The sequence below is a fragment of the Ailuropoda melanoleuca genome, chromosome 10 (genome assembly GCF_002007445.2).
Source record: "Ailuropoda melanoleuca isolate Jingjing chromosome 10, ASM200744v2, whole genome shotgun sequence".
Taxonomy (NCBI): Eukaryota; Metazoa; Chordata; class Mammalia; order Carnivora; family Ursidae; genus Ailuropoda; species Ailuropoda melanoleuca.
This window is the reverse complement of record NC_048227.1, coordinates 72,469,064-72,613,242: the sequence shown is the minus strand read 5'-3', so window position 1 is coordinate 72,613,242 and position 144,179 is coordinate 72,469,064. Positions and strand designations below refer to the sequence as shown.

The window sequence follows — 144,179 nt, the reverse complement described above, 5'->3', positions numbered from 1 at the left end:
GCAGACTTAGCTGGAAGAAATGATTATGGTGGGAAGAAAGAAACATGACAGTTTTCTTCAGATATTTGATCTGACATCCTGTTGATGGAGAATTGGACTTCTTTGGGCATATAGAACGATCAGAGCAGTGATTCTTAAATGGGGGTGTGGTGGTAAGTAGAGTCACTTAGGGACCTCTTCAGCTTCCAGTCCCTTTCTCTGCTGAGGTGCTGAGGATTATGAGCCTGGAGGGAGACGCACTTGACAGAAAAGCATCTGCACACCAACTTCAGCAGGAGTTGATACTGTCGACCACCACTGTTGTCGACAGGAGTACGACCTATTTCTTAGGAGTATTAGGATGGAAAAAATTGAGATCCATCAGATTGGACTATAAATCCCACAAGATCAGCTAAACTATATATTTATTTTCTCATCGTTTTACTCCTAAGACTTAACATGCTCCAAAATGCTCTTTGAAGTATTGTTTTGTTTTAGGAATTAAAAAAATAACTTCAGGGCCCCTGGGTGGCCCAGTCGATTAAACGTCTGCCTCAGGTCATGATCCCAGGGTCCTGGGGTCGAGTCCCACATCAGGCTACTTGCTCAGTGGGAAGCTTGCTTCTCCCTCTCCTCCCTGCTTGTGCTCTCTCTCCTTATCTCTGTCTCTCTCTCTCTCTCTCTGATAAATAAATAAAATCTTTTTAAAAAATAACTTCAGGGGCGCCTGGGTGGCGCAGTCGTTAAGTGTCTGCCTTTGGCTCAGGGCGTGATCCCAGCGTTCTGGGATCGAGCCCCACATCAGGCTCCTCTACTAGGAGCCTGCTTCTTCCTCTCTCACTCCGCCTGCTTGTGTTCCCTCTCTCGCTGGCTGTCTCTGTCAAATAAATAAATAAAATCTTTAAAAAAAATAACTTCAGGTAAGCAAATTTCATTTTAATATAAGTAAAATGATCTCATAAGAAGCACTGTCCTTGGTGGGCCATCCTGAGAGATAGTGAGTTCTCCATCTTTGGAGGAATTCAGGCATAAACAGGGATACTGGTACATAGGCTAGATAGTTGACCAGACCTGGGAGACTAACAGAGTGGCAAGCCAACTTGGCTCCACGGCCAAGGAAAAATTCCAACCCTTATTTCATGACCACAAAGAGATTCATTACTTGAAAGATATAAAAAGATGCATCCTGTAAGATCATCAGTTCAAACCACGGGACCAAATCTGTGTGCCTTGTTTTCTGGGAGTTCTGTGTTACATTTGAACCACCATTTATTAAATCCTAAGCTTTTAACTTCTATTTACAGTACTCCAGATTTTTTTTTTTTTTTAACTAAGAATACCATTTGTACCTTTGAATGTCTCCAAGACTTTGGTCCTCCCTAGAGCACTGTATGAATGCTGGCTGATACCTAGAAGCCCACAGCTGTGGCTCAAGGGTCCTAACACCCAATCGCTTCTACCTGCAGAATCAAAAGCTGGGCCAGCCTGACCTCGTGGTCACACTAACTCAGAGCCCAACTTTTTCACATTAGCTTAAGGCTGGCCCCCAAAAGAATACAAACATTTCTGGAAACATTGGAAGTTTTTTAAGATTTCTCTCCCTTCCTCCACTCTCACCCTGCTGCTTCTTCCCCTTTTTCTTCTTTTAACGCTGAGTGAAGTTTGCCATCCAAGGGAATGTGGTGCCTTGATCATCACTTTTTGGATATGCATGCATTCCGTATTCATTTATACGGAACATCTGCCGCGCATTAGGGGGAAGTCGTCAAGTGGGGAGCCTCCTGGCCGCCCCGCCACCACCACCACCACCAGCGGCCTGCGGCGGTGATCGTCGGGGGAAGAGCGCCACCTCTCACCAGGAACCAGCGTGGCCGCTCGGGGAGCCGGAGTCCGAGGAACCTTCAACCGGAGTGACCCTGTGTGTTCATAGCATTCTCCTTTTGCACAGCATTCCATTACTTTTTCTACCAACAATGGCCAAGTTACCTGGCGCTGTACGTCCATCCTGCTTGTTTCCGTGGAAGCACGCGGGCGGTGGGTGCTCTGAAAATAAAGCCTGAGTTTTCTGTGTCAATAGGTCTTTTCACCGCCTATGAATTCACGTTTAAAGAAGGGTAACCGTGCCCTTTTCGCCGGCAGCACGTATACCAACATCGGAACGATCCAGAGACGATTAGCATCGCCCCCGCACAAGGATGACAGGCAGATTCGTGAAGCATGCCATATTTTTATGAAGTGCCTGGAATTTTTTGATTAAAAGAATATATTCTCTGGGTTGTGCTATGGTCCAGACAGTGTTAACTTCTTTTTTCTATTGTGGGTTTTGATTCCCGCCCCCCCTCCCGAAACTGATTTTATTTGATGTACCCTAGTTTTAAGTTTCTCAATAAAGAAAAAAATCTCCATAAAAAGATAAATGAAAATAATAAAGAGAAATGGAAAATTCGTAATCTACTTCTCAGTCTGAACCATTCTTAAAAATTCTGGATCTTCTGCTAAATAAAACAAATCTCCAAATGTTACTCAGATTAAGAAATATTCCTTATCATTATAGGGATCTTAGAGGTCTTCTGGTCCTTAGAGATCCTGCTGTTAGGAGCCAGGGCCCAGAGCGGAACAGTGAGTATGTCGTATACTTCCCCTGTTCACTCCACACCCATTGACGACTACCCACCGGCCCTCTCCTTTGGGCCACCCCCCCCCCCCCCCCCCCNCCCCCCCCGCTTGGGTTCACAGAACTTTGCAGCTTGGAGGGTCCTGGAGAGATTGGGACTGTATAAACACTAACTGTGTTCTCTCAGGCTGTATCTGAACAGAGCTCTTATCTTTATGCCTCTATTGTGTTCTATTTGTGTTAATAAAGTACAAATCTCTCTATGACACACAAAAAACACAGATGTTGATTCTAAATGGTTATATGAATCACTGCATGTGTCTCAAATCATTCATGTGAAATATTTGAAAACGCGTTTTAGATTCTTCATCCTTTGTAGGGAGTTTTAAGTGGTTGAAAATATTACTTTTTTTTTTTTTAAGATTTTATTTATTTATTTGACAGAGATAGAGACAGCCATCGAGAGAGGGAACACAAGCAGGGGGAGTGGGAGAGGAAGAAGCAGGCTCATAGTGGAAGAGCCTGATGTGGGGCTCGATCCCAGAACGCTGGGATCACGCCCTGAGCTGAAGGCAGACGCTTAACCACTGTGCCACCCAGGCGCCCCGAAAATATTACTTTTATGTATTATTTGATGTTCATACAGTTTTTCCTAAATAGCATGCTTGACTTCTAGCAGAAGTTCTTGGAGATAATGTATTCTGAATGCCATTGGCAGAACTTTACCTAATAAAGCATTATTTACTATAAAGGGGTGTGCAGGAGAAAGGCAATGGGCTAAGGGTGAGAACTTTGGGTTCGAGTCCAGGGTCTGCCACTTAGTAGCTCTGTGACTTAACCCGGGCTACTAAACTCCGGTGGAGTCTTGTGTGTCAGTCAGCAGGGGCAGGAAGGGGAGCGGGAGGGAAAGGCGTGGCAAGAAAATCTGTGCTGTCTTTCTCATTGAATTGTTGTTAGCCTCAAATCCAATAACATACTTGAAAGTTCTCTGACACTTGGAAATCAAATTTAAGTTAGGATTACTGTGACCAGAGTATTTGCTTACTGCCAGGTAGCGCGTTAAATGGAAGCAATGTATCTAAAGGTTAAAAGTTGGATTCTTTGATCTGCCGATTTGGATGGAATCCCAGCTGCACCACTTGCTAGCTGTGTGATTTCTGGTGAATTACACAACCTGCCTAAACTTGACACCCTGAGGGAATACTAATTTAATGCACATCTTATGGGGTTGTGTTAAGATTAAATCCAGTGATACATGCAAAGCACCAGGTGGGATGCCCAGCCCCCAGCAAATAAACATTCACTTAGTTTAGTATTATGAGATTCCCGGCTCTCGCTCTTCTCATGATTCTATGGGATAAATACTTTGGAATATTTGGGTTTCTTAACCCTCAAAACATTTTACTTAGGTCTCCTTCACCTATGTGTAGGGCTCTAGCCTAGACAACACCTCCAAGGACACAGAGCAAATTTGAGTGTCATGAAAAAACAAAACAAAACAAAACCATTGACACTAAGGATTCATGAGTTTGAGAGTTAAACCCAAAAATAACTGCTCTTTATCCTGCCCTTGTCCCTCCTGTCTTGAGAACTGTCCCCTACAGGAATATTCTACTCCAAGAGAAGAACTTCAAGTGTCTTCTTGACTCTGATACCTGTTGAGTGTTCCTGATAATCTCACACCCTTTATAAATTTATGGTCTTACAAATATCATATATATTCTTTTTTTCATTTGTGTTACAAATAATTTCCTCTATTTCCTTTATTTTTACTTCCCCCCCCCTTCATTTTTACTCTATATCCTCTTTTAGATTACGAACTTCACAAAGCTTGGACTCCTGGTTTTTTTCTCACTATACCCAATATTTAAGTTTTGTGAATGATCCAAAGATCAGTAATGCCCTGACATGACGTGAACTTGGAATCATGCTGTGCCTCTTTACCTCCTGGTTGGGTATCCTGGGGAAAGTTGCTTCAGTTCTCTGAACATTATTTCTTTGTTCATAAAATGAAGACAAGCCTACAGAGATGCTGTGAGTCTTGCAAAGAATACCTGGAAAGCCCTTAACACATAACAAGGCTTCAATAAAAGGTCACTATCAGTGTTTCTCTACTTTAAGTTTTCTGTAACAATTATTAGCACCATGATGGCCATCAACTCTGAACCTATCCCCAGGTATTGACTCAGATTCCCAAGAACCAAAGAAAAATACAGGAAAGAAGAAAAATAGACAAATCCAGGGAAGTGTGGAGAGAGCAGAAAGCTTTCTCTAAGTCAAAATTAGCAAGCACAGAACAATAAATATATTCCATGATCCAGAAAGGCACAGCAGGCTTCCTCCTGCTGATGAAAAAGAACACTGATGAAATGGTGCCACCTAGTGGTCATCTTCTAATACTACAGGCGGTGTTGTAAACAGCGGGAAAATAATTGCCAAAGCAGCTTCCAAGACTTTATTCCTTCTTGTCTTTACTGAGAAGGTGGGAACGCGCTGCTTGTTCCCACACCTTTCTCTCTCACCCATCCTGAATAAGGCGGTGCACAGTATCCACAGATCTATTCAACGGCACGTGACTATTTTGCTTGTTACTTCTACATTAATGGATCTTCTCTGCACTCATAAATTAGCTCAATAGCAACTAGTTGGCAATTAACTAACGTTAATCACAAAGTCACAAAGGATGGTGGGTGAATTTTTGATATTTGCAGGTTAAACTGAGGCCTTGTTCTCCATTCAGAATTTTTTTTTCTCACCTCAAAAGAAGAAAATGTTCATCATTAATGAAAGTTTAAAGAAAAATATTCTATCTGATAGTGCAGCGTGCAACACTTTATCCACGATTATTTCTCTTTTACATAAAATGTTTGAGGAGTCCTACAGTGCTCTGCAGACATTCAGTCCTCAATCCCTGGGGCAGAGACAAAGAGCAGATTTAATTATCCCTTATTCATTCATTCATTCACTTGTTTATAGTGGAATCTATGAAGTTAAGCTAATTCCCCTAATAAAATACCCATGTACAAAGCAGCATACCCTTCAACCTTGAGGAACTATTGTTTCATAGCTTAAAATTTTAGAATTAGAAGGCACTTTAAAAATTCGACAGTCCAGCTCCTTTTATAGATGACATTCTATTTATCTAACTCCTAGTACGTGATTTTGTGTTTTAACCTTGATTGCTGTGTTAGGTTTTGCTACGGAATCCTCTGGCTCTATTAACAAGTGGAGCTTTAAAACATCTTCTACCGTGTGCGGTTTCTTGGGGGAGAGTGGGCCTGGGAGAGAATTCGGAGCAGCTCCAGCACATACAGGCCCCTGCGGCTGCGGTCTCATAGGCGGTTTACCCTCTCGTCTGTCTGAAGGAGATGTGGCTGCTGCCTGCTGCCGGGGCTCTGGTGGCAATGGACCATGGTCTCCGAGACAGGTAGCACCTCCCGGCAGCTCCCCAGCCCCCTGCCACCCCCGCCTCACCTGGGCGCCAGGGAAGAGGGGCACAGGTGTCTTCCAATCCTGAATACTCTTGCTTTACGCAAAGCTGGAGCCCTTGGACCAACGGCATCTCTTCTGGTAGATGTTGGGCGCCATCTTCCAAAGAGACTGGTCTTGTTCACCAAGTCAACATTTTGAGCTCCTGATTTGTGCTGCTTTACCAACACCTTTGGGCAAGGTGATTCTAGCCCCGAATGGGTCTCCCTTCTACACCCTCTCCCACCACCATTTCCTCATCACCATATCTAGAGGGACGTCGTGCTAGGTTTTAGGTTCTAAGGAAAAAGATGGGTCACCCAAGAATCTCCCTGTCTAGTATCACCATCATGATAAAACTGAGAAATATGTCATGAGCTCAGGTATGTACTTCTTAAGTGAAAGGATGTTTAAGTTGAAGCCTGTTCAAAATGCTCCGGACGGGGTGATAAAGCAGCTGAAGATTCCCGTACAATTGTGAAGATCCTTAGTCGCTGATGATGGACATCTGTGGAGAAGATTTGAGGGCTTACCAGAAAACTGATGTACGGAATTATTCACTCAGACAATGTAAAACAAAACAAAACAGAAATGTTGCCTTTATACATGTAGAAACCCCCCACTCTGTAATCCAGACGCGTGCAAAGGCGACCATCACACCTTCTGAAGGCAACTGGTTTGGAGCCAAACTGTCCCTGCGCCCCTTCAGGTTGGCTGGAAGAAGGCACATCCTTCCTGGCAATGTCTTTGCCGTGGCGCTCGGCCACCACAGGCTTGGTGAGCTCAGCCGCTGCCCACGTTAGCAGGAAGACTTCCCAAGCTCTTTAGTGAGGGCTGGTTTTAGGGGGGCATGGGGAGCACTCTGAGCGCTTTGCTGCACTGCTGTGTTGCGCCCCAGACAAGGCAAGGGGCAAAACAGAACAAAACCCAATCTCTCTCTCTTGAATAAACATGCCTTTTGTAATGTTCCTTTGCAGCCAGACTTACTCTTCCACATTAATAGTCTGTGAGCTGAGTTGCTCTGCTCTCACCTGGTTACGTAAATGATCAAAGCCTTCCTATAACTCCCCTTATCTGTCCAGAGTCTCTGTCAGGGCCAAGCTCGGGAGCTTTGCTGCACCACTGAAAACAAGAGGGGTTCCCTGTGAAATGTGCTTATTTCCTTACTCATTTTAATATAAACATAACATCAGTTTTCTGTCACTGATAATTCATCAACAATATATGGGATGTAATTGTCAGCACTTTCTTTTGGGCCATATAGACTGGGGCTTCTTAACCTCAGCACGAGTGACATTTTGCGCCAGATAATTCTTTGTAGTGGAAGGCTGTTGTGTGCTTGTAGGAATTTTAGCAGCAGTCCTGGCCTCTGCCCATTTCATGCCACCCCCCCCACTCCTTATGACAACTAAAAATATCTCCAAAGATTGCCAAGTGCTCCCTTGGGGCAAAATCACCCCAAGGTTGAGAACCACTGATATAGATCAACTATGAACTTGTTTAATCTATAAAGATACAGCAGGCAGAAGCAGTATTTCTTCCTTGAATAGCTTAAGGGAAAAAAGAAAGAACTTGGATTTTGGTGTCTCTACTCCTGTCAGTTCCTAAAGCATACTTACGATTGTTTTCAGGGCAAATTTTCTCAATTGATCCATTATTATCTATTCTTTTTCCCTATTCTTTACCTAAATAACAGTTTACAAGCTCTCTTTCTTTTCTTAAGTTTTTATTTTTTTATTTGTCAGAGAGAGCTTGAGCTCATGAGCGAACAGGAGCAGGGGGAGAGGAGGAGAGAGAGGGAAAAGGCGAAGCAGACTCCCCGCTGAGCGGGGAGCCTGACACAGAACTCATCCCAGGACCCTGGGGCCAAACGCAGACGCTTAACCGACTGAGCCACCGGGCTTCCCTCCAAACTCCATTTCATGCATAGAATCTCATTTACTGTCCTCAAGGATGAGAAGCAGGTACTAAGAGCCAGCTGGCTGGGGAGAAGCAGGATGTCCCGGGAAGGAGGAGCTGGAGGCAGACAGGCCAGAGCTATAATTCCGGCACCACGGTTTGCTGGCTGCAAAACTTAGGCCAGTTCTTTAGCTTCTGTGCAATGCGGTTTTCTCATCTGAAATGCGGGATTATTAATATCTTGGAGGGAGGATGGGAGGATTAAAAGAAGTGAGCTCTGTGACAATACATGTCGCTAGCAGAAGTGCGACCCATTGCGACTTTTTTCCTGTAACACCAAGACCAGAGCATCACATACTGCACCGAAGCAAATTTCTCATTCTGGTCACAGGTCTCTTTAAGGATCTGATCGACAGAAAAGTCCTCAGAAGGAACCCAATTTGTAGACAATTTCAGGATAGCCACAGCTTCACCTGAAATGCATAGTGAGCCCAAGGGAAGCATCCCTCTAGTGAGAGCCTACTAATTTCATCTTTTCTTCTAATGGACTCAAGTAAATGATGCTGACAAGTTTTCCTTACCCATTGCTTAAAATGGGCAACCATTCTGCAGAAACAAATTGATTCCTATTTCGCCCAATGCTATTGATTGGCCAACAGGTCCTTGAAATAAACCACTGGTTTGGTAGAGTGCAAACAGCCTTGCCAATTTCCCTTCTTTGGGGGAAAAAAAAAACAGTGAAAAGGGTTAAAAGGGGTCAAGGTTATCCAATATGATTAGTCGCTCTATTAGTTTCCTATTGCTGCTATAATGCATTGTCACAAACTTAAAACACTCTTGATCCAACACAAATGTATTATCTAACAGCTCTGGTGGTCAAAAGTCCAAAGCAGCTCTCCCAGGGCTAAAATAAAGGCCAGGCTGCATTCCTTTCTGAAGGTTTGAGAGGAAAACCTAATTTTCTTGCCTTTTCTACCTTGTAGAGATTGCCCATGTTCCTTGGCTCATGACCTCCTTCCATCTTCAAAGCCAGCAATGGCCAGTTGAATCCTTCTCATATGGCATCACTCTCATACTTAATCTTCTGTCTCCCCCTTCCACGTTCAAGGACCCTGGTGATTACATTTAGCCCATCTAGATAATCCAATATAATCTCTCTGTTTTAAATCTAGCTGATTAGCAAACTAAATTCCAACTGTTGCATTCCCCTTTGCCATATAATATAACATATTCACAGGCTCTGGAGATTAGCAGACAGACATCCTTGGGAGGCCATTATTCTATGTACTATAGTCACTTTCTTCTTGGTATTTTTGATGACAAGCAAGGAATAAGCCCTCTTAGAAGTCCTGATCCATCTTTGGAGTTTAGAAAAGCAACAAGTTGACATTACTTTTTGAATCGTAACCATTTATTTTTGGATAATAAAATCCCTTCAAAAAAATCCATTATCATCTTTATAATAGGGACTCTCAGAAACTACATCTATGCAATTCATAGTTTCTCACTGATTTAATGTCTTCTAACTCCTGATAACTTGGGCAACTGGAGAAATTCTTTACAGCTCACTACACAAAGGAAGGAGAACTCGCATGTATTTTGTAAAGCAAGTAGCAAATACAAGTAGAGCTACTCATGAATAAAGCCTGCATAAATGGGGAAATCAAGGCATCGTTGGCAAAAGAAGAAACACTACAGGTTGCACCACACATTTACCATCTGACTTGCAGTCTCATTTCCAGAATGTTCCTCATTATATCCTTCTGGAAATCAAACATCCTCACCTTTCTTATTCCACTGGACCTCTGTTGGTTTTTGTTTTCCTCCAGGGTACCTGACTACTTGGTCTCTGATCCTTCATTTGGCGCCACCTAGCACCATAGAAATAGCTTCTAGTCCATCATCCTAACCATTTTTAATACATGCCCCACTGCCACTGTCCTTGGCATTCCTTTGGTACTTAGTCATATTTACTCCTTTGTCCCACTCTCCAGAATAATTACTTTATGCCTTCACTCTCCATAACCATCCAATGCCTCCTCCATTCACAAATATCTTCGTTTCCTTTCCTTCAAGAAGAGTGGTAAGATTGCACTCCATGGCCCACTTTATAGTTAAGATGGTGATATTGCTTCTTTTGGCCAATGATACCTAGAAGGGTGGTATATCACTTCCAAAGACAGGTTTTAAGAGGCAGATGCCACACACCCCCAACCCCGAGTTTCAGCCATAGAGGAGCCCAGAGCGCCCCCTACCTTCCTGGATGAGTTAGAGCAGCATCCAAGGGCTTATCAACAGTAGACATTTAGCAAGAGAGAAACAAGCCTTTGATGTGATAAACTGTCACAATACAGAGGTTGCTTGTTACTACAACATAACCTAGTCGAGACTTTGCTTCCCAATTCAGTGAGAAAATAGAAACAGTCAGAAGAGAACCCTACAATCTCCTGTGACCACATCTGCCATTAATTAGTTAAAGTATACTTTCTTTCCTCCTGTACTATGGATGAATTCTCCAAATTCCTCAGATTAATCTTTCCACTTGCACACTGGATTGCATCCTCTTTTATCTGTTCAAGGCCATCATTCCAGCATTTATCTCTTTTGTCTCTTACATCATCAATTTTTCACTCGCTACTAGATTACCTCTACCTGGTAAATTAACATACTATAATATCTTCTTAAAAAAATGAAGCAGAACAAAACAAAACACCTCTTTTCTAGTAGCCCCCCTCTATTCGAAATGAGTTGCAACACTCACTCCTGTTTTCTCTGGAATGATCTCCAGTTAGCATTCTGCTTGCCCCTCTATATTGAAACTGCTCTTGTCACCATCACGAATGACACTGAATTTGCCAAATCCGGTAATCAAATCTCAATCCTATCCAGGTAACATTGACTTAGTTGACCACTGATTTTGGGCGGAGGCAAATTAATCCTCAGAGTTGAGTTTGTCTGTGCCAGCTATTCATTTATCACAGGTTCACTGTAGGAATTTCATAAACCCATAGCATATAGGATAATATCTCTTAATATCCAATAAAGAAATAACATCCTCCAAAACAATGATAAATTAATCACACAATTGTTCCAGGTCAGGGATGATGAAGGAAATAAAGCCCAAATTTAGTTGAAGTGTACTCAGGAGAGCTGGGTTAGCCAACCAGCCGCTGATGCCCCCCCTTCCTAGAGCAGTTGCTAGGGAACAATGGTAGCCCTGCTGATGGGCGAGAAGATCTCCATGGCCTGCCACTGCTAAGGTTTTGCTACTGAGTGGCTTTTGCCATTGAGGGTCAGAATTGTCTTTACAGCAACAGGGGTTAATTGCCCCAAGGTCTTTGAAGAGCTATGGAGATCAGCAAAGAGAATCAGCTTGCTCAGACCAAACCCTCTCCCACAGGCCTTACAAACTCTCGGTATTTATAGTCTAAACGTCCACCTGCCAAAGTTACTTCTTCGTGTGTTTTTACTGATAAACCCCCAACTCAGCCCCTCAGCAGCTAAGCTCCTGAGAGCTTATAAACAACAATAGATGAGATGACGATAACCTGTCACGGTTTACTTCATTCTTAATCAAAACAACTTTGCTCTTAAAAACAATTTCATTTTTGTCATAAACAAGTTGATTTGAAAATCATAACAAACCAACACACAAAAGCCACATTCTTTCCTTCTCGAAGTATTTTCTTCGTTTGGCTCCTAGAACACAACTATCCCTTAGCCCTCTTCCTACCTCACTGACTGCTTCCCCCATTCCCAAATTCTGAATGTTGGGTGACCCCAGTTACCAAACTTCTGATTCCCCACAATGTACTCTTCTTGCAATTTTCTCCAGCTCGCTAAATATCAACTCCATCCTTCCAGTTAGTCAGGCCACGTTTTGGGGTGTCATCCTTCTCTTTCTCTCATACTCCAGTCCAAACCAGTCCAATCCGTCACAAATCTCCTTAGTCCTACCTTCAAGTTGTACACAAAAGTAACCACCTCTCACCGTCTGTACTACCACCACTCTGGACCAAACCCAAATCATCTCCCCAGAGATTGATTTCAAGAGTCTCCTCAATGATCTCCCTCCTTCCTCCCTGCCCCATAGAGTCTGTTCTCGACATTACGCTCTCTCCCTGAGTCCTTGTGTATGCGTGTCCACTAAGTGCCTTTAAAAACTGGTACGGTTGGTTGTGGATTTAACTAAGACAGATGGTTGAGACAGACGCTGACCAGCTTTTTGGAGTAAGGGGGCTCTTCAGGGCTTGAGATGTTCGGAAGACTGTGATTTCAGCATGGGACTGCTTTCACTCCCAAGCCCCTTAGGGCTAGTCCGGGGCTCTCCTAGTACTTTTGTCTCTCCTAATGGACTTCTCCCTTCCCAAATACTTTCCTTGTGCCTCTGTTAAAATATTCAGAGACTGCCCACCTTTAAGTAGAGTTCTTTATTTCTTCCCCCAATCAGACGCTGAGTTGCTAAAAGGCAAGATTTTCAGGCAATTTTGCAGAGCCTTCCCCCTCCTCCAAAGGCTCCCCTACCCAACTGCAATCCTTGTAAAAGTTTGAGGGCGTTCAGTGGAGTGGAGATTAGCAAACAAGTAATGACCAAGCACTTGGTCTCCAGGGCTGGTGCAATGCCTGGGGGCCAGACATTGAGGCCGGGAAAGCGGAACACTTCTTTTCTATACGGGTCTGGGACAACCCGGTGAGGAAGTGGAGGAGAGAGGAATGGGAAGGAGTCTGGAGGGGAAGAGAAGGTTGGGGAGGGAGGGGGGGAGGGAGGAGGAGGGGGAGGAGCTTCAGGAGGCGGCCTAGCGGCCTGCTCCGAGCCGCGGGACCCTTGGCCGCATGGCTTCCGTCTCCGCTGCGGCTGTGTCGGGCCGCGGGGCCGGGAACCTGCTGCAGTTCCTGCGGCTGGTGGGGCAGCTCAAGGTGAGCCGGCGCCGGGCCGGGCCGTTCGGGGCCGGGCGGGCGGCGCGCGGGCAGAGGCGGGGGTGGCCGCGGCGCTCCGGAGCTCCGGCTCGCGGTGGCTGGGGCCGTCGCCCCCCTTCTTCCGCTCTCCCCGCCTGGCAGGGNGGGAGAGAATTCGGAGCAGCTCCAGCACATACAGGCCCCTGCGGCTGCGGTCTCATAGGCGGTTTACCCTCTCGTCTGTCTGAAGGAGATGTGGCTGCTGCCTGCTGCCGGGGCTCTGGTGGCAATGGACCATGGTCTCCAAGACAGGTAGCACCTCCCGGCAGCTCCCCAGCCCCCTGCCACCCCCGCCTCACCTGGGCGCCGGGGAAGAGGGGCACAGGTGTCTTCCAGTCCTGAATACTCTTGCTTTACGCAAAGCTGGAGCCCTTGGACCAACGGCATCTCTTCTGGTAGATGTTGGGCGCCATCTTCCAAAGAGACTGGTCTTGTTCACCAAGTCAACATTTTGAGCTCCTGATTTGTGCTGCTTTACCAACACCTTTGGGCAAGGTGATTCTAGCCCCGAATGGGTCTCCCTTCTACACCCTCTCCCACCACCATTTCCTCATCACCATATCTAGAGGGACGTCGTGCTAGGTTTTAGGTTCTAAGGAAAAAGATGGGTCACCCAAGAATCTCCCTGTCTAGTATCACCATCATGATAAAACTGAGAAATATGTCATGAGCTCAGGTATGTACTTCTTAAGTGAAAGGATGTTTAAGTTGAAGCCTGTTCAAAATGCTCCGGACGGGGTGATAAAGCAGCTGAAGATTCCCGTACAATTGTGAAGATCCTTAGTCGCTGATGATGGACATCTGTGGAGAAGATTTGAGGGCTTACCAGAAAACTGATGTACGGAATTATTCACTCAGACAATGTAAAACAAAACAAAACAGAAATGTTGCCTTTATACATGTAGAAACCCCCCACTCTGTAATCCAGACGCGTGCAAAGGCGACCATCACACCTTCTGAAGGCAACTGGTTTGGAGCCAAACTGTCCCTGCGCCCCTTCAGGTTGGCTGGAAGAAGGCACATCCTTCCTGGCAATGTCTTTGCCGTGGCGCTCGGCCACCACAGGCTTGGTGAGCTCAGCCGCTGCCCACGTTAGCAGGAAGACTTCCCAAGCTCTTTAGTGAGGGCTGGTTTTAGGGGGGCATGGGGAGCACTCTGAGCGCTTTGCTGCACTGCTGTGTTGCGCCCCAGACAAGGCAAGGGGCAAAACAGAACAAAACCCAATCTCTCTCTCTTGAATAAACATGCCTTTTGTAATGTTCCTTTGCAGCCAGACTTACTCTTCCACATTAATAGTCTGTGAGCTGAGTTGCTCTGCTCTCACCTGGTTACGTAAATGATCAAAGCCTTCCTATAACTCCCCTTATCTGTCCAGAGTCTCTGTCAGGGCCAAGCTCGGGAGCTTTGCTGCACCACTGAAAACAAGAGGGGNTGCTCCGGACGGGGTGATAAAGCAGCTGAAGATTCCCGTACAATTGTGAAGATCCTTAGTCGCTGATGATGGACATCTGTGGAGAAGATTTGAGGGCTTACCAGAAAACTGATGTACGGAATTATTCACTCAGACAATGTAAAACAAAACAAAACAGAAATGTTGCCTTTATACATGTAGAAACCCCCCACTCTGTAATCCAGACGTGCAAAGGCGACCATCACACCTTCTGAAGGCAACTGGTTTGGAGCCAAACTGTCCCTGCGCCCCTTCAGGTTGGCTGGAAGAAGGCACATCCTTCCTGGCAATGTCTTTGCCGTGGCGCTCGGCCACCACAGGCTTGGTGAGCTCAGCCGCTGCCCACGTTAGCAGGAAGACTTCCCAAGCTCTTTGGTGAGGGCTGGTTTTAGGGGGGCATGGGGCGCACTCTGAGTGCTTTGCTGCACTGCTGTGTTGCGCCCCAGACAAGGCAAGGGGCAAAACAGAACAAAACCCAATCTCTCTCTCTTGAATAAACATGCCTTTTGTAATGTTCCTTTGCAGCCAGACTTACTCTTCCACATTAATAGTCTGTGAGCTGAGTTGCTCTGCTCTCACCTGGTTACGTAAATGATCAAAGCCTTCCTATAACTCCCCTTATCTGTCCAGAGTCTCTGTCAGGGCCAAGCTCGGGAGCTTTGCTGCACCACTGAAAACAAGAGGGGTTCCCTGTGAAATGTGCTTATTTCCTTACTCATTTTAATATAAACATAACATCAGTTTTCTGTCACTGATAATTCATCAACAATATATGGGATGTAATTGTCAGCACTTTCTTTTGGGCCATATAGACTGGGGCTTCTTAACCTCAGCACGAGTGACATTTTGCGCCAGATAATTCTTTGTAGTGGAAGGCTGTTGTGTGCTTGTAGGAATTTTAGCAGCAGTCCTGGCCTCTGCCCATTTCATGCCACCCCCCCCACTCCTTATGACAACTAAAAATATCTCCAAAGATTGCCAAGTGCTCCCTTGGGGCAAAATCACCCCAAGGTTGAGAACCACTGATATAGATCAACTATGAACTTGTTTAATCTATAAAGATACAGCAGGCAGAAGCAGTATTTCTTCCTTGAATAGCTTAAGGGAAAAAAGAAAGAACTTGGATTTTGGTGTCTCTACTCCTGTCAGTTCCTAAAGCATACTTACGATTGTTTTCAGGGCAAATTTTCTCAATTGATCCATTATTATCTATTCTCTTTCCCAATTCTTTACCTAAATAACAGTTTACAAGCTCTCTTTCTTTTCTTAAGTTTTTATTTTTTTATTTGTCAGAGAGAGCTTGAGCTCATGAGCGAACAGGAGCAGGGGGAGAGGAGGAGAGAGAGGGAAAAGGCGAAGCAGACTCCCCGCTGAGCGGGGAGCCTGACACAGAACTCATCCCAGGACCCTGGGGCCAAACGCAGACGCTTAACCGACTGAGCCACCGGGCTTCCCTCCAAACTCCATTTCATGCATAGAATCTCATTTACTGTCCTCAAGGATGAGAAGCAGGTACTAAGAGCCAGCTGGCTGGGGAGAAGCAGGATGTCCCGGGAAGGAGGAGCTGGAGGCAGACAGGCCAGAGCTATAATTCCGGCACCACGGTTTGCTGGCTGCAAAACTTAGGCCAGTTCTTTAGCTTCTGTGCAATGCGGTTTTCTCATCTGAAATGCGGGATTATTAATATCTTGGAGGGAGGATGGGAGGATTAAAAGAAGTGAGCTCTGTGACAATACATGTCGCTAGCAGAAGTGCGACCCATTGCAACTTTTTTCCTGTAACACCAAGACCAGAGCATCACATACTGCACCGAAGCAAATTTCTCATTCTGGTCACAGGTCTCTTTAAGGATCTGATCGACAGAAAAGTCCTCAGAAGGAACCCAATTTGTAGACAATTTCAGGATAGCCACAGCTTCACCTGAAATGCATAGTGAGCCCAAGGGAAGCATCCCTCTAGTGAGAGCCTACTAATTTCATCTTTTCTTCTAATGGACTCAAGTAAATGATGCTGACGAGTTTTCCTTACCCATTGCTTAAAATGGGCAACCATTCTGCAGAAACAAATTGATTCCTATTTCGCCCAATGCTATTGATTGGCCAACAGGTCCTTGAAATAAACCACTGGTTTGGTAGAGTGCAAACAGCCTTGCCAATTTCCCTTCTTTGGGGGGAAAAAAAAAACAGTGAAAAGGGTTAAAAGGGGTCAAGGTTATCCAATATGATTAGTCACTCTATTAGTTTCCTATTGCTGCTATAACGCATTGTCACAAACTTAAAACACTCTTGATCCAACACAAATGTATTATCTAACAGCTCTGGTGGTCAAAAGTCCAAAGCAGCTCTCCCAGGGCTAAAATAAAGGCCAGGCTGCATTCCTTTCTGAAGGTTTGAGAGGAAAACCTAATTTTCTTGCCTTTTCTACCTTGTAGAGATTGCCCATGTTCCTTGGCTCATGACCTCCTTCCATCTTCAAAGCCAGCAATGGCCAGTTGAATCCTTCTCATATGGCATCACTCTCATACTTAATCTTCTGTCTCCCCCTTCCACGTTCAAGGACCCTGGTGATTACATTTAGCCCATCTAGATAATCCAATATAATCTCTCTGTTTTAAATCTAGCTGATTAGCAAACTAAATTCCAACTGTTGCATTCCCCTTTGCCATATAATATAACATATTCACAGGCTCTGGAGATTAGCAGACAGACATCCTTGGGAGGCCATTATTCTATGTACTATAGTCACTTTCTTCTTGGTATTTTTGATGACAAGCAAGGAATAAGCCCTCTTAGAAGTCCTGATCCATCTTTGGAGTTTAGAAAAGCAACAAGTTGACACTACTTTTTGAATCGTAACCATTTATTTTTGGATAATAAAATCCCTTCAAAAAAATCCATTATCATCTTTATAATAGGGACTCTCAGAAACTACATCTATGCAATTCATAGTTTCTCACTGATTTAATGTCTTCTAACTCCTGATAACTTGGGCAACTGGAGAAATTCTTTACAGCTCACTACACAAAGGAAAGAGAACTCGCATGTATTTTGTAAAGCAAGTAGCAAATACAAGTAGAGCTACTCATGAATAAAGCCTGCATAAATGGGGAAATCAAGGCATCGTTGGCAAAAGAAGAAACACTACAGGTTGCACCACACATTTACCATCTGACTTGCAGTCTCATTTCCAGAATGTTCCTCATTATATCCTTCTGGAAATCAAACATCCTCACCTTTCTTATTCCACTGGACCTCTGTTGGTTTTTGTTTTCCTCCAGGGTACCTGACTACTTGGTCTCTGATCCTTCATTTGGCGCCACCTAGCACCATAGAAATAGCTTCTAGTCCATCATCCTAACCATTTTTAATACATGCCCCACTGCCACTGTCCTTGGCATTCCTTTGGTACTTAGTCATATTTACTCCTTTGTCCCACTCTCCAGAATAATTACTTTATGCCTTCACTCTCCATAACCGTCCAATGCCTCCTCCATTCACAAATATCTTCGTTTCCTTTCCTTCAAGAAGAGTGGTAAGATTGCACTCCATGGCCCACTTTATAGTTAAGATGGTGATATTGCTTCTTTTGGCCAATGATACCTAGAAGGGTGGTATATCACTTCCAAAGACAGGTTTTAAGAGGCAGATGCCACACACCCCCAACCCCGAGTTTCAGCCATAGAGGAGCCCAGAGCGCCCCCTACCTTCCTGGATGAGTTAGAGCAGCATCCAAGGGCTTATCAACAGTAGACATTTAGCAAGAGAGAAACAAGCCTTTGATGTGATAAACTGTCACAATACAGAGGTTGCTTGTTACTACAACATAACCTAGTCGAGACTTTGCTTCCCAATTCAGTGAGAAAATAGAAACAGTCAGAAGAGAACCCTACAATCTCCTGTGACCACATCTGCCATTAATTAGTTAAAGTATACTTTCTTTCCTCCTGTACTATGGATGAATTCTCCAAATTCCTCAGATTAATCTTTCCACTTGCACACTGGATTGCATCCTCTTTTATCTGTTCAAGGCCATCATTCCAGCATTTATCTCTTTTGTCTCTTACATCATCAATTTTTCACTCGCTACTAGATTACCTCTACCTGGTAAATTAACATACTATAATATCTTCTTAAAAAAATGAAGCAGAACAAAACAAAACACCTCTTTTCTAGTAGCCCCCCTCTATTCGAAATGAGTTGCAACACTCACTCCTGTTTTCTCTGGAATGATCTCCAGTTAGCATTCTGCTTGCCCCTCTATATTGAAACTGCTCTTGTCACCATCACGAATGACACTGAATTTGCCAAATCCGGTAATCAAATCTCAATCCTATCCAGGTAACATTGACTTAGTTGACCACTGATTTTGGGCGGAGGCAAATTAATCCTCAGAGTTGAGTTTGTCTGTGCCAGCTATTTATTTATCACAGGTTCACTGTAGGAATTTCATAAACCCATAGCATATAGGATAATATCTCTTAATATCCAATAAAGAAATAACATCCTCCAAAACAATGATAAATTAATCACACGATTGTTCCAGGTCAGGGATGATGAAGGAAATAAAGCCCAAATTTAGTTGAAGTGTACTCAGGAGAGCTGGGTTAGCCAACCAGCCGCTGATGCCCCCCCTTCCTAGAGCAGTTGCTAGGGAACAATGGTAGCCCTGCTGATGGGCGAGAAGATCTCCATGGCCTGCCACTGCTAAGGTTTTGCTACTGAGTGGCTTTTGCCATTGAGGGTCAGAATTGTCTTTACAGCAACAGGGGTTAATTGCCCCAAGGTCTTTGAAGAGCTATGGAGATCAGCAAAGAGAATCAGCTTGCTCAGACCAAACCCTCTCCCACAGGCCTTACAAACTCTCGGTATTTATAGTCTAAACGTCCACCTGCCAAAGTTACTTCTTCGTGTGTTTTTACTGATAAACCCCCAACTCAGCCCCTCAGCAGCTAAGCTCCTGAGAGCTTATAAACAACAATAGATGAGATGACGATAACCTGTCACGGTTTACTTCATTCTTAATCAAAACAACTTTGCTCTTAAAAACAATTTCATTTTTGTCATAAACAAGTTGATTTGAAAATCATAACAAACCAACACACAAAAGCCACATTCTTTCCTTCTCGAAGTATTTTCTTCGTTTGGCTCCTAGAACACAACTATCCCTTAGCCCTCTTCCTACCTCACTGACTGCTTCCCCCATTCCCAAATTCTGAATGTTGGGTGACCCCAGCTACCAAACTTCTGATTCCCCACAATGTACTCTTCTTGCAATTTTCTCCAGCTCGCTAAATATCAACTCCATCCTTCCAGTTAGTCAGGCCACGTTTTGGGGTGTCATCCTTCTCTTTCTCTCATACTCCAGTCCAAACCAGTCCAATCCGTCACAAATCTCCTTAGTCCAGTCCTACCTTCAAGTTGTACACAAAAGTAACCACCTCTCACCGTCTGTACTACCACCACTCTGGACCAAACCCAAATCATCTCCCCAGAGATTGATTTCAAGAGTCTCCTCAATGATCTCCCTCCTTCCTCCCTGCCCCATAGAGTCTGTTCTCGACATTACGCTCTCTCCCTGAGTCCTTGTGTATGCGTGTCCACTAAGTGCCTTTAAAAACTGGTACGGTTGGTTGTGGATTTAACTAAGACAGATGGTTGAGACAGACGCTGACCAGCTTTTTGGAGTAAGGGGGCTCTTCAGGGCTTGAGATGTTCGGAAGACTGTGATTTCAGCATGGGACTGCTTTCACTCCCAAGCCCCTTAGGGCTAGTCCGGGGCTCTCCTAGTACTTTTGTCTCTCCTAATGGACTTCTCCCTTCCCAAATACTTTCCTTGTGCCTCTGTTAAAATATTCAGAGACTGCCCACCTTTAAGTAGAGTTCTTTATTTCTTCCCCCAATCAGACGCTGAGTTGCTAAAAGGCAAGATTTTCAGGCAATTTTGCAGAGCCTTCCCCCTCCTCCAAAGGCTCCCCTACCCAACTGCAATCCTTGTAAAAGTTTGAGGGCGTTCAGTGGAGTGGAGATTAGCAAACAAGTAATGACCAAGCACTTGGTCTCCAGGGCTGGTGCAATGCCTGGGGGCCAGACATTGAGGCCGGGAAAGCGGAACACTTCTTTTCTATACGGGTCTGGGACAACCCGGTGAGGAAGTGGAGGAGAGAGGAATGGGAAGGAGTCTGGAGGGGGAAGAGAAGGTTGGGGAGGGAGGGGGGGAGGGAGGAGGAGGGGGAGGAGCTTCAGGAGGCGGCCTAGCGGCCTGCTCCGAGCCGCGGGACCCTTGGCCGCATGGCTTCCGTCTCCGCTGCGGCTGTGTCGGGCCGCGGGGCCGGGAACCTGCTGCAGTTCCTGCGGCTGGTGGGGCAGCTCAAGGTGAGCCGGCGCCGGGCCGGGCCGTTCGGGGCCGGGCGGGCGGCGCGCGGGCAGAGGCGGGGGTGGCCGCGGCGCTCCGGAGCTCCGGCTCGCGGTGGCTGGGGCCGTCGCCCCTTCTTCCGCCCTCCCCGCCTGGCAGGGGTGGGCCCAGAAACTCCTCTGGATGCGGGGGCGCGTCTGCCGGCCTGGGCAGCCATTCCCGAGGTTTCTGGAGAGCAGCTGGCGCGGTCCGTGCTGGCCTGCTTCTGCCTTGGGGCTCAAGACCCCTCAACTGGGCCTCTGAGCAGCCAGGGGCGGGGGGCGGGTTTCGGAGCAGCTGGGGGAAAGAGCAGAATCCATCAGTCCGGCAGATTTTAAGTGGGGTGCTTTAAATCTGCCTCTCAGCGACTTCTAGAAATAACAAGACTTTTTTTTTTTTTTAACGGAAGATTTTATATAGTGCACATGTAAGTTGTGTCCTGTGCGGCCTCCCTGTCCGCTCCACCCTCCTCTACCCCTCATTGGTGATTTTGCAGAATTTCTACAAGTTAAAAGCCGATTATCTGTGTCCTGCCTCTCTTGGGACTGTTTATACAATTCTTCAGAAATGTAGAGTCCTGGGGAGAAAATGCAGCCTCACAAGATCACATCCTGATCTGAACAGAAGGCAGAATCCTGGCTGGTGGTAGCAGGAGCAACGAGAAATGCCTTTGGCCTTCCTGCTTCCAAATTGGGAAGTCTATCCCTTGTTCAAGTTCAGAGCTTTCACCGGTGTTTTCTACGGGTGTTGAATGGGGTTGTTTGACGCAGAAAGTCCCAACTCTTGTAGTTAGGAAAAACACAATACCTTCCAGTTTTATTTTTATGTCTAAAGGACTCGTCTATGTTCCATAATTTACACTTTAGTAACACGGAGTAACTTGACTGTTGGACCCCTTCACTGTATTTTTGTGAATTATTTCTCCCTCTCCTCTTTCTTATTCTCTGACCTCACTGGTTTATTTGATAACAGGTGTTGATCATTTGGTTAGTTAAGCACTTTTCAACACTTTCTGAAACGATGACCCTGCTTCTATACCCTGTTCCTTGGGCTTCTCTTGAAGAGCATAGCACATAGTTTAAATATTTATTTTTATAAGCTTCTTTCTCTTCTTCATTTTCATCAGAGAGTCCCACGGACTGGCTGGGTATACAGAAACGTTGAGAGGCCGGAGAGTGTATCAGATCACATGTACAGGATGGCAGTTATGGCTCTGGTGACCAAAGACAAACACCTTAACAAAGACCGGTAAGCCGACATGATCTCTGATGCTTGTTAGGATCTCTGGTCTGTGGGTAAACACCGCTTCCCGTGACTGATGCCTGTATCCAGTTCTTGCAGGTTAGTTTATCTGTCAGGAGAAATTATCTGCAGCCCACCATACAGGTTCAGGCTGTAGAAAGGGGAATTATGTGTGTTGATTGCTTCAAATTGTAAACTTCAATTGCTTCAGTTGTAAATTCTGGGTTTTCTCTTGGCAAGTGACAGAGCCTGCCGTGGTCTCAAAAAGATGTAAGTGTGATATCAGGATTTGCAGGGCCTTGACAGTGCATGTGGTATGTCTAAAATTCTGTCATTGCATTAGTACGCCGTGTGCTTTACTCTAGCCCCTTTCATGAACACTAACACCCATTTGTGGGGTGCCGTTTTGGAGGGGTATGTGCGAGATGTAGCTGAGAAAGAGATAGCCTCTCCTTCAGTCAACAAGTGCCTAAAATGCTTTTTGAGCACAGGACAAAGTTTCCTAACAATATTAAGATGGTAAGGACATCTCCCATGAGTGACACAGGTCCCAAATGGCTTCTATAAAAAGCCCAAAATGAGTTATATTCAAAAGTTAGCAAGATTGGGGTGCCTGGCTGGCTTAGTCAGTAGAGCATGTGACTCTTGATTTTGGGGCTAGGAGTTCGAGCCCCACACTGGGTTTAGGGATTACTTTAAAAATAGATAAATAAATAAAAAGCTTAAGAAAAAACTGGCAAGGTATTCTAATAGAAGAGATCACGTGTTCTTGGGTGATCTTAACGGAGGGGGTGGCATGAATCTGAGGTCAGCTCTGAAGAGTTGACTGGGTAGAGAAGTGGAAGGCACAGTGCACAGAGGAGGCCATCGCAACCAAAGCCCCAGTGGTAGGAAATGAAAGGTCTATTTTGGAAAAGATACGTAGATCAATTTGATTGTAGCGAAGGTTCATTAGAGAGTTGAGAGCCGTTACTCGGTAGATGATGTGGAAGTGGGATTTTTGGCAAAAAGTACAAGACGAACGCGGTGCGGAACAGAGATAACAAACTTAAGAGTGGTTGGAGATTTGACCGGGAGGTCAGAGACAGGCTGTAGATGGAACACCTGTGAGGAGATTGTTCGGCCTTGTGCTGCCTTGGACATAGTGGGCACGTGACACAGACTGGCCCTCAGGGGCACTTGGATCATGACCTGCCTTCATTATTTTGACAGTGTTTATCCTCATCACTAATAATCATAGCCATTTGCTTAATGACCCACATGTGCCAGGAACACACACGATCAAATTTAGTGTTTATACCAACCTTATGATGTATTACTGTCCCTTTTTTACAGATGATAAAATGAAGGCTGACAGAATCGAGCATTTAAAGAAATTAAGTAACTTGGCAAAGGTCACACAGCTAATAAAAGGCTGCTGGGTTTGGACCCAGATCTGTCCTACTCCACCCTAACTAGTATATGGGGAAATGATTGTTTCTGAATTTTGTATCAGTAAGTAAATGCTATCACCAGATCATCTCCTGCCTGTCATCTGAAGTTATCAACCTTTTAAAATGATATTTGAAAAACCAGCCATTTAAAAAAAAAATTCATGCTAACAATTTCCCCTACATTCATGTATTATTGTGTTGAATATTAACTAGAAGTTTCGAATCAGAACTGTTGGGGGCTAGAAGAATACAATTATTTTAGAAAATACTGCATTAACATACCCTGTGAGGGCGGAGGAAAAAAATGCATCTTCAAAATAGTCTAGAGAAGGAACTTGTAGTGAATCTAATTTTGTGTCATTATTCACATTTCTCACCTGGTCAGATGCGTACACCTAGCCCTGGTTCACGATATGGCAGAATGCATCGTGGGGGACATAGCACCAGCAGATAACATCCCCAAAGAAGAAAAACATAGGCGAGAAGAGGTCAGTGTTAACTATTGACTCCACCAGAGACCGCCAGAGACACCCGTTGCTGAAGCAAAGCTAAGTTTCTTGGACCCGTGGCAGTAAGGGAGAGCACCTTGGCAGAATTTGAGCAGTGTCTCAGGCAGGGGAACTCTGGAGAGGGTATTTATAGAGTGAGAGTCTGGGCTGGAAGATGGTTGGATGGATCTTACGAGATGGGCCACTAGTTAGATTGCACGGAGTGTAGGACTGGTACGACTGGTGAGGCAGAGTCGTAATGAGTCTTGAGGAGTAAGCTGTTAGCGCTTACTCTACTTGGGTGGTTGACGGTCTTATCTTCCAGAAGCAAGGATTTCTTCCTGGCGTAAGCAGCACAGCACACTGGTATTGGTTTTTCTCAACCTTGTTTAACACAAGATCTGGAAAGTATGCCTGCTCCCAGCCTTGTCTAACACAGGGACAGGAAACTGCTGGGTTTCTGTTCTCATTAGTAGGTGGACATAGATAGTATGGCTTTCATTAGAACAAGAGAAGTAGCTAGAACTGGAAGGAATTCTCCATGCTGCTTAAGCTCTTTGGAGGAAAGTTCTATAAAATCACAAGTCTAATCATTATTATAATTACTTGTGAATTTTCAATTAGTCTTTTAATTTATTGGTTAGGAGTAAAGAAATATATTTGTAATAGTAAGAAATGAACATCAAAAGACTACTAAATCAATATCAGTTTGGGCTCTAAATCCAGAACCCAGGGCCAAAGAGGAAGACATATTTGGGGCAGAGATTGGAAAATCCAGGAAGGTTTCGTGTTTTGTTTTTGTTCTGTTTTTTCATGTTGAATAGCTGGTCCTCTCAGGGATTATTGCAAGCTACTTTTATTATAAGAGATAGGTCCTAAATTGCTAGGTGGATGGATCCTTCATAAAAATGCTTTAATAGGACAGGTGGGCTTGAACAGCTGTTCACAGAGCTGGGGAGACTGGAGTTCAGTAGCCAGAAGTATTTTTATCCCCCCAGAGGCGAGAATCTCCACAAGTAATACCAATTTCGGAATTCCAACATTATGGGAACAAGGGAAATTGTGTAAGGAATGTGTTCTTCCTGCCAAAATACAGATCCAGAATATAGGCTCCGCATCATGGCAGCCTGTAAAAAGGGAGAAGGTTGAGGCACTGTTCTTCTGTGGGAATCTAGACAGTTGTGTATAAATTATTCCTAGATTGATTGGCAGAATTAATATGAAAAGAAACCAATTAGTTCAACATACCGAGTGTCAGAAAGGAATTAGCCCTGACCCCAGAAGGTGTCGAGACGACATGACGTAGAGGAAAGGGTTGGGGAGAAAGACGCCCTAATTATACAGCTCATTTCAGGATGCAGGGTAGTTTCATCCAAGGGTCAGTCTGGACATTGTGGAGGAGAAATGCTATGTTGAAGTACCAGAGGGTCCTCGGAGACTATAAAGTGACACAGAGCAAGAAGAAAAGACAAACTGTCCCCGTGAAGGTACATAATGAATTTGAGGCTTCCCCCACAGAAGAGTAAGTCAGAGCCTTTTGGAGAAAGAAAGCGTCCACAGGCAGGCTCTCCAGCCACTGGAGATGAGAGAAGACCGGCTCCTGTCTTGACAGGAGTGAGGCCTGGCCAGTGACACCTTGTGGAGGGGGCCTGGTGGGGCTGAACAGAGCGTGCCTCTGCCCTCCTGGACGCCCTATCCCGACAACGAGGTGAATTTTTCCAGCCTCGTTGTACCTCCTGGCTGCTTCCCACTCCTGTGTTTCCCACAGGCCTCAAGGCCATAATCAGGAGGGACGGGGGAAGCATCTTGAAGAACCAGAGGTTCTTAGACAAGAAACCAAAGGCTTGAAAGAGGGCTGAGGATTTGGGAACAGAGAGGAAGATCTGGAAGGTGAACAATTCTTTATGCAGATGGAGTTTATGAACAAGATTTGGATGTCTGAACCATGCATTAAGATACTTAAATGAGGGATTCTTGGCTCAAGGTGGAATGCACATAATGAGAATCAGGCAGCGTGACTCGCCCCGAGGCCAGCCGACTGCCTCAGGAAGGGTTAAACCGGAGTCGGAGGCAGGGAAAATACTTGGTGAACTTGGAAGGCTGCTTGTTTTGGAGGAGAGTTGGTATTAAGATGAAAGGGAAAACGAGGGCATGGAAGAGAAGATTTAGGGCCAAAAGCAATACTTGTTGTCTGATCCCCTTCCTAAATAAGACGAAACAAACTTTAAATCATAACCCGAGTTGGTGAACGATGCGTCGCAGGGATCATCAGGAACCCGTGGGACAGAACTCGAGGCTGGAGTACAGCAACTGCAGGTTATTCTCTTTTTCGAAGAGAAAACCATGCAGTCGGAAGGCCGAGTCATGGTAGGCATGTATCTGCCAGGGTTAAAGTTGCTAAAAGTTGCTGAAGAACCAAGAGGTTAAAAGGAGAAGAACCAAGCTTTATTATGGGAGTGAACCTGGCGAAATTGAGAAACTGAAAAGTATCGTGAACATTTTATAGATTGCTGATCATGTGCCAGATGCCGCGAGCTTTGTCTCTGTGACGAGTTTCATCCTCACGACAGCCCCCTCGGGGATGCTTGCCATTACTAACCCCATCTTACAGATGTGAGACCTGAAGGACAAAGAGGTTAAGCACCTTGCTCAGGGTTCCACAGCCAGCCCTAAGCGAGTCAGGCTCCAGACCCCATTCGAATTTGTAGTTTGCAGTGAGCTCTTCACTGCTCAGCCTCACCAGTGAGGTCTGAAGGATGCGGGATGCTTTCTGGGGGCTTGACGCAAAACTGACCCAAGATGTTTGCTAAAAGCTTATTCAGCTCAGGACTTCCGACAAATTCTTGGCATGCTGTGCTAATGGGAAGAAGCTAGGAATATTCCCACCTTAAATCTGTGTGTGGACAAGGCGAAACTCTGTATAGAAATGGGAGCAGCGGGGCTCACCACCGGGAGGACAAGTCTGGCATATGCAGCTGGGTACCCTGCAGTGTAGCGAAGTCGTTTTCAGAGGGTTCATTTAAAAGGTGGGCACAATTCTGTGGTGTGTGTTGCCAAACAAGGAATATCGACTACCGTAGCAGTCTCAAAGTGCGATCTGATTGTGCAATAACAAATGGTATCAATGAGTGTAGATCCAGAAAATCATTGTTCAATTTTTAAGAAGAGAGCAACAACGTATTTGTTATGTTTTGTTTTTTTAAAGGACGTGATGGTTTTAATCAACAGGGAGTTTATCAGTAAGTCAGTAATTGGATGTCAGCTCCAAAAAGCTCATTTCAGTCTTTGGCTACCTTTGCCAAAATAAAGTATCTGGCATGATGGAGGCATTGGTTCCGTCCTCTCCCGCCGTGGTCAGACCACTCATCAGTCACTGTGTTCGGTGCTGGGGACATCACCCAAAAGGGAATAAAATAATCTAAAGGTTTAGGTTTTTATATACCTGTAAATACATATTACTTAGTTAGCTTTTTCCAAACAAAAGCAATGGACAGGCTTGTGTTTTTGGAATAATGTAGAGAAAGGCGATCTATTTATAAAGACACCTTTAATTTTTGAAAATGCAAAGATTTTCTCAAGCATTTTACTGCTTTATGAAAAAGAAACAAAGGAGAATGCAGACACAAAGTACCATAAATTCGATACACTAAGGGTGGTGTGCTACAAACCGTTGGAGGTGGTGATGTTTGTAGACACTGGCAAATAGGGTTTGCTCTGGAAGTGGTTGTATTCCGTGGCATTTTTTTCCCTAGCCTCTGCTGGACAAATCATGCAGGTGCCCCTCAAACGGCTGGTTTGAGTCATATGGCCTTCCCGTGGCCCAGAGATTCTGGCCCCACTGGGCCCCTGCCCACCTACTTGATAATGTGTTTGTGGGTGAGGGAGGCACGCTGGGGGGCTGGGGTTGGGCATAGTGGGAGACCTGCACGAACAGTTTTCAGCTTGATGTAAGAAAGTATTTTCTGTCCATGCTGCTTAGAGCCCATTTGGGCAGCCTCCTGATGTGCTGGATTCCCACCCCTGGACGTGGTTACAGAAGTGATGAGGGATGCTCTCGAATGGTTCAGATAGTACCTGGATGGTGTGGCTGATTATCTTCTTCTTTTTAATTTTATTTATTTATTTGTCAGAGAGAGAGGGAGAGAGCACACAAGCAGGGAGAGCGGCAGGCGAGGGAGAGGGAGAAGCAGGGAGCCCGATGCAGGACTCTATCCCAGGACCCCGGGATCATGACCTGAGCCAAAGGTAGACGCTTAAGCCAACTGAGAGCCACCCAGGCGTCCCGCTAATTATCTTTTAATACCCCCTTTCAGCCTGCATGTGTGTGAGCCTGCAAAATCCTCTCATGCCATTTCCTTTATGTTGATGACTATAACTGCCCTTTTGTGTAGTGCTTTATGTTATACAATAAAAATATTAATAGAAAATGAATTAATAGTATACGAACAATTTCTTTGAGCTTTGTAATTCAGTGTTACTTTCCTGTTCTTGTTCTCAGGTTTGTTTTGAACTTTTGTATGTTTATGTTTGAAATTCACGTGGGCATCTTGCGATTCACTCATAAGATGTGAAATCCTTGGCCTCACTTCTGATATTTCTGTAATCCTTTCACACCCTCCTCCTTGTCCTTTTTTTGGTGTCTGGTGTGCTGCAGACCACAAAACATATGCTCAGCGAAGCCCCTGTGAATAAATACACACATTTCTTTCATGCACACAGCTGCCCTCCTTAGAAGCCATAAATATTGCCCAATATTCCACTGCCCTTTGGGGAGCTCTGTGTAAGAGTTTGAGCCCATTATTCAGCTTTTGTAGTTGAGTCGTTAACTAGATAAATGTGATCATGATTAAAATAACTGTTTGATATTTCAGGAAGCTATGAAGCAGCTAACCCAGCTCCTCCCAGAGGATCTCAGAAAGGAACTCTATGAACTTTGGGAAGTAAGTATATATGATAGGTTGCTTTTTAATGTATTGTGATTGAATTTATATGGCTCATCAGTGTTTTCGTTGACTTAGATTATTATCACAAGCTGCCTCTTAACTTACTACTTTCTGGTTTGTGTCTGTTTCTCACTTCCTGGCTGCTGCAGGAATTTCTCATGGCTGATAAAAATTTTTCTTCCCTCCAATTTCCCCATTTCCCTTGACACCATAATACCTGGTACAGATCTTGACTCAGAGCCCCCTGGATTTCCTGTTGCATTGCTCTCATTGCCCCCCCACCCTGCCAACCCCACACCCACCCACCCATTTCTGGTCCTTGGAAAGAACGTGGGCCCTCACCACTTCCTGGCTCCGACCGTGGGCATATTCCCCTCTCTGAGTCTGCTGCTCATCTGTGAAACCTTGAAGGATTGTTTGGGGCTGAGTCTGGTCCAAGTAAAGTGCTGCCATGATGCCCAGCGCAGAGTGGGGACCCTGTGGGTGCTCGTTCCCTTCCCAGTGCTTGACAGCAAGGTGGGAGGCCAGTTGGCCAGAGAGAAAGGGCAGGAAGCGTGGAAAGAGCAAAGAAAGCCATTGTTCTCCTTTTGCTCCCCCCTCCTAGTGCTGGTTTTCATTTGTGAAGGGAAAACAACAGCAAAGAGACCCTTGTCTACTGCAGTTTCTCACTTGCCTCCAGTCCACACTGGCCCTTCCTTGCTTGAGCCCCTGGACCCCCGCCTACCTCACACTCTCACTTTTCACGGCTCCTTCAAAGCCCTACTCCCTGCTCCTGCCTTCAGAGGCTGATCTTCCACCTTTTCTTTTACATCCTCAGGCTTCCACCGTGCCTTGCTCTCCCCCCGAGCCTCCAAGCTGGCAGAGTTCCCTTTCCACTTCCTAGCGTGCTGGTCAGCTCTTTGCTTGACTGGGGAAGACTGGGGGACAAGTTAGGAAGTGTTGAGGTGTTGTATTCAGGTGTTGAACCCTGAATAGATGTTTCTCCTAAAAATGCCATTTTACTCAGTGGTCAGATTCTGTGGCATGCTGTCATTTCTGTGGGTTAGCTGAATTAGGGGATGAAATAAGCATCCCTTCGTAAGGCTGTGGGCTGTGATGCAGAGAGCAGGACTTGCCACCAGAGAGCCCTGGATTTGAATCCCACCTCCCTTGGGTGAGTGGCTTGGCTTTCGTGGGCCTGTTTCTCCTAGAACATGAGACTACAACTCCACATGCCCTTCACCATAATTAGGAAATCTACAAAGTTCAGGGAGCCAGTTAAAAACAACAATAACAACAACAACAGCAACAAACTGATCTAACTTGACCTCACACAGTAAAATCTTACCTGAATCAACATGAGGCTGTTTAGAGCCCCCCCCCATGTGAAAATCAGTGTGCTTTGACATAGAAATATTCATATGTTTGGCAACTGAGTCTGCCCTAGACCCCCCTAGGGATTTTCTGTAATATGTACTATACATACCATATTATTTTCTAAATTAAAAATATGCTGAAAACTGAAACAGATTTTAAGGTAAAAGACCGTGGCCTGTTAATACCTGCCTTGCCAAATAATTGTGAAAATTAAATCTGGCAAAGTATGCATGGTATCTAGCTGGAGGCTGGCCCAGGTGGCATCTGTTACTAGGTGTAACGGGGTTGCTTCAGGGAAAAGAGTCCCTTGTGCCAAAGTACGTACTTGCAAGTGAACTTCTGGAACACTATGAATTGAGGAATGATGGAGTGGAGTTGGGTTGCATTTCATACATAGAAAGAAAAAAAAAATGGCCCTGAGCTTATGAAACTAATCCCATGTCTCTAAGAAGGAAAGACTCCCAGAATTTGAAAACCTTTTCTAAGAATTGGTTCCCTTTGTCTCCTAGTTATTGTAAACACAGCGGCAGTATCTGTTAAATTATTTTCTCAGTTAGCCGTCAGCAACTGACTGAAAAAAGCTTACTGCAAAATATACTTTAATTACAAAAATTAATTTAAATTTACTGCAAAATCTCCTTTAAGTGGCTTCCAAACAAAAACATGACAAAAATACTTTGGATTTGGAAAAAATATAAAATAAAGAGCATTAAATGACTTGATAATCCCCAAAATGAGTGACAGTTTTATGATCTTGTAAAAGTCATTGGTTGAATTAATTAATCTTGTTAAAGATCTCAGGCCAGGTACACAGTTGGCCGTTTGGAAGGTGGCAGTCCTCCTTGAGAATTGTTGCTGCCAGGCCGGCCAAGAGCTTAAAAGAAGATAGCAAGGATTTAAATTACTTTGTTGGTGAGACTGTGGGATGTTGATTGATGCGGAGGAGAAAAATCGTGAGCTTTTTTACTTTCTGACAGGAACATCATCTTTGCATGCTCTGGAAGGGGTGGGAGCTTGTTTTTCTATTAAGAGCCAGAGGAGGGGAAGGGAGGACCATGTAAATAAACAGCAATACGTTTTTCAGACAGAATTATAGGAATTTATTCACAGAGAATAGTATTCATGGGTCTTCAACTCTCCTTAACCAATTCATACACCCCTGTGAGTGAGGTAGCCGCCTCAGGCCAAGAGGGAAGGTCACCAGGGCCCTGCAGGCACAGACTGAGCATACATATAAGTCCCAGTGTTTACTGTCCACGGAAGTGTGAGCATGTGTATGAGGGTCCCGATGCTGGTGGGCACATGTATATTTAAGTTTATTTAGAAATCATGAAAAGAGGGGCGCCTGGGTGGCTCAGTCGTTAAGCATCTGCCTTCAGCTCAGGGCATGATCCTAGAGTCCTGGGATCGAGCCCCGCATCGGGCTTCTCTGCTGGGAGCGTGCTTCTTCCTCTCCCACTCCCCCTGCTTGTGTTCCCTCTCTCGTTGGCTGTCTTTCTCTCTCCCTGTCAAATAAATAAATAAAATCTTTAGGGAAAAAGAAAAAAGAAATCATGAAAACAGAGCAGGAAAATGGACATCCCTAATATCTAATATTATTTTGGAAAGAGAGTGTTAAACATTAGAATTGTCCCTGATTTCTTTGACCATTTCTCCCCATCTTATGCCTGTGAAAGCCTGTATTTCAAGAACTGGGGTATCACTTTCCACAATACATGGTTTTCACAGTCCACAGAATCTTTTGGCGAAAAAGCCTAGCTCCAGCCTACCTCAGAAAAAGATATCCCTCTCCCCTCTTCTCTTTCGGATATGGATTGAATCGTGTCCCCCTAAATTTCATATGTACCTCTGAATAAGACCTTATTTAAAGATAGGATTTCTTTTCTCTTCTCCATTCAATAGTTTATTCTCAATACCTAGTAAAATATAATATACGACATGGGCAATAAATATTTGTTGAATGAATTGACAAGGCTTTTTAGTGATACTGTAAAGGAGGTTTTTTAAAAATAATTATATTTCAAATTTTTATTGTTAATCTTGAAATATAACTATATAATTTCAAGTGTTCTCCAAAGAGGAAATAATAACTGTGGAGAATTTTTTTTTTTCCTGAGCTAGGATTAAAAAAATTTTTTGGAGATAATATTTTTAGAGGGATAATCGAGTTAAAATGGGGTCATTAGAGTGGGTCCTAATCCAACATGACTGGTGTCCTTATAAGAAGGGGAACTTGGACACAGAGACATATATTGGGGGAGCACCATGTGAAGCCAAGGAGAAGGGCCTGCAGCAGACTCTTCCTCACAGCCCTCGGAAAGAACCAGTCCTGCCAATTTCCTTGATTTCCGAATGTCTGTGCTCCCCACAGCCCACCGCGTGACTCAGGCCCCCACGCGGCTCTTGCTGAGGTCACAGCCTTGGCTTGGCTGCATCCTGGAGCCCTTCTCTGCCCAGGTGCACCTGACACCCGGGCCGCGCAGAAGATGGGGCCTCGCGTGGTTGAAGTTCTCTGCTCCCTCACGTCTGTGCCCTTGCTCCCTCCTGAGTTCCTTTGTACCTTTCGGGCTCTTCTTTCTGAGTTTGTTCAGGTGTTCCTCTGGCTTGGCTGACTTGATCAGAGCCGATGTTCCCTTCCCAGGACTGTGTCCTTCTAGGTGTTCTCCTGAAAATCTTCCTCCTAAGCTCCGGACTTGCAAGGCTAGCAGCCTAAAGGATGGCTCCGCCTGAACATCCTGCTTGGCCAGGTCCCGGTGCCCTCATTTCCTTCAGCCATTTTTACTATTTTCAAAACCATCTTATTGAAAAGTAAAACACAGAAAAGGACACAAACACCTGTGTATAGCATAGTTCCAATAATCCTTACTGGAAGGATAACATCCTTGTAACTACCACCTACATCAAGATTTGGAACTGTGCTGGGGCGCCTGGGTGGCTCAGATGGTCAGGCGTCTGCCTTCGCCTCAGGTCATGATCCCAGGGTCCTGGTGGGGAGAGCCTGCTTCTCCCTCTGCCACTCCCCCTGCTTGTGCTCTCTGTCTGTCAAATAAATGAATAAAATCTTTTTTTTTTTTTGAAGATTTTATTTATTTATTTGACAGAGAGAGACAGCCAGAGAGAGAGGGAACACAAGCAGGGGGAGTGGGAGAGGAAGAAGCAGGCTCCCAGCGGAGGAGCCTGATGTGGGGCTCGATCCCATAACGCTGGTATCACGCCCTGAGCCAAAGGCAGACGCTTAACGACTGAGCCACTCAGGCGCCCCAAATAAATGAATAAAATCTTAAAAAAATAAAAAGATTTAGAACTCTGCCGCTCCTCCCCCCCAGAAGCCCTTTCTTGTGCCCCGACCAAGCCCAACCACTCCCTTCCTCCAAAAGTGACCACTGCCCTGATTTTCACAAGGATTCCTTGATTTTCTTTATGGTTTTATCACCCAAGCAGTCATCCTCCAACTTTTTAGTTTAATCCTGCCCATTTTTTAAAAAGCTTAATGTATCTTTTAAATCTCCCTTAATCTATACCCCCTCTTCCCCCTCAACCCTCATCCTATCTCTTTCTTTCAAATTATCTGTTGAAGAATCCAGACCGTTTGGCTTACAGAGTACTCCATAGTCTGGGTTTTGCACACTCATTATGCGGTTCTGGTCTTCTGTTCTATTTTCTGCACATGGGCCTCTGGATCCAGAGGCTGAATCAGACTCACGCTGTATCTCTTTGGCAAAACTGTAGATGGTGTTGGATTCTTTCATCGTGAGGCACATAATGTCTGGGTTTTCTTGATGATTACATCCCTTCATCCCATTGAAAACTGTAATAAACTAATGTTTTTGTCTTGCTTTCATTTAGTAGCTGAAACAATTGTATTAGCAGAGGCTTTTTCCTCATCTACTCTGGTTGCAGGTCATACAGGCGAGGTGGGGTAAAAACACCTGACTTTGGTTGCTTCCCTGACAGCAGGAATGGCAGGATGGTCCAGCCTCATTCATCTCGAACACGCTTCAGCCAGACCTCCTATTTTGTTTTTTTGTGTGTTAATAGGCAGTGTTATTTCAGGGCCACAGTGTGTGCAGTGGGGTACTTGCTGCTGCTGAGTTGGTTATGGTTTTTATGTTTTTTAATGGACAGAGTTAGGATATATATGTGTGTATGCCTCGTGGGTTCATGGTGATATTTCCAATTCAAATACAGTACTGCATGGTTTTTACTTAATCTCTTGTATGGTATGTCTTAACCTCTTCTATATTATCCTTTCTTCCACACAAGGAGTCCTGATTATACAGGCTTTATCCTTCTCTACTCATGTACCCGTCTCAGAATAACAATTGTATATTCCACCATCATCAATTCCATTCACTGGAAACAGTTTAAAAAATTGTTTTGCCTGTGCTATCTCTATTCCTGTATTTTTTTTTTTACAGTTGTACTCTACCTACATTGTACTCTATCTAGATTGTTGTATTACCATGACATTACATTAACCGTAACATACCATTTCTTATACCTCACCGAACCTTAGTTCTGCAAGTACCTGTTGGTGCTCACTAGCTGTCCTTATGTCAGTTTGTCCCAGTCATTTTGGCTGTCTGAAGCTTGTTCCCCTGTAGGTTCTTCAAGAAGGGCTCCCAGGAACAATATGCTCTAAATCTTGCCTCTGCGTTCTTTATACTGGAAGGCCACTCTTACTTGATATAAAATCCTTGGCTCCCACTTTCTTTCCTTGAATATCTTAAATACATTACTCCCATTCTCTTTGGTCATAAAGCAAAGTCTAATAATAATTTTATTTTCCTTATATGTCCAGTGCTCTTTCTGCATTGGTATCCAAAGGATTTTTTTAAATATACGCAGTAATTTTATTAGAATGTGTCTTGGTGTTGGTCCTTCTGGGTTAATATCCTTAGCTACTTAGTGTGTTTTCATTGTGTATCCTTTCAAATAAAAAAAAGATTTAATTTCAAGAAAAATTTTTTGAATATAGTTTTTCTTTTACTTTGGTTTCCTTTTTTCCTCCCAAAAGCATACATATCTGTATGTTGGTTCTTCTTTGCCTGTCTTTAATATTTGTCACCTTCCCTCAGATCCTTTACATCAACTTCATTTCTTCTTGATTTTTAAACCTAATTTCCTTTTCAATTTCTGCTTCTCTTAAGGTATTATTTATCATGTTTAAATATCCCTATGTTTCTATTTGCTTACCCTTCGCTGTGAAAATGACTTTTTATCTCTCATGTTTTTTATATGGTTCTTTCATGTCTTACCATTTTCTTAGCATCTTTTAGTTCTTTTTGAAGTAGTCTCTTATAGATTTGAGCCTTGAAAAAAAATTAAGAATGTCTGTCTGATGTGAATTATCCGTAGAGACGTCATTTTGCTCCTTGCTCTCTTATCTTCTCGTAGGCTTGTGTGGGATCTGATCTCTGTGCTTTTTCTGTTGCTCATTTTGTTACACAAATAGTTTTTATGAACTTTTGGAAGGAAACTTGATTCAGATAACTTCTTTTTTTTTAAAGATTTATTTATTTATTTATTTGAGAGGGGGAAGGTAGGGGCAGAGGGAGAGGGAGGATCTCCTAGCAGACTTCCAACTGAGTGTGGAGTCCAACGCAGGGCTTGATCACACGACCCTGAGATCATGACCTGAGCTGAAATCAAGAGTCAGACGTTTAGGGGCGCCTGGGTGGCACAGCGGTTGGGCGTCTGCCTTCGGCTCAGGGCGTGATCCCAGCGTTATGGGATCGAGGCCCCACATCGGGCTCTTCCGCTGTGAGCCTGCTTCTTCCTCTCCCACTCCCCCTGCTTGTGTTCCCTCTCTCTGGCTGTCTCTATCTCTGTCAAATAAATAAATAAAATCTTTAAAAAAAAAAAAAAAAGTCAGACGTTTAACCGACTGAGCCACCGACGTGCCCCCAGATAACTTTTTTGAACTTCACAGAGCTACCTCGTCTTTTGTTTTATTTTTTAATGTAATGTTAAGATGTATGGTGGCTTGCATTCAGAGATTCCCTGGCGTTGTTCTCTTTCCCCACTTTTGTCTGGACTTTTTCTTTTCTTCATCTTGTTATCCTTACCCCACTCAATTTTGATCCCACGCCCAGCAGTTTCTCTTTCTGGCCCTGTCCTGGGGAAGCAGGTCAGCCTGGCGGATTCACCGGGGCCAGGCCTGCATCAGCTGCTGCCAGAGGGGGAGGTTCTCTTCTTCTCAGGTCCGTCAGCTGCCCTGTTGCTCCTGCTGATGGAAAGCAGGGCTTATGGCTGGAGGTGATTTGTCCCCGCTTAAAGTATATTTTGTGATTCATGGTAATGTTATGTTCCGTAGTTTTGTTATAAATCTTCGTTAGGTTTTGGTTTTGCTGTTTCTTTGCTCTGTCAGTTTTTTGAGTCTGTTTCTCCCCTTGCTCCCTCTTGAGTTACCTGTGCCAGAAACTAGGAAGTCATTCTCAGCTTTTCCTTTCGTTCACGTTCACGTTCTGGTTCACTTCTTCGTCCTTAGTGTTTTTCAAATCTGCGCACTTGTCCCATCTTCATTGCCACGAGATTAGGCGAGACCAGACTCTCCCAGCTGCTCTGCTGGTGCTGCCACGTCTCAGAGCCTGACTGCTCTGCCTCCGGTCTAGCCATTTTCCACACTCAAGGTAGGATGATCTTTCTAAAATGCAAATCTGATCATGACCCTTCTGGCCTGAAACCTTTCAGTGACGTCCAGTAGCTGCAGGATAAGCTGAAACCCCTTGTCACAAGCCACGAGGCCTTTCAGGAGCTGACCCTTCCTCCCCCTCAGCCTCTTCTGTCTCCTCTTCCTCCTGCAATTAATTCTGCATCCTGTCATGAGAAACTGCTTGCAGTAAGTTCCCCAAAGATGCCATGGTGTCTTCTTACTTCTAGAGCTTTCTTGGCCTCACTGTTCTCCTTGCCTTGCCTCATTGTTGGAAAACGAAATTGGGAAATGCCTGTACCATTACTTTTTGAGGAAAAACCCAACAATTTATATTTTTAAAAGAAACATGTAATTTCACCAGAATTTGTTACAGTGTGGTCATTTCCTAATGGTCTTGAAATCTTTTTTTCTTACTTTCAATAGAGAAAAATCCTGGACTGCTATGCCTTAAGTATATTCCACTTCTTTTTTGTTGAATAATGAACTTGAAATTATTAAATATAAATATATAATTATAAATGTGAACAAGCATTTAAATAAAGGTAATTATTTTTAAGTGCCTTTGAATGTATGTATTTGGTTTAGTATTAAAATGATTTCCCTGTACAATTTCAGCTCAGTCAGAATCCAAATAACTGCCTCTATAAGAATAAGGCATCTAATAAAAACCGAGAAACCTTCAGTGATTCACATCACATCACCCTGCCAAGAAAGCATGACAGGTTCATTATCCAGACACATCTGGGGTGGAATCACAAATGAGAACGTTGCAGGGAAACCAGTTGGGAACACTTTGGTCTTAATAGAAAAACGATTCTATAGAGTATTAATTGGGGCTTGCAGTTGTGTGACGTGTGTCATGCTGTACGAAGCAGCCCTCCTGGAGCTCCTTGTTTCAGGTTTGCGCTGAGGAGGGAGGGACCAGACGGCAAAGTGCTGCTTCCTATCCACTGGCTTCAGCACCTCTCTGTCACCAGCACGTGCACATGTGCCATTGCACGAGGAACCCTCAGATCCTGACTGTGCCCTCCCGAGTCATACCCCAGGGGGACCTGTTTGGAAAGCAAGGACAGAGATTTCCATTGTAAAGGGACAGCCAAAATTCAATGAGAAAGCTAGAAATTCACTTAAAAAGGAAAAGGAAGCCTGACCGTTTTTAAACGGGGAGGGAAATAATTTGAGAAGCGTGCGATGACATAGTAGCTTGAAGTTAGGAAGACCTCCGCCACTCCGGTGGGTGAAAGAATAATGACCTTGAAGACAAGGTACCAGACGGGAAGGAGAACGCTTGGAGTGTCGCTGCCAACAGATGAGACTTTGCAGGCATCTGGCAGAATGCGCAGAATCGCGGTACATCTCCCTGCGCGGAGTGCTGAGAGCGAGCGGTGGTTACAGAGGCAGCGTCTCTGCGAAGGGCTTGTGCACGGTCCGGGGCGGGGGGCCAGTACAGAAGGTGCTTTTAGCTGCGAGTCTGATTTCAGTACTAGAATCAAAACTTTCCCGGAATACCCTGTCCCACAGCTCTCATCATGCTGCTTTCGTGGTCCCTTTCCTCAGGAGTATGAGACCCAGTCGAGTGCAGAAGCCAAGTTTGTGAAGCAGCTGGACCAATGCGAGATGATTCTTCAGGCATCTGAGTATGAAGACCTGGAGAACAGACCTGGGAGGCTGCAGGACTTCTATGATTCCACAGCAGGTACTCCGTGCTATTTTCAGTAAACACCATTTTAGCTGGGCTTACTCCTCGTGTAGTGACTGACGTCGTGTCAGTGAGATCCGCTGTCGTTACCTGCTGATGACGCTTCCATATGGAGCATCTGAAAGGGAAGTAGTGGGCTTCCTGGTGAGAGGCAGCCTGGCGTGGGCGAGCATGCCCCCCGGGGTCTGAGCAGCAAGCCAGGTTCGCGTTCACACCTGCCTCTGTGCCCCCGGGCTGTGTCCTGGCCTCTCTGTGTCCTCTCTGAAAAAGGGAAAGCATAAAGCTTACCCTACTTGAGTCGTAGGTGGATTTTGAGACTCAAGAGAGAGAGTGTCTATGAAAGTGCATTATAATCTGGAAGTGATTTATAGAAGTAAAGTCATGGAAGATGGAGGTAGAAAAAGAGATGTGAAAAGCAGATAACCCTAAACCGTCGAAGTCACCGTTGGCATTATAGTGCTTCATAGCGCGGACCTGGAGTTCAGCTGGTTCTAGTTCTGCCACATATAACCCACGTATCGTCCAGCGAATTACCTACCCTAGCTCTGGGCCTTAGTTTCCATATTTTTAAAATAAGGATAATTATAGGGGCGCCTGACTGGCTCAGTTAGTAGAGCATGCAACTCTTGATCTCAGGGTTGTAAGTTTGAGCAACACTGGGTATAGAGATTCCTAAAAAAAAATCTTTAAAATAAGGGTCATTATAGACTCTACTTTGTAGAATTATTTGAAGATCAAGTGGATTAGTTCACGTGAAGTGCTCAGAATAATACCGGGCGGTAAGCCCTGGGCGTCTTCATGGCGACACCGTTTCTGGTGAAGCTCAGTCGCTGTAGGAGTGCTGGCTGGGGTTCGTGTGGCCCCTGGAGCACAGCTCCGTCTCTCATCCCCTGGACTTCCTCAGGCTCAGCTCGGGCCCCGTCTCCCCGGAGAGCACTGCCAGAGATTGTCTGAGACGGCTCGGCTCGTCACGTGGCTCCCAGCTCAGGCTGTGCTCTAGAATGTGGTGTGCATCACCCTGAGGTTGATTCCATTTTCCTTCCCTCTTTTCCGGCCCCACTTCTCAGCCTCAGACAAGCCCCTTGTTATTTCTGTATTGGACTCTTGTCATTACCTTCTAACTCCGCCAGCCGGGCTCACCACCTTATCCAGCGGGTCTCAGTGTTTTCCTACTTTGTAGACACAGGTATTATCACATCTTCATTTTTAAAACTTCTGTGGCTTTCCTCTTCCTAGAAAGTAAGATCTTGACACTGTCGAGTGGCCTCAAAAGTTCTACAGTCTGAAGCCACTTCTCTCCCTGGTCTCCCTTTCTGATCCTCCGTGTCAGAATTAGGCGATCCCCTCTTTTTGCTCACTCTGCATTTGGTCTAGAGCTTTCCATAGTGTTGTGACAGTCTGACTTGCATTCTCTTTAGTGATGTTCCTTATTGGGTCTTTTCCCAAACCCCGTTGCTCACCCTACCCTGTAGTTCACTGTTTGAGGGCCAAGACCGGGTTTGTCTCATCTGTCTTTGATATAGGTGGTCAAAAATATTTGACTTCAGTTAAATAGAATAGCAGTCTACACTAGGGATCAGCAAACTGTGGCTCATCGGTCTTTGGACTCTTGCTTTTTCATATAAATAAAGTTTTATTGAAACAGCCGCACTCATTCTCTATGTATTGTCTCTACTGCTTTTACACCACGGCAGCAGAATTGAGTAGAATTGAGTAGTTGGCAACGGAGACCACATAGTTCACAAAGCCTAAAGTATTTACTGTCTTACTCTTTACAGAAAATGTTTGCCAACCCATTGTAAGCAATGATTAGGTTCCAAGATAACATATTTTGCCAATAATGTAACTAAAATACAAGACGGGGCGCCTGGGTGGCACAGCGGTTAAGCGTCTGCCTTCGGCTCAGGGCGTGATCCCGGCGTTATGGGATTCGAGCCCCACATCAGGCTCTTCCTCTATGAGCCTGCTTCTTCCTCTCCCACTCCCCCTGCTTGTGTTCCCTCTCTCGCTGGCTCTCTCTATCTCTGTCGAATAAAGAAATTAAAAAATCTTAAATAAATAAATAAATAAATAAATAAATAAAATACAAGACATGTTTGTGTGGTGCTGTGCATTTTAATGCTATCATTTTCTATTTTGATACACTCACAGTGAAAAATAGAAAATGAAACATGAGACTCCTAGTAGAATCAAAAAATGGGAGCGAGGAGGGTCATCTGGTTTAAACTCCACATTTTATTGAGGAAGAAACTTGAGCTGAGAAAGAAGATGATGTGCCCTCAGCTGAGCTGAGGTTAAAATTCACTTTACTTTCCACTCTGGTGCACTACTCCATTAAAAGATTAGTAATTGTAGGTAATGTAGCTGATGTAAGGAGTGGTTTCTTACTTATCCCAACAATGCTTGAAGAAAAAAACAAGTTTAGTTAGGGAGAGATGAAGATGTTCATTGTGACCTTCATGAGGAGTTTTTTTTAGTAAACTGTACCCCCAGCGTGGGGCTCGAACTTGTGACACTGAGATCGAGAGTCACGTGCTCTGCTGAGTGAGCCAGCTGGGTGACCCCCTTAGGGGATTTTGAAGGGAACATAAAGGCTTTACTTTGATAACACATTTTTATTTCTCTAATTCAATCGCCACTTAAGGCTTTTCCTCTTTTCTTTTTGAAACTCTGTGTGTTGAGGAACAGCATGGAGGCCAGCGTGGCTCGTGGGGGTGAATGAGAGGAGAGGGTTGCAGGTGAGAAGTGGGCCGAGGCCTGCCGGCCAGTATAGGAGGTTGGCATGTGCTCTGAGCGTGATGGGGACCCCTTCAAGAAGGTGGACTACAGGATGAGCATGATCTGACTTGTGTTTTGAAAGGGTCACTTGGGCTGGAAGCAGCAAGACTGACTGGGGGCCATTGCAGGCTCTTAGTGAGAAATGATATCGGTTTGAGCCAGGTGGTAGTGGCAGAAAAAGGAAGGAGTGGTCAGATTCTGGATATATTCTGAATAGAAAGGTCGACAAGATTTGAATGGCGGTATTTATGAGAGAAGTCCAAGGATATTGGTCTGAGCAGCTGTAGGAGAATGGAGTTGCCACTAGATGGGGAAGATGGGGAAGTAGGTTTCAGAGGAGAAAATCAGGGGCCCCAGAAGCCAAGGGAAGAAAGCGTTTCAAAAGGGAAGGAGGAGCGATCATATTCAGCAACGTGGAGCTAATTGGCGTGTCCTCAGTAAGAGCCATTTTGGTGGAGTGGCGGTAATAGTCTGACAGCATGACCTTTACACAGTGGGGCAGAGGGTGGCCTGGAGGCAACAGGGAGAGTAGAGGGGCAGAGCCAGGCCCAGTGACAGGAGCTATGTGACAGAGGAGATGGCCACTGTGACAAGGCTGCAGGGAAAGCCATATCCTCAGGACGAGCCTGACATCAGGGCAAGAAAGTGAAAGGAATGTTCCAAGAAGAGATTGAGAATAGGAAATAAATGGAACAGAGAGGTAAACATGGAATGAAGAGTAAACAACAAAAGGCACTGGCAAAAAAAATCGACGAAACAAAACCAAACAAAAAACAAAACAGAAAAAACAGGGAAGAGATGGTGGGTGTAGTATTCCCGTGTGCAGCTTCGAACCTGAGACCGCTTGTAGGTTGGTTGCTGCCAGGGCAGAGGTCTGGGAGGGCTGAGGAGCAGGGAAGACAGCACAGGTCAGTGGGGTGTGGTGCGGAAGTGTTTGCAAGCAGCACGGTTGCTTCCTGGGACAGCGTAGACCTTCTTTCTTCCCACCAGTCTTTCTATATGCAGGTGCTTTGTTCCCTTCCATTGCAGTTTCAGAACAGGCAGGGATTGCTTTCAGGTCTCCGGGTGCTGTCCTCCCTGAGTTTCTTTGTAGTTCCCAGTAGAAGCATTCAGAGGCTGCCTGGTGAGGTTTCCCCTAGCTCTGCCTAATGGGACAGTTCTTTGTCCAGTTCTCATCCCTAATGCTTGGTGGCATCCGGGGTGACGGACCATGATCTCCAGGTGGTCCCCTCCCCAGGACCTGGAGTTGTGTTCTTCTGCATTGGAGTGAATCTCAGAGTCGAGCCCCTGAAAAGCCTGGGATCAAGCTGGATCCATTGATGGATTCTCTTGTATCTTCTTCCCTGTCTTCTTGCCTTGCAGGAAAATTCAGTCACCCAGAGATAGTCCAGCTTGTTTCTGAACTTGAGGCAGAAAGAAACGCCAGCATAGCTGCTGCCCCCCGTGAGCCAAGCTCCTGACATGTCCTCTCTGTTGCTGCACTCCTGTGACATTGTGTTTTTCCCTTCTGTGGTGGTGTGTTTTGCCACTGTTGCTGTGTTGATTCCCCAGATATGAGTCTGTTTATATTCCATTGCCTGGACTCCAGTAAGAAACGTGTGATACAATCTGGATAATAAAAGAAGCTACAGAACAGGATGTGGTCCTGAAAATGCCCCGGATGAAGACTGGGGGTGGAGGGGGAGGAGGGCGGGAGGTTTGTATAAACTAAATAAATAAATTTCTAAAACCTTAAGCTTTGGAATATTTATTGGAGATTTTAAATCATTTTATTCTAAGCTAATAACCTACAACCCTGAAGGCCAGATTCATGGAATGATGGAAACTTAAGTTACAATGACTTTTAAGAACGGATTCTTCAGCTGACTTAGTGACAAGGATCCAAGGAAAAGAAGGTATCACGGGGCACTGACGAAATACTGCCTTGTTCAGACGACCGCTCCGTGGAGCCACAGTGTCCGGCCCTTGATCACAGACTCGTGATCGTCCATCTGGGGATATGAATTCAGCCACACAGTGTCAAATGCCACTTGTCTTCCTCTGTGTAATTTTTCCCCGTCTGATTTATAAATATTCAGACCTTGATTTATAAGAACACTGATCACCAGATAAGAAATCTGTCATCAGAAGAGTATTCCTGGGGTCATTGCGCCTTATGTAGGGAACACAGACCTGGTTTCTTCCCCTCGTTTCCTTTCACTGGGTAAGTAACCTACCCTGCTTGCCTTTAAATGACGCACCACCATTGAATGGTGAGGAAAAGAAGACTAGCCATGCCAAGCTGCCCAGTATTCTGGTGGGAAGCAGTGCCTGTGCCTTTCATTCAAATGTCAGTTTCCACGTGAAGGCCTGTTAGGCTGGTGTGGTAATATTCTAGGCAGCGTTTCTTTGGAAACTTTGCAGTATCCATGGATACCCAATCTGCCGGAAGCAAAGAGCATGATCTCTTCAGAAGCAGCACACGTGTACATGTAGCTACTCTGTGCTGAAAAGAGCAATGCCGCTTTGCTTCAACATGCTGTTGCATCCTACCAGAATTCTGGAGGTTTTTTTCTCCTGGCATGAACATATACCCATAAGATAAGTGCAGATAAAAATTCAAATATTTATAACCAATTTTCTGTGGCCCTGAAGCTTTACTTGGGATGTTTTGCCTGCTGTAATTTTCATGAATTCATAGATTAGGAAGCCTCTCCTGGATAATGCTAAGTGAAATAAGTCAAGCAGAGAAAGACAATTATCATATGATTTCTCTCATCTATGGAACATAAGAACTAGGAAGACCGATAGGGGAAGAAAGGGATAAAGAAAGGGGGGTAATCAGAAGGGGGAATGAAGCATGAGAGACTGGACTCTGAGAAACAAACTGAGGGCTTCAGAGGGGAGGGAGGTGGGGGAATGGGATAGACTAGTGATGGGTAGTAAGGAGGGCACGTATTGCATGGTGCACTGGGTGTTATACGCAATTAATGAATTATTGAACTTTACATCAGAAACCGGGGATGTACTGTATGGTGACTAACAAAATATAATAAAAAATCATTAAAAAAAAAAGAATGTATTTAAAAAATAGGGAGAATCAGTAGGTAGGTGGGGGAAAAAAAAAAAAAGGAAGCCTCTCCTGGGTCAGACTTGATACTACTGGTCACCCACCAGTCATCATTACTCACCTCTGTTTTCCATCTACCTACCAAGTTCACGCGTAGTTCTCAATCCTCCTTCCTGGGGTATTAGGTTTAAGAAGAGAAAGAAAATGTAATGGTGCTATAAATACCATTTAATAATAATGAAGATCAATAGAAAAAGATAGCTGTTGAATTCACCAGCCAAGTCTACAAATACTTGAGCATTATCACTTAAAAAATTTTTTTTTCTCTTGGAAGATACCTGTTACTTGCCTGGAATTGACCTTCTGAATAACAAACCCTACCATTATGATGTGGTACAGAAAGTTATTATTGGGTTGAACTCAACAAAAAAGAATATGTTACCTCCTCACAATGAGGAAGAAAGACTACCCCATTCAAAAGGAGAGGGAGGAAAGGCAGGGCTGCAGGGGAAGATGGAGGGGGCACAGCTCAGGCCAGTGAGCTGACTGGGGTCAGGGTGGGGGTGTTCTTTTTCAAAAAACAGTTCCTTGTTTCTCCCTTGTGGACTGGCATTTCACCAGCTGTTACATAATTCCCAATGCACTTCTATTTGAAAAATGTCAATTCTAACAGGATGTCCAACCTGTTCATCTCAGTCTGGCAATGATACGTGCTCTGCGATACATGACTGATGATGTGCCATGTGGAAAAGCATCCTCTGTACCCAGCAGTTTTATTTGAGTAATTTGCCAGTCTTCATACTCAAAGTGGGGTTGGATTCCTGTGGGAGACTTATGATTATCTTATTTTTGGATTGCCTTGGTGCATACTCTTTATGGTATGAACTAAAAGATGTGTAGAATAAAGAATGTTACCATTCTTAGAGATTTTCAAAAGTTCATAAGATGTTGCCAAATATTATAGTTTGAAATTGTATCTGAACACCAGGTTTGAAGTCATTTGTTTACATTTCATGTTGAAATCACTTTTTCACCCTACTGCCATTGCTCTTTCCCACATCTGCCCACACCCCAATTTGGTAGTGTGACGGGGGAGTGTTGTGGTTCAAATTCACAACCACCTTATGCACCGTTTTGCAGTGACATGCAACAGCTTTCAGGTCGACAGGTAACTTTGGAACAATGAACAGTGACAGAGCAGCAGCTTAAACTTCCAGTTTTCTTCACACTGACCACTGTAACTGACATGGTCTGTCATTTACATGCAGTTTGTTTTGTTTCCTATGGTTCAAGAACAGCTTTGTAAGAAAATGTGTAATTCAGAGTAAGAGGCAGATTGCTTTGCTCGACATGACCTACCAACAGTCATAGTCTTCATGACATGTGAGTTATAAGATAAAGTTGTAGGGTAAGTTTATGCTACATCAAGCCACGGTATTTAAAAAGTGGCAAATGGTTACGTGACAGAACTGCTTACTTTTTTTTTAAGCCAGTTTATTTTTTAATCACAATTCACATTGGAATTCTAGGTTATTGAGATTTTTGGGCTTGTGATATAATTTTGTATACATGGTTTTGACCTGAAGACATTTTGATTTTTTAGTCAATGGTTAAGCCCAATGGCATGCAAATAACCTTTGAGCACTGCGGGAACACTTCAAACCACTGCATGTGAACTGCGCCCAGCTGGACATAATAGGGGAACTCCAGGGACAGTCAAGTCAGGAGAAGCTTGCCCACGCAAAGTAAGGGAGACAACGGCCGCTATTGAGTGATCAGGCAGGGAAGAAATGAGAGGTCTATGCTAAGACTACCCACCTACCCACAACTGGAGTAATGTGACTTATTCACATACTGTATGATGAAATGAAAGACTACTCGTGTCATGGTCCCTTATCTCACCCCGAGATCAGAGTGAAGAATAATCAAAAGACCCTTTCAGTTTATAGACCTGACATGAATATAGTTTTTATAAAACTGATGAAATTCAAAGTTTTGAAGAACGGTTTAAAATAAGAAGCTAAAATGTATCTGAAGCTTTGAGACATTAACACTAATTACCTGGATTGTTTTTCTACCCACTGTTAATACTGTGTTTTCAGATTGTAAGGCTGAGACTTATCTGTGCAGAAATCAGTTGGTGAATGAAGGTATTTGTGTATGGCACGGGAACTCTTGCTTTTTCTGATATGGTGTAGTGTGCTGAGGGCAGTCAAAAAGAATGCAGTCAAGAAGTGAGTTTATAAAAGGTGACCATTTCGAACACACCAGGCAACTGCAGACTGAGCACAGACTGACCGCCACATGCAGCAGTGGGTGAGCAAGTCACAAGCCAGCTGGACGGGGTTTGGCTTCAACCAACATGCTGGAAGGTTAAATTAGGGCGAATGCCAATGATCCTACTGGCAGGGCTTCATTGTCCACTCTGGTTCAAGATTATAGCCTCATACCTATCTCTGCTAAGATTACAAAGCCTGGCTTTGAACTAGCTTGATTTTCAGTTAGATGTGTGTATTGTCCTGCTCCATTATTTTGTATAGAATTTTTCAGACTGGCTTTATTTTACTATGTCATATATATATGATGTGATATATATGTATGTGATGTGATATTCTCCATTTCTATCTAACAGTAAATTAAACAATGAATAAATACTAACATATAATATATATTGCATGGATAATATATACATATTAAACTGTGCTTTTTTTTAGTTAGGTCAATTCTGTGTTCATTTAAAAATTGCATCTATAGAGAAAAATTGCATCTATAGGCTATGTCTGCTACCTAGTAACAAATGTATGGTCTCATTTAGAAGAAAAAAGTATATGATGTGGAAGGTAAAAATTCCTGCAGAAATCTGATTGTATTATAATACGATGCTTTTTCATTCATGTAAGCAATTTGCAAAATGGAAGGGGAAGCAGAACTCTGTTTCTCCCATTTTTCTGGCCCCCCCTTTCAGATCTCCCTTACCTGAGTTTACTACTCTAAGTCGATTAGAGAGAATTTTAGAATTGGTAGGGTCGCTGAGGTTATAATTACTCACACATCCTCTTACGTTCACCAAATTAACAGTAGACGTTAATTTAAAATAGCATTGCGGAAGGGGCGGGAGCCCCGCTTCGCTTCAGACTCCAGGTTCAGCGGGGAGTCTGCTTCTCCTGCCCCTCCCCCAGCTCATGCTCTCTCACTCTCAAATAAAATCTTAAAAACTAAAATAAAATAAAATAGCATCTGTAGATTCATAGCTACCATTTTAAAGTCATTACCAGCCCTGAAGACTGTAAAGAAAGTAAGAATTCAAAGTCTTCATTAAAACCGAATATTTTAATTGCTTAATCAAACATACATAATTGATGCAAGTGAGGGTGAACAGAAGCAGTTTGATGAAATTTGCAGCGAGCCCATCCTGTTGCTGGAGAGGGTCAGAAAAAACTCCATCCCGCCCACCTGACTGACTCGGAAGGGGGTGTTCACTCTCAGCCTTCAGTGACATGCACATCATAAAGGAGTCCAAGCGAAAACCAAAGCCGATCATTAATAGTTACATGACTGGAAAATACACACTGAATTACACAAAAACAAGGGTTATGACCAATTGCGTACCTGTTCAAGTGGGGACATTTTAAATTAGGACTATCTACGAATACCGAATGTGATGGTCACGTGGTCCATCATCAACACAAATACAAAATGGAAATCATTTTATTGAACCCCGTGGAGAGGCCCTTTGAAGAACAAGGTCAAGGCCTGGGTTTTTCCCAGGGGGATTTCGGCGGGTCCGGAGGACGGTGCGCTGGGCGGGGCCGGGGCTCGGCGGCGGCTGCAGGGGGCGGCCCTAGCACTGTAGCTCCTCCTCCTCGGCCCGCTGGGGCCCGCCCCCCGAGCTCTGCGCGCTGGCGTGTGCCGTGGAGCTGAGCACCTCTTCGAAGCTGCCTCCGCCGTGGTTCGCGCCGCCTACTTTCGTCTGGAAGGGCAGAGACGCAAACGTACAGTTAGTTCGTCAGGTCTGCAATGTTTGTGTAAGACGGACTACTCTCAAGTTCAGAATTACTTTTTTTTCTTGAAAGGGAACGTAAAGGGTAGAGAAGTTAGTTTCCTTTGGCAGAGTGCTAGAATGCCATTCATACTTGGGATCTGGGATAGGATCCAAAACTTCAATTCTGTACAATTTTAGCAGGTCTCTTTATCCCTTATATTAAGAAATATGGTTAAAATGTTTTGAAAAATTCCTTATTAAAAAGTCCTTCGAAAGAATAGTTAATGCTTAATGCAAGTCTTATTAATGTCGCATTGGTCTTCCTCTAACCATTAATATGAAAAAACATGTTGAGGAAAAATACAGAATAGAAAATGTTGCTATTCCCAAAATGCTGTCTACTCCTCACTGCCACCAAAGAGATCACTCACAGGACCATAAGCCACGCTGGGGGAGGTATCCACTTACTGCCGGGTCTGAACTTTAAAAAATGTAACCAGGTTTTAAAAGCAGTTTAATCATTGCAAAACAAGCACACGCTTTTCTCCAATTGTCACTAAAATCCCTCTCTGCCTCTTTAAATTCAATTCCTAAGTCTAATTTTCCACTCTGCTTGGGATCAGGAAACTCATTCTGGAGAGTGACAGATAATTCATATTTTAAGCTTAGGAATCACATAGTCTCTGTCACAGACACTCCAATCAACCATTGTACAAAGCAGCCAAAAACAACAAATAAGTGAATGAGCATGGCTGTGTTTCCCGAAGACTGTAGCTATGGACACTGAAATGTGAATTTCATGTCATTTAATTTTAACACGTCACAAAATAGCATTCTTCCTTTGATTTTTTTTCAACCATTAAAAAATATAAAAACCATTCTGAGCTTACTGGTCATTCAAAAATAGGCAACCAGCTGGATTTGGCCCACAGGCCTTAACCTGCAGGCCTCTGGCACTAAGCATTGATTCCTTCTCCACTCTGTGTCATCTCAGCACTGGGAAGAAGCAGGGGTTGCTTTCAACTATGTGATTTTTTTCACCATGCTTATTTCTTTCCGGAGAGAAACAAGATTAATTCAATGTAATCTACTCTATTAAGAGTTCCTATTCTCCTCTTACTGTATTTGCATTCTGTTTTGCAATAGAAGTCACACACAGTTTTGAATCAAATGAATACCAATTACTGATGTTTTCTTTTGGGCTTTGTTGCTTTCTCTTCTCCTAGTTCTTGATTTTTCTCAAATCAAAATAGAAAAATAAAGGAGGGAATCATTTTAAAATAAAGCGCTTTGGCAAAAAAAGAGCGTGCAATGAAGGGATTTTCTAACCAAGAGGGCTGAGTGGAATAAAGGGGTTCCTAACCCTGTGGGGATGACTGTACCCAGCGATTATCTAGGTGAGGAGTTGCTTCAGCCAAGATGCGAACAATAAACCTCTTCTGGACACTCCCCTTCATAATGGCTCTTCATTCAAGCATTTGTCACTTTCCCCAAAACTATGACTGTTGTTTGCATAAAATTCTATTTGAATTATTGAGTTGGGCTGCCTTATCTCTCATAATAATATGGCTGGTTGAGAAGACACAAAGAAGTAATAAGTATATCTTGTCTTTTTCTTAAGGTTTTAAATCAGGCCATGCAAAGTATTCATCAAAAAGAAGTGCACTGAAAATATGGTCGGCTTGACATGGTTTGAAGAATGATTGGAAGGCTGAATGATGAGCATCGTTGGAAGGGATGTAGTTACTCATGATTCACTGGAACATAACAAATATGGTTGGTTCTTGGTGTGCTTGCTTGTTTGTTTCAGAGGAAACAGTGTGCTCACTGAGCGTATAGGTGAAACCAGCTGAGATGTCATCAGGTGAGACAGTGATGTGTTATGAGGATCTAGGCAAACAGGACTAAATTTTATATAATGATGATGAAATGGAAAATTTCTCATGGAAAACCAAGCTATCTACAGAACTGGGTATAAAGGAAGAACCATCAGTTGGGTATAAATGCCACCCAGTGTGTGACAGATTGTGTGAGAAGATGGCAAGAACGGACCTCTCTTCATAGCAGAACGTTATTTCTAATAGAACACAAATATGAACAGGATTTCTTTTGGGCGGTGTTTTAAAAATCAAGCTTAAAGCAGTACGTGTGAGTCGAACCGCAGCACAGAGACCTGCAGGGCATTTCCTTACTGATTCATCCTTACTGATTTGTGAGTCAGCCGGAAACGGCTCCACGATCCATAATTAAAGAACGTTATAGAAATTTCAGAGAAAATTTAGAACACAAAATTATGCGGCAAATGAACTATATAAAGAAGGGTTAAGCATCTATTATTTAGTCTGGAGAAAAAGAAGAATGAGAAATTTGCAATGACTGAGTGAGTGGGAAATTTTATACAAAGCACAATTATTAGCTATTTATTCTCCATTGCCTGTGTGGGCAGAAAAAGAGGAAGTAGGCATGGACGGTGACATGGGAGGTGGGTGGATGTGAGTCTTGTTAAACCCAGGGACAATCATGCAGACGTGGAATCCACTTGCAGGAAGTCTTGACACAGGCTGGGTCTGGTCGGCTGAGTTAGTTTTGTGCGTGTCTGCGGGAGGAGGCAGGCTCTACACCTTCCATCCCAGTGAAGTGAGAACAGGGAGAAGCTCAGAGTGTGGATCAAACACTGAAATCATATGTGAGCTGGGAGCTTACCAGAGCTTCCTAAAAGCAAAGGGAAATAGGTTGTTCTTTATTCTTCTTTTGCTTCTTCGTATCTCCTTCTTCTAAAGAAAACCTAAAAAGTACAACTTCTCCTACGTCAGAACTGGTCTAACAAAAGCAAGAGAATCCATCCTCCTTCCACTGTCTAAGGCTCAGAACCAAATGCTGAGAAATGAACTCCTAGGATTTTCTGAACCCTTAGTTCTGAAATTCGATATCTGGCAAGAGAAATGTTCGAGGCACTGCATGTCCCTCCTTATCAAAAGTTTTCCCTACGCAAGGGGGGCAATTCAATGGCTCCTACGGGTCCCTAGATACTCAATAAGCAATGATGTTGACAAGCAGGGTCGTGGAATCACATGACTACAAACTGCTGGTAAATGAAAGCAAGGCCTGGGAAGTGCTGAGTAATAATCTCATTCTTGGGCCTTAACCATCTAACCCCAGGCCCGATAAAGCAGAAGTAGGAGACGGTGTGAAAGAGCCTCCCCTAAGAGGAAAGACTCTCGAGGCACCACCCGTCAGAGCACGCCGGAGCTCTGGTGAGGAATACCGCCCAACCGCTCGGGCTTATCAGGCAGCACGCGGTGGCAGACGACCGGAAGCAGCGGGACCATCAGCGTGTGCACACACCTGCTTCTGATCTGCTTCAAGACCATCCGCGTTCTTCATTTTCCCAGATAGGGGAATACAGAAATGGCCTGTCTACAAAATAGCCGTAAGAATAGCAAGACTACTTAAGGCACTGCTTGGCTGGTATCTTTAAAAAAATAATGTTAGTCGTTTCAATGAGTTTTCCTGTTTTGAAAGTTCTATGCATGTTAAGACTAGACTGATTTTATTGGTGCTTTTTTCCTCTGTACAAGAACTCATCAACACTCAAAGGATAAATTCAATGAAAATTTTTTAGCACCTCCCATGACACAGGCATATTTTCAGTTTAAAGCTGGGGATCAAATGTGTTATTACAAAAGAATGCTTGTTGTGACTCAGTCTGGTTTTCCCTCCGTGATAATCACACCGTACTGTGTTGTCTGGGAACGGAGTAAACAAGTCCGGGTCATTGATTGGAGGGGGGAGGCGCAGTACAATGCAGGGGGCCAAGTTCGTTTTTGCCAGCCCATGTGCAAACCAGAGGGGCTCTGAGCTGTTGGTGACCCTTCACTTACACTCTAAACACAGAATTCACAGATCCTCGATCCTCCCCACAATCCTCTCTCGCATACCAGTTTCCGAGGGGACAGCACTAAGAGTTCTAGCCAATCCCAGTTCATGTTCACAAGTCATCACCCCTGAATGGTTTACAGGAACAACTCTGTGAGGATCCAGCAACACTCTCCAATACTGGTTTTACTGACAGATTTATACGTGAAGAAAAAGACGGACTCTGTGCCGGGCTGCCTTCCTGGCGGCACCGAATGCTGGTGGCCCCACCTTCAGAACCAACATCACAATGACTAGGCTGTCCTGATTCACGGGACCCCATGACACAAAATTCACTTCATCTGTACCTTAAGGCCTGTGACAGTTGTCTCAACCCTCTCCTCAAATGATTTGAAAGTAGGAGAATTCCTAAAATAACAAAAAAAGAGAGGTCAGCTCCAAAGACCCAGCTGTCTTAGCAACCGAGCTGCCTGGCTTTCTGCTCTTAATTGTAAACATCATCTCTGCACCAGAGCCAGCTGTCGGTTCGCCACCTACGACAAGCATGGTTTAAAGTATGTGTTCATTTCTCTTAGGTTAGATCCACAAACCATACGCTGACATGGAAATTTTCTAAGTAAAATAGTCATATGAAAAACAGGACAGCATTTGTTCACGATGCTGCTGTAATAATTCCAAGGTACACTGGAAATCATTTCCAATGAGTCAAAGGAGTGATAGCTTCATTTGTCATTTGCTAATTAACTGTTTCTATCACAGCCCTCCTTTTCCCAGCTCCTTTTTTGTTTTGTTTTGTTTTTTTGTTTGTTTATTTGTTTGGTAAGCAATGAAAAGTCTATCTGAAGAATGTCATGTTAGAGTTTTTCCACTTGGCATTTTAAAGTTATTTATTTCAGTAAATGTGAGACAAGACAGAAATAACTCAAGGGGGGAAAAAAGGTTCATAAATTTTTCTTTTCCGTGACTTAAAAAGTAATCATTTTGTCAATTTCCATGAAGCAGTGTTTCTGAAAGTCAATGCTTTCACTATTTTAAGTTGAAATATACTTACTACTTGTCTAATGCTTGATCAAAATGGTGTTATGAACACGTTATTTTTCCTCCTAAAGAGAATATACTTTTGTTCTCTTATCAAACAAAATCTCTGCAGTCTATTGACAATTTATTTGTGACTCATTTGTTCTGTTAAATACTCTGTATACATCATCTTGTTACTTTAAGCATTAGATGCTTCATTTGGTGCTTGTTGGTTTCCTATATTGGACTTGGCCACATGACATGATTTCATGACATCATTACCATTAAAAATGATGTCCCCAGGTCCAACTAAAGGAACAGGAACCAAGAAGGAACTAAAAATGTATCTTAAATCTTATATCCATGTCAGCATTCAGCAACAATGATTGCCATCATTTTCAGGTCAAATAATTCAACTGAATGTTACTATATTTGATAAGCCACCTGTTATTCTTTGTTGAGTGCAGGGGAAATGAAATAGGAGGAATGGCTCAGAGGAATTTATAAAGGAGAATGGCCGTAGTAGATGGCTTCTTTGTATGGTGTGGAATGAAGCATGCTCTAATACTATCAAGAGGAAACTAATGCACATAATATGTTTGACTGATGTGGCTTTGTTAGAGATTCTCTCCAGAGACTCTGACACTCCAGGCGGTCAGAAATGTATCCGCAGCTATGCTGTAGGACTTAACGGTGGTGAGTTCAGAGAGCCCGTGTTATGACATCACATCTTGCAAGCAACGCAAGCACGAGCCAAATTCCTGTGAGTAATCCTCCATAATATTACTGGTTCGTGATGAAATATTAGTGAATTTGTGCCTGAATGACTCAAGGATATATATTTATTGGCACCTTACTTTCACTGCAGGTTTTATGTGGGTAAGCCAGCTCACATGCCTGCCTAACACTGAGAGTTACACAAGCCACAGTAGCCAGACAGTTCAGCCTAACGGTTCATGGGTAGATGTTAGATGAGTAAAATTTTTTTTTGAAGTTAGTTTCAGGCAAGATCAAGAGGACTACATTTGACCCATAAGCCACTAGATGGATTCACAAAGCGAAGCTGTGTTAATTTTTTGCAAACCCTTCTTTGGACACCCAGACTTAAAAACTTGACAAACAGGGACACCTGGGTGACTCAATTGGTTAAGCGTCTGCCTTTGATGAGGGTTGTAATCTCAGGTCCTCGGATCAAGTCCCATATCAGGGTCCTTGCTCAGTGGGGAGCCTGCTTCTCCCTCTGCCTGCAGCTTCCCCTGCTTGTGCTCTCTCTCTCTGACAAATAAATAAGCAAAGAATCTTTAAAAAAAGTAATTAATAAAAGAAAGCTGACAAATAAAGCAGCTCAGAGCTGTAGGCTGCACTACTCAACTTGATGCTAGGGGGTGCTCAACTTTTATGCTAGGGGGTGCAAGTCACTCAAAGATGGACTAAGCAATCTTGAATCTATGCTCCCTATTTATCACCAAATTAGGGAAATCAAATACTGTGTCTAGATTTCCAAAGTAACCATATAACTTCAGTGTGGAAGAAACATCATCAGGATAATAAAACAGACATTCCCCTAATTCAATTACACTAGAATGTGTTGCTGGAGAACAGGGAGAAACTGTTAGCTCGGATTTAATCAGATCACATACAACTGCAAATGACCCTGGAAAGAATCTGGCTGCAGTGGTCTCAAACTATTTAGAGCAACCAAACTCCTTCTCTAACATATCACACAATACATACTATAAAGCAGGCAGAAGAGGCACAGTTGGACTGAAGTGGGAAAAGGTCTTGGAGGCTCGATGGCTCCGCGAGCCCAGGGCAAGAGCAGCGGGAAGAGCAGTAAATCTGGTTTTAGCCTCTTATTTTAAATGTGATGAAACTGCTATCACTGAGGTGACTTTCCCAAGGCTGCCAAGTTCATTCTGGGCAGAGCTGGGTTACAATCTGCATCTCCTGACCAACCCCTCCCCCGGAAATCTGATATTCACTCTTCCATACCCTGTTACTATTAGTGTGCTTTTATCTGACTGCCTCACTAAGCTATGCAAACCGAAGTGGGGAATGTCTTTCTCAGAGGCTGTCATCCATCTAGTAATTTTAAAGACATTTTCATTGCTTAACAGACACCTCACCTTAATATCTACCTTAAAAAATCTTGGTGATATCCATATTCTACAACTGTAGTCCTCACAGTCTGCTATTCCCTTCATTTAACCTTTCTCCCAGGCTTGTGTTTAATTCTGCTGAAATAAGGCACGTATTTCTGCCTTTGCAGGCGTGCTCGCTCCAAGCCCTCTGCTAAGAAAGTGCTTCACACAGGTTACTTTATGTCACACAACCAGTAAGAGAATGGACATCAAGCTACGTAACTTGTCTCTGGTCACACAAATCAGGAGACACTGGATTTAAGCCAGTGTGTTTGGTCAGAAGCCAAAACCCATCATACCCTACTTCGACAGAACTGTCCACCTTTTCTCCTGAAGGCTGTCAGAAAAGAGAATAAGGAAGGTCACTGCCTTTCCTTTCATAATGGGGGGGGGGGGACTCTGCAAAGTAAGTATCAATAAAGTAACACTTCATACTCATTCTGCATTGATATTATATAAAGTAATCTATACACACATTACCTCATAGCCGGCATACTTATGGAATGGCGAATGGAGTAGCTTCAGGGCAAAAGCAGATTAAAAGGAAAAAACAAAGAAAAAAGAAGATAGCACAACATAAGTACGTGAGGAACTCCCTAGTCACAGTTCTAAAATAGCAATTTCAACTGTCTGAAGTGTTTCTTGCCCACCCCACCAAGATGACCTTTGTTTTCATTGGGTAGGATGGGTGACTGTCAGCTTTCAAGGGTATAAAGGAAGAGTACACTGTCCAAGTTGGGTGTTATTTTACTTCCTGTGGGTTCCTGTAGGCCAGGAAATCCGAGGACAATGTCTGCTTTCTCCGGGTGCACCCAGAAGCCCGTGGACATCCTCCCCAGGGCCAACTCCCACTCCCTTCCCTTCTTTCTTCTTTCAGGAAAAGAGGAAGGGCTGTACCTAAGAAGGTACAAAGGCAGGTAAAAGCTAATCGTTCCACTGCAGAGAAACTCCCCAGAGGAATATATGTTGTTCACAGAAGACATTCAAGGAAACACATAGCAGGCAAATACAATCCACACAGTCCAACATGGGGGCAGGGATCTCCGCATCCATTCTAGGACATCTGGTACAAATACATCAACATTTCTGAGAATTCCAAGAATTTCAGCCTTCTCACTCTATTGATCCTATGATAGCTGGCTCATCTTTCCTCTGATGGATCTCCTGTTATTTCTTTGTGAGTTCCACTCAGAAATCAGGCTGGGCGGAGGGAGGAAGCCCTGTGTATGGCATCCATGTTCCTGGGGTAGTGTTCCCCCATCACACTTTCCAACACCATTCCTGCATCTCTCCTCCCAAGAAGCTAACAGTAAGGGATCAAACTCCTCACCCTTCCCTAACAATATCCACTGAGGTCATCAGTATGGGCAGCACTTCACTAGAACTAGAAAGAAAAGGCCAAAGAAATTCAAGGAGTACTTATGTTCTCACTTAGACACTCCACTTAGAAAATAGAGACAAATATTTCCCCAGAAATTACATTAAAAAGGAATTATTAAAAGAAATGCATCAGCATTATCAATCTATTCATCTCTTTAAATACAGGCAGTTTTCTTAGGGAAAAAAAATCCACCCCCCCAAAAAATATTTAATAAGATTCCCACTAAAGGAGGGTTTAATTGGACAATTGCACACTTCTGAACGTGTGTGTGGTCTTCTGGCAACCTTTCCCCTCTTCACCTTCAGAAGGTACAGAAAGTTGAAGGTGAACCATCCACATAAGAAACAGTTACAAGATGTTCACAAAAAACACAATGATCTAGAGAAAACAATTTTCTGCTTCTTCATTTTACTTTTTACAAGTCTCATAAAAATATATAACTCTCAATTTCTGCTTTTCTTTTTTCTTCTTTCAATTCTGAGGACCTCTGCCAATGCAGGCAGGATTGAGAATGTAGGAAGCGATTCTTAAGAGACTGCTCAGGAAGCGAAACTGATAAAAATGACTCAGAAATGAGATAACGATATGCTTAAATAAATTCAAACACATTAGATGCCCTACGCTCTGTAACTCCCTGGTCACGAACGCTCTCAGGAAAAGAGACCCAGTGTTCTGGCTGAGGTGCCCCCATGGTGTGAGGGGAGCAGTGGACTCTGGTAAGGAAGGAGCCGCGAGGGGCCGGCAGGGCCCAGGAGACAGCGCTTACCCGATGGAGTGAGACCTGCAGCCCAGGCAGCACAGGAGAGAGCAGGACCAGAGTTAGCATATCAGGACCACAGTGCCCTTGCACCCCCTTCTCCCTTCTTAAAAGCCCCAAAGCAAAGATGGAGAGACTCCATTCATTACTCTTTTGGAGTCTACTTTTTAATGTGTCTTAACAATTACTGTACCAACCTGTTATAAGCTGTGCTTCTAACTATTGTTCCAATGACTATAGAGAGATGGTTGGACTCTAATAAAAGTTCTATGCTTCCTCCAAAGAGCCTCATCTCCACCTGTTCACACGTGGTTTGAACAAATGACTGAGAAGTTCCAAGATGAGGCCGGTATTATTATAATAAAAATGATTCCAAGAGCTTGCACTGCTTCTGAGTACTTTCATAAATGTGTCTTCGTTTTAACTTTGCGGGAAGCATTTTGGTTAGGTAGCTGTTAACAATGTTATTTTACAGGTAGAGAAAGAGGGGGCAGTTCCCTGATGGGGCTACAGGGACTCAGTCAACGGCAATCAGGGTAAAATGAGAATCTTAGCTTGAAAAATATGACTTGTTTTTATAAAACACATCAATTTAAATCCTCACAGAGTGCTTTTCATTAACTTATTAAAAGGCCCAAGTTCTAAGTTTTTACAATCTGTAAGTATTAGCTTGTAATAATTTAAAAGAGAAACTGAGAGGTATCTGAACTTTGCTGTCAATCTTTCCGAACAAGTTCAGAAGTTTTTTCCCAGAATGCACAAAAGAATTTTATAGCATAAATAACAGGAATATAGGATAATACGATATTTTATACTAAAAAGGGGTTCAAAGTAAAATGTGAAACAATTTTTAAATTTCTCTTTCATTTTATAAACTGGCAAATAAATTTAAATGAAAAATAAAACCTTACTTTTTCTCATTTAAGAATCTTTACTATACAAAACTTAAGTAATTTTCAAATATGCCTTTCACATATGTTACTTGTTCTCATATAATTTAAAACTGAAAATTTTTTGTAAAACTCGTTGCTTTCATAGGGACTGATCCTTAGTTATATACGTTAGATGTTTTCGTTTGAGAAAAATATAGGTCTGAATTCTGCAAACTCTTCAACCTACTACAGGACCATGTTTGACCCTCCAGTGACACAGGCTGTACTTCCCAGTAATTTTAGCCACAGTTTATAATGAAAGTAGTGTATCCTCTATATAGAGAAACAATTAATGAAAAGTTTGAAACTTCTGGAAAATAGATCATTCATTACCCTAAAACAAAGCTACACAGAAACAGAAGAAAAGAAGTCAACACAACCTTGATGTTACAACCAATTAGCGTATGAACATGAATATGTTAACATATTGCATAAGTGAAACAGTCTTCATTCTTTTCCACTTAGGAAAATGAACAAAGCCTTTATGAAATACCACAGTGCACTCCTGTTAATGTACACTCCCTCATTTCCATTATGTGGGGTCACCTTGTAACTGAGATGGTCACTGAGTAAGGGTAAAAACCAGCATTTATTGAGCGCTTAATAAATGGCAGGCTCTCTTCTACAACTTTTCTAATAACCTCATGACGTTGTTACTCTTACCCCATTTCGTAACTGAGAACACCTTGGTACAGGTGAGCTGAGTTACACGTGGCCTCCTCATAACCTGACCACCTGCCGCTGAACCACTTAAGGGCGTGTTACAAATGCAGATTCCTAGACACCACCCAAGACCCGCTGAGGCACAATCTCCGAGAGGTGGAATCTGGAATATGTACTTTAAACAGGCTTCAGAAGTGTTTGAAAAGTCTCCTAAATTTGGAGAAATAACACTCTAGTATCACGCTGTGGTCCCAGTGTTCCAGTGAAAGGTTACAACTAAGTATGTGGAGGACAAGTTTTATAAATGTGGCAAAATATATTTTCTTGGATATAACATGTAAGAGGGTATTTTCAGTTTTGAGAAATTAATTAGTTTAGATAAATGTTTTAATGCTATTGACATGACAGCAAATTTTATTTGTAATAAAATGAGGGTTAATTAATAATCCGGAAGGTTTACCTATTCATCACATGCAGCCTCTGAAAAATTTCAGCTGCTTTTCATTAACGCATTATTCATAAATATGAAGATAAAACAATGTATTCGGATTCATGCACATGTACTTACCTAACTCTAGCCTCATGAATGCCAACTTGTTAAGACAGTACAGGGCACAATCCAGTAATGTATGAAGCCGAAAATTAAGTTAACTTAAACACAACAATATAAATATTCACCTCTAGGCATCAAAGTTGTAGGGTAATAAAGAAATAGTTTCAGAATCCAGTGAAATTATGTGCAATTTTTTTTAAAAAGGAAGAAATTAAAAATTTATACGTCAAAAGTTTTAAAAAAATGAATTTGATTTCTAGAGAGAAAAATAAAATTGATTTGTAAAGAAAAATCTCCTAAGCCTATCACCAAATTCAAAATAAACTAAGATAGGTATTTAAACAAGCAAAAAAAANAGGTATTTAAAAAAAAAAAAAAAAAAAAAAAAAGAAAAGAAAAAAGAAAAGAAAGAAAGTAACTCTATTTGAGGTAACGTACTAAAACATAATATAAAAAATAAAAATGGTCAAAACTGCACTGTTTTTTCTGGAGCCTATAGTGAGGATATTCGGTTCTCAGTTCAAAATCTTGATGCTCACCCTAACTTTATATAATATTGAAATACTGAAAATAACCGAAATGAGCAAGGACTATATACTACAGTACCTTTCTGTGGAATAAAAGAATAAATATGTATGTATCTAGCATAGAAAAAATACCCTAGATGGATGTGTACAAAAATGTAACCTAGAATAGCTTATCAGGGCATATTCCACTGAATGCACATTTTAACTTACTGTTTAAATTTTAATGAATAAAATTCAGTATGTGCTGCATTCTTCTGAAATCCCCCCTTATTACCAGTAATTAAAGGAGCCCTGGATCTTCTATTTTACTAGGTCACGTCCTAGCGGAAAGGGCATGTTTGGGACCAGGCTCATGAAGCAGACCAGCAGGCAGAAAACTCTTCATTATAAAAACTGACCTCCGTCACCAATCACTATCAGCCGCATAACATGTGAATCCAATTAAAGAACAACACACGAGGAAGACCAGCCAATAGAGAAAGCTCCCCTTCCCTCAGGAGGCCAAAGGCCAAGCAGCGTCCCCATGGTTCTCTCCCACAGTACCTCATGTCTCCAAACTTCTTGCTGATGGCCGTCCCAACATTGCTGAAAGCCGCGGTTGCCTTCTGCCCTGCGTGACTCAGGGTTTCGTGTGTTTTCTTGTAGCTGCAAGTAAAACAGAACAGTAGAAACATAGTTCATACGTCACGATCACCCACAGAACATTCGCCATCTTTCTCCCTCTTTACTTTGAAAATTCTTTTTCTAAAAAGCTTTAGGAAGACGCTGATCCAAAGAAGTCAGTGATTCTATTCTCTGGGGATGATGGGTTGGCCGCTGCTCATGGCTGGGAACCTCAGACCATTAAATCTGAATTCAGGAAAAATATTCATACGCAAGTGTAATGTGCAGATCAGATGCGTACTCACAAACAGAAATGCTCTGACCGCAGTTATCCTTAAGGAAGTGTGTGTTTTAACACTATGAGGAAACACTCACAAAGAAACAGTTATCAAAGGTAACACAGAAACTAGAAAATGCGTGTATCAATGGGAAGATTCAGCTTGCACTGTTCAGGGGTAAAATATACCAGAAAAGGGCAAAATATAACTAGTATTTCTCTTATCTTTCTAATATTTATGGCTGGGAACAAGAAGGGCACATCATCTTAAGAGAATATAGTGACTTTTTTCAAAGCAGTTTTAGGAATAAAATGAAGCAATTGTCTGTTTGTCGTCCTATGTTCCCACTAGACTGACTCCTTCAGCACTCGGAGACAAGGTCAAAGTCCATACAACGGGCCTCACGATGATCTTCCACAAGCGGGTCCTCTCGCCCTTCTCTTGCCTTTGCTCACACTGCTCCCGCCACTCAGACCTCCCGGGCCGGTCCCCTGACATGCTAGGCCCCACCCTGCCTCAAGACCTCCGCTCCAGCCGCTCCGCCACAGGATCCCATCACATCTGGCCAAAAAAAGGGTTTTGTTGTTGTAAATGCCCCACTTTGAAAAATTAGTAAGACTGTGAAAGCCATCTTTTGCTGTCGATCACGCCCAGAGATCCCTGAGGCCTTGGCCAAGTGGGTGTTAGCAGAATAGAGCTGGGCTGGAGTGGGCGGGGGGCGGGGAACAAGGGTAGAAAAGGGAACCAAGGAAAGGCGAGGGAAGAACGAGCATTGAGCATCCAACCAGCACTGATTCTGTACGGCCTGAAAGGGGCTCAAGGTAAAGTAAAGAAAGACCTTGCAACATCTGTGACCTTTGCGTGAGGCTGGGACCAGAGACTCGATCGAGAATTCTTTCTTGTTTTGCTCCTGCATTTCTACAGGAATTTCCTGCAACTGGAGCAAGTATTTAATTTCCTTGCAGACTGTTCCCTATAGTTTAACTTTATATATTTGAGAATGCTTCAAATTGTGAGATGAGGTGACTTTTGAACACTTGTGTGTATATCACATTCTGAACTGTACGGCTCAATTTCAAAACAGCTAGCCAGGGAGAAGAACGTCTAGGAAGCAGTAAGCCATTCTACACTGTTCTAAACACACCCCTCTAGAACAATGTATGGTGGCTATACACAGACATCCCACTACTTTAGTGAAGTCTTGGTGACGTTAAGTCCTCACCGTGAAAAATGCAACTCTATACCTATGTGAAATTTCAAAGTTTAAAATCAACCATATGGGGAGCTTGAAGGAGTGTGGAAGAGAGATTTTTAGGACTGTTGACTTTTTTATTTTTAAGATCTTATTTATTTGTCAGAGAGAGAGAAAGAAAGCGCACAAACAGGCGGAGTGGCAGGCAGAGGGAGAAGCAGGCTCCCTGCTGAGCAAGGAGCCCAATGTGGGACTGGATTCCAGGGTCCTGAGATCATGACCTGAGCGGAAGGCAGATGCTTAACCGAGTGAGGCCCCCAGACATTCCAGGACTGCTAACTCTTTATTTCTGAGAATTACATAATGTTAAATCTGGAAGGCACTAGAGTCCAATTTCTTCAAACTCCAGGTGATGGGACGGAGGCCCAGAAGAACTGTGTGACTTTTTATTTTATTTATTTATTTAATTTAATTTTTTTTTAAGATTTTATTTATTTATTTGACAGAGAGACAGCCAGCGAGAGAGGGAACACAAGCAGGGGGAGTGGGAGAGGAAGAAGCAGGCTCCCAGCAGAGGAGTCAGATGTGGGGCTCGATTCCAGAACGCCAGGATCACGCCCTGAGCCGAAGGCAGACGCTCAATGACTGAACCACCCAGGCGCCCCCCGTGTGACTTTTTAAAGACAGAGACGGGGCTAGGACTAGTGTGCCTGCCTTCCTGCAGAACGTCGTCTTGCCTTGGAGATGACAGACATTTGAAGGCGAGTTAGGTCAGCTGTCTATAGCTCCAGTTTTTGTGGAGAAAAGTACTAATACTGCATTGTAAGACTTCTAAGGTGTGCCTCTTTCCCCACATTTTTATACTTCTTCTCCCTAGACTAACAACCGCCTTTCTTAAAAACACTTACTAGCCATCCTACATACATTAGAGACCAATAATTGAGGGAAAGAGATTTAGAACGGGGGAGCAACAAGAGGGTGATATGTGAAGAAGTGGTTTCCCAGAACAAAGGAATGGGGGATCCCATGAGAACTAGGCTATGGGCCTCAGAGCACTTAAAAGCTCTAAGAAGCGCTACTCACATCAGTGTGAGCCCAGGGTCCCTCCGGAGCTGTGTACCACACACACCCTATAACCTCACACTGCATTCTCACTGGACTCGATCTTAAAACTGAAAGAAGTCACACACACCCTTATCTAGAGGATAGGCGCCCACATCTTGACAAAAGACCCTCCGGACAGGCCACTGGAAACCCTGAAGGATGTCGTGGTATTTACATCTTAACTCCCTTTACCGAGCCACGGGATTCTGTATACAGTCCGGACTCCTAATCCTCAAAACTGGTTTTCAGCCCTACCATATAAAATTACATTCAATAATATTCAAATAATGAAAAGCAACTTAAACACCAACCTTCCGATTGACCCGACAACCTCGTAATTTAAATGGAAACGGTATTTAGCATTTTAGATGATGTCTCTTATTTTAAGCTAAATATAAAGTTACACCATTGCTGAGTTACGTCCTTGATGCCGCAGGAGACAACACATTCTCCCGAAACAAACGTCAACATGTTACCGGACCCACAGCTTGCTGTCAGTTGTGCACCGGGAGGCCGAAAGACGGGAGCAGGTGCTCCCCAAGTCTGCACTATGTGCCTTTCCTCTGTGTGCCCATGATCCACTTGGCACAGCTCTTTCTGAACACGTTTCACTATGCTGCAATGACGGTTTTCGAGTGTCTCTGTGACCTGCCTGCACTTCCTGAGGGCAGGGCTGCACCTCGTTCATCATCCCCGTGTCCCCGGGGTCTGAACACGCCAGAGCAAGAGCCACAGGAGGCCAGAGGAAGGAAACAGAGCCCAGGCTGAAGGCCAGACTTCAGCTACGGATACAGAGTCAGGACTGCGGCATGCGGCTCCCAACTCTGGAGAAGGGCCGTGGAGAGGGGGCGAGGGGAGGGGACTTGGTCCTCCTGGGCTCTAAAGCGATTCCAGCCTTCAGCAGCTTTGTAGGAACCCGCGGTTCCCAACAAGCCTGGACTCTGGTCCAGGGCTGAAACTTTTTGTTTGGTAGCAAACAGAAGCTCACACTTACGGCGTATTTATATGCATTAACTCATTGAAGACTTCTTACTGGGAGATTTTTTATTTAGGGTATAAGTAAACTTTCTAGTTTTCAATGAAAGTCAATGGGAACACAGGCTTTACTTTTCAGAGATCCTTTGGCTACAATGGATAGCCTTTTTTTTCCAGCTTTACTGAGGTATGAATGACAAAACTGTAAGATATTTAAAGCGTACACCGTGATGATCTGATATACATTTACATTGTGAAAGATTCCTCCCACTTAGTTAATTAACACATCCATCACCTCCCATGTTTTTATATATATTTTGGTGAGAATATGTAAGTCCTACTCCCTTTGCAAATTTCAATTATACGGCACTGTTACACATTAGATTCTCAGACTTTTATTCATCTTATAACTGGAAATTTGCATTTACCAGCCTTCCCCTAATTTCCCCCTCTCCACTGCCCCTAGCAACAACCCTTCTACTCACTCCTTCTAAGAATCTTACTTTCTTAAAAAATTTTTTTTTAGATTCCACATATGAGTGATGCCATGCGGTATCTGTCCTTCCCTGACTTACTTTGCTTAGCATAATGCCCTTGAGATTTGTCCATGCTGTCCAAAGGCAGGATTTCCTTCTTTGTCATGGCTGAATGATATTCCATTGTGTATATATATATGCCAGATCTTTTTCTTTTCTTTTTTTTTTTAAGATTTATTTATTTATTTTGAGAGAAAGACAGAAAGCAGGGGGGCAGAAGGAAAAGGAGAGTCTCAAGCAGACTCCCTGCTGAGCATGGAGCCCAATGCGGGGCTCGATCTCAGGACCCTGAGATCAGGGCCTGAGCCAAGACCAAGAGTTGGACGCTTAACTGAAGGAGCCACCAGGCGCTCCGAGGCCACATGTTCTTTAAGGAATGGATAGCATTTACTGGCCAGAACAGGTGAGCTCTTGGGCCACCACACTGACTAGGGGATGTTCAGTAGGGAGAGGTGAGGTCCTCTGCAAACCAAATAAAAGGCATCCAATTGACTTTTCATGCAGTTCATCTTGTCATGTCTTACTGATCCAAAAGTAGTGTTAATAATCAAAAGAAGAGAGCATGTCTTGTAAAATGTTCTGACTTAAAGCACTTTTTTTTTTACATACAAATAGAAGAATTAAAAATTTAAAGTCTTTTTACAAGAAGATATTTTATAGCACAAATACATTTTCTGTTATGGGATTTTTAAGAAGATTATTATTTTAACAGTTGCCATGCAGCATCTCAGCAAAGACACTGAAGTATTTAGGCTTATCTTCTTCCGAGGATTCCCTACACGTTACCAAAAGAGATTTACCACTTGAACCTGGAAAAGAAGAGTCTGCTTCCTGTTCTGTGTGATCAGATGAAAGGCAAAAGGTAAGCAGAATAAACAGCTGTCTGAGAGATTGACTATGTGTGTCTTTTGAAATTAGGCCTTTAATCTTCACTGGCCCGTCCCAAGACCACGGTGCTACAACAGGCTCCTCATAAAAACAGAGGTAACAATCATTACTGACTATCATGGTTTGGAAGTCTTAGAAGCACAAAATCAAAGAATAAGTAAATAATAAACTAAACTTCAATTTTCAAGCACTGCACATTTTTTTTTTAATGCTGCATTTTACTCCTCTTTATAAGAATGAAGTTATTAATTGTTCCAAAGGATGGAATGGTTTAAATTCCTTCCCAAACCTTCTCCCCTTGGCAGGCCTACCATTTGGTCTGTGGTACAGCTCAGAGGGGTTTATTAGTGGAGAAAGGTCATGGGTAAAGGTTGAACACTTATTAAATGAAGCCTCTCAGTTTGAACAGCCCATGAGAACGTTGCATTTCTCAATTCCTAATCCTTCTACCTACAGAAGATCCTGAATTTCTCCTCCGGTGGCCTCCCTACCTCTAACACTCCAAAGTCTCCCACGGCCCCATGCCTATTTAAAGTCTAAAGACAACACAAAAAAGCTGCAAAGAACAAACAACAAAAACCCCTTAGGACAACAACAAATAAAAGGAGGTAGAAAGAATTTTTGGTGTGTGTTCTCAAGTCTCTCGAATCAAAGTGAGACAAAACTATGACAAAAACAACAGCAACAAACCCCGAATACAGATGATCTTTTGACCCGCTACTGTACGGTTAGCTTTCCATAAAGGAGACAATTTCATTCAGTATGCTGTGTAATTATTTCTACGCATTCAGTCCTACTCCTACTTGAATCCTACCACAGGCTAAAATATGCCAAGATCCTTCATTAACATATCATAGATTTTCTTTTCAGTATAAATCAAACTAAATAGGTCATGATTGCTTAATCAGTATGCAAAGTATTGCCTCTGGGAATCACCTTCAGTCCTCAGACAGCTAAAATTCTTTTCACTGCTTTGAAATTTAATTCTACCCAACCGAACCCCACCCAGCTCCTCATTCCCTCACATCAAAATTTTCATCCTATGAGGTGTAGATCTTGTCCTAGAATGGGTATCCTGGCGCTAACGGCAGGGATTCAATTAATTCAAGGGGGAAACAGATTCTGTAACCAAGCCCCCCACCCCCACCATGCGATGAAGGCTTTTCCTCCTCCCTTGGCAGCCAAGAAAAGAGGGTGGGAGAAAGGTGCGCTCCCGGAATTATGTTACTGATATACTTATGCCTCCCTCTTAAGAAAAGGACTGATTCTTCCTTACAAAGGAAGGCTCACATCATTCCTAAAAGAGTGAGGAATCCATGATCATCCACATTTATTAATTAATCTCCGTGGAACTCTCATGTAGTCCTGTAGCTTCTAATGACATCAAAATGCAGATGACTCCCCATGTTTATTTCCATCCTGACTCTTCCTCCCAGTGGCCCTCTTGACATAGAAACCTGTTTGTCACCAAAACGGAATTCTTGGGTCTCCCCACCAGACTTGTTTTCTAGAACAGCAAACAGGCCTACGAAGTATCAGACACTGTTCTGCCTGCTTTACAAATAATAGCTCATTGAATCCTCATTACGTATGACAGGTACTAATATGCTCTTATCTCACCGATGCTGGAGACCTAGATTTCAATCCAGGCAACTGGAGTCCACAGCCCATGGGCTCAGCCATGACGCGTGTAATGCCCACTGCTATAAACAGTCCCAATGCTCAACTAGCTGCCCGTGTCAAAGACCCGACAGTCACGTTTGATCAGTCTATTTGCCTCCTCTCCCACCCCCAAACCTTTGGGAAATTCCTCTGGCCTGGCCTCCAAGTCCCATCCCCTCTCTGTCCCTCACTATCATCACCAACGTGGACTACTGCAATAGTCTCAGAAATGATTTTCTGGTCTCCACCCCTGCCCCTCCGCATTCTGTATAACACAAAGTAACCAGAGTGATTTTTTTAAAAAAGGTGAATCTGAACAGATTACTTCCCGCTTCAAATCCTCCAGTGGCATCTGGAGCCCTTGGAATAAGATCCCCAGTCCTCCCCACGGTCTGGGAGGCCCCTGAGGCCCCAACTTCCACCCTTCTCACTACACTGCAGACACCACCCTTTCTTTGGACTCCTGACGCCTGCAAAACTGCTTCTGGCCTTGAGGTCTTCGCAGCAACTTTTGCCTCAACCCCAAAGCTCTCCCCTACATCATCACAAGATGGGATCCTTCTGGTCCTTCTGGTAACCTCCCAGGACAGCACTAGGACAGGCCTTCCCTGACCGGGATTCCGTCACAGTGGCTTCTGCTCTCTCCTCTAGCCTGTCACCTGTGCTGTTCTCATCCTAGTACTTCTGACAGCTTCTCCTGCAGTTGCTTTGTTATGGGTTTCAAGCTCTTTTCTCTCTCAACACTCTAAGAAGCTAGGAACTTTGTCCAGCTTGTTAAACCCACACCCCGAGGGCTTCAATTCACTCCTGGGTAGTAACAACTAATAGTAGACACACGTTAAGACATGTTGGGTAAATGAACTGTCACGACCCCTTTAATGGCTTTCTAGTGCCTGTGGAATAAGAATAACGCTATTAACAGATACCACGAGGCCCTGTGCAAACCCCCTGCCACTTCTCCCTGTTGTCTCCACAACGCTAATGAACTGGACTGCTCTCCCAGGGGAGAGGGAGCCTTCTCTCCTTCCGGCCACCACCAGGTTGTGCCCCTCCCCAGGAAGCTCCCCCCAGGAGGCTCCCCCTGCCCCTCCTGGCCTGATGATATTTCCACTCATCCATCAGAGCTCTGTGGAAACATCCATTTCCTGCCTTGAAAACCCTTCCCTGAGACCCCAGGCAAGGTTCAAACTCCTGCTTCATACATAACACTCTTATTTTCCTTCACATCACTCTTCACACTTCCCATTTAACTGGTTATTTGGAATAACTTGTAAAATACACAACAAAAAACCAAACTCTGTTTTCCTGACTAGTCTTTCAACTCCATAACCCTAGGGAATAAATCTATTCATTCGACAAAAAGCTTGATACTAACTAGAATGCCAGACTACAAAACCAACTTGTTTTGCAAACATGAGAAACCCAGAGACGATATATTCTCCCGTGTGGGAAGAGGCTACCCACCCTCCGTGAACTTGCTCACTCTAATTCCCTGTCTCCGACGACTGTGACTCTCTCCCCGCCCTCTCCCCTCAGACTGAGGGCAAACGTGACGTGCCCTCTGCCCAGATAGGGGCTGCTCCGTCCCTCCCTTCAGCAACGGGGGGCGCCGGAGTGGTCCTGCCCTCTGTTTGCTTAGCTCACTCCTACAGTGTGGACAGGGAGGCCAAGCGGAAAGATCTGCCTGGCTCTTACACCCCAGAAGGAAGTTAGATCAGTGTGACAGGTGGTGCCCAGGACCAGGATACTGGAGCTCATCCCGCCTCACTCTGTCAGGGCCATGGTGTGGTATAAGCCAGAAGACGGAAGCCAGAACTACGGACAAGGAAGCTCATTTCATAGTGTGGGAATATAAACACCAACGTGCAGTCTCTTACTGTCTTCCACAACTGTCACTATCGGGTTGAGGAAGGTTAATTTGCCTCTGGCTCCATCCTGCCCACTCTGGGCTGTGCTCTGATGCTGTCTTGATGAGCCCTTGGGGGACGCAAGCATAGCAGCAGACAGGACTATGAGGCTGTGATGGGGGAAAGAACACTCTCTTCTACATGGAATCTAGGGGAAGGAGAGTGGGGAGACGTCAAGCTCCTCTTGGATGGAACTCCATACGAAGGGCACCTTCACTGAGGTCTTAGGGCTTAGTTTTCAGTAACCAGCAGGCGAAGCTGGCGGCCAGCAAAACCGAAGTCCTTGCTGTCCATCGCTGGTACTTATCCTACTGCCAGGCCTACCTATGTCTGGGAGAAAAGTACCTGCCAAGAGAAAAATTGATTTCCACTAAAATATTAGGAACGTAATAACTTTACCATCCAATGGATAATGCCAGGGAAGAAAATGCATAACACAAAGACAAAAATTGGGGCTAATGTCAGGGCCAGGGATAGGAACTTTCTCCGTCGGCCTCTGCCCCCCACTCACAAAAAAATAAAAATTTACATCGTGAGGCGGACACCTTCTTCTCTTGATACAAGAATACCTGGCAAGCAAAATATTCTAAATCATTAGAAAAGCACTACAATAGTTGAATATCTCATGTAACTTAAAAAGTAATCCAATAGAAGTGTGATTCTAGAATACCCCAAGTTATTCTGTATCTTGCCTAATATCAGACAGAAAGATAATGGGGAAGCCAAAACCATTTCTGGTGATGGGAACAGGAAAAACTCATTTTCCTTGTGTCTCCTTTGCTCTCGGGCCGACCACCACACGCACAACACATCTGACACCAGACGCCAAGCAATTCTGTGACAATAGCTGGGTGTCCCAAAATTTAAGACACTGCATACCTGGAGATAGTGTCAGCTCCCACAGGTGAAGGGCTCAATCTTACAAGACCGCCCCCCTCATCCCACTTCAGATGCCAACAGCAAGTCCAGGTTATCACCTGTGTGCTTCTGACCGATGGGCAATAAATCAAAGGTTCCCATGACCTCCTTCTCAAGTTTGATTAATTTGCCAGAGTGGTTTACAGAACTCAGGAAAACGGTTTCCTTACTAGATGACCGGTTTCTTATAAAAGGATATGACAAAGGATACAGACAGGGCTAAGTATGTGGGGAAGGCTGTGGGGCTTCCATGCTTTCTCCTGGTGCGCCCCTCTCCCAGCACCTCTCTGTGCTCATCAGCCCAGAAGCTCTCTGGACACCATGTTTTGGGGATTATTATGGAGGATTCATCATATATGTATGTCCAGTCATTAACTCCATTTCCAGCCCTCTCTCCCTCTCTGGAGGATAGGGCATAGCGCTGCAAGTCCAAGCTTCTAATCATGGCTCAGTCTTTACGGTGACCAGTCTCCCATCCCAGAGCCACAGAGAGTCACCTCATTAGAACAAAGGATGCTGCGAACACCTTGGAAATTCCAAGGGATTTAGGGACTCTGTGTCGGGGACAGAGAGCAATACACACACACACACACACACACACACACATTTTTCTAGTATCTCACATGGCCTTAGCCCAGCTCTAAGTATTCTTTAGAGTAGAAGGGATGACAAGCACATCCCCAAAGTACAAGCATTTCTTTTTCAATTAATGGGCAACAAGTCTGCCCTAAAACAGCCAACTATTTGGTATAGAAACTGAAAATCTGTAGTGAATGCCAAGTTCTCTGAGGAATAAGCACCTGTCCCTTTAGAATCATATGAGAAAACATAAAGAAAAAACATCTATTTAACAAATGTTTAAAAACATATAAAACAGAGAAAAATACAAACCCGTAAAAGTCGTCCAGTGAACAGTTTAATTTCATGAAGCTACTTTTTAGAGTCTGAATCATGCATCGTATTTAATCATTATTCGTATTATTCATATTTATTTCTAGAGAAAATATTTTTCCTAGCCACAAGTACCAAATCAGCCTTATAGAAAGAAAAAAAAAACCCAGAAGAGGTGAGAGACAGCAGTAAGTGATTTTTTAAAAATTCTGTTGATAGACTTACGCGGTCGTGGTCTGCACATCGTGCCAGCTTCTGCTGAAATTCTGTTTTAATTCATTCATCAGGTTCATGCCGAGTTTTTGTTTTATCTCAACCAGATGCCTTTCTTTCGCTGATAAAACTTGCCGTAAAGTTGTGATTTCGTCTTCTAGCTACAGGTGGGAGGGAAAACGGTGTGGGAAGACGTGAGTGCAGCTGAGACACACACCTGCAAAGCGCTCGGTGCCCCAAAGCAGCCCTCTGCACCATCGTGTCACCAGGCCCAGGCTCACCTATCCTCACGCACCCCACAGAGATGACAATTGGATATTTTACAATAGAAATAGATTATTTTAGTTTTAATGATTACAAAAGTAATCACTGCTCCTCAAAAAAAATTCACTCAAACAGCAAAATATAAACAAAAATGATTACCTATAATCCACTAGGAAATAGCTGCCACTTAATTTTTTGGCTTCTCGTCTTACAAAAAAAATTTTTTTAACGCAGGGCTTGAACTCACAACCCTGAGATCGAAACCTGAGCTGAGATCAAAAGTCAGATGCTTAAGCAATTGAGCCACCCGGGGGCTGTTTTTTCTAATATTGTACATAGATATAGTTTTTGAACAAAAAAATTGGTTTTGTACTGTATGCCTTTCTCCTATAAGCAACTTCAAGTGTCACTGGTCAGTACCGTGTGCTTATTTTTTGCCCATCACACAGAGCTGCACTGCAGAAGGCACAGACTGGGCATACACTGTGGTTTTGCCATGCTAGTGCCTCAGGAGGGGACGGACAAGGGAGGAGAGGATGTGTGTAAGAACATGATTTGCGTGGCTTTTTCTTTTTAGCCATGTATTAACATGGAATTGATGTATGCCCACATTTATTTTTTTAATTATTATTCACATATAATGTATTATTTGTTTCCGGGGTACAGTCTGTGACTCATCAGTCTTACACACTACACAGCGCTCACCACAACACATGCCCTCCCTAGTGTCCATCACCCAGCCTCCCCCTCCTCCAACCCCCTCCCCTCCAGTTTGTTTCCAGACATTAAACAAAACCTCAGTTTGTTTCCTGAGATTGAGTCTCTTACGGTTTGTCGCCCTCTCTGGTTTCATTTTGTTTCAATTTTTTCCTCTTTTCCCCTATGATCCTCTGCCTTGTTTCTTAAATTCCACATATCAGTGAGATCATATGGTAATTGTCTTTCTCTGACTGACTTATTTCACTTAGCATAATACCCTCTAGCTTAAAGTGTATATAGTCTGTAAGTTTTGACATGTGTGCTACTCTTGTGAGGTCAACACCACAATCAAGAAAGTGAACATATACATCACCTCCAAGAGTTTTCTAGGTCCTCTTTGTAATCCCTCCCTCTTTCTCCTCCCCCCTCCCCCAGACAGCTGCTGATCTTTCTTGCACTGCACAGCAAATACTCCTTTTTGTGTGGCTCTGTTCATTCAGTCTAATTATTTGAGATTTTGAGACTTATCCATGTTGCTGCACTAACAGGGTTCTTCCCTTTTTATTGAAGAGTCGTATTCCTTGTATGGACAGTTTTTTACCTATTTACCTGGTGAAGGACATTTGGGTTTGGCCAATGCAAATAAAGCTGCTATGAACACTTAGGTACCAGGTTATCCCATGGACGTATCTCCTCTTTCCCCTGGGTTAGCAGAAAAGCACATCTGTTCAGCTTCATAAAATTGCTCTTGCACACTATATAAAACAGTATGAGATCCCTCAAAAAATTAAAAATAGAACTACCATACCACCCAGCAATTTTCCTTCTGGGTATTCATTCAAAGAAAATGAAAACATTAACTCAAAAAGATACACACACACCCACGTTCATTGCAGCATTATTTACAATAGCCAAGATATGGAAACAGGCTGAGTGTCCCTTGATGGATGAATGGAGAAAGAAAATGTCACACACACACACACACACACATAAACACACACGCAGGAATATTATTCAGCCATAAAAAAAGAAGGAAATGTTGCCATTTGCGACACGGACAGACCTTGAGGGTATTATGTTAAGTGAAATGTTTTTGGACAGAGAAAGACAAATACCATATGATTTCATTTGTATGTGGAATCTAAAAAAAACCAAAGCAAATGAAAACAAGCTAATAGATACAGGGAAGAGATTGGTGATTGCCAGAGGTGAGGGGTGTGTGTTTGGGGTGGGGGGGTTAAATGGGTGAAGAAGGCCAAAAGTTACAAACTTATAGTTATTACACAAGTAAGTCACACACAAAAAACTGCTCTTGCAAATGTAATTTCTAACAAAGCAGCTCTGTAAAATGCCCGGAATTTAGACAGTGTTGCTATAACCTGTGAAAATCAATTTGGAACTCCACAAAGTCTTCGATTCCAATTGTCATATTTTATTCTGTTGGCATATTTTATAATGTATTGCCCTGGTAATACTGCTTAAATTCACATCGTTGTTTTCTGAACAGTATAAATGATTGTGACTTTCTCTGTGAAGCCAGAAGAGAACTATTAGTACTCCCTTAGCATCTCACATGCATACGGGTCATAAAAAGCCTGCCACTTTGACTAGATTTCTTATTTACAAATGTGGCAGCTGTGTCTCACTCCCATTCAGAGTATCGCTCTACTTCTGACCGGAAACCACATTCACACCAACACCACCATGCAAATGTGCTCCTTGGGTTACCAGAGATGCAGCTGCTAGAAAAGCATCTCAAGAAATACAAGTACCTTCGCACAGATCAGCTAATTTACTAGTGCAAGGAAGATGTTACCCCCAAGGTGGACAGATCAGAATAGCGTGGTGAAGCTTTATGGACACAAATAATCGCTTAAGCAAAACGGGCAAAACTTGAAGTCGGAAGCCTCCTCTATACTATGGTAGAAAAGAACAATCTCTTGGAGTTTTTAATATCAGCAAATGTCCTAGCAATCTAGCATTATTCATTTCTTATGTTTATGGGGCAGTTTTCTAATGCTCCCAGAAATCTTTCTAAAATGAATTACACATTCCATAAACATGTTATAGTCAGTAGCACTCTGTCTTTTCTTGATGAGCAGGTCTCCAGTATGCAGACAGAGACTCATTCCTGCACAAGGAGGCTACTCGGGGACCACCGAAGGGGGTCATGCTTTTAGTCTCCCCATTAAATGGAGAACACATGGCTACGTGCTAAACTAAGCCCTCTCTTCTTTTGCGATCGTGTCACATTCCACTTCTTCATCTTTGTCAATCTGTCTTCCTGCATTTATTCTGTGGCCTAGTATTTCTCAAGGTTATATCCCTAGCTCTCTTTCGGTAGCAGCCTTTTATTCTGTAAAAAGACCTTTTCTGCTTTCTTTTGCATAAATAATATGTTTTGAGTGACTGAAATTGCTGGGAGTTTTGGGGTTTTTTTTAATGCATTGGGTATGACTGTGGTTTTCACTGTGTAATAAAAATAATGGGACAACTTTTAACTGGTAGAAAGAACTTGCAGACGTAGAGAAAAGGAAAGGGGCTTAAACATCAACCTCATATCGATGGGACCCTAGAAATTTATTCAAAATTGGCGGGGGGCAGTAGGAGATTCATTCGTTATTTGAGGGAGGTAAGGAATTCATAGTTTTCTAATGAAAACCTTGATTCCCCAAAAGTGAAGTGACCAATTTACTAAACACCAACCTAAAGAAAGAACAACGAAGTTCTACGCATAATATTTTAAACATGGAAGCACACATTAAAAAGCATTTGTAAGGACCAGACTTTTAACGACGGAAACGTGAACTTGGTTACTCAATTGGGTCTACTCTCAGGTTCTTTAATGAAATTCTCATCATTTCAATGAAATGTTGAGACTCACACTTCTTGAAGCTTTTGGTATATTTATCAGTGATCTAAATGTGTGCCAAGAAACCTATAAGCAAATCCAGAAATTGAAAAAACACATAATCTTAAATTGTATTAGCTTGCAAGAACGAAAATGAGAACCACGTCTCTTTCCACGGAGCAGAGAGTTCTGCCCACGGCAAAGTCTTTAATCACAAATATTTTAAATGATGCTCATGGTGAGAGTGCACCCTCGTTGGACTAATGAGATTTTTTGGTCTAGTTACACCAGTGGTTTTCAATTTCAGTTAACATAAAAGTCACTCACAGGGCATATTTAAAATGCAGATTCCAGATGTATGCCCCTTTTAATGCCCTGAGAGTCTGGTGTCTTCAATCTGGTAGGGTCAGGCTACACACATTAACAAGGGCTCCCAGATACTCTGAGGCAGGTGGTATATGGAAACCCGATATCATAAGTATCTCTTTTGGGGATGAGGTGGAGTGCACCTACGTCATTAACTAAAGTATTTAATATATCCTTTCCCCTTTAATTTAAATTAATCATTTCTTTATTATAAACTAATAGTCTGCTTCTTTGGTCTCTTGACTCCCTAGAAGATCTCCTTGTACGACCAATATTTATGCCTAATATTAGATATTTAAACTTGGTTATTTAAGTATGCATTAACAGGCATATAACAAGTGTCGGTGAGGATGTAGCAGAATTGGAACCCTTGTACACTGCTGGGTAGGAACGGAAAATGGCTCAGCCTCTGTGGAAAGGAGTCCGGTAGCTTCTTAAGAAGTTAAACACAGAATTACCATATGACCCAACAATTCCACTCCCAGGTATATTCCCCAAAGAATATAAACAAATACATGTATACACACGTTCCTAATAGCACCTTTCACAATAGCCAAATGTGAAAACAGCCAAAATATCCATCAAAGAATGAACAGATAAACAATTGCAGTATACACAAAAAATGGAGTATTATTCAGCCATAAAAAGCAATGAAGGATTGAGACATGCTACAACATGCATGAGCCTCAAAAACAACAGGCTAAGTGAAAGCCAGACATGAAAGGTCATCTATCATATGAAATACACAGAATAGTACATCCATAGATACAGAATACAGATGAGGAAACGGGCAGCAACTGCGTGACGAATATGGGTTTCTTTCCGGGGTGCTGAAAATAGTTAGGAACTACAGGCGGTAGTTACACAACCTTTTAAGTATACTAAATGCCATTGAACTGTTCACTTTAAAACAGTTGATTTTATATTAAAATAATTAATATTATACCTCAATAAAAAATGCAAAAAAAATAATCTGAATTAGCTAATGAATTACCTTCAAAATGAAATTTATGTTAGAAGATTGAAAATTTACTTTCCTATTTTATCTGCTAGATTGCATAAAATAGCTAACATATCTGGGCAAAGAAATCTTTCATAAACTATTAAATCATCAGTATGATGCTTAGGAATAAGAGTATTTGGTCTCTTGCATACACTGCTTCAAGACCAGCCTCCTCTCCTGGCTAATCATGACTTTGACTCCTAAGAACTAAGATTAAAATCCAGATAGCACTTGAGAGAGTGCAATGGTTATTTTTAGGTGTCAACTTGACTGGGTCATGGGATGCCCAGCCATTTGGTCAAACATCATGCCTCGTGTGCCCCTGAGGGTGTTTTTGCATAAGATTAACAACTTAATTGGTAGACTGAGTAGAGCAGATTGTCATCCCAAGGTGGGTGGGCCTTGTCAAATTAGTTGCAGGCCTAAATAGAACAGAAAGGCTGACCTTCCTTCAGTTAATAGGGACTCTTCCTGCCTGGCTGCCTTTGGGTTGGGATATTGTTTTTCTTCTTCCTTCAGATTTAAACTGTAATATCAGCTGTTCTTAGGTCTTGAGCCTATGGGCCTTCAGACTGGAGCTATACCATCAGCTCCCCTTGGTCTCTGGCTTGCTGACTGTACATTCTGTGATTGTCAGCCTCCAAAATCACATCAACCAATTCCTTGTAAAAATCTATCTATCTATCTATCTATCTATCTATCTATCTATCTATCTATCATCTATCTCCTATTGGCTCTGTTTCTCTGAAGGACTCTACCACAGAAGGGTATTACAATAAGACATTACTGATTATGAACACTTCATTTGTTCACTACTCAGTCCAAAAAGAATGAAGAAGGTCCTGAAGGAAGCAACTAAGAGAGGGAGGCCCAGAGCCTAAGGTACTTCTCTGTAAGTCTATGAGGCAGGTGGCTTGAGGGTACTGTGTTCTTCCTAGGGAGCCACACACCAAAGGAGGGAGAAGGACCCAAAGGGAGATGAAGGGAGCCTGAAAATAGGCTTTGCCTACTTGATCACATTGCCTGGTGTTTTTCCTACTACTAATAATGCTTATTTTTCTTTAGTCGTTTTTCTAGAGGACGGTGGCAGTATTTGATGGTTATATAATCATAAATTTACAGTACTAATGCCAACACTTCATCCTTTTCCAAAGCCTAGGCACGTTATGGAATACAAAGCGTAACATGCAGCTTAGCGAAGTAAAAGTGGAATAGGATGGAAGCCGCACAGAAATAGTGAGCAAGTTTATTCAAAGACAGAGAGAGAGAAGGGCGCCTGGGTGGCTCAGTCGGTTAAGCATCTGCCTTCAGCTCAGGTCATGATCTCAGGGTCCTGGGAACGAGGCCCATGTTAGGCTCCCTGCTCATCGAGGAGCCTGCTTCTCCCTCTGCCCCTTCCCCAGCTTGTGTTCTCTCTCTCTCTCTCTCTCTCTCAAATAAAGTCTTTAAAAAAAAAGGAAAGAGAGAAAAAAAAAACCCAAAGAATAGATGTGTAAAGACCTCAAAAAAGATGTCAGAAGAACAAATAGCTGAAACAAAACAGTATGTCTTTATATATTGGTATGGTTTGTAAGAAAGCATATTCAGCTTCTGAAAAGGTAAATATTTTGGGGGACCTGGTTGGCTCATATGGTAAGAGCATGTGGCTCTCGATCTTGGGGTCATGGTTTCAAGCCCCATGTTGGGTGTAGAGGTTACTAAAAAAAACAAACTTTAAAAAAAAGGAAATTTTTCTTTAAGCTATAAAATAATTCAAGTTCATTATAAATCCTAATTGCGTACCTTCTATACCCAGACCACTGCACCAGATCAGAGGCGATACTGGCCTCACAATGAAGGAACTTTTAAAAATACAAATACTGCATGATCACAATAATAAACTAAAAACCAAATTGTGTAAATAACAGATTGATCTTTTAAAATGCAAACTTCATCTACGATGTCACCTTTTGGACAATATTGATTTATTTTAGGTCTCCTGACATAAGGACAGAACTTCTGTGGCCAGTACTTGGTGGCACACAACAATATGTTATAAGCAGAGTTATGAGTTTGCCCGAAGTATCAGGGCATCCTCATGGGCGTATAAAAAAGAAAACAGAGCAGGATAAAGCAGTTGGCAGACGGGGAGGATCCAGCAGAGTCACGAGACAGTGGGAGAACCTGAGGACATGAGGGAGAGGAGCACACTGGGGAGGAGATGGGGTTCCTGGCACATTCCAAGACCCCTTGTAAGCAAGGGAGTCAGAGATAAGAAGTCCTCGTACACAAAGCTCTTGCTTTGGGTCATGGCCACCAATGACTGCCTGACTCAAAGGCCATCTACTAGGCTGGCCTGTGAGGTGTCCTATGACTCAGGTGGCAAATGGACCCAGTAGGAACTTCTCTGAGGCACAGAGAGGGGTTGCTTGCGACCAGGGGCCCAGGAAGAACGTCTGTGGAGAGCTGAGGAAGTTGGGCTCTCTAAAAGATGTCTCTGGTCTTTGGAAGGCCACTTGTGGGAAGGCTGAGATTGCTCACTGTGTGTCCTTGTTGTAATGAAACATTAGCATCTGAGCTAATCCGAATGCATAGTGATCCGAAAGCACCTGGTTTGGGGTGGGTACGTGAGTGTGAGTGTGCATGCACATGTGTGCGAGCGAGTATGTGTAATGTGTATGCCACTCTGGCAACACACAATACTTCATTTCTGAAGAATGCAGAAATAAGAGATAGGAAGCCCTCTAAAGGATGAGAACATGAATCCTGGTAACTTGAACAAAGTAAGAGGGTCTGGTGTTATTTTCAGAAACCAGGCTCTAGAGTCTTCGTAACGAGGTGTGCCGGAAGCTTAGTAATGTGGCCAAATGAGACAGGAATTCCTGGAAACACCATTGGTTTTTTGTATTATAGGGACACCCACTTAGAACCAAGGCTCACTTTTTCTTGATTAGAAAAGTAATGCATGCTCACTGATGAACGTTTAGAAAATAAAGAACGCACACAAAAAATACACGGATATATGTGTGCATGTATACTCCAGCAGTCCCAGAACCCAGAAAACTCGAGGCATATTCTAAAGTTTGGTTGGCTACAGAGGTTTTGTCTGAACCTAAACTTGCACTATAACAGTGAAGGAATTACATTTTAGCTTAGAATCACTTAGCTTACACAAGTCTGCACAACAGAACTTTTGGACACCACAACTGACAGGAACGAGCTGGTCATGAACCAGAATTCCAGGCCCTAAGAAAACACGGAGCTAGGACATTCTCCTTCATGGCTGACTTCGGACCATGCGTGCCAGCATGTGCGGCCAACCAGAAGTCAACTGGATGGTTCTAGATCAGTGGCCACAGACAGACCCAGCTAAAGAAGCAGGCTACCTGATTTGAGGCACTGTGCTTACTGAAATAATGTCTGCTGTACCAGAAGAACAGCTACTCTTTCATTTTATTTGAAGTTGTTTTTGGGCGTGCTTTGCGCAAGCCCCTGAAAAGTCGTTAATATTATTATAAGCTGTCTTACACAAACACCGCCAGAGCATTAGAGCTGCAGAGCCTGGAGCGGACAAAGCCGGGTGAGGGTAAGGGGAGCTCAAGGCTCTGTCCTCAGCCTGCGACTGAGCCCAGAGCCTTGCTTCCAGCTGGACCAGAGCTTTCTGCCCTCGGATCCAGGGACACAGAATGGGCAGGAACATGGGCCTCAGCCCTCTGTCCCTACTGTTTCTTCTACTTGAAAAGCTCCCTTTCTCCAGTGCTTTCCTCCTGCAACGTAACCACTCATTAGCGAAGTGTTTGAGGGTTGGTGGGTGCTGCAAACAAATGGCTTTAACCAAAGCTGTATCCCCAAGGAGCCAGGCATCCTCCCTGCCTCTAAGTCCAGAGGCCCGCAGCAACTACCCAAGATTTAAGGAAACCTGAATTCATCACAGCATTCCTTTCTGCCCCCAGAGCTTTATTCTTCTGCAAAGGAGTACACAACTTAAGAAATCCAGTTGCTTCTATGACTGACTTCTTCATTACAAAAATAAACCACTTCGAAGTATTTATTGAGCTAAGTTGCTGACCTAAAGCAAGTCCTGCTCTTAAAAAGGAGCTTGCACCTGTACCTATACCAAGGTCTTGGAGGAATCCATCAGGTCTGTAAGTGAGTACTGTTCCCATAATATTGTAAAATTAGAAAGAATAAGAGGTGCAGGGACGCCTGGGTGGCTCAGTCGTTAAGCGTCTGCCCCGCATTGGGCTCCCTGCTCCGCTGGGAGCCTGCTTCTTCCTCTCCCACTCCCCCTGCTTGTGTTCCCTGTCTCACTGGCTGTCTCTCTCTGTCAAATAAATAAATAAAATCTTAAAAAAAAAAAAAGAATAAGAGGTGCATATTTACAGCTACTTGTCGTTGTTGCTTAAGAAACATAACTATGCCTTTTTCTACTATAACCAGTGGGTAATGAAAACTAGCATTACAAAAACACCCTAGAAAAAAATGAATCACCTTACAATATATCATTTATTAAATTTTATTAAATGAAAGACAACAGGAGCGCCTGGGTGGCCCAGTCGGTGAAGCATCTGACTCCTGATTTCAGCTCAGGTCATGATCTCAGGGTCATGAGATCGAGCCCCACATGGAGCTCTGTGCTGGGTGTGGAGCCTGCTTAAGATTCTCTCTCTCCCCCTCGGCCCTGCCTCCCACCCCTGCCGGCGCTCTCTCAATAAATAAATACATGCAAGACAACATAATTATAACACGGGACTTATACAAAACTAACAGTAACTCCTAAGATCCTGAGACAGAACGGCAATAAGATGACTAAACGTACCTGAACTAATTCTGCCTTCAACTCTTCTCTTTCCTCCTCAGACAGCATGCTAGACAAGTCAGCACGGGCTACCATGTCTTCATCTCGTCCTTGCAACGGTTCGGTCTCCAACAAACCTTCAAACAAGATTGATAAAACAGAAAGCAATTTTTAAAAAATGAATTTAGCCAACTTCTCTTTCCACAGTCTGGAGAACTAGATACACTGACAGACCCTCCTGCTAAAAAACAATTAAAAATTCCTGGGGTGCCTGGGTGGCTCATCAGTAGGGCATCTGTCTTCGGCTCTGGTCATGATCTCGGGGTCCTGGGATCGAGCCCCATGTCTGGCTCCCTGCTCAGTGGGGAGCGTGCTTCTCCCTCTCCCTCTGCCCCTCCACCCCCCACCCCCAGCCCGTGTGTGTGCGCGCGCGCGCATTTTTTTTCTCTCTCTCAAATAAATGAATGGAATCTTTAAAAAAATAAATACATGAAATAAAAAACAACTAAAAATTCCAGAAAAAAGCAATCTTTCTAAATGTGTAATGAGCTGCCAAGAAAGTAAAGAATACTAAGAAGCCAAAGAGCTAAGTGAAAGTGGGAAGCCAGAGGTGTAAACAAAAGAAGTTCTCATTAGTTTCACATTTTCCACCAGATGAATTCCAGCTTCGGTATTCACTGTCCCCTGGGGTGCAGGGGGCAGAGGACAAAGCCCAGGGCCACCCAAGGAGAGGGGATCTGTGTCCCCACAGGGCTGCACCCGAGAGGAAGGTGAACTGGAAATCAACACCAGCCCTCCCCACAGGGATCCGTGAGGCCAGCGGCCCTGACACAGCACTGAATGGACAGCAGAGCACGCCTCCCTGAGACCCCTCACCCTGAGCGGGGCTGTGTGTGAGCCGGCAACTTGAATGCACCCTACTTGGGTGGTCCACAGGAAGCTGGAGGTAAGACAGCACTGTCACTGAAATCATGTGGGTAGGAAGCTTGGAGTAGCAGCAGCTGTGAGGAAACATCACAGACAAACTGATGCTGGCGGAGAGAAGCAGGGAAGCGCCTGGCTTCTGGAGGACATCGCTGTGCCACACAGTGACCCCACCCCCGAAGAGTACCACTTCTAACTTGTTATGTGAGAAATACGGCTTTTCGTCCAAAAAAACAGACGTTCCCTAGCAGAGGTCCCTGACATCTGCATAACTCAAAGGCATATGTTCTCTGAAGGATCCAGCAAACAGGCCCCCCATATATGGAAGCTTCATTTAGGACACGAGTTATGACAGAGCTGGCATTTACATACATCTGTGGGGAAAGGAAGATCTTTTAGCACACCGTCCTATCACAAATAGTTATCCATGTAGAAAAGATAAAATTGGACATCTTCACACGATTCAGAAAGATTAAATTACAGGCATTTTAGAAGACAATAAGGTTTATGAATCTCTAGGTAGAAAGGGACTTCTTAAGACAAAAAAGGCAAATCGTGAAAAAAGGGTGAATAAAATTACAAATGTCTCTTCATCACACACACTATATGAAAAATTAAAAGACAAGCCACTAATTGGAGGAAGGTATCTGCCATATGTATAACGAGCAAAAGAAGAATTCCCAGAATAAACAGAATTCTTACAAACCAGGCTACAAAATGGAAATAACCCAACAGAAACATGGCCCGAAAGACCCAAAACAGACTTGCTATAGGAAGAAATCACATACGGTTACCCAAGAAAATATGCTCAACCTCACCGATGTTCAGGGAAACACAAATTAAATCACTTCACACCCAATGGATTAGTAAAAAGGTCAAAGTCTGACATTATCAAATGTTGATGACAACATGGAGGCTGGAAACTCTCATACTCGGCTGCCAAGAATCTAAAGAGAGACAAAAAACTTGGAAAATAATAGAACATGATCCAGTAAGTCCACACACCCTACCATCCAGCTAATCTACACCGACGGATATACCGGAGACACTCCTATGTGAGCACCCGAGGTCATCGATAAGAACTTTCCTGGTAGCCAACACTGAGAATACTGCCCAAGTCCAAAAACAGGAGAATGCACAAGTACGCCAGAAGCATCCACACCAGCATGACTGACCGCAGCACAGTGAGCAAGCTACAGCCATACAGCGCACAGGTGAAACTCAGAAACAAGATACTTGGTGAAAAACACAAGTTGCAGGAAAATAATAAAGTATAATCCCACCCATATGAAGACCAAAAACATGCAAAACTAAATAAAATATTGTGTAGGAATAAAATTAGAAAGAAAAGCAAGATTATGATAAAAATAATTCAGGACCAGGGTTTTCTCAGAGGTGGGGTGGGTATAGATAGGAACGGGAACTTATAAAGGATCTCTCTATAGGGCTGATGGTAATGCTCCATTTCGAGGACACTGGATTTCTGTGTGTGAATATTTTCTACACTTTAAACTTATTTTGCAAATATTCTTTTGTATGTATATTATTATTTGAGAAAACGATTAAAAGTAGAGATTATCTAAAGTCAAGATGAAAAGTAAATAATTATCCTACAATATCAGGACATTTTAGGTAAAGAGAAAAAAAATATGAACCAATCTGCAAAGTTTTTCTCAAGCTGGCCCCACTCTTGAGTCCCTTGTACACACATCCTTTTGTCTGAATCAACAGTGTGCCATCAGCCCCTTGGGTCACTGCTGATACAACAACACACATCAATGAAAGTGGCACCTCGTTGATCCATGTTCATCAGATTCTTGTCCCATCTATCTACTCCAGAGGCCATTTCAATGCTAAGTAATTTTCTCTTTCATGAGTAATACTTGTTCATTGCAGAAGATAGAAAAATAAAATTATCCCCTATTTATTAAAATTACTGTTAATCACACTACCCAGAAATAATTATCATTTTGGTCCATCCTTTCTATTTCTTTTATGTATATATATACATTTTCTTGTATATATTTATATGCACTTACTGTTGTGAACCTGATTTATTCAACAGGATATCATGAATATCCTTTATGTCTAAAAACACAGCCACATTTACATATTTTTGATGGTTATACAGTATTTTGTCTCATGTGTGATTGATAACTTACCCTGTTTATTGGAAAGCCACAGTGAACATCTTCGAGTCAAATCATTAGGCAAAATCTTGATGATTTCCTATACACTGGATACTAGAGTCAAAGGGCATGAACATTTTGAAAACTACTAATTATCCCTCAGGAAGATTGTGTCAGTTTTATGCAGACATCAGCAACCTATGAGACTATCTGCAGACTCAGTAAAATCATGTTAAGTAGGTCACTGAAAGGGGGAAAAACACTGTCATTTATTTCTGTTAGTAAATATGTATGCTTATGTGTGGCCGATGTATTTTCAGTCGAAGTCCTAGAACAACTGTCTACATCAAGAAATAGAAGCAGGGGGGCGCCTGGGTGGTGCCGTTGGTTAAGTGACTGACTCTTGGTTTCAGTTCAGGTCGTGATCTTGGGGTGGTGAGACTGAGCCCGGTGTCGGGCTCCACGGTCAGTGGGGGAGTCTGCTGGAGGTTCTCTCCTGCTGCCCCTCGCCCCACTAGCATGCACTCTCTCTCTCAAATAAATAAATAAATCAATAAATCTTAAGGCGGGGAGGAACTAGCATCAATTCCAAGCACAGATGTAAGAGATGGGCACAGAAGGTAAACTGACCCCTGCCCTAGGGGTTAGGGTTCAAGAAGAGCCATGGTAGGAACCTCTGATACTCTGACTCCCTAATTCAGCTGGGCCCAGGAACTGAACAAGTACTGCTTAAACTTAGCCAGTACACAAACTCCCAATCTTCCCCTCTCTTGGCAGTGTGAGAGGACATGTACCAGGGAACAGATGGTAGTTCCGGCTACCTAGACTTTTCAAGACATCAGACATCTTTAGTGTCTTCTTATATTCTAGGAGAAAACAATAATTTGAAATCCATTTTAGTTGATAAAAGGTTGAGCTGGAAAACATCTAGCGAATTTAGGGAAAGGCAGAGCCCCGTATCCAGGAGGTAATTTCCTCTTTTCAGGGGAAAGAACACAGACCTCATGAAGTGAGACATGCAGCGCTGACCTTGGGCTCAATCTGCCACTGTGTCCCTCCAACGCCACTTCCCGATCTTTCAAAGTCTCACTCCAGAAAGGAACCATTCAGGAAATCTGCCTGGAGGCTGGGTTGCTAGTTAGTTCAGGTCTAATTAAACCAGCTTCCTTCGTCATTCTTATTTTTGAAATGAAATGCCAGTTCCCCATCTTCTTTTCCTACTTATGCTTCTATTTCCCACTGAAGCCTCTTCCAATGGGTTTCTCAGAGTCACACGGTTCAGCACAAGGTGCCATGTAGACGCAAACAAAATAAAAACAAGGCCTGCTGTTTTCAGCGTAATATGCTCCATTTACTGGATTAGGGAGCAGTCATCAAATCGTGAGGTCAGAGGATAATTCCGGAATTAAGGAGTAGATGAAAGAGGAGTTGAATAAAGATGGGATTCACCAGTGAAAGTGAGTCAAAATGGGGAGGAAAAATAAAAGCAAACGGTAAGAGATGCCAGGTGACAGACGAGAATGTGAGAGGAGAGCACAATGAGTATAAAATGACCTAGTTACTATGGAAGCAGGTATTAGAGGAGATTAAGTACATAGTTTTCATAAAAGCAATTAGTGAGCCAAATCACTCAAGAAACATAGTTTTTATAGACACCAGTACATTATGAATGTATGCAACTTCATGAATTTGACTCTCTTTCCAGATGTCCAAGCTACGCCCCCATTGTCTGGGAGGCAGGAAATCTGGGATCCTACCTATCCGTGGGTTTGCCACTGACGACAGAGTGCACTTGATCTCAGGGATCTCATCTGCAAGACCGATACCTTATGAAATCATTATTAAAATGAAATGATGTTAAATCAGATAAGACATGTGAAAATGTTATAAAAAATTTCAATTTCCGTACAAACCACAGCAGCAATTGGTGAAATTGGGAGTAATCGTTTTAAAAAATATTAACGTGTTGGGGCCCATGGGTGGCGCAGTCGGTTAAGCGGTCAACTCTTGGTTTCCACTCAGGTCAGGTTTTGGGTCCTGAGATCAAGCCCTGCGTCGAGCTCTGTGCTCAGCGCAGAGTCTGCCTGGGACTCTCTCTCCCCTCCCTGTGCACTCCCACCACCATGCTCTCTCTGAAATAAATAAATAAATCTTTATAAAAAATATTAATGTGCTATATTCTCTTTGCCTCTTCAAGAATATGGTATTTTCCTAACTGGTTGAAGGCACCCACCTGTCTGAAGTGAGGCAGAGAAGCAAAAGAAACGCACAAGAAAAGATTCATATTTAAATTGTTGGCATTTGAAATTGGATTTGCCAGAAAGACAAAAGCTTTGCAAAATAGGCAATTTTCTAAGGAGGGGATGTTCTTCATATTTTTATTTCCCTCTTCATATTATCAGAAGCCAAGCCCAGGACACCCAGGCCAGGGAGTTCCCCTAACACCAGTGTATTAGGATTTACCAAGGACGAATATGCCTCCTGTTCCTTCCCTGTGGGATGGTGGCAAGAGGGAAGGGAGGAGAGAGATGCTATCAGATGAGTATGTTCAATCTTCCTTGTTGGGCTTTGGCCCAGAAAGATGGAGATTCTGTTTGCCCCCTGCAGACCCACACTTTCCTCTTCTCCACTCTGCTCTGCACCCTGCGAGACTAACCTAAGGATGACATCGGTAGGATTCCCTTGCCCTGCACTGGCCAGTGGGGAGCCCCAGAGGGACACTGAGAGCAGAAGACAGGGGCAGGGACTGCCTCCCTCCCTGCCGGGCTGCACTATCTGTTTCAGCTTTTTCACTACCAAAGCCCTCAACTCCCATTAGGTAGTCCTCTTCCACAGCTCAGTTCTTGTCAAGTTCCTAGAACCTAAGCCTCTCCTCCAGCCTACGGATTGTAGGGACTTCCTGCTGCTGTCACTCTGAGGTGCTTCAACGCCCCCTCCTGGCTTCCCTTAACTCTCCCTTTCTTTCCAATTGTCCCTTCACTAAACTCCCTTGAATGAGGCACCCCTTTTGAGCGTGCCATTCATCTGCTTCTTTCCTGTCCCTGACTGATACAGGAAGCCCGTCCCAGTTTCCTTCTTGGGCTCTAGAAAAAATTACCTTTCAGGCTATCGCACACCAACCTGGAGCACAGCCACATCCCTGTGAAGGGACAGAGGCTGGGAGGTTGGCCACCAGCCCTTGGGGTTTAGTTTCCCAATTCACACTTCTGCAGTCAGTTAACCATGCATGAGGTCCAGAACTCCTCACACTTAGGGAGAAACTTTCCACCTTGGTAAGGCGTTGGCTCCCCTGCAGCTGGGGCTGGAGCTGCTGGCCTTGACTAGAGGTCTGGATGGAGGAGGGGGAGAATATGCACCAAGGAGAACCGAAAGAGACAGAATCAGCTTGGAAGGGCAATTGGGCCCAAACCCAACCGAGGAAGACAAGCTCATGACTAATATCCACAGAAAAATGCCAGCATCAGAGGACATCATGGTCCCAGATGAAGGGCCAGCAGAGAATACAAAACACTACATGGACCCTTCCCGTTTCCACATACTAGATACCTCCTTAGTCAGGACAAGGGAAAGGCAGAGTTGAGAAAGGAGAAATGAGAGCTAGAGTTAGACGGCAATTTAACGAGGAAATGAATATTATTTAAAGGGGTTTTTAAAATTATTCCACTGGAATGGACTAAATCTATTTTTTTTCTCCACTACCCAAAGCCCAAGGGCTCCTACCCAGATCAGGTTAAAAAAAAAAAAAAAAAAAAGGAGCACACGTATGTACACCAAGACATAGTGTGCGGGATGCCTGGGTGGCTCAGTCAGTTAAGCGTCCAACTCTTGATTGTGGCTCAGGTCATTATCTCAGAGTCGTGAGATTGAGCCCCATGTCTGGTTGCACGCTGAGCATGGAGCCTGCTTGGGATTCTGTCTCTCTCTCTGTCTGCCCCCTGCTCCCTCATGCTCGCTCAAAAAAAACAAAAACAAAAACAAAACAAAATAAAACAAAAAAACCCCAAACATAGTGTGACTACATTCTGTGATCCTACCATAGGAGTATTTTGCACCTAAAAGACAGCCATTTTACTTTCATTTATATGCAATAAAAAAATAGACATTTTAATAAGGGTAAACAAATATCCACAGGTCTGACTGTAAGGCAGGAATTATGCTTCTCCATTGGCCAGGCACATCTTTGGGAAGCAGGCAGGTCCCACTGTCAAACGCTACCATATGCCTGGTTTCACCACATCTATAATTGGCCATGATGACTCATTCAAGTCCCACTTGTAGGGCTGAACGACCCAACATACCGAAGCAGACTCAGCAGAGAAGTGACTGTGGACTGGTCCCAGCCTTGTTGAGGGGGATCCTCACTTATGAACCTGGGCTCAGGGTTTGGCTCATTTGCAAATTGTTGGCTTCTAAGGAGGGCTAGTCTGACTCCAGGGCCTATGTCCTTCCCTGTCCTACAACCATATGAAGAAAGGTAAACAAATGTTGGCAAGTACAAATCAAGAAATGAGCTTGGGATTAAAATGTCTCCTTCAGCCTTGAAATGAAATCGCCCATGGGCATCAATATATTTTCTTTTTTTTTTTTTTAAAGATTTATTCATTTGAACAGAAAGAGAGAGAGAGAGTATGCAGGGGGAGGGGCAGAGGGAGAGGACAGACAGTCCCAAGAAGACTCCACAAGGAGAATGGAGCCTAACATGGGGTTCGATCTCACGACCCTGAGGAGTCTGAGATCATGATGACCAAGAGTCAGACGTTTAGCCGCCGGTGCCACCCAGGTGTCCCAGGATCAATATATCTGCGAAGCGTCTTGTTGAGCTGTCCAATGGATTAGGTCATGGCTTCATGTCCGTGATTAAAACAGTACAGACAGCTAGGAGTTAAAATAACTACAAACCATGACTTCAGATGAACAACCGTATCCTGTGTTGTTGGCAAATACATAAAAGTTGCAGAATTTCTTTTAAATGGTAAAAGAACCTTGCTTGTATGTGTGTGTGCACCCATACTAAGGAATTAACGAATAAATATGGCTGTGGAACCAAGCATAGAAAGAAAAGTGTGTATTTTCAAAAAGGATATAAAATTATTCCAGGATTTAATAAAAAGAAAGAATGCAATAAAATAAATGAAAATCCACCCTGGCTTAAATAATAAATCTAAGACTGTAGTGTTTATTACTTACTTATATTTTCATCATGATGTTTGGTGAAAGTAACTCCAGGCATTCTTTTCACATAAAACTTCAAAATATTTCCATTTATTCTCTCTGGGAAAAACTACTGAGCTACTCTCACTGTTGGATTTATGGTTACCTTAAAGTGCACAAAAAACTAACACATGTTAATTCAAGGAGGGAGGAAATTAAAGATATAAATAAAACAAGTTTATTTATTAGAATCCTTTCTGCACATTTACTAAACCTACCACCAAAACCTAAATATGATTTCTTATGCACCTCCGTCTTTGAACTGTTTTCCATTCATTTGCTAGCAACTTGTATCTGGCCTATTATTGAATCACATATCTAGTATATACAGCTTTAAATGTGTTTTTTTCCTGTTGCCCTCGAGTTTTGGCAGTGGCTTCAAATACTAAGAAGAATAATGGGAGCTTTACACCCCCACATCATAAAACCAATGCTTGAACCCTAGTGCATGACATGCCAATAGATTTTGTAATTGATTCTGCCAGGGGTGAGGTCACCTTCCTCTAGCCCCTGAGTCAGGGGAAGAATGGAGCAGGGAAGGCGTGGCATGCAGGAGATTTGCATACACAGACAAGCAATGATGAAAGACAATACTCTCTTCTCCCCAGAGATCACCACTATAAAACCTTCAGGTACATCTTTCCAGATCTCTTTCTATATCTGCAGCACATTTTCCTCCACATGGGAAGGAACATCTCTGAAAGTGGGACGCCTCTTACAATCAGTGGTGTCTTGCCATTTATTAGCAGCATTTTTTTCCCGTAGTGATATAAAACAATAGGTATCTTAAAATCTTTGACATCTTAGATTTTCAGAATCTGATATATAGATATATACACATAAAATCAAATATGTATCATATATGTATTTTTAGATATATCCATATAATTAAAAATGAGATCGGGGCGCCTGGCTGGCTCAGTTGGAAGAGCATGCAGCTCTTGATCTTGGGGTCATGAGTTCAAGCCCCATGTTGGGTGTAGAGATTACTTAAATATTTTTTTTAAAAATGAGATTACACTATTTTGCAACTTGATTTTTTTTTTAAGATTTTATTTTTAAGTAATCCCTATACCCAATGTGGGGGCTCAAACCCACAACCCCAGGATCAAGAGTCACATGATCCACCAACTGAGCCAGCCTGGTGCCCCAGAAAACTTTCTCTTCTCATCTTTTTTAAATCTCATCTGAAACCAGACCATATCAAAGGTCCCCAACTGATCCTATAATGTATCTAGAGCTGGTTTGCCCAAACCCATCTCCAATCCACAGCTGCATACTCACCTTCCTCTAGCTGACTAATGGCTTGTGGAAGAGCCCAGGCTTTGTCTTGGCCGATTCACCCCAGTAGTGATTAATGATTCATCAGGTGATTGCAAGAATATAGTCTATTGGGAAGAGGTCCCAGCTCCACCCTTTTCAACTCTGTGAGTATGATAGTTTGACACTTGGTCTTTTCATATGTAAAAATGGGGACAATAACGTCTACCCACAAAAGGAGGTTGTCATACAGTTTTGCAAAACACTAGCACAGTGTCTGGTAAATAATAATCGGTTAGCACATGTTAGCACTTAATCTAGTCACATTTGAGTGAATTCGTCCTTGCTTAGATTTATTAAATTCAAGTGCTATGAGAGAAAAAAAATAGAAGCTACTACTCTGTCCTCAAGATGTTAGAAAAATGTCACTGCAGAGACTAGTCACTCACATACGTACCTGAAGTAACACCAGTACAGCCAGCACAAAATTACACGCAAAGTGAATGCTCTAGAGAAACCTGAACCCTCACGCCATGCCCTGCTTATCCTTCTGCCTGCCCCCTAGAAGGAGCCCTGTGTTCACATAGCACTACCTTCCCGGCCATTGCTTCAAGGACTACGATGAACACTGACTGACTCAGATGCAGCCTCTGGATCCTTCTCTCGAGACTTTACACTATGAGACAATGGATGGGTTGGGGGAACAAGGTTAAACCAGGTACTAGCAGAAGTAATAGAGTGTGGGCCTAAATCTTCCTTACAGCTGCCTTCCGTCCTGTTTTACTCGTCCTCCATTCAACAAGTATTTATTGAACTCCTGCCAAGGGCTGTGCTCGCCTCTGCTTTCACGGAACTTACAAACCTGCCTGTCCTGAGGCCTGTTGTTTGACTTCTGAATTTCCATGAGCTTCCTCCTCATCATTAAAATAAACTTCATTTTCATTTGAGCTAGGCTGAATGTCTCCTTCTCTTTTCCATACACATAAACTCTTGAATTAAACAGAGACTAATACCAAATTCAGGGAAAAGAGATCATTATGAACTCTATCAAGTTTTAGCTCCGTGACGTCAATGATTTGCGGTCAATGACCTCAAAAAAATTTAATTAAAAATCATTTTTGCCACCAGCTTCCTCTAAATCTGAAGTCACTCTGTCATTTGTACAGTCTCTAAGATCTTCTCTATATAAATTGTCGAGGAGGCTAAATTCTGCTAACCCAGAGCCCAGCCCCCTTCACTCTCAGAGGGCAGGTGGGGGGGGGGTTGCTGCAGTCACTCAGCTACACCCAACCCAGCACTTACGGACGGAGCAGCGTTGTTCCAGGCAGTAGGATTCTCTGAGACCGATGCAACTGTAACTGGCAATTGTTGGACTAGGGTCTCTATTTGGATTCTGAAAGCAGATCTGGTCCATAAGTTTTGGCTTTTCCACAGTTTATTTAGATACATTCTCATACAGGCCCAGAGAAAAGCACAGGAATCAGGGCCAAACTAGAAGAGCTGGAGACACTTGTGGGAATAGAGTGAATTTACTGGAGAGGCCAACCAGGAATTTCCTGGAGCTGAGGGTCCAAGACTGGATTCCCAGAGTTTCCTGAGTAGTCTACCCCCCAACTGTGGGCTTGTCTTCAGGAGTGTGTTCTCTTTACCTGCCCTGAGAAACGACAGGTGAGTGTTCTCTACTCACCATGCCTGGCTCTTCACAGCTAGTGCCTCCTCACAGCACTGGCCAAGTCAGAACCATGGTTCTGTGGTGTTATGTGGCCATGGGTGGTGGTGGACTTACCAGAGGATAAGCCTAAAGGAAAGTATCTAAAAGAAGTTGGGCTGTTTTCTAAGAAGTCTGACACAGGTAAAGTCCAATCTCAAAGTTCACGGTTGTGTCTGGGAAATAAGAAAAGCTGGGTCAGAGACAAGGCACAGGGTAGAGAGGAGATTCTGAGAGCCTGGAAGAAGTTCTCAGCCGTGCCCCACAGCAGCTCGGTGCAGGCTCCTACTGGCTTTGAGCTACAGCCAAGGGCCTGCCTGCTCCTTCCTGTCCTCTGGACGTAAAGGCTGTCTGCACTGCACACGGCCATCTTTGGTCAGACTGAAGGGCCTGGAGAGCGGGGTCAGAGTGGACTCCGAAGACCACGAGGGCTCGGGCCCCACTCTCTCCCTTGGCAAGGCTGTCAGCACAGGTCTCGTCATCACACTGCGCCACTCTCAGGCACTCGCTACTATCCCCCTTGTGTAGAGTCCATTCCACTCCATCTTATCTCTTGTACCAGAACGTAAACTGGTGACAGAAAGCCAGTTTTAATGCTAGCCCTGCGTTCCTCGCATGATGACGTAAGGGAGGACCACAGCTAAGAGCGAAGTGTACTAGCTGTGATGATAGCCACGGAGGAGAGAATGTCTCTCGAAAGACTGACTTAGGATCAATCACCTGAATGTCACACTCATGTGTGCAAAAGTGACTACAGAAGCTCAAAGGACTGCAAGGGTGATACTCTCTCCTCTGACAATCCCTCTTGGGAACAATTATTCTTACAGGAACAATTTCTTCCATCTTCTCCTTCGGATTCTCTGAGAGACAGCAGTTTCTCTCCTCTTCCCCATACCCAACCCCTTTTCCTCCCTCACAGATAACCATCTTAGATGATCCATATTTACCTCTCCTTATCCCAGCTCAATCCTAATAAACTGTATAGAGAATTGCTATCAAGCTGCTCCTGTTGCTTCCTGGGACACCTTGGCCTTGAGAGAAGTTAGTGAAGAACACTGGACTCGCGACTATAACCGGGCAGCATACTCATCTTCTTTTCTCAAACTTTTTTGGGGTCCCTCTCACAGAATCACGTCAAAATATATCCTGAGACTACACAGAGGATGTGCCCTGACATTGCAACCGTATTAAAAAGTGACTAAATGCTGCTGTCATGGTGAGAACCTTCTCTCAGCAGCTGGTCAATTACTCTCTCAAGGGAAGAAGTAGAGTAAATGCTTTCTTTTTACCCCCTGGTATATGGCAGGTGTGCTACATAGTGTATCTTGTCTCATCCTCCCCAGAAACACACGAGGCAGGTGGCATCGAGATAAAAGGTCTCAGATTTGATCCAACTCATAATCTAACCAGTTAGCCTGCTAGTGTCCCCGACGCTAGCAGAAGACCCGAGGCTTCCAATCAGAAGCTTCTAGCACAACAAGCAGCACAAACAGCATGCTCGGATTTGTGCACTTGCCACTAAGTCCCATGGGGGTGACATGGAAGGGCCTGAATGGAAAATGCTCACACAGTGGGTTTGCATCCCAGCTGAAGAACCTTGGGAATTCCTCAGGGAATCCAAATCTCTTATAATAAGGCAGTTAGCAAACCTGCCCGACCTTTGCCGTGGAAGGAGACATTATCTTGATCCTACTGGACAGTACGCAAATCTGACTTCTGCTCTGGAGAGAGACACTATCTCTATCTTCCAAGGCTGTTCACTATAAATATCCTTGAAGGGATTGTCCAGAAAAAAAGGCCATCAGCACCTCTGCTTGCCAGACAGGCAGAAATGCAAGATATATGGAGAATCGTCTTCTACAGGTGGTATTTTATCATTTTTTCAAATTAAGAAATATTGTTCAGAAAGTTAAATAATTAACCCAATCTCACATGGTTGATGAGTGAGGGACTTCAGATCTGAATGTGAATCTATCAGGTTACAGAGTTCCCGCTTTTTCAACTTGACCACAACACCTCATGCACTAGACAGACAGGAACTAAAATGTCTCTCTAATCCCATCCCAGAAAACCTCCCTAAGAGCTGCTCAGCAAGACTGAGGTTTACTGAAGGCCAAGGTCTGTAGTTTTAAAATATGCAGCCTTCCCACTAGTGAGCACTGGGAAGAGTCCAGGGTGGGGTGTCATCTCCCAAACTCTCTCACACAGGAGTTGTTCAACTAATGGTTGTTGAATCAATCCCGTGGGATAGAAAGTCAAACTCTCAAGTCTTCCTGATGCTCCTTCCATATCTTTTCATTATCTGTCATATTTGTCTATCCTTTTAAACTTTCATTGCTGTGACAGTGATTTAGGCTTTTGTCACTATACACTTAGACTACGGCAATCTTAGCCACATTTTATCACCTTGCTTGCACTCTTTAAACACAACCCAATCTTCACAACACTCAAATTAATATTTTGAACACATTACTTTCATCTTGTCAAAACTCAGTTCAAAAAATATTCAATGGATGGAATTGCTTCCAGCCTAAATTTGAAAATTCTTATGCGAGCATCCAAAACCTCCCACGGCTGGCTCCAACTAGCCTGGCTATGATTTTCCCACTAAGGCCTTGAAACCAGCCAGGCTGTCATATGCAGTGTCCCTCAGTCACACTCTCTTCAGTCCTATGCTTTTGTGCTATTCTTTCACCTTCAAAAGCCTCTCTCCCCTTTGCCCTCAGTTTCCCTTCCAAGAATCCTATCGAGTTGCCAACAACACTAGGAGAACAAGTAACATGTTGTGTGCCTTAAACTGATCTAAAATGTTGACTTTTTTGCATTCTATATATATCACTATATTCATTACTATATATAAATCACTACTAAGTATTGTGTCGAGTATAAGCGACATCGTTACAACTTGCACTGTAAATTGCTTTAAGACACATAATACTATATACTATCATATAGTATCATAACTGTAAAGTTAAACAATTTGGTGAAGAAAATTTTTCAGACTCTGTCCTGTAAAACTTTGTCCTTCTTAAAATATGAAAAACATGAGTCACCACTATTAATAGCATTGTTTTCTAAAGCTTCAGTTTCATTTAATAATGTAGCTAAAAAAAGAAGTCATATCTGTAATGCTCAGCCTGAGAACATACTAATCATAAAGAAAGATTTTACGCTTTTTACCAAGTATTTTATCTGAAGATGCTTCTGCGGTTGTAGTAGCTTAAATTAAATTCTTATACTTCATCCTTGCGCTTTTCTTTTAATATGTGACTTAGTTAACAATGCACATAGTTAGATACTGATTAAAATTGACTCTAATCCCTAAAGAAAAACTTGTGACTGGCCAAAACCTAACTTTGGCTAAAGATGGAAGTGATGTGCCATTATAGGTAGAGATCTACAAACATACGGAATGTTTCCTTCCATTTCTCATTCATCCATATAGGCAAGGTCAATGTCTTCTGACTGCAAGAGGAAATACACTGCTGATGTAAGAATTTTCAGGATCACTGTGTATTGATGAGGTCACCAAAATTCAACAGAACACTGAAGACGGCATAAAGTATAAGTACGTGACCCTGAAGGGCAGGCTATCTTCAAGAAAATCAAACCAATTAGGGACATAAACCTGAATGATTGGCTAAGGTCTGATAAGGACTCCTACTCATGTCAGAGAGCCTGAACTGGACCCATTTACCTAAGACTTTCCAGGTCTCCTGCTCAAACCATGCCTTTAAGCTGTTCCTGAAGGCACTGAGCTCTGTGGGAATTTGGGGCAAGGGACAGAATCTGCTTGTCCTATGGCTACGGTGCACTGTCCAGGGCCCTGGGAGTAGCCTGCTTCATGGCATCATTTTACTGGGCTGACTACAGAAAATGTCATTGCATTAGGACACACACAGCTTCAATTATTGTGTAAAATCAGCTGGCCATTCAGGCTGGGATTCTTAGGTTGGTTGCACAGTCAAGAGAGGTCATATTCTAAACTGTCATCTGCGGTTTGTTAGGTCCAGAAATTTTATTTCATCAGTTCACATAGTGGTGATAAGCTTCTTAGATGAGTTTCTACTAACAAATCTCCTGGGAGGCTGATTTGCCAAGTAGACCAAATGTCTTATGGCAAATTCAGTACTCTTAACTCACTCAGAACAAAATCTACTTGAGAAACCAAACGAACAGTGAAAGATTATTTAGTGAGCATTGGGAAGAATAAAGAGTTAGAGGACTTCAAGATACTGTAGCACTTGTGCTATATTTTAATTGTATGATTCATTGTCTTTCTCCTCCTCTAGATGATGAGGTACCTTATGCACTGTTAATACTAGATGCTCAAAAATAGTTGTGGAATAATTTAACTAGCCATCACGACCTTACAGATGCACTATTCAAATGCCTACAAATCAAATCTAATACTCAGCCAGGGGAGCATCTCTCTTTTTGTAGTGTTGAAGATAAAATGACCAAGACTTACAACCAATGCAATGGCCACTGATAGGAGTAGCAAGTAACAGTGACAGAGAAGTAACAATCAGCACACATCCATACTGGCCTATCATTCCATTCTGTTACTGCATCTAGTCACTTCGAGGAATACATTAAGCCAAAAGCTAGCCTTCACTTTATCAATGTCCTGCCTGAGTTTAAACCTTTATACTCCCAGATAAAACAAATTCCAAGGCCTTGGAAAGTCTACTTCTAAGTCTACTTCCTTGTAAAAGCTACAGTAAGTTAAGTGAGAAAGATTAAGATGAATTAGGATCTTCAATACATCATGGGTGATGCCCAAATGTTGTGTGCATTTGGTAACAGACACTGACAGCAGAATCTTATCCAACATCCTGACGAGTTGACAACTGATATATACCTGGGACTGCTTGTGGTAGAAAGGTGTCTCTTCATGTCATCAGGACATATAGCTGTGTTATACTTTCCAATCTCCATGTTAACTTACATTGTTTAGAATAGATCAATAAAACTTTTATTAACTGTGAATACTGTACAAAAAATTTAAGAAATTGTTTTATAAGTAGATCAAGTACACAAGTATAGAAGACATCAGATTTTCTGAAATGAAAGCCAGAAATAAAGAAGCATAAATTCCTTACAGAAGACGGGGTAGATGTATTCCTCCAGGGGCTGCTTCTGAACTTCACTCCAAGTGGAGCCAACTTGAAACACAATCAAACGGCAGGCTGCTCAGACCTGAGCTTTTATTCCTCACATGGGGTCACATGGCCTTGTCCACACCAATGGCTTCTCCTAGTTACGAGCATCTCAGTGGCCGCACTCAAAACCACGGAGAAAAAGCACTAAGCCAATTTTCAATTAAAAGATGTAAACCATTTTTCACAAATCTCAGCTTCTCCAATCACCTACATTTCAAGTATAAGATTAAGGCATCTGAGATATTCTGCCCATTTCAAACCTTTATTTGCTACTCTTTGAAGGCACAGCTTGACCCACACAAAATAGGTGCACACTGGATAAATCCGGAACTCAGACCAAAACAACCCAAAAATAAAGTCACAGCAGCCACAAACTTGTGAATAAAAAACCAAACAAATAGTTATGAAAAAACAAAACACAGCTACGTTTACGATGGATAGACTCTAGGAACTTCCTTCTTTGAATAAACTCCTATGTTACGTGAGGAAAAATAAAACTATTGCAGAAAGGTGTATAGACAAACCAAAAATTGTTAGACCATCTTAACCTTTAAATCATCCTTTTCTCTGTATCCCCACACTCATTTCACCCTCTGTCACCCCATATACATATATTGAAATCTATCCCTCAGGGGACGTGGAAAAGGGAGGCCAAGCTGGACAGAAGATAAACCTCCAAATTTTATACCCAGCCTTAGATTTTTGCCTTGAGCAAGGGAGATAGTCTCCTATTATTATGAGAAAACTCCAGGGTAATAAATTATTCTGAATTCAAACTCATTAACAGAAAGTAACACTCATGTTAAAAAAAAAATAAAGTAGGAAGAAATTATTTTCTCCCTTCCCCCTTCTCTTCTTCTTACACCATCAGAAATACTCATTTGCTTGGCAAGTTGTTCTGAGATACTCAGGATACAGTGAGCACTCTGGGACCAGCTTCTTATCTCCTCCAATCCCTGAGGGAGAGAGACAGACACAAGCTGTACATGCAGACAGCTTTGCTAGACAAACTGCAGTCCCATCCTCAGTCATGCCTGATTGCCCACTGGTCTTTGGAAAGTGCTGGGTTATCTTTTAGGATGAGTTCAGGAAAAACAGTAAAAGAGACATATCTTTGCAATGGAAGACATCTGCTATGAACATGAAACAGAGCAAAATATAACTTTTATTCCCAAAGCATATTTAAAGGAAAGGATAGTAAGAAAGTCATCCTCGGACAGATGTTAGCTTTTTAGAGTTCTCTAGTCCTTACACAACATCAAGGCTACTGTGAGGGTTAAGAGGCTGAGGCCGGGGTGTAGCTTGGACCCCCCTGCCTGTTGGTACCTCAGCCATTCTCAGAGCGCTGTTCATTTATTTGTACTCATTTATTTTTTATTTATTATTTTTTAATGAAGTATAGTTGACATTCAGTGTTATATTAGTTTTAGGTGTACAATGTAGTAATTCAACAATTGTATACATTAAGCTATGCTCACCACTGTAAATGCAGAATAGAAATGGACCCACAACTCTATGGTCTACTAATCTTCAACAAAGCAGGAAAGAATATCCAATGGAGAAAAAGACAGTCTCTTCAACAAACGGTGTTGGGAAAACTGGACAGCAACATGCAGAAGAATGAAACTGGACCATTCTCTTATACCATACATAAAAACAAATTCAAAACGAATCAAAGAGCTAAACGTGAGACAGGAAACCATCAAAATCCTAAAGGAGAACACAGGCAACAACCTCTTTGCCACAGCACTTCTTGCTAGACAGGTCACTGGAATCTGTACCTCTTAATCCCTTTCACCTATTTCACCTATCCCTTCCCTTCTGGCAACCACCAGTTTGTTCTCCGTATTTATGATTCTGTTTCTGTTTGTTCATTTTTTTTTAGATTCACATGTAAGTGAAATCATATGGTATTTGGCTTTCTCTGTCTGACTTATTTCACTTGGCATAAACTCTCTAGGTCCATCCATGTTGTCACAAATGGCAAGATCTCATTCTTTTTTACGAATGAATATATATATATACTTATATACACACTCACACACCACATCCTCTTCACCTATTCAACCATCGGTAGATACTTGAGTTGTTTCCATATCCTGGCTACTGTAAATAATATTACAATGAATATAGGTGTGTACACATCTTTTCAAATTAGTGTTTTTGTTTTCTTTGGGTAAATACCCAGTAGTGAAATTACTGGATCATATGGTATTTCTATTTTTAATTTTTTGAGGAAACTCCATATTGTTTTCCACAGTGGCTGCATCAATTTACATTCCCACAAACAGGGCACAAGGGCTCCCTTTTCTCCACATTCTTGCCAATATTCATCTTGTCTTTTTGATATTAGCTCTTTGGACAGGTGTGAGGTCATACCTCAGTGTGGTCTTGATTTGCATTTTCTTGATGATTAGTGATGTTGAGCATTTTTTCATGTGTCTGAGATCTATATGTCTTCTTTGGAAAAATAATCTATTCAGGTCCTCTGCTCATTTTTTAATCAGATTTTTGGACAGTTTATTTTTGGTATTGAGTCGTGTAAGTTCTTTAAAAATTTGAATATTAATCCCTTATCAGATATATCATTTGCAAATATCCTCTTGCATTCAGTATGTTGCCTTTTTGTTTTGTTCATGGTTTCCTTCACCATGCAAAAGTTTTTTATCTTGGTGTGGTCGCAGTAGTTTATTTTTGCTTTTGTTTCCCTTGCCTGAGGAGACATATCTAGAAAAATGTTGCTAAGGCTGATGTCCAAGAGATTATTGCCTATGTTTTCTTTAGGGAAATTTATGGTTCCAGGTCTCATATTTAGGTCTTTAATCCATTTTGAACTTAATTTTTTGTATGTCGTGTAAGAAAGCAGTTTAGTTTCATTCTTTTGCATGTGGCTGTCCAGCTTTCCCAGCATTTATTGAAGAGACTGTCTTTTCCCACTGTGCGTTCTTGTCAAAAGCCTGGTCATTTAAAAAGCACTGGTCAGAGGTATGGGCAGTCTCCCCTTTACTTTAAGCAACAGTTCAATAACATGCACATTTCTCCAAGTTCGCTTATCAAACGTTTAACATTTCAAATAGCTGCTTCTGACAATGCCCAGGAGAAAATCTCTTTTTCTCCTGAAATCTGGGCAGGAAAATAAATGCTAAAGGAGACAGAAATATGTGTTTCTGAATCATGAAATGTTCAGCAAAAATAAAATATGCAAGAATTAGAAAAATTTAAGGCAAGTCACATACAAGAAAATACAATGGCTAAATAAAATATGAAAAGACAACCTTATCAGTAATGAGGTGAATAAGGAGAATGCAAATTGAAGTTGCAAAGATTGCCATTTTTCATCTGAGAAATTGGCAAAAATGCAAAAGTTGGATAACAGCCTGTGTTGGCAAGGTTGTGGAGAAATAGGTCCTCTAATTCATCACTGGCTTCCGGAATGTGCAGCTGATTGGAAGAGCCTTTGACCCTACCATCCCACTCTTGAGAATCAATCTTACAGGGGGGGAAAAAGCAGCCTAATTAGATTGGTTTTAAAAACTTACTGCAGCCTTGTTGGTAGTGGTAGAAAACTACAAAAATGTGGATGCCTATCAGAAGGGGAAGAGCTGAAACAAGGACAGAAGACCCACGCTGCGTACTGTCTCTCAGTCATTAAAAATAATGAACTGAATGGACATGCACTGACCAGAAGGAATGTTCTTTGCATATTGCTAAATGTGTAAAGCAAGTGGCTTTTGTTTTGTTTACACATGCTACCTTTGGGGAGAACAATAAAAATGGTTGGGAAAGGCAGTCCCAAACATGCAGTCTTCAGACCCCGACTTGGCCACGTAAGAAAGGGCTTTGAAATACTTGCTTACCAAGAGATAAGATTCCACTTAGCCAGTGCAGGGCTTACCACCTCGTAGGGGATTATCCTTCCCTATCTTAGGCTCAGTGAGTGCCCTTTGTTCTGCCTAAATTTGCACATCATTGGCCCTCAGGCACACCTCACTTTCAGTATTTCGGACTCCACAGGGGAGGGGTTGGAGTGTTTCACTTCACTGCTGGTAGCGATGGAAATAAAGAAGAGGATTGCACACAGGCCAAACACCCTGAGTCTGTGGCAGTGGGGCGCCGTGGGGGGGGGGCTGCTGGCCCTCAGGAAGCAAGGCACATTATTGAAACAGATCCTGCTCCGTGTCTTCTCTCTGTAAGTAAAGTGTTGTTCCATCCACTGCTTGACTGTGTTGTTTTCCCCCCAAACCCAATATCCAGGCACACTGAAAAGAAATGTTCGGAGTCTTGCCCTGATACCAGTACACAGTATTCTGCTCCCTTGGGATTAATAACCAGTACGCAGTGCCGTGCTGACATATAAACATGACCGTCCATGTGTTTGCATGAGCACTGAGAATGGTGAGAAAGACACGTATTGAATTGTTAACTGCTGCTTACTGCAAAAGAGTGAGATTGCATAAGGAAAAGGAGATGAACTCTGTTTTACAGACCTCTATATTACTTGACTGGTTACAGTGAGCATGTGCAATGGACCAAATGTGTTTCATCAAAATTCGTATGTTGAAATCATGATCTCCAACGTGATGGTATTTGGAGGTGGGGCCTTTGGGAGGTGATTAGGTCATGAGGGTGCAGCCCTCATGGATGAGATTAATGGCCCTCTGTGAACCAAGAAGCCTGCTCTCACCAGACATGGCATCTGCCAGTGCCTGGATCTTGGACTTCCCAGCCTCCAGAACTATGAGAAATAAATTGCTGTTTAAGCCACCGGGTCTATGGTATTTTTGTTATAGTACCTTAAATGGACTAAGATAGCATGTAACTGTAAAAGTTCTACAAAATTTCTATTTTAAGTTAATTTTAAATATAAACAAAAATGTAAAGGATTACAAAAGCTGAAAATCTCAAGGACAGCCTTAAAATACTGCCTATCATATTCAATCATGGTTAGAAAGATAGTACTTAAATCCTGGTTGTTTATTTTAAAAATACCTGCAGAATGAGACTATAGGTTCAAGTGCCCCATGGTCACAAATACTGTCTCACAATTGTTATAGTAAGGGAGTCCTTCCTAACATGTAACTCAAATTACCCTCACTACCATCCAAGCAAATGCCTCCTTTCCATTCAGGTCAACCAATATTTACTCTTTTTTTTCCCAGCTGAATTAGTGAAGAAATATACCATATCACTGCTGTGGTATTATTATGCTTTACCCATATTAACAGGGATGTTCAGCAAACCACGCTGAAAACAAATATTGAAGATAAGCAACAACAAAAAAGGTGAAATACGTTGTATGTCCCAAAAGGGAGGATTATTTATATACTAAGTCCATACAAGGGAACATTACACATCATAAAAAATCATTTTCCAGAAAAAGAATTCATGATAATACTACAAGCTCAAAATATCACATTAACTTAAAAAGATGCAAATACTTACTTTCAAGTTTTGTATCAAATTTTATATAAAATGCATATTTTTCTATGCAAAGAAAAAGACTACAAGGAAAGAAATCCACAAAAATTTTTTAAATGAACATATTTGGCAAATAAATTTACAGGTGATTTTTTTCATTTACTTCTAACAACTCTTCTGTATACTTCAAATCTTCTAAAGTAAACATATTAAGAAAAAAGTGTAGCTCTTTCTGGATTGGGTTCCTCAGGGCCCCTACATCACACCTATCCCACTGAATGATAAGCTGGTCTATCACACCCCAATAGAGCCTCTGATGGCTGTTCACTTGACACAGGGTGAAATATAACCTTCTCAGCGCTGCACGGATAGCGGCTAGAGCCCCTGTGCACAGGGCCCTTCAGCCTTTCTCCATCAAGCAGTCTCCTCACCAACCACACCAGTTCACCATCATTCTTGAAGCACTGAGGGCTTTCTCCACCCATTCTTCTACTTACGCTACTCTTTGACAAGTCATGGCTTTTCCTACCACCTTCTTGTACCCAACGTGGCTTCACGCTCAAAGTCCAGATGAAATAGTTCTACGTTGTGAAGCTCTTCTCTCAAGGAACTGCCTCCTCATGTGTCTTACCTGTTCTCACTGGTTCTAGCACTTACCATATTGAGTTTAGCGCTGAGGAGGCCTCACCTATGAACGAACTCTTCAAGAGCAGAGACACTATCTTAATCGCATGGGAATCTCTAGCACCTAGCACAGCTGTGGCATATAACAGGCGCTCAAATCTATCTGATGAATACGTGAATATAGTGTTGAATAAAAATGAAGTACAGTTTTATGTCCTATGAATCACGGAGAATTATTGGACCCTCCGGCCAAATACAAAAAAAAAAACAAAACAAAAAAACCCAAGTAGGATTGTTAGATCAGTGAGTTCTTTCTGAGCAAGAATATCATAGTTCTGGAAGAGAAACTCTCTAATAAATTGCAATTAAAAATTGACATCAGAGACCATTTTTTAAAAATCCATATTCAAAAAGATAATTTATATATAAACAAGAGTAGAAGGAATTAGATGAGTGTTTTTAACTCTCAATGTTATCACCAAAGGACAACATGTGTACAATATATGTAAAAAGCATTAATTCATTTCACTTTAAACAGTTTTGGTACAAATGGGAGGCAAATGTACAGTCTTCGAAATCACTAATGATGATTTTATTTCAGATACCGAAGTGGGTGACGTAAACCCAGCAAGCCAGATGCAGGCAAAGTGGGCCCAGATTTTAGAAGGTGGCTCTGGGGACAGTGTGTTTGGTGATCAGCCAGGCAGGGAACTAGTCCCAAAGTTCCTGCCCTCTGTGTCTCTCAGACAGTGCTCCCATCTCCACTGCAATCAGAAGTCACCGGAAGCTTCTTGACTATCCTACCCTCACGCACACACAGCCTTTGTTCACTCCGGAGATAAAAGGATTACTGAGGAACATTTAAAAATGATGTCATGTTGAATTACTCATGTCATGTTGAGAAACTGCGTCTACCTTTTGTCTCCATTCTATGAAAATATGCCTGCTATTTTGAATGCAAAATTTTTCAAAGAAATTATGTATTTAAATCTAGTACAATCTTGTACACATGCAATCTATTCTCAACATATTTTTAACAGATGACTAAAACTAGGACTATTTTTTAAAAAAACAGATCAAACTCTCTTAAGGATTTAATTTTTTTTGTTTTTTGTTTTTGTTTCTGTTTTTTAAGATTTTATTTATTTATTTGAGAGAGAGACAGCCAGTGAGAGAGGGAACACAGCAGGGGAGTGGGAGAGGAAGAAGCAGGCTCCCAGCGGAGGAGCCCGATGTGGGACTCGATTCCGGAGCCCAATGTGGGACTCGATCCTGGAACGCCGGGATCACGCCCTGAGCCAAAGGCAAGACGCTTAAGACTGCGCTACCCAGGCGCCCCCTCTCTTAAGGATTTATTAATGGAATTTTTGGCATGCTACACATAGAAGCAGGAAGGGGCCCGGGTTCTCTTTTAAAATCCTTCCCAGTTGGGAAACAAAACCGAAAAACCAAAGTCTGAAAATAAACAGGGTTTTAATAATAACAGCTGTTACACCTGGCAATGACTGCGGGCTCGCCTGTGTCCCAGGTAGCCCGACCAGGCAGTTAGGTGGTAATCCCCCCACCAAGGAGGCTTCATCTAAGAACAGAACAATATGACAACACAAAAGTCGAGTTTTAAAACTGGCCTTAGATTATAAAGCATTCTTATAAATTAAGCTATTTAAAATTTTTTTCTCATCATCTGATTTCTAATGTATCTTGTGACATTAGAGCTCAATTCTAGCACATTTCACTTGTATATTTAAGGCAAGGTAAACTTAGTATCTTTTCCCTTTAGAGTTCCTTTTGAGTTGAAATAAGTCTCTAAACAGAATTTAACACCTGACTTTTGGTTCTAGGTGTCATGCAGACATAATTATTTACTAAATCATACAAATATAGCAAAACACTTTTTAGGCTGTATTATTGGTAAGGATTAAAATGAACAAAATTCAGCCTTAGATCTTTCAATCCATAGTTCAATAAACCAGTTGAGTGGTTAGAACTGCTTAAAGAAGAAAAACACAAAAAACAAACAAAAACCTTACTTTCTGTTTAGAATTAAGGAGAAGTCTTTTTCCATCAGAATGAGATTAGTTTCAAGGCAGGGTCTAGATTCAACAGGCTCTCTGTCTCTAAATGCCAGAGGAGGTCAGTAATGTTAGTAGGTTAACATGTTCTTTTTCCTAAGGATAAAGCCGAACTTGTCCCTTTTTGCTATGACTTTCGGGTGAATAGGTCTCTCAACACTGACACTATCTGACATTTTGGGCCAGAGGACTGGTTGCCGCAGGAGACAATCCTGTGCACTGTGGGATGTTTAGTGGTACACATGGCCTCCGCCAGCTAGATACCAGTAGGACCATCCCTGTCCCCCAGTCGTGATTATCAACTGTCTCCAGGGGCATCTGGGTGGCTCAGTCTGTTGAGTGTCTGACTTCAGCTCAGGTCGTGATCTCAGGTTCCTGGGATCCAGCCCTCTATTGGAAGGCTCTGCGCTCAGGAGAAAGTCAGCTTGTCCCTCTCCCTCTCCCTTTGCCCTTCCCCCTGCTTGTGAGCGCTCTCTGCCAAATAAATAAAATCTTAAAACAAAACAAAACACCAAACTGTCTCCAGACATTGTCCAATGTCCCCAGCAAGGCATAACCACATTCAGTTGAGATCTACTGAGGAAGCTCTGCTTGGGCAGAGACAACGTTCACAATTATGGCTTCTGGAAGGAAGCAGATGCTTGTGTTCATCCTGTGTCAGGCACTGGGCCAGGGGTTTCACGTACGTTAACTCATATGGTTAGGTATCACTATTCCTAATGTATATCCCTATACAATGAAGAAAATTGGTATTCACAGAGACAAAGTGGTAAGCTGGGATCCCCTGCTTTTTCTATGTTCAGGCAACCTATCATCTTAGTGTGTCCCTGGACCTTCCAACTTTAGAAGCTGGTCATCTGTTGGTAAACCCATTTCCCTTAACCCATGCATGCAAGCACGTGGGTGCAGGAAGAGCACCAGGGCAGCCGCTGCAAGAGAGCAGAGATGGAACATAAAGGAGGGGAATTTTGCAATGTTTCTGTCCTTTGTGAAGAACCACTTATCAACCCACCACCACCGGTTTCAAACACTGTACAACATGCCTGTGAAGACACACAGGCCTCAAATTGCCTTAGATGGTTGAAAGCACTGGAAGAGCCTCCTAGAGGCTGACAGCATTCCCTCCACTGGAAACTAACTGCTGATCTTCTGAAGGCAGGTGGGCCTCAGGCTCCTTCTCTCAGGAAGCAAAACAGAGTTCAAGATCACCCTCAGATCAGGCAGAGAGCCAGCATCTGGGCTTGAAGCCCTGGGTATAATCCTAGTTCCTGGCAGGGCATTGACAGTGTTGACCTTCCCAGATCCTAGCCCTTAGTTATTGAACTGGAGCCATGAGCTCACTCAGAGGTCACTGGGCGAACATATCCCTTGGCCAACCGCACACTGACCTAAAGCTGCAGGGACTCTTTCCAGCCTCAGCAGTGTGGGCGCTGCCAGTGAGCCTGTTAACCTTACCCTGCTGGCACGTTCCTCACCTTTCCCTTTTATCTCCTTTTTTTCTGGACACACCAAGGACTCCAGGGTTTCAAGCAATGGTCATCCAAACACCTTTTTTAGACTCTTGTAACCGGATGGCACAACTCTTCCCCTCTGATGTTTAGTGGGCTTCACTTCCCTTTGGACTCTCCCGCTTCACCAATTATATCTACTTTCACTTACGCAGTTCCTGCCACCCATCTGAATCCTCAGCACTAGAATAAAGGAAAGGCAACACGGCAAGTGGTTATAATTTTCTGGGGGTATAGCTCAGTTCAGAGGAATCACTGAAAGGCACTCTTGTTTCTGAAGGGTGGCCTAACTTTAATAAAATTTTAAACTACATGTTATTTTAGAAATAGCAAGTGTGCATACCTGATCAGAAATTTGTATTATACTCTACTCTGGGTAGGAAATGGACTTGGCTTTAAAAAAATCCCTCCCACTATTCTGCCTCTTAGAGCTTGGAGTCTTACACACTCAAAAATCCCTGTACTTTCAGGTCAAGCAGGGAGAGACAGACAGGAGCATCTCCTGATTTGGGGGACAAACATTTCTCTAAAATTCTCCTTGGTAGAAGAAGAACATAAAGGAGACATATCAATGAGATGCAGAAAAATAAGGAAAGTTCCATTTCTCGCATTTCTGAACTTGTGAACTTGATTCCCACTGTTCTACACTGAACCAGATCCAGTGGCAAATGTGAGCTGCTCTGAACTATTCAATTAGAGATTATGAACACAAAAGACCCACCAAGACGAAAAAGTAAAATGATTCAAGAGTTTGGGAGGCCAGAGAGTGATAACACAGAAACACCGATTTTACTCTGGAAAAGGGACATCTCTAGAGATTGTTCACATCAAGAGGCGTGTTAAAAAGAAAAGGGCAACAGTTTTTGTTGTTTGTTTTTCTCAGCAAGCAATAAGAGGAAATAAAATTTCAGAAAGCATGATTATGAATTTTTTTAGGAAGTATTTTCAGGGCATAAAGTAAATGTAGCTCCTTGTGGTCTAGGAAAAGGTTGGGAAAATCTTTTCTGGAGATCACTGGTTGAAGATCACCATAGGAATGTTCTGATTAAAAGGACCGAAGGGGCCAGATTATCTGAGAAATAGTTGTAAGGTTGTTGTTTTTATTTTCCTGCCTAATGATTTAGGAATATGACCACACCTTTGATACGAAGGGGGAGGAATTCCAACGCTCGAATCCGCCACCAAACGGAGTGTGCAGCCCTGAGAGAGATTCTTCCTCACTCTCACCTCTGTGTCTGATGTGCCAGAGGGACAGCGTGGCATAAATGTGTTTAGATACTCTGGTGAGGAGAGAAGTGGAGAGGCTAAGAATAAAGTCTGATATCAAAAACACAAATGTGACGAAAAAAAGAAAAATTCTGTATTCAGGGAAATCTGTGGTACAGTTTTAAGAGACCCTGATGAACACCTAAGTAGATATTATAGATAAAATAAGCATTATTTCAAAGTATTCGATGTTATGTACTTATATGAGCTATCACAAAATAACCATGTAACATGTAGTACATTTCTTTAAAATAATCTAGCGATCGTTGGTCTTGCAAGACTGAAGCCCAGATGATAATTATTTACATTTCCTTTATTTGTAGGGCAACATTCCCCAACTTGTTTCCACGTTAAAACTATAATTAAGCTCTTACATTACTGAAACCATAATTAAAACTTTGGAACTGCCCCAGATGTTCCTGCAGCTAATATACGTTCATGTTTGATCTTATTATCTCTCCGTGACAGTCACAAGGATTAAGGGTATGAGATGAGGATTTAAAATAAAATGTAGAAAGTCTTAAAAACAACCACAGCTTTGGAAGCTATGGAAAGTTTATCTTTCCTTGTTTTCCACAGCCTTTGATGATTCATATATTTAGAACCAAGTTTAAGGACATCATTCTGGGCCAAATGAGTTGGAATCTTTGAGGTCAACCTTGCACGTCTGTGTTTTTTTTAAGTCCCCCATTGCTGATGGGGCAGCCAATGTTGAAAACCATTCATTTTAAATAAAATAATATGACCTCAGGGGCACCACTGAGAGTCGGGCACCATTCCACATCCCAGAAATACAATGACTGTCAGAGCAGACAGGTCCTCTGCTCTCATGAAGCCTGAGACACATCATGGAAGATCAGCCACTTCCCTGGTTGTGGCAGAGCCTATGGTACGCCAGGGGGGCAGAGACTGGAAACAGGGTTTCTGAAGCAACGCAAGACCAACAATGGCTCTCTTCAAATAGGTCAGTTGTGCTGACTCCAAGAAACAGCTACCATGTAAAGCTTCAAAAGGAAAGAGATTTCCGGGGAAAGGTAACAGCCAGTTCAAAGCCCTAAGGTTAATCCTGCTTACTGCACCAGGATCAAAAAACAAAGGTGTTGATTAAAGCAACTCAGGGTGACAATGCTGATTAATCTGGTATTATCAGGGAATATCCCATAAGTGCCTATTCCATAGATCTAAAATTTACTTAATGTTAAACTATGTAAAAATTACTCATTTACTATGACATCTTTCTATCATGGAAGGGAGAGGCAAAAAAAAATGCATGACATGCTTCTTACTCTCAAAGAACAGAGCGGAGACCCTCAACGTGCCCGACTAACTATAAATCAAGAAAGAACGTACTTTAGCACTTTAGCCAAGGTCTAAACTGTGTAGCATCAGCACAAATAAGAAGCGTTTAATTCCCATAGCTAATCCTGAAGGTCCTCACGGAGATCATGTTATCTGAGTTCAGTCTTACACAGTAAGAGGATTTTGACGAGAGATGAGAAGGGAGCTCCTGTAGGGAAGGATGGTGGCAAAGTATCAGAACCAGGAAAGCTCAGGTACGGTAAGAGAATGAAAAGCTGCTTGACCAGCTGGGAAGAAATGTGCCAAAAAGGACATCTGCTCCAGATCAGGGAGAGCCTTGCAGTCCATGTAAAGTTGACTGAAAGCAATGGAGGAGCACAGAAGGTTTCTGAGCAGGGGAATGACAGGATAAGAGATGTGCTTAAGGAAAAAAACCAGTCCTTTCCTGGTGCCGTGATGTACTTAACAGCTGACTTCAGGGACTGAGTTATAAGGCTTTGTACCCTTCACCAAAAAGCCCCAAAATGCCAAGAACGTAGAGTTAGTACTTCTTCCAAATCGTTCCCTGCTATCAACGGCCATTTCTAATTGATGGTAAACAAGAAGTCGCTAAGGTACATGAAACAGTCACACTTAATATTAATCCTGTAATTGAGTAAATAACCTGGAATTCCAAAGGTGGTTCCAGTCAGCTCTCAGGGACTAAAAAGCATGAAGTCTTGTATTAGCTTTTATCCCCCACAGAACTCTGTCTGTCTGAATCATCATGATCTAAGAGAACTCATCTACAAATTGAATTGTCAGTGTTAGCCTCAAGAAAAACAAAAGCCCTCTGGGTTGTGCGCTCCTTGACGGCCGGGCATGGCTTTCATCCCGCCCACTCCCCAGCTCACTCTATAGGGCTCCAGGAAGATCTGCTGCATGGTGAATGTAAAATAGCTTGGCACCAGTACTAACACTGCTGCCGGAACTCGGAGAGGAGGAAATATGGATCTAGAGTCTACTATAAATATATTTTAACACATATTTTCTCATACATGTATATTTTTTCATGTATGTGTTTTGTATATGTAGGTTTCCATACGCATGCATTTTATATACATATTTCATGTTTTTTATATACCTAGGTCTTTCACATACACGGGAGCTGTCTTCCACCCTCCTTCTCACTCTGCAGCTATGTGTGTCACCTGAAGTTACACCATCACAGAGAGAACGCCCCACACAGGAAGTCACAGAAGAAATGGTCTGGGGATCTGTCAGCCCTCCTTCAGCCCACTGGTTCCCAGCTTACTTTCCCATCATGGTACTCCTGAGGGCGATACCACACTCCTCCGTTCAGTGACTCAGTATGGCCTTGACCTTCAATGGTGAGGACAGGCAGCCCAGGAAAACATTAACAGAATAAGGAAAAGGAGGGGAGGAGAGAGGGGGAACATGGGAATGGGAAAGGGGAAAATAAGCACAAGCAATTGGAGAAAATTCCCTTAGTCCTTCTGCCCTACACCACTGCGGGCAGGCCTTGCCCGCATCTCCATCCAGGATGACTTAAGAACATGGTCTCTGGAGTATGATAGGCCTAAATCTAGTCTTAACAATGCGATCCTGGCTACCTTATTTAGCTTCCTGAAGCTTCACTTTCCTCCTCTGTAAAGAAGAGAAAATCATAGAAACTATCTCCAAGAGTTGGTTGGAGGATTAAATGAGATTAAAGTGGGTAAACTGTTGGGTGCCTCGTCTGACACCTAAGGATAATGAATAGATGTCAGCAACGATTATTGTAAACACCCCGCCAGGCAGCGCTGAACTGCCGTCAGTGCCCTTGGAATGGAATGCTTGCCATGGACCACACAGATGCTAATAAACTCTTTTAAGAAGTTGGGTGGGACACGTGTGACAGATGCAGCTCTCACTGGAGTGGCCACACATGGGCCGCACTGTGTCAGGAGGTATGTGCGTGTGTGGCGGGCAGAGCACCAGGGAGGTGTGCCCCACAGGGGTCAATGCAGATCGGGAAACGGCAAAGAGCTTGGCTGCTGTTTGGAACCACAACCAGTAGTCTCTTTTCTCTCTGGGTTCTTACGAAAGCTCAGAAAAGTGGACTCAGCCCTAGCTGACCAGTTCACGAAGGTTAAAATAGATGCGTATTTCCTTAGAAGTGGAGATGGGCAGCAGGGAGAGCCACTGTCAGGCGCTGTTGCACAAAAACCAACCCCTTCCTCGTTCCCCATGAAGTGCGAGTGGCGGGTCTCCTCCTGGCCAGCAGGGTTTTCTCCATTAAAGGGACAAAGCCTGAATGAGCCACATCACGTTGGCATGTCCATTTGTCCTCCCCTTAACAGAGCATGTTTTGAGTTAACAGCATGTACGTGCTGGGATCCTGCTGAGGTACTGCCAGGTAAGGGAAAGCAGGATTTTCCTTTTTTCTTGAAATTCTGATTGCTATGGATTAACCCAAGAGAACTTCATGCTGCTAGGATCAGCTGGGTTCTGAAACCCTCGGCGTGAAGGGCAGATGTCAATTTGGCTAGGTGATAGTTACGTGCCTAGAGCTGGACACCACGTCTGGTGTCCTGAGGGCTAGCCAAGTTCATCAGGAAAACAAAAATGTCCACTTGGAGTCAATGCCATCTTCAACCCCTCCCCCCCATACACACTGTTTTCCTACAACAAAAGCCCTGAGGCAACATGACCTGAGGAACAGTTTTCTCCTCCAACAACATGTTCCAGAAGTCATCAGGAAAGCTGGGGGCTACACAGTAGGCTTCATTCACAATTTGCTTTACATCTTTCACAATTCTATAACAATTCTGCCTTAGTGTAGTAAGTGCCATCTGTTATTATACCCTGTGAATATTGGTTCTTTTTTTCCGTGAGCATACCTTGTTAAAAAAAATAGTAATAGTTCATTACAATGAGCTCTGCTGTTGTCTAATGAACAGAAGGAGGGAGAAAAAAATCAGGTACCTGATATTTCAAGACTACGAAGGACTGAGATGCCCCACAGTTGTTCATTTCTTCCTTTGTTCAGAACTTTCTCTTTCCTCGGAGGACGAGGAGAGAGACATGCTCAGAGCACGTCTGGTCTTACAGTTAGAGTATCTGCGTCCTGTTTCTCTATTTTGACAAATGACATGTGACAACAACCAGTCAAACGGAAAACACTGCTGTTCTCGGGCACCTCCAACGGTGCGCAAGTGAGGCTTGATGGTGGCTTGGTTCCTCCACACTGTCTCAGTTACAAGAAAGACTACCATTCACCCCGTGTGGAACGCATCATGATCCCTTCACCATTTTCTTCTGAAATGAAAGAAAAAGAGTTAAATCCATATTTTGAGGGCACCTGGAAACAGACGTCTGTTTTCTCTTCTTCATTTAGAAAGGCAGTTTGGGAAAGCTGCCCCCTGTGCCCCAGAAACACGGAAACCAAGTGGACAATGGGTGGATGCAAGTGTCAAAGGACAATTTGTTCTTCTGCAAAATCGCCCAGTAGGAGTAGTACCGGGAATAAAGAAACAGAGAAAATAAAACTTGAAACAAAATAACCACCCCCCCCACACACACATACCTAAACACATGTCAAGAACAAAACAGAACACCAAGGTCAGTGAGGACTATTCAATTTTTAAGAAAACGTTCATTACGGTTTGGAAGACAAATGAATTTAAGATCCTATCAAGATTCCATAAAACATCATAGAATGTACTACAAATCCTGAATCAATAAGTAGAATGGAGACAGCAGTAATGGATGGTTCCATATCGTTCCCTTGGTACAGTGAAAGAGAATATATTGAGTACATCATAAAAACCCTAAAGCATGCTGATGTAATGTTGATGGCTCTCAGTCTCATCGATTTCCTGTCATTAGTTTGTGGCAGTGACCCCCACATGCCAGCTACTTCAGTACTGTTTTCAGAGAGAATGACCTAGGACTTATTCTGAAGAGGAAGCACCAGGGTAATCGTATGCTTCGCTTGGAACTGCTCCCAAGTTTGGTGTCTTATTTTTGGACAGCCCTACAAACCAAGAGAAGCACATGAATTCTTGCCATTTACAAAGTCACAGCTGGTAGAAAGAGTTCAAATTATGACCAAGACAGTTCACAGAAACTAGCACCTTCTGTTACTCTGACATTAACTGTCTTCAGTTATAGAAGAAGTGACCCATGTCTTAGGAGCAGAAAGCGCTATCTATACTTCCTTTCTATCCTAACCCCCAACTACTCCAGAGTTGGTAGGGAGTTCTAGTGAGGAAAGGAAAATGGAAGGGAAATTTTAGGACGACCTATAATGTGACTTTCTCTATCTCAGGATACTCCCCTGTTATGTATTTTGTTAACTGTAAATTATTGTGGCTGTTGCTTTTACCTTACATTCTTCTTTCTGTGAGGCTTATTAAATAATAACCAAAAAATGGCTCAATGTATCTCAAATTACTCATGTAGTAAGGAAATAAAATCAAGTTCCTGCAATACCAGGTGTGCAACTACTTTAGTGCCAAGAGGAAATAACACTGACACTGACGAAAGGAGTCTTATGGAAAAGTACCAAGAAGAGGCAAGCTGCCAATCCGCATCTCTGCTCTTTCCCCATGTGATGAGCTATCTTTTGACAGCACCCACAAAATCAAAGGCACCAATGGTAACCACTAGAGAAAAAAATAAGTGAGACTGAAAAATCAAGTTAATGGCAGGATATAACAACAGCCTTTCCTTCTTAATGAATATCTGATAATGTTTTCTATACACCTCTTAAATGAGGTAAGCTATAAAGGACGCCACAGGCAAAGTCCATTTTCTGCCTTCCTTTTGAAATTCTTTGCTCCCAACCCAGGTAGATATAACACACACCATGTCTCTTTGCAGTGACAGCATGAGTCAGGTCTTACTTTGATACTTTCACTTTAAAAAGCCCACACAGAAGCCACCTCTGTGATCATGGTCACATAAATCCTGCATTTGGAACGGAGGGCACACCTGATCTCTACTGGTCCTAAGAAGAATTAACTTAGCAGTTTGCCCAACTAGGGTAATTACTTTAAAGAACAGAATTATTTGTTGTTGCGTTTGCTATGGAAATTCTTTTTTTTCTAACTTGAGCATAGAATTTTAAAGTCTAAGCGGCAAAGATAATCCAAGAATGCTTAAGGCAGAGGTGACATCAACTGAGCTGACTTCTATTTATAATAAGATGACTGGCGTTCTCATGAGTTCCAACTGTTGGGGGCAAATCGGTTACCTATGGCAGTTACTGTCACTGCAGTAAAAAAGTCTATGTCTCCACCTTAAGCTAATTCTCTGAAAGTATCACAATGCTTTGCCTAAGACTTAAAACTACTTTATGGAATCTATCAGAATGCCTTCTGAATAAGTTAGCCTTAGTGGCATATACAAAATGAAGCAAAGTTTGCCTAGGCATGGACTGGACTTCACTGAGTTAACTGCCTTACCAGCCCAGTGGAAATATTCTGACCATGGAAGGCCATGCATGCAGTTCTGATAAGAATCCCTCGATGAGGTATTTTTTCCAAACTGCAGGTCACTACACCATTTAGTGAGTCACTATGTCAACTTAATGGGCTGTGACCACCATTTTTGAAATGAAACATGATTAGAATAGAGTGAAATTTATTAGGCATGCATATAATAAGGGCAAGTAATGTTTCATGAAATTTTGTTTCAGTTAGTCATTTTATACACACACACACACACACACACACACACACACACTATATATGCACACCCCCCCAACATAACAGAAGGTAATGTAAAATATATTTGTTACTCTGTATGAAGGTTTGAAAAACACTACTAAGAAAGATATTTAATTCTACTGTTTAATACAATAGCCACATTTTCCCACGCTACTGATGTAAGTCCCTCTTTCCATCAAGGTAAGGGTGAGAATAAGCAGGATGAGTGAGGCCTCTTTTGGCTGTACTCAGAACATGGCTGTGAAAGGAAAAATCAGCACCTGCCACGGAGAAGACAGATGCACTGAAGGGTAAAAATGTGCCCTTCCACTTGGATAACAAGTTATGACACAGATATCTTAACAGAGAGAGGCACTGCGAAGTTTCCACTGGAGTCACTGGTGTTCTCAGCTATCCTAACTCGTTTCAGAACCTAACCAGCTGGGAAGGCTCTGGCAGAACATACAAGATGGTTGGGTAACTGTGAGATAGATTATTTGATTGGTGATGCCATAAAACCTGGCCACCTTCTCAACAGAAACTTCCCAAACAAGAGCTCATTAATTATTCTTAAATGTGAAATGCTCCCCTTAATCCCCCCTCCAAACCCCAGCTAAAACCCTTTGTTCCTCAACACCACAAAAAGCCCTGGTATATGAGGAGGGATAAAAGTAAAAGTGCACCTAACAGTTTCTGGATTTCAGATAACACCAGACTTGGTTTGTTCTTTGGCAATGTGTGTGTGTGTGTGTATGCGTGTCCATGCACATTTATATAATTACACATACACGTCCACTTTGTGGCCAATGGTTTCATAAAAATGGCACTGTGTTTATATACTCCTCTGCCTCTTGCTATTCTTTTTTTTTTAAGATTTTTATTTATTTGAGGGAGAGAGCGAGAGTGAGAGAGAGAGAGAGAACACAAGCCGGGAGGGGCAAAGGGAGAGGGAGAAGCAGACTCTGGGCTGAGAGGAGAGCCCGATGCAGGGCTTGATCCCAGGACCCAGAGATCATGACCTGAGCCGAAAAAAGACGCTTAACTGACTGACCCCGCATCTTGCTATTCTTACTTAACAATTCATAATGAATATATGTGTCAAATGGTACAGCTATAACTCACTCTTTTAAGCAAAGGCTGAGTATTTTATCATGAGCAAATACAGCATGTATTCAAACACTGCCCATGTAATGGACATTTATTTATTTCACTTTTTCTGGATGGGGAGGTGCCTACTAGCATCAGTGCTGCAATGAATGTATTTGTGCATGGATCAATACATAAGATAGTTTTAATTCCAAAAATTCCAAGAGAAGAATTTAAATTTTGGTAGATGTTGCCTGACTGTTTTCAAAAAGACTGGAACAATTCATGTTTCCCACTAGCAACATGCGAAAGTATTCACTTTTTCCATCCTTCTCAGCAATCTGAGTTACTAACTATACTTTTAACTTTTTGCCTGTCCAATGTGTATAACACAGTATCATATTGTTACTGAAATCTGCATTTCCCTAGCATAATTAACTTAAGCACCTTTTTACATGCTGTTGGCCAACTGGATTTGCTTCTCCATAAAATGAATCCACATTATTTTTAACCTATTTTTCTATTGGCATATCAAATCATTAGATTTTTTCATTTTTTATTGATACTAATCCATTAACTGCTATATGTGATGAAATTCTTTCCTCACCGACTGTTTGCCTACTGGATTTGATAATATCTTTGGGCATGCAAATATTTTTAAATTTTATATGGGATAAAACGTTTATTATTTTTCTTTTTTTTAAATTATTTTTCTTTTTGACCTTCTGTGTTTCCTCTCTTGGTTAAAACAGTCTCTCTAGTTATTACATTGTACATACTCACCTCATTTTTCTTTTAATACTTGCACTGTATTATTTTTCTAGCAAAAATTCTGATCTATATAAATTTTGTAAAGCATAGACTAAGCACCAAGCTTTATTTTTTTGAGATAGTCGATTGTACTAGCACTTGTTATTATTAAATAAGGAGTATTTCTCACTGAAATTGCATATATTAAATTCCAGAATATTCTAAGATCCACTCTGGACTCCACTTTGTGGTACTAATATACAGTGCCAATACCACGCTGCTCTGATGAGAGTGATTTTATGGTATATATTAATAATCCAACTCCCACCTGTGGTATATATTAATAATCCAACTCCCACCTCTTCCCAGTTGTTTTTATCATAATGCTTTGTCTAATCTCACATGTTTATTCTTTACAGGCACTCTAAGAGCATTTTATCTAATTCCAGAATATCTTTGTTGGGACTTTAAATGGATTTACATTAAATACAGTTATTAATTCATCTATTGACGTTTTCAATTCTCCTCAGATTGATTTTGGCAATTCATATATTGCTATACTTCCTCTGGCTCAGGTGTCCGCAAACTATGGCTTGCAGACCAAATCTGGCCCATTGTCTATTTTTTTAAGATTTTATTTATTTATTTTATTTGAGAGAGAGAGAGAGAGAGATGTGAGCAGGGGGAGGGGCAGAGAGAGAGGGAGAAATTTCAAGCACACACCACGCTTAGCAAGGAGCCAGTCACTGGGCTCCATCTGACCACCCTGAGATCACAACCTGGGCAGAAATCAAAAGTTGGATGCTTAACCGACTGACCCACCCAGGCACCCCCACTCCTATTTTTCATTCCTATTTTCTTTTCATTCCTATTTATTGTATAAGGACTGGTTTCTATTGGAAATTTCTCAAAAAAAGGGAATTGGTCTTTTGGGCTGACCTCATAGTTTTTAACACAGCGATTGGCATGAAGTACTCAAAAATAACATTCCTTGCATGCTTAATCCCCCCAGTATATATGTGTGTATTCATATGTGGCATATAAATGCAGGTGCACCCACACAGTGATTTCTGAGTCCTTGGTGCACAACATGCTTAAACTCTTTCGGCCTCCATTTACTCATCTGTGAGGTGGAGACACGGTCACCTACTGTGCAGCTATGTTCTGGAGGAGATTAAATGGGATCCTGAATGGCAATGCTTCCTTAGCCACTGTCCAGGGCCCCAAGGGGAGGAAACTGTAGGGACGATGATGTCTGACAGCCAAGCCGGCGCTCCTCACATCCTCATCCCTCAGCTGTTCTCAGCCAAATTAATTTCATGGTCTTTTTGATGTACCCCAAAAGCAAAGGCTACTTTAAGAAGCAGCCATACCAACACCTGGAATGTCATCACATATCCAGATGGCAGCTTCCCTCCCTTTCTACCTTCAACCAACTCTCAAAAACCACCCCCTCAACAATCTTCTATTACAGAGGGAGCCACTTCTTTCCACCTCACCCTCTAAAAATGCAACTCCTACAATACTTCGCTCACGACTCTAGCTCATGACTTCCAAAAAAGGCAGCTTGTACTTACACGCGGCCAAAAGTGACACAGCACTGTGCATTTGCTCGGCGCTTACATACTTCCCCCATGCCTTTATGTGCTTTTGATGTTCGCACATCTGCCTCAGAGAAGTCACAGTTGCTGTTAAAAGTGGTTTGTACAACGCCCAGCCAAGTAACACACATTTGCTAATTACTGGCTAAAGAAAGGTCCCTGGCAGTGACTCAGCATCTATGCCTATCTACCTTCCTAGGGATGCTGGTCATTATGCTTAACTGGTTTCTAGAACGTACAGCTGCAGAGGAACACTGTCATACCTCCCTAAACCCCGTACTGTCCGATGCGGGAAACAAAGGCAAAGAGAAAAATTGAATTTCCTTACTACTTAGAGCCCACTGACAAGGCCTTGAAACAGGCAGAGTGACATTCCTCTAGGAACTCAGCGCCTAGATGGTAATACTTTGCTAAGGGCAAGAGGCAATCTTAGCTTAACATTATCCCAACTCCCCAAAATCCTGTAAGTCTACTTTAACATACAGAAATTCCTTTGGAAACTTCCTTTATCTCTACCCCCACCCCAAGATATATGTTGGCAATCATCCCCCATGCATGCAACCCACAAATATACATCTGAAGGGTCTCATGACTAAGCTTTTATTAGACAGTAAATAAATGACGTTTCCTAACAATAGCTAGCCCCCTCAGGGTCCTGGAAACCTTGTTTCCAAAATTCCTTAGAGACAATGCTATCCCTAACCCCTTCCCAACTATAAAGTATGTTATCCGTAGCTCCTCACTGCTCTCCCTAACCCCTTCCCAACTAGAAAGTATGTTATCAGTCGCTCCTCACAACCCCAGGGCAGCTCTTTCTGCCGACAGATGCTGTCCCTGTGCTTTAATAAAACCACCTTTTTTGCACCAGCGACATCTCAAGAATTCTTCCTTGGCCGTTAGCTCTGAAACCCAACATCCTTCCTCCATCAGTGTCCTAGAGGCAGCCTCGTCTGTAAGAACTGCCCTGAATGGGTGATCTAGACAAGCGTCACCAAAAGAGAGGCAGTCCAAAGTCAACTTTACAAATGAAGCCCAAGTGTCCCCCAGAATCTTCCTAATGTCCCAGAGATCCTTAGACCCTGGAATCAGTAGACTATCCAATATTGACTCACTCCAGGTCTCCTGGAAAATCCTGGCCTTTGTCAACTTGGGAGAAAAGAGTCTGTCCTAGTTCATCATACCCCCAGAATCTATACATTGCATAGCACACAGAAGATGTTCACCAAATGTTTGTCAGTAAATAAATATAAAATAACATATGCTTCTAACTAGGTCTGCTCTCAGTGCGAGTATAAAATACCCAAATTCTATAGTGATTCAGAGTTTAATATTTAAATCCCATGATGCTGATTAAGTCCTGGTTTGGTTTCTTCTCCCTCTTTTCTTCTGTAGGAACTAAAGAGCACGTACATAATAAGGTAAAATAGCTTGTTGGCCTCGACACGATTGCCAAATTCCCCAGCTGCCTTAGTTCTTTGTTGTAGCCTGACTGAAATGTTTCTTGAGTCTCTTAGACAGGTGTGTTATTTAGTTCTCTTCATTATTCCTAAGTTTTCCTGAAGAGGTATTTGTATTTTGACCTCTTCGTTTTCCTGAATTTTGGTCTTGGTATCATTATGTCTGCTAATCATTTAGATCATGTATTATCAGGTTTGCTAATTAATTACTATAAATTAATTACTACAGGGCATAAATTTAAAAATTATGACATCATAGTCATTACTTGGTTCACTGCCATCAGATTCTTCACCTTCTTGGGTCTTCTTTTTAAATATATATATTTTGGGGGCACCTGGGTGGCTCAGTTGGTTAAGCGTTTGCCTTCAGCTCAAAGCATGATCCCAGGGTCCTGGGATCAAGCCCTGTATTGGGCTCCCTAATCAGGGAGTCTGCTTTTCCCTCTCCCTCTGCTCATGCTCTCGCTCCCTCTCTCTCTCTCAAATCTAAAATCTTTTTAAAAATTTTAAAAGATATATATATATAATTTTTAAGTAATCTCTACACCCAAAGTGGGGCTCAAACTTATAACCCCAAGATCAAGAGCCTCCTCACACTCCACAGACTGAGCTAGCCAGGTGCCCCTCACCTTTCTAGATCTAAAAGAGAAAAACCAACTGTAGACTTGAACCCAACTTCTAAGATTACTCTAAGCCATCATCTTCCCCTTTTCTGGTTCTAGCCTTGTAACTTGCACAAGAACAACACCAGCCTCCTTCACACTACCAGAAAGCTCCATGAATACTCACAATTTAGATGTACCAGAAAGCATTCAGCTAATATAAAGGGCTATGCTAATAGCAAGTCATTTGGCTGTGATTCTGTGGGCTCCCGCAGCAGAAGCTGGTAGGACTCTGTTGCTTTATTTAAAAAAACTCTGAGCAAGTAAATACAAAACATTCTTGATACCTGAATATATCATTAGAAAGACCAGGAAACAGTGTCTTATGTAGATGCTAAACAGTCTCATTTTGTGTTTTCAGTTGTAAGGAATTATCCAGAATGTGGTAATTAACACTCTCCTTTATGTTCTCTGATCAAGAAACAACTGAATGGTTATAGCCATATATATATATATAGTTTACTTACTGAAAAATTATGTACCACATTTAATTTGCAAATTCTAATGTGTCAATAATTTCAGGACCTTCAAAGTTAAAGTAAAATTTTACTCAATTAAAAAAAGTTATAAACCATGCTTGGCACTAACTGTGTCCAATTAACCATAGCAGGAGGTAGGTAATTGTGGAAGAACACTCATTTGCAAATAAATCTGTCTTTGAAAATGTAATGGTACAAGCCTGCCTTTCTTCTCCCCTTCCTTCCCTCCTTTCTCCCTTTCCTCCCTAAAGGAGTCAGACTGGCTTACAACATTAAGTATGATGAACGAATAATTAAATAAAAATAAAATAGAGGAGTTGTCCGTGGTTATTTTGAAAGACAGAGGGACACGGAGCCAGTTGATGATTCTCGAAGACTCTGAGCATCACAGTCACCCCCATGATAGAGCACACACCGAGAACAGCAACACCCAGAGCTGTGGGTTCAAGGTGAGGAAAAGGGGGGTGTCAGGATGGTATCAGAGTTTCGTCCAGTGGTGGATTCAAGTGTGCCCAAACTCCAGGTAGAAGGTGGACTTTCCTTGTTGAAAGGGCTTTCAAACATCCTCCCTTAACCAGACTGTCCATAAGATGCTGCTTCCCAGAGCAACACAGCCCCGGTAAAACCATTCCCAAATATTTCTTAGAATGCTTAGGTAACAGTATCATGCATGAGAGCAGAAAAGACTCGCTTTAAATAAGAGTTGCCTTTTCAGCATTTCTGTCATAGGTCTTCAGAGTGGGTAAACTGAAGGAATAGGAAAAAAAAAAAAAAAAGTTTAGTATCCTAGAGGGAAAAGAAATGAACGGAAGATCATTCTGCTACCCTGAAGCTTTATCCTATGAGAAAGAACTTGTGCCTTAAATATATACCAGGGACGATGAAATCATCAGCACTGTAAAAACAAAAAGTAGTATAATTCTCATTATTGTAAATAATGAAATAAAAAAGAAATACAAAGGGAAATGACAGGAATAGAAACAGAAACAGGAAAAGGACGATCTGCCTGTAAATTGCTTTGAGTGATTTTTCAAGTAAGCATTCAACTACTAATATGAAGGAAAACTAGGATTTGTGTAGTAAAGTTGACCAAGTGCTCTGAGGCCTGGGGGCGGGCGGGGTGACTGTAATTTGGATTCACCCTGAGGGAGGCATCTCTGAGCAGCTGCCTGCAACTGGGAAGCAGAGGGGGACAACCCCGGGTCTCTGGGCTGTGCTGTCCTGCCTGAAACCGCACGCAGTGACGGTCGGCTTGGGTAGCCCTACAGTGCACAGTGATAAAGGAGAACAAAAGAGAGGTGACACAGTGTTTTGCCTCTGGAATTTCACTGAGAGCTCCAATGATCAGGAAAGTGACTGAGGAAGTTGCAACCAACCAATGGGACAAAAACACGAGGGATGCCTGGAATTCAGTCAGACATGTCTGTGAAGATGGAGCGGCCTGACGAATATGAAGGAATTCGGGGTTACACCAAAGATCTCTACAATTGGGTGGAAAGTCACCTTTCTGTTTTGTGAGAGCCAAAGAAAAAAAAACAAAAAACAAAAAAAACCAAAATCCAATCAAGTGATGTGGGGGCTGCCGGCTTCCCTTGAGAAGTCATGGAGTTACAGACATGGCAATTATAACCGCAGCAATTACTCACCAGGGTCACCAGTGGGAGTCCAGGCAGCGCCTCGGTACAAATCGCTGGCCTTCATACAACCTCAAGAGCTCTCAGAAAGCCACCCCTCTGTTGGGCAGGGAGGTCAGCTAACCCTAGCATCTTTGTGCGGAGTATCAATCCCAGAGAACAATCTACAACCACCACTCCGCTCCCCCCTCATTTCACAGCCCCCCTTTCCTAATGTATTGCTTTCCAACAATTTACCAACATTCAGTCTATACATCTTTCCTTAATTTGTGTTGCTTATTCGTTGCTTCTTCCCAGGAATGTGAACTTCCTGAGAGCAGAAATTTTCATTTTGTTTGCTTATGTTTTTCTAGAGCCTAGAAGAACAATGCCTAGTACACAGATAGTTTAAGTGATTACTGAACGAAGCAATGAATGGATTTTAAAAAATGAATAAAACCAAAACCAAAAAACAAGTGTTTTTGTTACAGGGTTCTGAATATTTGGTATTTTATATCATGTTTGAAAGAATTTGGTCTATTGAGAGACTGTCTGGCTTATAATTACAATTTTAAATGTTTGATTAGGTCACTGATTTAATGTGACTTTTAAGTGGAAATTCGGCTAAGTTTGTAAGTAATTTTGGAACATTTAAGAGAATTCTAGATTTACTATATTTATATATTTGACTTTTAGATTTATAAGGTTTAAGTATTCAGGAAGGCTAGTCAATTAGAAAACTGAAGTACTTAACTACAAAATTGAGTGTACCAGCTAAATTTGTATACCAGTTACAAAGTTCCTTTAAAAGCATTTATTAACATTTGCTAATTTTACCAACAGAGTAAGATTTGCAAGCTGTACTTAAAAGTATGTTTTCTAAATCTGGCTTTAATGGATAACATGTTAACTTTTAACTTTTAATTTTAAATTTAAATTTAAAATTTTTAAATTAAAAATAAACTTTCAAAAGAGTTTTTTCAACAGGACAGAGGTCCAAATCACCGCAGTGTGCCGCAGAAGGTGAAAGTCTCACGTGCACACAGAGAATCGCAGAGAACCCAAGTTCCAGTTCTGGTGCCCCCACTTAAAGAAACTAGCCTAGGTCAATCCCCTAATCTCTTGGAGTGCTTGCATCTACAACATGAGATTGCATGAAAGTCCCTGGAATCCTAAATTATGACACTGTTCCTTAAGGACGGAAGACGGATTCAAAATGCTGCGGGGGTGGAGAAAAGGGGGGTTACTTGCACAGGGATTATTATTATTACTTGTACAGGGAAAATCAGGAGTTCATCAGTGGTGAGAGACCTGACAAGTCAAAAAGAGGAGAAAGAGCATTCAAGGCGGATGAAACCATGTGAGCAAATGCTCTCTCATGGGAAAATGGAAAGAGGGGAATGAGTGGAAATCATCCAGTGGTGAGCAGGCCAACAAGGCTGGTCAAGGGAGCACTCCACCACCCCACCAATGTGTCAATGAATCTGTCTCATGGCTTAAAAAGCTAACGTATTAGTAGCAACTTTTACCGTATCTGCCAGGACGTCAGAAACAGTCTAATAACACATTGGTAGTATTTACATAGGACCTAAACAAACAATTAGTTACCAAAATTATTATATCCATTTGTATTAAGATTAGATTTTATGAGAAGGATATGTTTTTAAATTAGTAATTTCTTGGCACCTTACTTAAAAATGAGCTACACGACTTTATTCGCCTAAGATGAAGGATGACTCAAACATTCATCTTATAGAATCCAGCTTCGGTTCTATGAAACTGAAAGAATACCCACATAACCTGATATTTCTGTAGATTTCCTCTGCCCTAAATTCTCGACAAAGCTAAAAATACTCTCCACTGAAAGGTCACTGAAACTTGGAGATGAATGGATTCATATTCATCAATATTTCAAACCCTAGCAGGCTATCAGCAAGGTCCTGGGAGAAGTGGCACATTCAGGGAAGGAAATAAGCATTTTCCAAGTTTCATTCAGTAACTACTTGCAGCCTGCAGAATGTTTTTAAGCAACACAAGAACACAGACCTATTGTCTCCTAAATCTTTATAAATTAGCTAAGCAAAACAGGCCACGTGTACATTAGAAAAGAAAACGTCACCAAATTATTATAGCTTCTATTTCTATAAAGGAGACTTTCATCTGTCCAGTTAAAATAATCTGAACAGGTGTTGCTGAGATTGGGCTGAAGCTCTCCTCCTCATCCCTCTTCCACCTTGTTGGAACCTCCACACCGGGACAGCCAGGAAGACATGGGCACCCAAGCACAGGGTTCATCTGCACATTTCACACTGAGAGTCTCAGTATTTGCTCCGTATTTGTTCAGTGGAGGTTGGGAGAAATGCAATACCCATTTCTTTGTAAAATACACGTCAGGTATCCAGTGATCTTTTTTCTTTTGAGCTGTCCCACAACAAAACTTTATTCCCACAGAAAATCTGAATGAGCAATGCAGAATTTACCGATGATATCACAGGGGAAGCTAGGAGGGGATTTATAGCTTCTCCTGGGCCAACATCATTAGAAGCATCTCTTGTTCTAAGCTTCCCCCCCTCCGCCCTCAGGCATCTCCTTCTCTCGCATTCTTTTTTTGTCCCTCCAGGACTCAGTTTCTGTGTGCCTTTTCCACCCTATGCCTCCTTAGTTCCCCTGACCCTCTCCAGATCCCCCTCACTCCCCTTTTCTTAAGACAAGCAAAGTAGTTCTATCCCAGCTTGTGTGTTTATGTTGACATAGCCCGACTCCTAAGTTTAATGATCATCTCCAGGATTTCAACATCAGGAATGTCACTGAATGACAGTGGAGCCGTGCTAAGAGCACTTACTATTATCCCAGCACTTCTTCAATTTGGGGACCTTTGATGAGAAGTTGTAATACAATTTTAAAAAAATGAATTTCTTATAAAAGTTGAAATGTTCACACACACACACCCATTACACCCTCCCAGGGTCATATATGACATATTTACTCATCATCATTGATTTATCGTTTATGTGGTGCTATCCACAAATGAGTCATTTTCTAGACACTGGCGATAACGGCCATAAAGGCGACAGGTGAAGTCCCTGACTACAAGGAGCTTAATGCTCATTGGGAGAAAAAGAAAATAATTATGCATAATATAAAATGCCACAGGGCTACAGAGAAAAATAAGGCAGAGTAAAGGAGATAGTAATGGGTCACGTTTATAAGTGTAATATGTATGTGTGTCTATATATATACACATATATACTAAAAGTTTTCATTTGTGCCATTTTTTTTTAACATTTAAAATGGCAAGAGCAGAAATCTACCGTTGTCATTAGAAGCGTCTCAGAATACGGAGAAATCTCAAACAGGCTGCTAAGCAACGGACGCCAGGATTTTCAGCCCTGCCATGGAGAACACACACCTATCTCCATAGTTTTTGCATTCCTTCAGCACGGCTGCGCGGTAATTATCAGCCTCCAAGCTACGAGAGACCAGAAACAAGATCTGCTAACTGAACAGATTAGCTCTCCGGCATGTTCCCCAATGATTTATCAAAGTATCTTGAGAGAAGCGAGAAGCAATGGGAACATAAACAAAAAATTTAACCTGTTCATCCTCAGAATGTGTCCAAACAATAAATGTTGCTTTGTAGGTCTGCTATGCACATCGTTAAGCTTTCATCCAAGTAAATAAAGAAAGACCAAAAGGGCAACCATTTAAAATATTTATTCTCTTTCAGTGCACCCTAGTAGGTACAATTTATGCTTCAGAAAACAACTTTGCACGTGGCCGAAAAGTTCAAAATTCCATCAACTTATATATTTATTTCTATCTTCAGCCTACTCATCTTTCCTTAGCTCCAGCAAGCTATTTTTAACTTTGTGGTAGGTGGTGTACAAAATCCAAAGAATTTTCTGATACAAGAATGCATTAAAGGTAGTAGCTTGACACCTAACTGCTATAACAAAAATAAGGCGGTAGGCTCACAGAGGAAAGACTTTGGTTCATTCACCTGTTTCCGTACCCCCTTGCCCAGCACAGAGGGTGTGCGATGATTATTTCAGGAAGAATTAATAAGTGAATCTCACCTTGTCAGAACAGTACCCAGATGCGGTCAAGCACCTCACATGCATTGTCTCAGTCGTCACAAAACCCGCAGGGCAGCCGCCACTTTCGCCACTTTGTAGGTGAGCTAGTTAACTGAGATGTGACTAAGGTGAAGACCACGTAGCTGAGAAGTGACTGAAATGGGACATGAATCCAAATCTTTGTGACTACATCCGTGCTCCCCATCACCAGGCGAGAGTCCCTTTGTAGGACAGAACCTTTCTTCTCCTTTCATCTTTTCCCTGGCCTCCCCCAACGGGACCACAGCCTCTCCTCAGCCTGAAGAAATAGCGAGTATACAGTCATTGACTAAATGCGAAATACCAGCCTCTGGAGTAAAATTTTAGGAACTGCATTTGAAAATAAGAATACCTAACCTGACTGCAAACTTTCCACACTGAAATGGGGGCAAACTTGCTTCAAGGAACAGCAGCTTAATACACGGCTACCTATTTCATCAACCCACAAAAAGAGTCTTGCCTCCAGTACGCTAAAACGGTCTTATTAAAGTAACACCATCAAGGTAGTACCATCCCATCAGGTCTGTCATACTCTATTGGTTAGAAGCAAGTCACAGGTCCTGTCCGACATCTAGGGGGAAGGATTATACAAGGGTGTGAATACTAGAAGTCAGAAATGCCTGGGGTCATCTGGGGGTCTGTCCACCACAAGCACCAGTAGGAGCTTTACGCACATGCATGTGGATAACCTCGTCCAGTGAGTTAACAACAGAACTGGTAACAAGGTGTGTGCATCAGAATCATCTGGATGGTATGCTAAACCCAGATGTCCTACCCCCAAGTTTCTAATTTAGTAGGTCTAGGGTAGGAACTGGCATTTCTAACAAGTCCCCAGGTAAAGCTGATGGTGCTGGTCAAGGGATCACACTTCAAGAACCTGTACCCTTGCCTGTCCAAACCACTCCCACTGCCACCTCCCAAAGCAGCCAGCTCTCAGGCCGTCAGGATTAGGAATGTACATACTGGCAGCACGGTCTGCCCATGGAAGGCACGTGCAAGCCTGGGACACACAGAGGGCTTTTTGGCAGACAATTCTGGAGTCCCAGGTATCCAGAGCGTGGTCTAGAAGGGGAGGTACACGTTCTAGGTGGGTCTATAGACATTCTCAACAAGGCTCAGACAGACAGAGGTTAAAACAGGGCCCTCTAAAATTAATGGCTCAGGACAGGAGTCAAGAGCTGTGAAGGGTCAGACTTTACCCCACTTGAAAGCAAGTAAATTAGCCTGTGAGTTTCACAGATCTTGGCAGAAGACACAAGATGCCTGGATCACAGAAAAAAGACACTTACTCAGAGCAATAGCAATAGCCACAGTAACATCATTGCATCAGTTCCCTGAGCCCTAATTCCAAAAGGGGGACACGAGGAGGTGCTGCCTGCTTCCTCGGTGGGGTGTGCTTCGGCACAGTCACACTGAGATTAGGAAGCCCCAATTTCATACGATGGCTGCTAGCAAATCTGCCGACTTCCAGTTCAGAGGGAGACTTGATCTTTATTATCCTGGAGAGTAAATCAATCTGCCCCTAAGGGAGACAGTCTCTACTTTCCAAGGCTGCGTGAAAAGAGAGTGCAGAGAAAATTAGCTGTTAAGGCCTTTGCTCAGAGGACCAGTTGTGCAGAAACTTGAGAAACCTATGGAGAACTGTCTCCTGAAAACGGGTCCAGTTGCCAGGCCTCAGGGTAACCCTGACTGGCAAGAAGATGAGGACGCAAGCCAGCCAGGTATCTGAGGAAGAGTTTTTGTGGCAGAGGGATCAGTAAATTAAAAGGCGCTGAAGATCTAGCAAAGGGAATTAACCAGATTTATTACAGGGTTCCGAAGGGAGGAGTGGCATGGGGCCAAATGTTTTGAGAGGATCACTCCGGTTACCATATTGGGAAGAGACTGAAGATAGGCCAGGGCCAAAAGACGGAGACCGGCTAGGAAACTCTTGCAGAAACCAGGTGAGAGATGGTGGTGGCCTGGGCCAAGGCCGTATCAACAGAAGGGTGGGAAGTTGTTCGATTGGAGATGTATTTTGGAAGTGGAGCTGGCATGACAGACTGGAGATGGAGTGGGATAGGGAAAACCCCCGCCCAAGACAAAAGCCTTTCACGCTCTGGGCTTCTGCATTTGAAATGGAGTTGCCATTAACTGACAAGAGGATAACTTTGGGAGAACGAGCGATGTTTTGGAGGAAGGAGATCAGAAGTTCAATGTTAGTCATGTTAAGTCGAGATACTTCTTAGACATTCGTGCAGACATATCACGTGGGTAGTCTGCAGTTGAGGGGAATCTCAAATTCCGGAGCTGTTAGTGTCTGGGTGGAATTTAAAAGCACGAGTCCTGAGTAGCTCACAAGAGAGGGAGTGCAGATAGAAAGCAAAGGAGACTGAGATGGTCTTGTGAAGAAGGTGAGGGGGAAAGAGGTCAATGCCCTGGAAACCAAGAGAACAAAGTGCCTCAGGAATCAGCGAGCATCTCCGTAAGTGGTGCTGGTAGGTCAACCAAGATGAGGACTGAGAATTGATCACTGGATTCTTTTTTTAAGAGAGGGAGCTAACTGGGGCACCTGGGTGGCTTAGTCTGTTGAGCGACTCTTGGTTTCAGCTCAGGTCGTGATCTTAGGGTCATGAGATCGAGCCCTGCTTCCAGGTCCAGGATCTTTCCCCTCCATCTTCCTCCCCTCTGCTTCTTCCCCAGCTCACACTGGCAAACACACGTGTGTGTGCTCTCGCTCTCTTTCTCTCAAATAAATCTTTAAAAAAGATAAATCATAAATAATTTTTTAAAAAGAGGGAGAGCTAGTTTTCTTTTTCCTCAAATCAACTAGAACCCAAATTCAAAGCTATTATGGGACCATTATGCCTCCACCCAATATCACAGGTCCCATTACATTAATGTAAAATATTTATTTTCCCTCAGCCTTGGAGAAGGGCTAAGCAGAATAGACAAAACTCTGAGAAGGACAGAGTAGGGCAGCGGGCATCACTGGAGAGTAGAGGGCACTGAGCCCCTCAGGAATCACACAAAACTCTGGCACCAAGTTCTTTCTTTTCCAGAGGTCAGATCTCCACAGGAAGGTAGTTGTTGTACTTGGATACATTGTAAATTCCTGGCTCTTTGCAGACAAGCATATTTAACTCTAAATTCACAAAATGTGGCATAAAGCCAAATATAAATGGGTTTTTACCCTTATTAAAAAGGAGACAACAGGCCCAAATGAAGTCACTTTTGCTAAGCCCCACATAAGCAAGTCAAGACTTAATACCGAACGTAACGGCAGTCTCAGCCTCTTCCAGCAATGAAACAGTGAGTCTGGAGTCAGAGGTTAGCACGAGTGGGGTAAACCACCTGATGGACCTCTTCCAACCCCCACGGATGGGGAAGGTGACCTTGCCTGAAACAAATCACTCTTTGCTAGAAATTTCCTTTTTCCTTCCCATCCCCTTTTGTCTATAAAAGCCTTCTATTTTATACAGCTCCTCAGAGCCCCTCTCTGCTTGCTAACTAGGATACTGCCCAATTCATGCATTGTTGAAAAGAGCCAATTAGATCTTCAAATTTACTCAGTTGAGTTTTGTTTTTATAATAGCCTCCATTAGCAAAGGTCTTCAAAACTTATATCAGCATCTAATTGTAAGATTTGGGATAATGATGTGGAGAACAAAGGCAAAAAGAAAAAAAATTAAATTTTCTTACAACTTACAGCCCACTGACAAGTACTTAAGGCAGGCAGAGTGACCTTCCTCCCCGAACTTAAGTGCCTCAAGGTTCATACCTTGCTAGAGGTAAAAGACAACCTTAGCTTGACATCAGCCTGACCTCCAAGATCCTGGAAGTCTTCTTTAACATATGAAAATCCCTTTGGAAACTTCCTTTATCTCTACTCCCCCACCCTTCCCAAGACAGAAGTTAGCAATCACCTTGCAAGCATATGGTCCACTGATACACATCTGAAGGGTCTCACGACCACGAGTTTACTAGACAGTAGTAAATGACCCCTCAAAGTTTTGGAAACCCTGCTTCCAAATTCCTTCAAGACTCACACTATCCCTAACCCCCTCCCAACTTGAAAGTATATAATCAGCCACTCTTCACAACCCCAGCCATCAACTATTTGCTCAGAACTCTTCAATGAAGGAAGGAGCAACCCCATAACATAACTGATGGGGAGAACAAAGGCAAACAACTTGCAGCCCACTGATAAACACGTGAGACGGGCTGAGTGACAGTCCTCATGGAACTCACGGCTGCCTTAATGTTTTCACTAGGGACTGAAAGTAACCTCCTCTTGACAACAGCCAGACTTCCAGGATCCTAGAATTCTTCTTTAACATAGAGAAATCCCTTTAGAGATGTATGTGATCTCTACCCACCCCCCCAACTTTAAATCATATAATCATTCACTGCTCACAATCACAGTGCAGCACTTTCTGCCCACGTCTTGTCCCCGCGCTAGAGCACTTTTTTGCACCATAAAACGTCTGAAGAATTCTTTCTTGACCATTGTGCTCAAGGACCCTGCACCAATAACCAAAAGAATTTAAGCAGGGGAGGGGCGGACAATACTGCGCCTCCAATACTTTTCAAAGGTATATCTGAATCTCTTTCCAGATGTGTGTTGCATCTGTTTAGTTACCCAATCCACCTCACCTTTTTTTTTTTTTCTATACAATACTTGCTTTTTAAATGTATTAGATTGTGTATCAGTAAACACAAGGCCTTCCTCTCTGGTGGATGCCGATGCAATTTCTGGCCAGAGGGCCCAAGCTCTTCTCCAAGGTGCAAAAGAACCTATCAAGTGCCAGGAAGGAACCATCTACCTTCTGGCTGGTGGATACTCCCCTCACACCTTCTGCATGCAGATTTCTCAAAATAGCAAGATCACATTTCAAAAAATTTCTGAATGTGTGTTCTTATTTCCACACATTTTCAAAATTGTCCCAGTGGAAAAAATGCAAGTCTTAATCCCCATGATATGCTTCCTTCTTTCAGGGACAGTGTCCATGAGAGCAGGCTCTGGGAACATGTGGAGCGAGCATCTCATAAATGACTGGAACCCTGCCTGGTACACAGGAAGCCCACAATAAAGAAGTATTTTCCTTGCCAGTAATGCGGTCGTTGGACTGGGGGAAATGCAAGAAGCGATGAGTACTTGTAAGAGCCTCCCAATCTTTTGAAATAAACTTTGCAGGAAACATGGGTATGTTGAAACTTCCAGGTGCGGCCCTGGGATATAAAAAATGGAATAACAGGAGCCAAGACTGCACTTTCCTCCCGGCCTGCCCCGATGCTTTTAAGTGAGGGAACCCATCTTTCCATGATGCCTTCATGTAGAAATGAATCCACCTTGGAAGCCAAAATGCTGGAAAGTTAGACAATTTTCTCTTTAGCTCTCATTATTGCTACTTTCAGCTCATTAGTGTGCAGGGGGGTAGGAATCAGAGAAAAAACAAATATCCAACAGCTCGAGTCAGAAATCAAGAGATTTGAAGAGATCCCCTGCCACCACACAAGCTTTATCTTTTGAATGAATCCCCTAGGCTCCTATGACCCTTCACAAGGCTCTTGCCAGTGATTGACAAAAGAAATGTCTAATTATAAGAAAAATGTGTTCTGAAATTTTCAAGGGGCTGGAGGATTCTATACTTTAAATACACATCAGGAAAGTGTAATGTGTAAGGTACAAATAACCACAGATAAGTTTGGAGATGAGACGTCACATGCACATACATTTTCAGCGCCTGGTACCTTATCTGGCTGTAGCACAAATAGCAAAGTGCCAGATTTTTGTCTTTTGAGATGGAAGCAATATGCTGGTGATGAAAAGGGTATTCTTGAAGATTTGTGGTTGTATTTTGGGAATTTCGTCTCCTCTGCATCAAAATGCAACACTTATAAACGACTCACGCTGTGAGAAACTATTTAAAATGTATCCTTCCTTGAGGACCCAAAGCTTTCTTTTTAGGCAACTCAAATTCATTTAAAATGTTCTGCTGCCTTCCCTGGTGCATTAAGGATGACTCGTAATCTAATACATATATTTTAAATAAATTGCGCAGCATCTCTTAATATCCACTGAAAGGTAAAACGACAGGCTTGAAAATCCAGTTTGGGATCATCCTTTCTGTGTTCTTCACTGCATCCTTTCTCAGTAAACTGAAGGGGTAGCTTCACGGTGTTGGGAACAACTCAGACCTGCAGTAGTAGTGAACATGTATGTATATGGAGAGCAAGCCAAGGGGACAGCTGAGGCTGATGCCCTCTTTTATGCCACTTTAGACCACAAAAATTTAACACAGAAATTGCTACAGTAGCTTAAGGACAAATCCACTGACTATTCATTTTTTCCACTAGGTACCTTGTTAAAGTAGGTATTGTGCTAAGATGCTTGGGAGACAGCCAAATAAATAAAACATATTCACGTTAACAAGTAATTTTAATACTCAGGAGACTATAAAGATCTTTCCTTTTTGGGTACTCCTTGAGATTAGTCCTTTCAGCCAGCATTCCGCTTTCAGGAAACAAGCATGCAGATCCAAATGTCTCCTATTTATTCCACAGTCCTGAGATTACAGGTATGAAGGAACACCAAGTGCAATAACATATCTGGACCATTCCACATTTCAACTGGCTTGTCTTTGCAATTCTATACTGGTTCTAAGAATCACATGGCTTGTGACTTACTGAATTCATCTTGCAAACAGAACTAAAACAGCAGAAGCACCCTCCCACCCCCCCACTCCACCCCATCCCATAACGTCGGGATCACGCTCTGAGCCGAAGGCAAACGCTTAACCGCTGTGCCACCCAGGCGCCCCTATAGAGCTTATTCTTGCAGACCGCAGGAATTCTGGTCAAATTCTTTCAGACCTAAACCCTGCCCATATGTGGGATGGGCAGTGCAATTAAGTACTGCCCTTTTAAAACCCCCTTGACCGTATGAATATAAAGCAAAGTCTGTTATTTGTAACTCCGCACACTGACTGCTTATGCATACCAATGTAAAGGGATGGTACAGAACAGTAATTAAAATCCCAATGTATGAAGTCAAACTTCCCGATTTCAAATCCGGCTCTAACACACCCAAGCTGTAGGAGTTGGAGAAAGTTGGGAATCACTCTGTCATTCAGTGTCCTCATTTGTAAAATGAAAATAACATTACCTTCCTCAGGATTTCATTTTACTTATTAAACACCACAACTCTGTGGTGTATAACATGGCATCTGGCATTTTAAAAAACAACTAAAGTAGTATTGTTATTGTCACCCTCACTGTGATTTAGTTCTAACCAGCACTCTAGTATTCAAAAACTTCCATTGGGATGGAAATATGTAATCTCATCAGTTCTGTGTGCATTACCCATGGGGATGGTTCTTCTTAGCGATCCTCGCTGGAAAGATGACTCATGTCAAATTCATCTTCATCTTCTGCTGGCATATGCTGTCCCGCACATGACTGTGGGGCAAGTGCAGGGGTGAAGTGGTGAAGCTTAGACTCTGGACTCAGGCAGACCTGCAGTTAACTTCTTAATTTTTCTGACCTTCAGTTTCTGTGTCTACAAAATGAGTTAAAAATAATGGTATCTGGGCGCCTGGGTGGCTCAGTCAGTTAAGCATCTGCCTTCAGCCTAGGTCATGATCCCAGAAGCCTGGGATTGAGTCCTGCATCAAGCTCCCTGCTCAGTGGAAAGCTGCTTCTCCCTCTCCCTCTGCCCCTGCACCCCCACATGTGCGCACGCACGCACAGGTGCTCTCTCTCTCTCAAATAAATAAATAAAATCTTTAAAAAAATGTAATGGTATCCATCCCATAGTGTTACTGTAAGAATTCAATAAGATAATGCATGAAAGTTCTTGGTATATGCCATGAAAGACAACAGCCAACATTTATACAGTGTTTACCATGTGCCGGGAACTGTTTTAAAGCATTTTGCGGGTATTCACTCCTTAAATCCTCAATACAATCCTACGATACAGGTACTATTACTATTCTTACTTTATGTATGGGAACATCAAGGCCCAGAGAGATCAAGTAACTTGTCCAGGATCATATTAATGGTAAGTGAGAATGATAATTAAAATTCAGGCAGTTTGCTTGGATTCTGGAATCGGAAGCACTCTCCCGTTGCCTCTCGGTAGTAAGTGCTTGCTGGGTATTTGCTATTACTACAGTAATCGATAAATACTTGTTGAAATATGTAACAGATCAATATGTGCCAAAGCACGTAATTTTGATTTACGGTATCTTGCTAAGCACCAAATCTTGTCACAGGCCACAAAAATGGGCTCTCTTGCTTCCAAGTTTTTGGAAGCAACTTCTCAGATTCTGCCCCAAGTATTAAGAAAACAAGAAGTGTATTTGGGCAGACAATTCAAAACAGGCTCCAAAATACTAGAATACCTATCATTTGTATGATTCGATTTTGTAAGAATTTTAATTAAAATAAGAGGATAAGATTTGCTGCGAACAACTGACTTTAATTATGGATACAATAGTACCTATTTTAAAACGTTTGGAGGGAAAATAAAACTACAGGAGGTAGCTTTGAAGGCAGTGAGAACACTCTTAATAAAAAAATTTTAAAAACCATGAATCAAAATATGTAACACCTACCTCCCATAGTTTGAGGTTTATGATTATAGTCCCTGAAATACAGAAAACAAATCTTTTCCTTGAGTAATCTGATCTCTACAATATAAAAGACTTAACCTGTTGCTATTTGGCATGGAGAAGAGGGATTATTTTATTGTTTTCTAACAAAATAACATACTTTGTTTACAAAGCAAGACTTCGTTTTCCATGCAATATTAAGAAAAAGGATATAATTGTATTCCGTTTTCCACAGCTTCATTTCTGGCTTTATTTTCTGTTCTGATCCTTGTTTATTTTCATTCACCTGTTTCTAATTTTTTTTTTAAAGATTTTATTTATTTGACAAAGATAGAGACAGCCAGCGAGAGAGGGAACACAAGCAGGGGGAGTGGGAGAGGAAGAAGCAGGGCTCATAGCAGGAGCCTGATGTGGGGCTCGATCCCATAATGCCGGGATCACGCCCTGAGCCGAAGGCAGACGCTTAACCTTAACCGCTGTGCCACCCAGGCGCCCCCACCTGTTTCTAATTTACATTATCTTGCTGTGTTTTTTATACACGTCTAACCTGCCGTAAGTTCTTCTTGGAACAAGATGGGTATAAATAAATGTCCCATGAACAAAGTATAATTATAATGGAGGTTATACATGACATTTTCGCTTTAATGGAATTTGGAAACAGGTAAGATTAATCTGACATTTACAACTTTATGTCATTTATAGATTTCTGAGAATCCTCCTGAGTAGACTGTCTGAATATAAAAAATAGTTACGGTAGTAGGCTGAATAATGACCCCCAAATGAATACACCCCAAAATGTCCCAATCCTTGGGATCATCCTTTCTGTGCTTTTCACTGCATCGTTCCTCAGTAAACTGAAGAGGTGGCTGTAAATGTTACTTTATATGGGAAAGGGGTCTTTGCAGATGTGATTATTTAAGGAACTTGGGATATGGAGATTATCCTGGATTATTCAGATGAGCTCTAAATGAAATCACATGCATTCTTCTAAAAGAGGAGAGATCTGACAGAGAAGGCAATGTGACCGCCAAGGCACAGACTGCAGTGATGTGGCCAAGGAGTGCCAGCAGCCTCCAGAAGCCGAAAGAGGCAAGGAATCAATTCTTAGAGCCTCCAGGGGAGCAAAGCCCTGCGGACAGCTCAACTGTGGTCCCGCCATAGTGATTCTGGACTTCCAGCCTTCTGAACTGTGTGGATACATTTCTATTGTTTTAAGCCACTAAATTTGTAGTAATTTGCTACAGCAGTCATAGGAAACTAATACAATTATTTTATTAATATTATTATTATTATTATTTGGGGGGAGGGGGGAGAAGGGGCAGAGGGAGAGAATCTGATGCAGGCTCTGCGCAAAGCATGGAGCCCTCCTCTGGCTCCATCTCCAACCCTGAGATCATGACCTGAGCTGAAATCAAGAGTCGGAGGCTAATGCAACTGAGTCACCCAGGTGCCCCGAAACTAACACAATTATTCATCCAAATATATACAAGTGTTAAGTGGAGAGAAAATTTTCCTTTCAACATTAAAGACACTAAGAAAGACAAAAACAAAGTTATTTCCTAGAGTAATGAAATCTTGAAAGGTAGTTTAAAAAGATCAGGAATTTTTATTTCAAAGGACTGCCATATGTTTCAGGAAAATGCTACATTCCTAACCAAAGTGTCTCTCTAATATATCAATTTTATTAATGCAAAATTCTCTAGTACAGGAAAGCATCTGGGAATGTTGGCCTCCGGTGGGCTTGTCATTCCACACTGTTCTCCAGATCCTTCCCATGGAATCATTCTGTGCATAATCCCACTTCTAGGTTTTCTGTTCTGTCGGCTTCCCAGAACGTCTTATTTTGCTGGAAGTGATCTATTATTTTGTAAACTCAAGGAATATATTTGCAGAATTTCACTTATGGAAAAGTGTCAAAAAGACCCTGCTGCTGAGTGTCCTGAGCTAGGCATACAAACCATGCTTCAGCACCTGGAGGTCTTACGGAAAGCACCCGGGAACATCCCAGCAGCACTGCCTACTTGAGCTCACTCAATTTTGCCTGTTTCTAGATCAAGGGGGAACAAGACAAGCCATCCCCTCTCGAGATCATTCTAAAATAAACTGTGCTGATGATAGAAACTTGCACTTAGGAAACCACAGGAGTCTCTTAGACTCTAAGAGGCAATTCATTTGTCCAAAAACATGTATCAAGTGGTAAGAAGATTTTCCTATTCACCTTAACTATAAACATTTCGTGAAAAGTTTTCTTAAAGAATTTAATAAGCCTGCTGCTTAAATGACCCAAGAAAGTCTGAAAATGAAGAACTCCAAGTACTGGGAAAATGAGGATTTAAGAGGCAAATATCATCCATCTGGTTGTAAAAGTATAGAGTCACCCTTGATACCATCATCCTATATACCCATTCCAAAGTTAGCTGATTTTTCTTCCCAAGTAGTTCTTCAATCTGTTCATTTCTCTCCTCCGGGCTGACCAACCCCCTAGTCCAAATCTCCCCAGGACAACTTCACTTGCCCTTGAACTTGGGTTCCCCACCCACTCAGATTTCATCCACTCAGAAGGGGGACAGAAGCGTGGCAAAGGGGGGAGGGGGGGATAAACGGGGACTTAAGTTTTCTTTTTCCTCTAAAAGTGGGAGGCCTTAAGTGGGGACGGGCACCCCCACTGCATGCGCTCCGCTACTCAGCGCCTACTTGATGTTACAAGGAATTCTCATGTTCTGCTTGTTTCCTTTCTGGAGAACGGGAATGAGAACACCTCCTCATGGGACTGCTGTGAAGAAGTGAGTCAACAAGTGGAAAGCACAAACAGAAACAGGGACACAATAAACAATCTTCACTATTTTGATTATCACCTACTAGGCCAGACTTTCAGGCCCTCACTGGCGCTACGTGGCCCTCTCTTATATCATCAACATCACTGCGATTTTACACTTTATTTATCAATAACTATCAAATTAATGTCTGTTACTTCCTCTACAATAAATGTCATGAAGCCAAAATCAAGTCTGTGTTTGCTCCCCCTAGCACAGTATTTGGCAAAAGGAAAGCACTGGAGGGGCGCCTGGGTGGCACAGCGGTTAAGGTTAAGCGTCTGCCTTCGGCTCAGGGCGTGATCCCGGCATTATGGGATCGAGCCCCACATCAGGCTCCTCTGCTATGAGCCTGCTTCTTCTTCTCCCACTCCCCCTGGTTGTGTTCCCTCTCGCTGGCTGTCTCTATCTCTGTCAAATAAATAAAAATAAAATCTTAAAAAAAAAAAAAAAAAAAGGAAAGCACTGGAATATTTGTTAAGTCAATCTTGCAAGTAAGGCAAACCAGTGACCGCGGTGGTGGCTCCAACCTGGAGTTTAGATGTCTTCAGAAGTCAGATGAGTCTTGTTCTCCCATCTCAATGAATAATCAGTTCATTCGGGATTACTTGGGAAGCTTTCAAATATACCCATGTCCAGGCCCCAGAGATTCTAATTTGATTGATCTGGGATTGGTCAGTATTTAACACTCTGCAAATAATTCTAGTCTGCAAGGCAGGTTGGAAAGCTCCAGTGCTGTTCCCACCTGCTTCAGGTCAGGAGCGAAGGCCTCCAATCCAATGTTGAATTGGATCAACAGCCCCCACCCTTGGCTGAATTCTCCTCTCTTATTTAGATAATAGGGAATAAAAAAATCCTGGAAGCAGCAGCTTTATGGGCAGGATCTTGGCTGATGGAACAAACCAGGATGGTTCGTACTGTTCAGACAACTGTAATCCTGGCAGCAGAACTGCTGGGTGGCTCCAGCCCAGTAACAAGCACCCACCAAACAGCTCTCATTCAGAAAAGGGTCTTGAACCTCTTCCTACCTTTATTTTGTTTGTTTGCTTTTAATGGGCATTTATTTATTTTAAAAGCCATCGCTGAATTTCTTGCAGTGTGGAAGAAAGGTAGTGATGATTGTCTTACAGGCTGAAGAGGGCTGAAGAGGGCTTAACTCCTTTTCCCATCCCTTCTTGGCGTCGTTCCCAATTTAGACTCCACAGTCACAGTCCTTCCTACCAGCCCCCAGCTCCACATCCGCCCACCTCTGCTCCCTTCTTCATGTACTCCCGTTCTCGCACAGTTCCATACGGATTCCCTACCCCTGGTCCGAGTGTGACCCCAACACATGAGGTTGCCCTCGGTGACGCCGCCGCCGAGGGCTCCTACAGCTGGTGACCCCGGTGGCGAGGAGCGGGGCGGCCAGATCGCGGCAGGGGACCCTGCGCGCCCTGCCCGGGGGAGGCAGAGGTCGCTCCCCGACCTGGGAAACCGGGACACACGCGTCAATCGCTTAGAGATCCCCGGGCGGGTAACGCTCTCCGGCCTCGGAAGGCAAGTCCCCGCGGGACAAGCCCCCGGCGCCGCTGGGAGACCCGGGTCTCCGCGGAGCCAGCACCCCCGCGCGCGCCGCCCAGCCCGAACTTGGGACGGGACGCGAGCCCACAGCTAAGGCCTAGAGGAGCCGCGCTCCCTCCCTGTTCTCCCAGGGGTGCGGAGAACGCCTCGCGGATTCCGGACCCTGCACAACAAGTCCTTCGGGTACCCGCGAGGTTGAGAAAGCGCGGGGCGGGGGCGACTGGCTGGGAAAAGAAGTCGCGCACTCTGTGGGCGCATTTCCTGCGGAGAGACCTCCCCACTTAGCATCTCCACTGGCCCCAGCCTCACAGCAAATCCTGAGTTTGGGGAGCAGGGATTATCCCGCAGGCGCGGGTAGGAGCGGAGTTGCGGCCATGGGCAGATGGTACCCATCCGCTCCGTCCGGAGCAAAGTTACGTGGTGCTGGGAAAGCGCCTCTTTGCGCTCCAGGACGCGACCCTCAGGGCGATCGGCGATCTCTCACCTTGTGCCTGCGCCTCCATGGTGGCCGACTTCGGACTCCGCGCGGCGGGGCTCCCAGGCGCTTCCAGAGAAGCAGGCGGCGGTGCCCGAGCTCTCAACGCAGCTGGCCCCGCCGTCCGCGCCCGCCCTCCCCCTGCGCACTTGTTGCGAACGCTGCGTGGACGGGGTGGGGGACCGCGGGCCGCCTGCGCTGCCGCTGCCGCTGCGGTGAGCTCCGCGGCGTCCAGTCTACCTGGCCCGGACCACGCGGTGAAGGAGCCCGCCGCTGGGCGCCACCTGCCGGCCGCTCTGCGCATGGCGCCCAGGGCGCCCACTCCTGGCTCAGGGAGTGCAAGGACTCAGGCCCTGCAAATGCCTGACTTGGCGGAGGTGGGCCCTCCAGCCCGGTGGCCCGGAGCAAATCCCCAGAGAGAGAAGAGGGAGGGAGGATTTGCAATACTGAACCATAGTTCCCGGTGGAATTGCGGAGTTGGGACCCTGTGACCCTCTGCACTCAACACTTTTTATCAAATGACCAATATATAACCTTGTTTTATGTGGGTTTCTGTTTAAAGAGACCTCATTTATGTATTGTGGACTCCTGAACTTTGAGCTCAGAGCCATCACCATTAAAGCTGTCACCTGAGGGAAACCTACTAAGTTTATTTAACTGAACAATATTTCACGGGAGCCATTTTAAGTAGCAACATCAGCCCCCTCCCTCCAAAAGCACAAACATGGCGTATCTGTAGTCTGTGAAAAGGGCACTTGTTTGCAGTCTGAGAGTTGAAACCAGGTAGACGTTAGCCTTGTCTGACATCAGCTGCAAAGGAATGCTTGCCTGCCGGCCCAAGTTTTCTGGGGTTCTGCCCAAGTCTGGAATGACCGTGAAAGCCCTGCATTGATTTTGCTGTCACTAATAAATTTTAATAATGCGGCAAATTCACAGATATGGAGTCCTCAAATCATAAGCGACAACTGTGGGTATATTTTCTAATTTGGAACCCATAAGCCATTTATGTAGGTTGATGAAGCAGTCACATTTTCAGAGAAAAGACTAGAACTGACAGTTTTGTTCCAAGCCTGCCCTGGCAGTGTGACTAGAAAGCATAGCAGAAAAGAAAAATCAGCTCACGGGGCACCTGGGTGGCTCAGTTCTTAAGCGCCTGCCTTCAGCTCAGGTCATGCTCCCAGGGTCCTGGGATCCAGCCCCCTGCCCGGCATCAGGCTCTCTGCTCAGGGAGAAGCCTGCTTCTCCCTTTCACACTCCCCTTGCTTGTGTTCCCTCTCTTGCTGTCTCTCTCTGTCAAATAAATAAATAAAATCTTTAAAAAAAGAAAGAAAAAGAAAAACCAGCTCATGTCTCACCTTTTCATGTCTTTAGTCCTTACACGTCTCTGTCTCTTCACATCTACACAATCTCCATCTATAAACTGAGAGATAGTATTTATTTACATTTGCTCTTGAATGGTCTGCCATTACTTTTTTCAGTTTCTTTTTTTTTTCTTCCTTAAATAGATGTTAAAGTCTGTCAGGGTCAAGTATGTTTCCTGTATCAACTCCCCCACCTCCAACCATCTCTTGCCAAAAAGCCTTATACAAATTTATAGCTCAAAAAAATCTAAAGATTTACTCGGAGGCTCAGGAAGTTAAGCATCTGACTCTTGATTCCAGCTCAGGTCATGATCTCAGGGTCGTGAGATTGAGGCCTGAGTGGGTTCTGTGCTTAGTGTGGAGTCTACGTGAGATCCTCTCTCTCTCCCTCTGCCCCTCCCCCCTTGCTCTCTTTCTCCCTCTCTCACTCTCTCTAAGAAAAAAAAAATTACTGAATAAGCAACTAACCAGTAGGTTCTATTTCATCCGTGCTCAAGTTAACTGTCAAAGTACAGATTAATCAACATTAATAGAGTCTTATATTTTCGTTTGAAAAAAGGTATACCCATGATTTTCATGGCCCATGTATAAACATGTCAGTGCTTTTTGTTATGTTAAAATGCCCTGATTTGTATTTATTGACATAAAAATTGCTCTACAGAACAACAAGCACCGGGCTTTTATGTGGCTTCTGGTGATAGTGACCGTGGATACACCAAGTAATGAATCAGCATCACTGATTAAATAAATAATCACTTTCAGAGTCTGTCCAGTTGTTTTGGTCCTCTCTACCCTGGAAATTAAGCACCAGGGTAAGGTTGACTTCCAGCTGTTAAAAGGAGCTAAAAATGGCAAATGACTTTCCAGCTCGGGTCATCTAACCTTCATCTAAGTTATGACTCATTTTCTGATATACAAAATTTTAAGCTACTACCCCCTTAATGTCTTTTATCATTTTTATAATAAAATATTGATAGTCATTCAGAAATATTAGTTGATTGTGTTCTCTGTGCCAGGGACTGTGCTACAGGCTAAGCATACAGGTAAAGCACATGATCCTTCTTCCCCAGAAGTTCGTGGTCTGGGGAAAAGGAGAGATAGACAGATATTTTATAAAGCAGTGCTGTGTCAGAGGTAAGCCGGTGTGCTTGTAAGCAATGAGGGAGTTCTCCTAACTCAGACCCATGAGGAGATAAAAGGAGGTTTCTGTGAGGATGTTGGCCTCCGCAGAGTCTTGAAGGAGGAAAGAATTAATGGGCTAGGCTGTGCTGGCCCCCAAATAATGGCTTAGCGCAGGGAGACTGGTTTTCCCTTCCATTTCCTTGTCACTTATGACGGTGATTTTCCTGAACTTCCTGAAAGCTTAGTAAAGCAGCCTTCCTGACCCTCTTGTTCTTCAATTCTCGAAGCTCTTCCACAGGGAGCACGATGGGTGGGTGTTTGATTAAGTCAGTGACATCCTGGCTTGCCCCTCCAGAATCGATCTTTCTGCTGATGCAGTGGGAATCTTCAGTGTCCAAAGGGAAGCTGTATTCAACAGTCCTTGCCCCAACCAGTTCCAGGTCACTTGTTGCAGGTGCTCACGGGGTCCGTGAGCAGTGGAAGGGGAAGGAGGAAGAAAGGACAGATCAGATGTGCCACTCTGCCTATTAGATCTTTACACTGCCAATTACTAGCTGTGTAACCTGAAGCAAGTTTCTTAGCCTCTCTGTGCCCGGGCTTCTGCATTTTGTGGCAGGCTGCACTATGAGCTATCAATTGCTATCTTCTTTCCCTCCTAGCCCACTAGGCACCTGTGTTTTCTGGAGCAGTGGTTCCCAGCCCTCTTATGCATCATGCCACACAACGGGCTCCTACACCTTTCTAATAGCTGAGACTGGCTCCCCAGATATTCCGATTTGATTTATTTTTTGGAAAGCTTTCTAGATAATACGAATATGCTTCCAAGATTGAGAATGACCGTTTTAGAAAATATCCACCG

General features: G+C 43.0%; 2 protein-coding genes and 1 non-coding gene across 11 annotated transcripts; 2 read left to right on the top strand and 1 right to left on the bottom strand.

Moving 5' to 3' along the window:
* Positions 1 to 2,099: 2,099 nt before the first annotated feature.
* Positions 2,100 to 2,209, top strand: LOC117804296. Its single transcript, XR_004628636.1, has one exon. It is a non-coding gene; the product is annotated as a U6 spliceosomal RNA (small nuclear RNA).
* Positions 2,210 to 20,588: 18,379 nt separating this feature from the next.
* On the top strand, positions 20,589 to 43,046 carry HDDC2 (HD domain containing 2). 2 transcript variants are annotated; one of them, XM_034669087.1, is made up of 6 exons: positions 20,589 to 20,737; positions 21,883 to 22,004; positions 23,817 to 23,919; positions 28,791 to 28,859; positions 38,431 to 38,569; positions 42,902 to 43,046. In XM_034669087.1, exons 1-6 carry the CDS (start codon positions 20,654 to 20,656, stop codon positions 42,964 to 42,966), a joined length of 582 nt encoding a protein of 193 aa, XP_034524978.1. In that variant the 5' UTR covers positions 20,589 to 20,653; the 3' UTR covers positions 42,967 to 43,046. The 2 variants fall into 2 exon arrangements, with proteins under 2 accessions (XP_034524978.1, XP_034524977.1); XM_034669086.1 differs by having other exon boundaries at positions 42,713 to 43,042.
* A 5,045-nt stretch (positions 43,047 to 48,091) lies between these two features.
* On the bottom strand, positions 48,092 to 141,096 carry TPD52L1 (TPD52 like 1). 8 transcript variants are annotated; one of them, XM_019795142.2, is made up of 9 exons: positions 140,847 to 141,096; positions 112,907 to 113,239; positions 81,377 to 81,492; positions 71,408 to 71,556; positions 60,772 to 60,873; positions 57,563 to 57,577; positions 55,896 to 55,934; positions 52,605 to 52,665; positions 48,092 to 48,369 (listed from the first exon to the last, which is right to left on the bottom strand). In XM_019795142.2, exons 3-9 carry the CDS (start codon positions 81,449 to 81,451, stop codon positions 48,241 to 48,243), a joined length of 570 nt encoding a protein of 189 aa, XP_019650701.1. In that variant the 5' UTR covers positions 81,452 to 81,492; positions 112,907 to 113,239; positions 140,847 to 141,096; the 3' UTR covers positions 48,092 to 48,240. The 8 variants fall into 8 exon arrangements, with proteins under 8 accessions (XP_019650701.1, XP_011217906.1, XP_019650702.1 ...); XM_011219604.3 differs by lacking the exon at positions 112,907 to 113,239; XM_019795143.2 differs by lacking the exons at positions 112,907 to 113,239; positions 140,847 to 141,096 and adding an exon at positions 103,828 to 103,848.
* Positions 141,097 to 144,179: the final 3,083 nt, after the last annotated feature.

Coding starts and splice junctions, on each gene's coding strand:
- HDDC2 (XM_034669086.1), top strand. CDS start 20,654: ATGGCTTCCGTCTCCGCTGCGGCTGTGTCGGGCCGCGGGGCCGGGAAC. Junction 23,920..28,790: donor AAAAACATAGGCGAGAAGAG/GTCAGTGTTAAC, acceptor TTGATATTTCAG/GAAGCTATGAAGCAGCTAAC. Junction 28,860..38,430: donor AACTCTATGAACTTTGGGAA/GTAAGTATATAT, acceptor CCCTTTCCTCAG/GAGTATGAGACCCAGTCGAG.
- TPD52L1 (XM_011219604.3), bottom strand. Junction 60,874..71,407: donor GATGTGCAGACCACGACCGC/GTAAGTCTATCA, acceptor TTTTACTTGCAG/CTACAAGAAAACACACGAAA. Junction 52,666..55,895: donor ATAAGTATGCCGGCTATGAG/GTAATGTGTGTA, acceptor TTGTTATTTTAG/GAATTCTCCTACTTTCAAAT.